General features: G+C 39.8%; 24 non-coding genes across 24 annotated transcripts; 8 read left to right on the plus strand and 16 right to left on the minus strand.

The window, feature by feature from the left end:
• Positions 1-15,184: 15,184 nt before the first annotated feature.
• On the minus strand, positions 15,185-15,256 carry TRNAA-AGC (transfer RNA alanine (anticodon AGC)). Its single transcript has one exon. It is a non-coding gene; the product is annotated as a tRNA-Ala (tRNA).
• Positions 15,257-20,592: 5,336 nt separating this feature from the next.
• On the minus strand, positions 20,593-20,664 carry TRNAA-CGC (transfer RNA alanine (anticodon CGC)). The gene has a single exon. It is a non-coding gene; the product is annotated as a tRNA-Ala (tRNA).
• A 5,213-nt stretch (positions 20,665-25,877) lies between these two features.
• Positions 25,878-25,950, minus strand: TRNAK-UUU (transfer RNA lysine (anticodon UUU)). The gene has a single exon. It is a non-coding gene; the product is annotated as a tRNA-Lys (tRNA).
• Positions 25,951-29,942: 3,992 nt separating this feature from the next.
• Positions 29,943-30,014, minus strand: TRNAA-UGC (transfer RNA alanine (anticodon UGC)). Its single transcript has one exon. It is a non-coding gene; the product is annotated as a tRNA-Ala (tRNA).
• A 4,299-nt stretch (positions 30,015-34,313) lies between these two features.
• Positions 34,314-34,420, minus strand: LOC113616264 (U6 spliceosomal RNA). The gene has a single exon (XR_003431260.1). It is a non-coding gene; the product is annotated as a U6 spliceosomal RNA (small nuclear RNA).
• A 740-nt stretch (positions 34,421-35,160) lies between these two features.
• Positions 35,161-35,233, minus strand: TRNAF-GAA (transfer RNA phenylalanine (anticodon GAA)). Its single transcript has one exon. It is a non-coding gene; the product is annotated as a tRNA-Phe (tRNA).
• A 1,008-nt stretch (positions 35,234-36,241) lies between these two features.
• On the minus strand, positions 36,242-36,313 carry TRNAA-AGC (transfer RNA alanine (anticodon AGC)). Its single transcript has one exon. It is a non-coding gene; the product is annotated as a tRNA-Ala (tRNA).
• Positions 36,314-38,056: 1,743 nt separating this feature from the next.
• On the minus strand, positions 38,057-38,128 carry TRNAA-AGC (transfer RNA alanine (anticodon AGC)). Its single transcript has one exon. It is a non-coding gene; the product is annotated as a tRNA-Ala (tRNA).
• A 2,108-nt stretch (positions 38,129-40,236) lies between these two features.
• TRNAA-AGC (transfer RNA alanine (anticodon AGC)) lies at positions 40,237-40,308 on the plus strand. The gene has a single exon. It is a non-coding gene; the product is annotated as a tRNA-Ala (tRNA).
• Positions 40,309-46,205: 5,897 nt separating this feature from the next.
• Positions 46,206-46,277, plus strand: TRNAA-AGC (transfer RNA alanine (anticodon AGC)). The gene has a single exon. It is a non-coding gene; the product is annotated as a tRNA-Ala (tRNA).
• A 5,438-nt stretch (positions 46,278-51,715) lies between these two features.
• TRNAF-GAA (transfer RNA phenylalanine (anticodon GAA)) lies at positions 51,716-51,788 on the plus strand. Its single transcript has one exon. It is a non-coding gene; the product is annotated as a tRNA-Phe (tRNA).
• Positions 51,789-52,265: 477 nt separating this feature from the next.
• Positions 52,266-52,377, plus strand: LOC113616262 (U6 spliceosomal RNA). The gene has a single exon (XR_003431258.1). It is a non-coding gene; the product is annotated as a U6 spliceosomal RNA (small nuclear RNA).
• A 4,583-nt stretch (positions 52,378-56,960) lies between these two features.
• Positions 56,961-57,034, plus strand: TRNAT-AGU (transfer RNA threonine (anticodon AGU)). Its single transcript has one exon. It is a non-coding gene; the product is annotated as a tRNA-Thr (tRNA).
• Positions 57,035-57,969: 935 nt separating this feature from the next.
• TRNAF-GAA (transfer RNA phenylalanine (anticodon GAA)) lies at positions 57,970-58,042 on the minus strand. Its single transcript has one exon. It is a non-coding gene; the product is annotated as a tRNA-Phe (tRNA).
• A 731-nt stretch (positions 58,043-58,773) lies between these two features.
• TRNAA-UGC (transfer RNA alanine (anticodon UGC)) lies at positions 58,774-58,845 on the plus strand. The gene has a single exon. It is a non-coding gene; the product is annotated as a tRNA-Ala (tRNA).
• Positions 58,846-62,832: 3,987 nt separating this feature from the next.
• On the plus strand, positions 62,833-62,904 carry TRNAA-CGC (transfer RNA alanine (anticodon CGC)). Its single transcript has one exon. It is a non-coding gene; the product is annotated as a tRNA-Ala (tRNA).
• Positions 62,905-66,428: 3,524 nt separating this feature from the next.
• TRNAA-AGC (transfer RNA alanine (anticodon AGC)) lies at positions 66,429-66,500 on the minus strand. Its single transcript has one exon. It is a non-coding gene; the product is annotated as a tRNA-Ala (tRNA).
• A 3,851-nt stretch (positions 66,501-70,351) lies between these two features.
• On the minus strand, positions 70,352-70,424 carry TRNAR-CCG (transfer RNA arginine (anticodon CCG)). The gene has a single exon. It is a non-coding gene; the product is annotated as a tRNA-Arg (tRNA).
• Positions 70,425-71,608: 1,184 nt separating this feature from the next.
• TRNAK-UUU (transfer RNA lysine (anticodon UUU)) lies at positions 71,609-71,681 on the plus strand. Its single transcript has one exon. It is a non-coding gene; the product is annotated as a tRNA-Lys (tRNA).
• Positions 71,682-75,232: 3,551 nt separating this feature from the next.
• Positions 75,233-75,304, minus strand: TRNAA-UGC (transfer RNA alanine (anticodon UGC)). Its single transcript has one exon. It is a non-coding gene; the product is annotated as a tRNA-Ala (tRNA).
• A 3,364-nt stretch (positions 75,305-78,668) lies between these two features.
• Positions 78,669-78,741, minus strand: TRNAF-GAA (transfer RNA phenylalanine (anticodon GAA)). Its single transcript has one exon. It is a non-coding gene; the product is annotated as a tRNA-Phe (tRNA).
• Positions 78,742-89,024: 10,283 nt separating this feature from the next.
• TRNAA-CGC (transfer RNA alanine (anticodon CGC)) lies at positions 89,025-89,096 on the minus strand. Its single transcript has one exon. It is a non-coding gene; the product is annotated as a tRNA-Ala (tRNA).
• Positions 89,097-93,410: 4,314 nt separating this feature from the next.
• TRNAA-AGC (transfer RNA alanine (anticodon AGC)) lies at positions 93,411-93,482 on the minus strand. Its single transcript has one exon. It is a non-coding gene; the product is annotated as a tRNA-Ala (tRNA).
• Positions 93,483-110,602: 17,120 nt separating this feature from the next.
• On the minus strand, positions 110,603-110,674 carry TRNAA-AGC (transfer RNA alanine (anticodon AGC)). The gene has a single exon. It is a non-coding gene; the product is annotated as a tRNA-Ala (tRNA).
• Positions 110,675-116,791: the final 6,117 nt, after the last annotated feature.

Below are 116,791 nucleotides of genomic sequence, written 5' to 3' on the forward strand. Positions count from 1 at the left end.
AGTTAAAAACAGAAAAGAAGAAAACAGAAAACAACAGACTCTCGGTTTCATTCACTTTCTTCTGAATTCTGAAGAGTTCTTAGAGCAAAAACCAAACTGGAGGTGGAATAGCAGAAAAATATCTTATGATTTCTTCCTTATGAGTGTCCAACCACCCCATACTTAGTTTTCTTAAATCACTAGATATGGAAGCAGTGGGCTCCAGTCATAACCACGAGGTTCTATGCACAGAGAAACAATAAAGCACTGTCTGTCATTGTACGTGATGCCTTCCAAGTCTAAACTGAATGATACAGAGTGAATGAAGACTGGCTGCTTCAGTGAATCCAGACCATTGCCGCTTTGCTGAGATAACTTATTGGGAGTGTGAGAGATCAAGCATCTAAATATCTCCTGTTCAAGAAAATTTCAATCAAAATAAATGACATGGGCTCATTTCAGAAATAAATCTGAGTGAACGACCACTTCCACTTTGCCAACACAAACAAGTATCCCACAATAACAATATGTCTTAACCAATCTAAAAATCAAAGCTGATTTGCTTAGGCCCACCTAGTCTGAAACATTGGTTTCATAATATAAGAGGGAAAAAAAATAAGTTGTCCCTTTTAAATATATTGATTTCTAGGAATTAGTTTTTATTCTGGAAAATAATTCTGTACAATATATATTATATTTTATATTTTTATCATCTGTACCACCTATTTAAGTCACTTTAACTATATCTGTGGTCACAGAGATTTAATTTCTTCATGACAAGATAAGGATATCCACTATCATTACTATTTTAATGCTATAATGGAGGTACCAATCAAGGAATTTAGCATGAAAAAGTAATTAGAGGAGTAGGTAGTGGATAGAAAGGGATAAAGCTCTCTCTATATACCTTGGTAGGGTTATATATCTAGAAGCTACTCCTCAGAACAGAAAAGCTACTACAATGGACAATTTAGTAAAGAACCTCGTTGTAAAATTAATACACACACACACACACACACACACACACACACACACACACAAGTCTTCCTACATCCAGACTTTGGAGGGTTTTGGTTATTGATTCATTATTTTGAAAGCTGACAAATGAAGGAAAAGAATCAAGTACTTATACTACCTCTCATACGGAATGTATGTCAGGATAAACATACAGTTGATGAGGAAAATTTTTTTCTTTAGAAGAATGACAGCTAATACATGCAGGAGGAACGATAAAATAGAGTCAACATTTTGCAACTGATATTGCTATAATGCATCCTGGTCACAATCATCAGTGTTTGCTACAACCATGAGGTGAAATTGGATGGGGGAGCTCTAGAACAGATGGAGCGGGCTGACATACCCGATCAATTCCTCTCTAAAAGTGAGACTGCTACACAACATGTGCCTCTTGACACAGTGAAATAGAACATGCCCGGGACCACCAATGAAATACTTTTATTAAAAAATTAGTGCTTTGTCTAGTCTAATAGATGGAACCATCTGTTTACAGTAAATATTGGGAATATAGGAATATATTTAATAACGTCACAAAAATACAATCAGTCAAATCCAGAATGTGGGACATTCTGGACAAACTGACCCTCAAGAAAGAAATGGCATGGGGGATAAAGGGAGGTGGAACTGATACAGATTAAATGACATGTAAGGAGAATAATAGACAAATGCAACATATCTGGATCCTGATTCAAACAAAGTAATTGGAAAAAGAAACAATCAAACACATACTGAGGATTTGATTATATTAAGAAGTTTTATTATTTTTGCTGGTTGTGATGTTATTGTGGCAGTGTTAAAAAAGAAAGTTTATAACTATTAGTTGTACATGGGAAAATATTTATAGTTGAGATTAATATCTGGAACTTGATTTTTATTCCAGGAGGGGAATAAAAAGCACAAAAAGAGACAAAGAATAACAACAAAACTATGATAAATGCCAAAGTTGGGTGGTAAGTACATGGGTATTCATTATAGTATGATTTCTACTTTGTTTTAAAATGTCCAAAGCAAAAAGCTAAAAATTTAATACTTTATATATATAATATGCTTTATATTAAATATATTTAAATTTTTATTTTCATCAAAGAATGGCTTCTATTTCTTTTTTGTTTTTTCTTCTTTCTCTAGTTCCTTTAGGTGTAAGGTTAGATTGTTCATTTGAGATTTTTCTTGTTTCTTGAGGTAAGATTGTATTGCTATAAACTTCCCTCTTAGAACAGCTTTTACTACATCCCATAGATTTTTGGATCATTTTGTTTTCATTGTCATTTGTCTCTAGGTATTTTTTGATTTCCTCTTTGATTTCTTCAGTGATCTCTTGGTTATTTAGTAACGTATTGTTTAGCCTCCATGTGTTTGTGTTTTTTATGTTTTTTTCCCTGTAATTCATTTCTAATCTCATAGCATTGTGGTCAGAAAAGATGCTTGATATGATTTCAGTTTTCTTAAATTTACTGAGGCTTGATTTGTGACCCAAGATGTTATCTATCCTGGAGAATGTTCCATGGGCAATTGAGAAGAAAGTGTAATCTGCTGTTTTTGGATGGAATGTCCCATAAATATCAATTAAATCTATCTGGTCTACTGTGTCATTTAAAGCTTCTGTTTCCTTATTTATTTTCATTTTGGATGATCTGTCCATTGGTGTAAATGAGGTGTTAAAGTCCCCCACTATTATTGTGTTACTGTCGATTTCCTCTTTCTTAGCTGTTAGCATTTGCCTTATGTATTGAGGTGCTCCTATGTTGGGTGCATATATATTTATAATTGTTATATCTTCTTCTTGGATTGATCCCTTGATCATTATGTAGTGTCCTTCCTTGTCTCTTGTAACATTCTTAAAGTCTATTTTATCTGATACGAATATTGTTACTCCAGCTTTCTTTTGATTTCCATTTGCATGGAATATCTTTTTCCATCCCCTCACTTTCAGTCTGAATGTGTCCGTAGGTCTGAAGTGGGTCTCTTGTAGACAGCATATATAGGGGTCTTGTTTTTGTATCCATTCAGCAAGTCTGTGTCTTTTGGTTGGAGCATTTAATCCATTCACGTTTAAGGCAATTATCTATATGTATGTTCCTATGACCATTTTCTTAATTGTTTTGGGTTTGTTTTTGTAGGTCCTTTTCTTCTCTTGTGTTTCCCACTTAGAGAAGTTCCTTTAGCATTTGTTGTAGAGCTGGTTTTGTGGTACTGAATTCTCTTAGCTTTTGCTTGTCTGTAAAGCTGTTGATTTCTCCATGGAATCTGAATGAGATCTTCCTGGGTAGAGTAATCTTGGTTGTAGGTTCTTCCCTTTCATCCCTTTAAGTATATCATGCCACTCCCTTCTGGCTTGTAGAGTTGCTGCTGAGAAATCAGCTGTTAACCTTATGGGAGTTCCCTTGTATGTTATTTGTCATTTTCCCCTTGCTGCTTTCCATACTTTTTCTTTGTCTTTAATTTTTGCCAATTTGATTACTATGTGTCTCGGCGTGTTTCTCCTTGGGTTTATCCTGTATGGGATTCTGTGCTTCCTGGACTTGGGTGGCTATTTCCCATGTTAGGGAACTTTTCAACTATAATCTCATCAAATATTTTCTTGGGTCCTTTCTCTCTCTCTCTTCTCCTTCTGGGACCCCTATAATGCGAATGTTGTTGCGTTTAATGTTGTCCCAGAGGTCTCGTAGGCTGTCTTCATTTCTTTTCATTCTTTTTTCTTTATTCTGTTCCGCAGCAGTGAATTCCACCATTCTGTCTTCCAGGTTACTTACCGATTTTTCTGCCTCAGTTATTTTGCTATTGATTCCTTCTAGTGTAGTTTTCATTTCAGTTATTGTATTGTTCATCTCTGTTTGTTTGTTCTTTAATTCTTCTAGGTCTTTGTTAAACATTTCGTGCATCTTCTCCATCTTTGCCTCCATTCTTTTTCCGAGGTCCTGGATCATCTTCACTATCATTATTCTGAATTCTTTTTCTGGAAGGTTGCCTATCTCCACTTCATTTAGTTGTTTTTCTGGGCTTTTATCTTGTTCCTTCATCTGGTACATAGCCCTCTGCCTTTTCATCCTGTCTCTCTTTCTGTGAATGTGGTTTTTGTTCCACAGGCTGCAGGATTGTAGTTCTTGTTTCTGCTGTTTGCCCTCTGCTGGATGAGGCTATCTAAGAGGCTTATGCAAGTTTCCTGATGGGAGGGAGTGGTGGTGAGTAGAGCTGGGTGTTGCTCTGGTGGGCAGAGCTCAGTAAAACTTTAATCCGCTTGACTGCTGATGGGTGGGGCTGGGTTCCCTCCCTGTTGGTTGTTTGACCTGAGGCAACCCAACAATGGAGACTACCTGGGCTCTTTGGTAGGGCTAATGGCAGACTCTGAGAGGGCTCAGGCCAAGGAGTCCTTCCCAGAACTTCTGCTGCCAGTATCCTTGTCCCCACGGTGAGCCACAGCCACCACCCCCCCCGCCTCTTCAGGAGAACCCCCAACACTAGCAGGCAGGTCTGGTTCAGTCTCCCCTGTGGTCACGGCTCCTTCCCCTGGGTTACGATGTGCACACTACTTTGTGTGTGCCCTCCAAGAGTGGAGTCTCTTTTTCCCCCAGTTGTGTCGAAGTCCTGCAATCAAATCCCAGTAGCCTTCAAAGTCTGATTCTCTAGGAATTCCTCCTCCTGTTGCCGGACCCCCAGGTTGGGAAGCCTGACGTGGGGCTCAGATCCTTCACTCCAGTGGGTGGACTTCTGTGGTATAAGTGTTCTCCAGTCTGTGAGTCACCCACCCAGCAGTTACGGGGATTTGATTTTACTGTGATTGCGCCCCTCATACCGTCTCATTGTGGTTTCTCCTTTGTCTTTGAATGTGGGGTATCTTATTTGGTGAGTTCCAGTGTCTTCCTGTTGATGATTTTCCAGTAGCTAGTTGTGATTCTGGTGTTCTTGCAAGAGGGAGTGAGAGAACGTCCTTCTACTCTGCCATCTTGGTTCCAATCTCGCAATCCTCCCTTTCTTGAGCAAGGATTAAATTAGCCTTTTATATGTTAAGATTGAACAATCGTGATTTATTTAACATTTTGAATATAGAAGCTAAAATAGGTATTGTGGGGTTACGAGGTTAGGAAACAGAAGCTGGTCTTTCAATAAAATAAAATTACAGTTAAAGTTATTGAACTTAGCATAGGGAAGGCCTACTTAAGACACACAAAGAAACCACTACATAAATAAAAATATTGGTTCACTTGCCTTGGTCAAATTTAATATGACCTTTTGACAAACTGATAAACCAGGATAGACCATTTATATTTATATAAGCTACATATGATGAAAATTGTTATTAAAAATAAATGAGAAGCTTCTACAAATCAATTTCCAAAGGAAACCAATTAAAAATAAATAAAATAGTTTATTTTTTCTTATCTAATCAACAATTTGGATGAAGGTGGAACTTATGTAAGGCAACCTTGATTGTTGAATATATTAACGTGCAGTGAAATATGTAATTGGGTGTGTGTGGTGTCTGTGTTTCAATCTAAAATGAACTGCAAGTGCCATTTATTTTGACTTAAAATATTTTGGACAAGAGAATTTAATATCATGTCCCAAAACTCTCCCGTTAGCTAATAGGCACTTATTTTGAAGTCAATCTGATAAATTATAGTACCATTTGTAGCTTTGTACTTCAAGTTAGAAAGAAAGAATGGAAGGATGGAAGGAAGGAAGGAAGGGAGGAAGGAATTTCATGTTGTGTTTTTGCCAAAACAAAATTTTAAAAAATTTAAAGGACATTACAGGGACAATTAGCAAAGTCTGAATAAGGCCTGTATATTAAATAACAGTACGATATCAATGTTAATTTCTGATTTTGGTACTGTGGTTATATTAGAGAATACTATTATAGGAAACATACACTGAAGTAGGTAGAGGTAAAAGATCATCATGTCTGCAACTCTCAATGATTTATATATATACATATATAATAAATTAAATGAGATTAAATATTCAGATCTGGGAAATTTGAATGATGATAAATAGGAATTCTTTGTCCTGTTCTTGCAACTTTTCCGTAAAGATAAAATTACTTTTAAAGTAATAGTTAAAAGAAAAGGTAAGAATAAAATATAAGTTCAGATAATCAAATCCCTTAACAAAAGCCCACATTTGGTGAATGGCAGATCCAGGAAATGGATAGATACTTTATCACCTAAAACTCGATGCTCCTTTCTCTTCTGTGCATGGTCAGTCACTTATTGCCAGCCTTTTCTCTGCATTCATATATAGACAGATTTTGTTTTTTTACAGTAACAGTTTGGTCCATTGAATGAATAATGCTTTCTTTAGAGGGAAGAAAACATCTCTGAATTGAATTGAAAGCCACTTCACTTTTTAATCTATGCCCCAGTGCAGAATCTTAGGAGTTTTCTGTTGAGTTTGCACTGTAAGGAGACCAACTGAGTTCTTTGCTGAGTATGAGGAGACTACAAAGCTCCATTAAACCTCGTTACAAAACCGCACTTGGGGTTCAAATAACCTTAGAAGAGCTGACCTCAAATTTCTCTTATTTTGGTAGTTAAGAACTTCCAATAAGAAACAGAATGGAGAGTTAAAATTTCCAAAGAGAACTCCCTGTTAGTACAAATACCTTCTCACTAAAACATTGGTGAATTCATCATCATTAGATAGAGAGAGAAAGGATAGGATTATGAATTATTGATCTAAAATTAAGGAAAAGGAATGGATGCATTTACTTTATTTCTGTCAAAGTTTTACTCTAAAACTGTCTTGGAAAAAAAGTCACTGTCAGCAATGCTTCCCCTGGAGTTGTAGAAATAGGTTCTTTCTCATTTGGGGGGATTTTCTCCCTAAAACTTGATGCCAGTTCCCTTTTATTATTTGTTACATTTATGTTTTCTGCACCTCTGGTTAAGTTGCTTAAAATCTACTCTTTTTCATTTTAAATCTATCTTCCAAAAAGAAAACAATATGCTCTGCCTCTCTTTCCTACATAATTCTTCCCCTTTTTTGCAACTCAAGTGTCCCCCTCTGTGACTTCCCAGATTAAACAGAATTTCTCATACATGTTCTCCTAAATCTCAGTCATTCTTTTTTGTAGCATTTATCATAGTCATGATATTATATTTCTGTCTGTGATCATGTAATTGATTTCTATCTCCTCCTTCCTTCCCACTAAGCTCTTAACTCCTTGGAGGTGGAGACCAGACCTGTTCAGCTCACCTTTCCACATGCTGAATGAGTAGGCATACAATACATAATTTTTGGAATGAGGCGATGAATGAATGTTTCATAGCTATCAGCCAAAATAGATAAAGGTAGATCTTCTGCTGCTTGAGGCCAGCTGTAAGAGTTGTTTTTCTACACAGATCTTCTTTCAGAATTCATTTCAGTGATCTCACATCCAGAAATATAACTTCTTGAACCTGATATGCTGGCCCAGAGTCATGACACTGATGACCAGATGTTTGCCTCTAATGGTCCAATTTTAGTCAGCCTAGGAGAGGGAATAATAGTCCCATAAAAATCAACATCAAGAAGTAAAATATGCCCCTATAACCACTATGTTTCCTTAATACCAATTTGTGATTTACTTTATTGGTTTATGAAAGTCAAGGATTTTTTTTTCAGTGGTTCATGGACACCTAAGATCTTAAGGGGATCAGTGAACACCTTCAAAGAATATAAAAAATTTATCCATATGTCTGTTGGAGCATTTTTTCGTGGTGGTCATTGGCAAGTTTTCATCAGATAATCTAATGAGTTTATGTGCCATACAATTTTAAGAACTATTATTTTAAACCATACTGGATACTGTTTGATTTTATAAATAAGATTATTTGACATTTTAAACCATGATTTTGAACTGGAAAATATTAGGTTTAGACCCTAATTTGGTCATTTATTTCCTAGCTGTGATTTGGGCAAGCTACTTCATTTCTCTCCAATTCTCAGTTTTCTCATCTCTAAAATATGCATAATAATGCTTACTTTTGTGAGTGTTTTTAGGGATTTAAAGGTATGTGAGGAAAATGCAACATAGTAAGTGTTCGATAAATTGCAGCCATTTTTCATCTATGTATAACTTAAGTAAGATTGCTTGGTGTTTGAGAAACCAGCAGAATATATTTTTAAATGATTTGAATAAAAAGTTTTCCAATTTTACTCTGGAAATCTCTATTCATAATTGATATTGAACACCTAAGTAGTTAAATTCCAGTACAGTATAACCATATGATAGACCATCAGTAGAGAGCCTGAGGGTGATTGAGAATGCAGGTGTATGAGAATGCAGGTGTAATTAGAAGAGGTTAAAAAAACCTCCAACCACTGCGATTAAAGAAAATATCAGACAAACGACTTTTAGGAGGGAAAACAGACACCTCATTAGGCCCTGCTGGGATTCAAACCCAGGGTTATCCTATTTACGTGACAGGCTCTTTAGCCAACTTAGCCACAGAGCCTGCGGTTCGAAAGTTAAGGCCTCCTTTCTGTTCAAATCGTACTCAATTAGGTGAAAACCTGAGTTAATTAGAGTCACTGCTCACTTTCTTCTCGAATAAATCGACCTTGCGGAGCAGACAGACCCGCGATGGAGACTCCTGGAACTTAAGACTCCCATCAAGCCTAGCAAAACGCATACATGCACTCACACCGTAACAGAGAAAATGTACTTAGAACAACCATGGAATGGGAAAGAGTAGATACGAGCCGAGTGTTCGTTGTGGAGGAGGGGACTTCTCTGAATGAGGCCAAAGAAGTTCTTATATTCCATCCGATTGTAGTAATTTAGAATCCTCAAGTAAGTGGATATTCTAAAAGTAGAGTGAAAAGCTTTAATAGCAGAATAGGTCAGTTAGAACTTCAATCAAATTAATGGCATTCCTGGTTGTTAGAAGAGGGCACACTTGTGCACTGAAAAACAAACAAAACGGAGACAAACAACCCAAAATTCCAAACACATTCAGACTCTGCTAACAGCTGTCCGCTTGTGCTCTGCTTGGGGAAGTAGGAGATGGTCATTCAGGAGGCAGCTCGGTCAGAGTTCACTTAAAGGTTTTATGATTCAAATCCCAGGAGCCTTTGCCTGCCAGAGGCTGGGAAATGACCTCTGTTCCTGCAGCTCTTAGGAAGGTGCACAGATGGAAACCACAGCCCCCTAGGCTCTGGGAGGCGTCGCAGATCGGGAAATTCCTCCTTTTCTATACTACCTTCTTCTTATTGGTTCTTCAAAAGGATGTTCTTTAGTATTTTCCTCATGGACCCTCAACTTGTAGAAGCTAAACAAACATTTACTGATTGTACAATTACGAAATTAAGAATCCATTCTTAAACTGTTAACACTTGCCTCCTGGTTTTCTGCCTGTAATTGGAATAAGGCTGGCGCTGAAAAGGGAGTGAGTTCATCAAATTAGCAGATGCCATGGCATATCCACCCAGCTTCTGCTGCCTGGTTAAAATACAAAATGCGAGGACTCCAAAATTCTTTATTTAACCAAGTAAAGGCTGAAAGGAGCTCTGGGTCTGATAATACCTTTGAATCCCAAAGTCTTTTTTAATTCCTTTCTTGGGTCAAATGGTCTGGCACTGACATTTTCTATCCCATTCAGAATGTTTTTATAGTGAATATAAACTTATTTTCTTGCTAACCAGGATAGTCACTTTTTAATTTAATATACGCTAACAAATTTCTATGATAAGGGTCATGCTACTACTCCATTTACGGTTACTGTATATTTGGAAAATATACAGTTTGGAAAACAGCACCTTCAAAATAATAATGGACAAGGAATCATGGTGCTTCTGAATTCTAATTGGCTCAATTGTTTATGATCAGGACTGTATAAATTTCAGTTACAAAAGCACAATTGGGATGACAGCATTTTTGGCTAAGTATTGTTCAAGTATTGTCCAACAAGAGTGATATTACTGAGTACCTACTATGTGTCAGGGGCTGAAATTAGTTCTATGGATACAACTAGGTACCAGATGGCCAAAGATGATAGAAAATAGAACAAGAAACTTTAATAAAAATTTAATATGATAATAAAAGAAGCACAAGATGATAGATGAGCACCTAACAAGGGCTTGTAATACTCTGTACTATGAACACTGCCCAGTTCAATACATTTTTTGATGATTTCTCTTTAATGTATTTGATTTTTTGTAGAAAAAGTATATTTTACATATATATATAATGTATAACTGTACAAGTAGTACTTGGAAACATCTTTAAAACTTTCATGTTAATCCCAGGTATTTAACCAAAATAGGAATCTCTGCCAAGGTGGAATGAAATAAATCTGACCAAGGCCCAACAGTAGGAAGGTCTGCAAGGCGCATGAAATAAAATTATCATGAGAGTAGAAAGAGTCAGAATCCATGGAACCTATTCCAATGAGGTCCTTCCGGAAATAGCCTTGCACTCAGGTAAACAATACGTATGAGAACTGAAAGAGCAAATAACATATGAGACCCCAGGACAATTTGATGCACAAGTGCTTGATTAATGTTAGACCCAAAATAACTAAATGAGGGATATGAATATGGATAATGGAACAGGGGATTTTTCGTAACTGCAATGATTTCTCATTACCCTAATGAATGCTTCCTCTGTTGAGAATAGGGTGATTCAACATAATACTAGCTAGTAGATGTTATCAGTTGAATTTTGTCCCACTAAAAATTCATATGTTGAAGTCCTAATCCCCACTACTTCAGAATGTGACTGTAGAAGTAGTCGAGAAAAAGGGTCATTACTAATGTAATTAGTTAAGACAAAGTCATCCTGGAGTAGGGCAGGCCTCTCTGTTACAATATGACAGCGGTTCTTGTAAATGGGGGAAATTTGGAAACAGACATACACACATGTGAACATGAAAGTGGAGATTGGGGAGGGGGATGCACCCATAAACCAAGGAATACCAAAGATGGTCAGCAAACCATCAGAAGCTACAGGAGAGGCATAAGAAGATTCTCCCTCATAATCCTCAGAAGGAACTACCCTGCCAACACCTTGATTTTGGATTTCTAGCCTCCAGAATCATAAGATGATAAACTTCTATGGTTTAAACCATGTAGTTTGTGTTATTTTGTTACAGTAGCACTAAGCATCATCCTCTGAGTATGAGCTAAGTTTTTTCCTAAATTTTGCCCCGAACTTAACTGAAGACAATTTATTTAAAAAAGGGTTGAGAACTATATTCAATTTTCTATGATAAACCATAATGGAAAACAATATATATAAAACAATATGTATATATATACATTCTTATGTAATATATATATATTTCTATATAGATATCTGAATCACTTTGCTGTACAGCAGTAATTAACAAAACATTGTAAATCAACTGTATTTCAATAAAAATTAAAATAAAAAGAGAACCAATGAATAAGGGGTGATGGGAGGTAAGTGTGAGAAGGGCTCAAGTACACTAACTAAAAAGCTGAACAAAAATTACTATAAATTTTTTATAGATATACATACATGTAGTAAAAGATTAAAATGCAGATTGGAAAGATACTAATGGACTTCAGGATGGTGGTTACTTTTATGGAGAGAGGAAGGGGAATGGGAAGTGAGGGGTGGGGCTTCAACCATACTTCTAAATTATTTCCTTAGGGAAAAAAGAAGATCTGGGTAAAGGGTACATGACATCTATTATAATATTCTCTGTATTTATGCTTTACTATTTCATAATTAATTTTAAGTTGAATAAAATAAAATATATTTGCATAAACTTTCACATTATTGTATTAGAAAAATAACAAAAGTAAAAGTAAAGATTAGTGCACTTGCAAAGCCCCAAGTATTCACATATTTGCTTTACATGTAGTAGATCCTCTTCCCTTAACAGATATTGCCAGAATTTCTATAGTTTCTAGAAAATAACAGAGCAGAGACATAATCTTTGCCATTAAGTAGCTAAAATGTTAGTTGACAAAACAAAATGTATCTATGGGTAATGATACTGTAGCTTTACCTAGGCCACATGGAAATGGGCTTTCCCTGAAGCATAGTGACATAAGTAAAGGCAAGCCTTCCAACATTTTATGTCAAACATACCAGAAAGCTAATACAAGGGGAAAAAATAAAGGCAATGACTTGGAATAGCAATCTAAAGTTTCCTCACTTTGTGAAACAACCATTCAAAATAACTTAGAATTTACCCTAAAAGAAAAGTTCGGGGGAAAAAAGTAGTAGGATCCCTTAAGGATTAAGCACAGGAAGTTCTATGTGAGCAAATTAGCTCTCCCCAGTATAACTTTTTTCTGTCTCTTCAGTTTATTTTCATTTTTAACTTTTATTGGTGAATAGCTTATTTAGAATACCAAAAGATATGAATATTGCATTTTTATGCACCTAGCACATTTGTTACTTTGTTCATTACTAGAAAGTTAATCCTTTTTTTGCCATTTGGTAGCAACTGTGAAATAGCTATTCCAACCCCCTTATCCAACCCTCCTCTCCTTTGATCACCTCACACTCTATGAATTCAAAAAATGATCATCAGATTGCCTTCCCTGAATGTTTAAAATCTCCCAGATTTACAACATTTTCCTGAGGTCCTGTTGTCTAGAATGCACTCGGTGCTTTGTGACCACCTAGAGGGGTGGGATAGGGATGGTGAGAGGGAAGGGATATGGGGATATATGTATACGTATAGCTGATTCACTTTGTTATACAGCAGAAACTAACACAACAATGTAATGCAATTATACTCCAATAAAGATGTTAAAAAAAAAACAAGCCTTCCATTATAAAGTCTTAGCCCCAAGTTATCAGTATCAACTCCCCTTTTTCATGAGGAAATTTTATTTTAGAAAATGTAGTGTCTTTCCTGCTTCAAGTCTAGGTCAGAGCCGAATTTAAACTTTGGGGTTGGGGGAAGATTAGAGTATATTTGTTCTGTCCTGGAAGGCACTGAATTATTAAGTGATCTACTTTCTTCCCAGTGACCAGCTTTGCAAACACAGGGATCTCAGGAAGTAACAGTTTTCATTTCACAGTCCTTGAACAACTGTGGTAAGATAAAGAGAGAGAGAGGTGTTTCTCTTTACTTAGCAGAATGGTATGTGAAATTAAGTTATATCCCATGGATCACCCCTGTCTGCCCTTGACTTGGCCAGTCTGGGGGCTGCTCCTGTATCTGTGACTACCTCAGTCACCAGTGGTGTTTCTAGATAAGCTTAGACTAACTGAGAAAGGGATAAGCCTGCAGGTATACCTCTCTTATGCCTCCTCCTACCTTTGTGGATATTTTGAGATAATTTAAATAGAGAATTTCTAGACCAGTGGTTCTCAACCTTAGCTGCATATTCAAATCACCTAGGGGGATTTTTAAAACGCTAGTGTCCATTCCACACTCCAGACAAATTAAACTAGAATCTCTCAGAGTGGGATCCAGGCATCAGAAAATTTTAGAGCTCTCCAGGTGACTCCAATGTGCAGCCAAGTTGTAGAACCACCGCTTCACTTTTAAAGAAATCTGTGGGCTCAGGGAAACTGTATTGATTTCATCTTTCCCTCCCATCACCCAGTACACACTTTACCTACCAGATAAAATAATTTAGTTAGGACACTGTTCTTGGATTGCACCTAAAACTTTTTTATTGGTTAAATTAAGGTGAGTCTTTTCATGTGGTTTGGAATGGAGAAATCTTAAAAACAATCTTTGATGAAGTTGATCATAGTCTGGTGACATGAAGTGACCAAAAAATCAGGTGGTAAGTCATAATTACAACTCGAAACTGGTTCCTAGGTAGAACTGTTGGTATCTCACCACTACTAGACTTGAGTGTGGGTAATATGGCATATTGAAAATGGGAGGAACAAGAAAGGATAAAGTCTGTGAACTATTTCCTTATTAACCGCTCAGCTGGTAGATGCTATGGCTACTATTTTAAGTTTGTTCAAAGTGTTCTAATATCTTTAGAGCTATACCAGAGTTAAACTATTGTAGATCTGTAATAAATATTGGCAAGACCAATTGTTCAATACATGACAGCACAGGATGATTTAGCTAATAGAATGCAAGCTTCAGCGCACCACACTTTCAAAGGCCCATTTTAAGACCCATACTTTAATTTTGTGGTTTTTCTTAAATAGTCAAGAGGCACAAGCACTAGATCCACCCATGAATGACAGACCAAATCATTAAAGAGTCCAACATAAAGGATCGCAGCCATTATTATTTTTTAACACTGGGCTCTTGTACCTCTAAGAATTTGGTACATTCCATCCCCTAAGGTTCAGGAGCCCTTAACTACAGCCAGGCAAGGGACGCCTGGAGCTGCTGGAGGCCTTGCTGAGAAATAAACGAAACAACAAAAAACTGTTTTCTAAATTTCCTTCCCTTGCTAATGTGACAAGGTGTCACAAATTGGAAGTTGAGACAAAAGCACCAAGATACAGGAGATGCTGCATTCCAAAGGGGAATAGCACTTCAACAAAACACACAAAGGAGCTAGCCAAAGAAAGTCCTTACCCACATGAATGGTGTAAAAGGGCTAGGTTTAGAAAGAGAAGTGGATTTTTGGAGAGAATTAAAGTCAGTAACTTTAGAATCAGTGAGGCAAATTCAGAGGTTACAAAAGAGATCAGTATAGAAGGAATGAAATCCACAGCGATGTGAACGCTGCGAGCTCTGGCAAAACGCACTGAGGGGGAAACATGTCTGCGTCGAAATGTTTCTACTTCACTCCTTTGTGTTCGATTTCTGAGAGAACTGTCACGTTTTAAGAAGCGAAATTTACCCAATACTTTCACAGCCTCCGGCCTGGGAAAAGCGTATTTTCTTTCTAGGGGAGTTTCCCGTGAAACCCATCTTTCTTATTGAGCCTCAGAGTATGAAACCTGAGGCAGAAGCTCAGCCTACCGTCCCATCTCCCGTTCGAAACCCCGCAGCAAAATTAAGTGAAAATACTAATCCGTTCGCAAATCTTCTATTTAGAGTTTACATGAATAACTGTCATTTTGTTTTTTCATGGAACAGGGACTAAAGTCACTCTTGATTTCACTTTGTGGAAGACCATCTCTAATCCCTGCTGAGGATGGAAAGGAATAAAATTTTTAAACGGAAAGGTTACTAGCATAACCCGAGCAAACTGTTCAGTACCTTGGAGGCAAGATGGTTAATCTTCAGATTCTACAGGAATGGGCTGTGATCGTAAGGCAGAAGAGAATTGTTTCCGGAGCTAGGAAACAAAAGGTTGGAGATGCTGGGGATCGAACCCGGGACCTCATGCATGCTAAGCATGCGCTCTACCACTGAGCTACATCCCCATCGCGCTTGAAAGCTGTTTTCTAAACTACCTTCATGAAATAAAACAAATTTACATTTTTAAAACAAAATTATTTTGTTCTTTTCTAAACGATACAATTCTCACCCGCTATTTTATAGAACTCTGTTACCAAGGAATTCCTATTAACCTGTATCTTGCAGACATTCAGTGACTGATGAGAATACACTGATCTCGGAAATCTGAGGAGGAAACAGTCTCACAGACCCTCCTTTTCTGAGTGCTTGTCTCGTTTGCCAAAAGATATGTGGAACAAAGGAAAATTCCTTACAGGAAGGATAAGAAAAATACTTTGCCAATGACTGTCTTTAATTATGAAACCTACCAGTCTATCCCCAATTCCCCTCCCCAATTCTGCACCCTAGTCCCGGACTCCAGAAACCGCTAAGTAACTTAGAAAACAAGGAGCCAATGAAGGTATTTCTGATAGAAAAATAAATTCCTTCCACTCTTAGCAACTGGGAGGGCTAAAGGGTAAAGATGTTGGATTGCTTCCTAAGGCCTCTGATCCTCATTTTACCCAAAGAATACAAATCAAATCCAAGGAATACGAATCCTCGGATCTTGTTCTGATTCTTTGGAAAGAAAAGCCAGGAAGTAAGAAACGTGTTACTTTTAAGATTGAGGCAAAACCTCTGCTTCCGTGTTGCTTTATTTTTTCTGCAGAGGGAGTGATCCTTTGGAATTCAGATCACTCTCAACAAGGGTCTCAACAAATCAAGAAGGTTTTATCCCTGCCTAGTTCTGCGAAGTCCCCAGATATAGTAACCTGTGAGCAAACCTGGAAGAATGAATAAGAATGTCAAATAGAAAGGAAACGAAAACTGAGGATACAACATGCATACAGGAGTGGAACTGTATGTAGTTCAGAACGGTTTGAGTTGGGAGGTGCAAGGTGGAGATGAAGGCAGAGAAATCAGCTTGACCAAGATGACACCTGCATTTCTCATCTTTTCACCTTGCTAAGAGAACCTAAATTTTATTCATGTAGTAGAGATGGTGGTCCCAGACAGTTTACATAAAACATGAGTCATCTAAAATAATTATGGTTTTTCCATTTCTTTTTGCCAGGGATTGTTTTAATGGTAGATCCATGACCCTCTGATGGATAAGTTACGCTAGGCAATCAGCCTAAAATCTTCGGATTTTTTTCAGGATAAAAAGAGAAACATGTGAGGAGAGCCACACATCTTAATTTAGCATTGCTATTTGATTTTCAAATAGTAGTCTGCAAGCTTGAGAGAAACATAAAAATTGTATATTTTTTGTAAATAATGATTATTCCTTTAAGAGAAATGTTAAAAAGTCTTGCTGTGAATATTAGTTATCTATTGCTGAATAATACTCCAAAATGTACAGGGTTAAAAAAATAATATTTATTATCTCAGATTCTGTGGGTCAGGAACTCCAGTGTGGCTTGGCTGGGTAATTCTGGCACCAGGTGTCTCTTGAAGTTGAACTCAGGGTGTCTACTGTGCATGCAGTGCTCTGAAGGTTGGACTGCGTCTGGAGGATCTGCTTCCAAGATGGCTCATTCACATGTGGGTAGGAAGCCTCAGTTCCCCCTCATGTCTTGGTGACTGACTCAAGTGGGAGAAGACTGCACAAGGGTGTGATTACCAGGCGGTAAGGATCATAAGGGGTCTTCTTGAAGGTTAGCTAAGACACTGTGTTATCCTTAATTGTATATCAGTACTTATTACAATACCCAGTGTAAGTAAATATTTGAATCATTTTTAAAATGTAAATGAGTGGATGGATAGAGAGATGGATGTTTGCATAAATGAATAAACAGGAGAATATTTTCAGTGGCTACTTAGGAAATTTTAAAAGTGAGAAATCATGAAATTTGGCTTCAATCCTCTCAATTCCATTCAAAGAAATGGAAAATGTATAACTTATCAAAGCTAACATAAAAAGTTATAGAAAATCTGATTTAATATATTGCCATTTAAAAAACTGAATCGGGAATTGAAGCAAAATTTCCATAAAATTTGATTTCCAGTCTGAGATCAATTTACTGGCATGTTCTATGAAATCGTAAAGGAAGCATTAACCTCTGTGTTGTACAAAATATTCTGAAAAACTATAAATTATTTTAGGAGATTAGTATAATACCGATACCAAAACCCAGTGGAGAAAATACAAGAAGGAAAAATTATAGGACCATTTCACTATAAGTACAGAGACAAAAACGTATAAAAAACTAGCAAACAGACTTCCAGTTTCTGGTTCCATATATAAGAGGCTGGGAAGTCACCACTCCATTCTATCAAGAAGGAAAAAGCTGAGCAGACTGAAAAATCAGCACCTCTTCTTGAATCTATAAGAGAGGTGTGGACACAGGGCAAACGGCTGCCCCCAAGAATGGAGAGATAGACAGGTGAATAAAGGGAGTGATGACTTACCTGAGCAGTGACTCACAAGTGGAAACCACAGGAAGAAGCAAAACCTGAACTGTAATTGATAAATTGCTTAAGGATCCATGTAAGCAAGTCTGATAGTTAAAAACTCCAGGGACCCTGAGTCATGGCCAGGGCAGGGTGGAGGTGGCATCCCCACAGTTCTGCGAGTTTTACCCCTAGGAGTTTGACCAGATTCTCATATTAAATATGCAAATATTGGGGGGAAATTCCTTCATGCTTCCAGCAGAGTGGGGAGAAGAGGAACCCTGCTGAAATATGCCAGAGCACTCTGTTCTTAACAAGGCCTGCCTACTAAAGAATCTATTTAACCAGACCCTAACTTGCTGGGGTTTTGTCAGAGCCTAATTGTCCTGAAGGAAGGGAAATACTCAGTTCCAGCTGGCTCTAGACTTTCACATGAGAGAGGGAAAAACCCAACTCCAGTATACTCTAGCTATGTTGTCCCACCTAAGTCGGGGCATTTGCGGGGGCGGGGGGTACAACTGAGAAACAGTTGTGAAGTTCACGACCCAGAGGTAAAAGATCATTAAAAGACTGAGACCTAATCATTGGACTAGAGAAAGCTTCTCCTCCCCCAACATCTCACCAGTACATTACTAAAGTCCTATATATCCTTTTATCAAGTAAACCATGTCAGGCTATACAGAAAAAATTACACAACATATCAAAAGGCAAAAAACAATTTGAAAAGGCAGAGCCAGAAGAGAACCAGACATTGCAGGGATGTTGGAATTATTAGACCAGAAATTTAAAACAACTATGACTAATATGCTAAAGGATCTAATGAATAAAGTAGATAGTATGCAAGAACAGATAGGCAATGTAAGGAGAAAGATGAAAATCCTAAAATAAACAACGGAAAAAGAAATGCGAAAGATTAAAAACACAGTAATAGAAGGAAGAATGCCTTTGTTAGGTTTATTAGTAGAGTGGACATAAGTAAGGAAAGACTCTGAACTTGAGGCTATATCAATAGAAACCTCCAAAACTGAAAAACAAAGAAAACAAAGGCTAGGGAAAAAAAAAAGAACAGAATACCCAAGGACTCTAGGACAAGCACAAAATATGTAACATATGTATAATGGGAATACCAGAAGGAAAAGAAAGAGGGAAAGGAGCAGAATATTTGAAACAATAATGACTGAGAATTTCCCCAAACTAATGTCAGACAGCAAACCACAGATCTAGGAAGTTCAGAGAGTGCCAAGAAGGATAAATGAAAAAAGAAACAAACAGAAAACTATATATAAGCATATCATTTTCAAACTACAGAAGATCAAATAGAAAGAAATTACTCCTGAAAGAAGTCAGAGGAAAAACAAAACAAAACATCTAGCCTATAGAGGAACCAAGGTAAGAATCACATTTCACTTCTACTAAGAAACCATGAAAACAAGAATAGATTAGAGTGAAATATTTAAAGTGTTGAGAGAAAAAACCACAGCCTAGAATTCTGTACCCTGTAAAATTTCAAAAGTGAGGGAGAAATAAAAAATTTCTCAAACAAAAATGGAGGGAATGTGTTCCCTGTAGACCAATCTTGCAAGACATGTTAAATGAAGTTTTTTAGAGACAAGGAAAATAATATAGGTCAGAAAGTCAAATCTTCATAAGGAAAGGAAGAATATCAAAGAAGGATATGGGAAGGTAAATAAAAACTTTTATTTTCCTTAGTTGATCTCACAGATAACGGTTTGTTCAAAATTATAATAGCAACAATGTATTTGATTATATGGTTATACAAATATTGTATATATACTTATGTATGCTTATATATAACTGAAATAAATGATAGCAATGATACAATAGCTAGGAGGGAGGAAAAGTAGGATTTTTTTTTATTACAAGGGTATTTACACTACCTGTGAAGAAGTATAGGGTTATTGGAAGGTGAACTTGGATTAATTGTAAATGTATACCACAAACTCTAGAGGGACCACTAAAAAAAGTTAAAGAATTATAACTGATAAGCTAAGAAAGGAGAAAAAAAGGTTTTTGTGGTTCCTCAAAAAATTAAAAATAGAACTACCATATGATGCAGCAATTTCACATCTGGGTATACATTATGAATATTGTGATTTATAATAAGAAATGTATATTTGGCCTTCAGCCCTGCTGCTGGCACAGAGCTCCTAAAATCCTTAGAATTTCCTAAGTGAAGAGAGAGACAAAGGTGTTTTGTTATGTTAATGAGGTGAGCTTTGGCCTGCTTCTAGAGTTAGGGGCTGGTTGCTAGGAGAACAGTCATGCTATTAAGGGTGCCTTCCATTTCCACAGGCTATTCCTAACCTTTACTGCATTTCCAGACCTCCTGTACTGGACTGTGACCAGTTTTTCAGCACAGAAACGCTGAGTAATGCCAAAGATGCAGTGATAAATAAAATGGTAACTAAGTAACTATGCATAAAGAAATTCCTCTATGGTCATAGGGTGTACCCTTGAATACTGATGTGCAACTACCACATCAATACTAAAAACATGCTCCCTTCTCCTCCCCTTAAAAAAAATTACTGAGATATTTTATTTTTACTGATTATTTTCCAGTGGATAGTGGGAATGGATAGGACCTCCTTTAATTGAGCTAAATAAATCTTTGATATGCAGCTGTATTCCCTTTTCCTGGGTGCATTCATAGGATGAATTTACTTGTGAATTGTCCCTTTGGCTTTGTACTACTCACTGCGTAATAAGACACCCCAAGGAAGTTTCCAGGAAGCAGGGGAAATGGCGGTGGTTATTTAACAAAACGGAAGAGAAATAAGCACATAGATGGAAAATAGCTCGATTTAAAGGGAATGATAATGGGAGAAAAATGAGAAAGAGCTAGAATATTTTATTTAATAATGTAAGGCCAAAGGCTGAATTTGACAGCAACGAAAACGAGAGGACCTACTGGAGATGCCGGGGATCGAACCCGGGGCCTCATACATGCGAAGCATGCGCTCTACCACTGAGCTACATCCCCTGCTGGAGGTCAGTCACCGGGCAGCATTCCTGTCCCTTTAAAATCTCAAAGCGTTGTGCACAATTTTGGGTTTTTTTGTTTCCAACTAGAGAGTAGCCGTCATTGAAGACGAATTACATCTAAAGCCTCTTTCGGATTATATCCAAGTAGCCCCCTTCCGAGACCCGCCGACAACATCCAACTCGTACTGTTACTGAGAACAGAGCCCAATTTTAGTAGCTTCAGCACAATTATTCTTATTTTAGTAGTTTCAGCACAATTGTTTTTTCTCCCGTCAGTCAAATCGAACCCCCGGTGGAAAGAACTGAGGGATTTTTCAGGACCCTTTGAAAAATGGGTCTACGAGCCAAAACAAAGGCTCATGGAAAATGAGACCCAATTTTTTTGCAGCAGAGTAAGTTGAATGGTCAAATGAATCTTTGGAGCTGCGTCTTCCAACTTGATCCCGCTTGGAGGAAAAAAAAAAAGAAAATTGTCCAGATAGATGAAATGTGAAAATCCTGCCCTCATATTTGTCCCCAGAGGCAACGGCTTGTCCCACAGAGACCTTCGAGTCCTCCTGACCACAGATAACCGGAGTGGTTATCTGTGAACTTTGGCTTCATAAAGAATCTTAGATTTAAAGAAGCCCGCATTCCTTTGTTTCCCCCTTTCCTTTATCCAGGGGCCAGCTTCTCGTTCCGCAGGCTACTTTACCCCGTGGAAGAATGAACGTGGACAAGACCTCCTAAACCAGCATCCGGGTCCGGAGCGCTTCTGCACCCGCAGCCCCGCTGCACTACTACAATCTACTGAAAAGGCCCAGATGCAGTGATTTTTGTCTCTCACTTCAGAAGTCATACAGCAGAGAACAGAAACTCTTCAAAAGTGAAAATGGCAACACCAAAGGCACGATTCATGATGATAAATTGGACTTCATTAAAATTAAAAATTACTGCTGCTCTGAGAAAGACACTGTTAAGCCATGGGCTGGGAGAAAATATTTGCAAAACACGAATCTGATAAAGGGATGGTATCTAAAATATACAAAGAACTCTTAAAACTCAACAAGAAAATGAAAAGCCGATTATAAATCAGGCAACGTATCGGAACAGATACCTCATCAAAGAAGAAACATAGATGACAGATAACCATATAAAATGATGCTCCACATCGTACATCATCAGGGAATTGTAAATTAAAGCAACAATGAGATACTACTACACACCTATTGGAATAGCCAAAATTCATAACACTGACAATGCCAAATGCTAGGGAGTTGTACGAATCCTTCTCCATTAGTTTCCCTCAGATATCTACCTACCCACAGTTTTCTGCCCTCAAAAGCCTTTAAAACCCTTTTCCTTTATCTCATCACTTCTCTACAAATTTATTTTTCTTTCCTAAGACACTATATAAGCTCAGGGCTAACTACCCCTTTGAGTCATTTATCATTGAATCCTCCCATGTGTATGCATGATGCATGCATTAATAAACTTTTGTTTCTCTGTTGTTAATCTGTTTTTTGTCGCTTTAATTTGCACAGTTCCAATCAACGAAGTTAAGACGGGTAGAGGAAAAGATGTTTTTTCCCCTCTTCTACACTACTTTATCATCCTAAATCCCAGATTGAGAATATTGAAGAGCCAACAGCCAACCAATGAGGGAAAATATACAATGTGCCTTTATTGCTTAAGCCACTGAGATTTTGTGGATGTTTTCTTTTACATCATGATCAAGCCTATGCTGAGTGACACGGGGAAATTATGCCTTTTGTTATATGAATAGCAATTCTATTTTCCCAGTCTGAATTTTTCATTGACTTTGCTTGTGTATTTTTACTTTGTTTTACAGGAGGCTTTGTTTTGTTCTGTTTTACTCTATTATTATTCAAATAATACATATTTATTGCAGAAAATTTGGAAAGTAAGAAAAGGATAAAACTATTAAACAAACTCTACCTATACTCTTACCACTCTTTCAGAAGCTGTCTTGAAAAATCAAATTTGTTAAAATTTTCCTTTAAATAATTTTGGAATTTTTTTTTTTTTTTTTTAGCGGTACGCGGGCCTGTCACTGTTGTGGCCTCTCTCGTTGCGGAGCACATGCTCTGGACGCGCAGGCTCAGCGGCCATGGCTCACGGGCCCAGCCACTCCAAGGCATGTGGGATCTTCGCGGACCGGGGCACGAACCCGTGTGCCCTACATTGGCAGGCGGACTCTCAACCACTGCACCACCAGGTAAGCCCTAATTTTGGATTTTTGAATCACAATTGATTCAATAGCCTTCCCCACTCCAAAGTTATTAAAAAATTCACAGGTGTTTTTGAAGCACTAGTAAGTTTTGTTTTCATAAATCTCAAACACCATTTAGAATTCATCCTGCTGTGAGTTGTGGGATATGGAGTCAAAACTTTTTTTCCAGGTAACTACCCAGCTTTTGCCACACCAATTATTAAATAGTCCATTTTTATCCATAATGGGGGATTATAACCCATTGTGCTCAGTAATTACCGTCAGAAATAAAGTATGGATACATAGTATTTGAATTGTGCAATTTATCTAACAGACACACATAGAACTCCTGATGAGAACAGAGTTCCCTCATAATGAAAATAGCATTATACCAATTAGAAGACTCTAAAGCCCAACTAATATCCTTTGTTTTACTCTCCTCCCTTCTTTTTTTTCCCTGAAAGATATTGTAACTCTCTTTCTTTTCAAATGTGTATCTGAATTTCCTTTCAGATGACAATTTTATCTTGTTTATGATAAAGTTCTTTGTTGAAAATATGTACATCTGAATCTCTTTTCAAATATATATTTTATCGTTTTACCGTGACACACTGTTTTCAAAGCATATACGTATTTGAATAGCTTTTTAAAAGTATATATCAACCTTTTGAAGTTGACTTTCTTGTGAACAGAAGGATCTCTCTCCCCAGTGGCTCCCAAAGTAATTTCTTGAAAACTGAGGGATTCAGAGTCTTGTGGAAATGTGACCACTGACTTAGAAATTTTAAATATGGCTTTCTGTATACAGGAAGTAATGAGGGGAATATCCACTGGCAGAAATATCCAATGGCATGTTTCCTCTCAAGTCTTAACACATGCATTTTTATGAGCGAATGATTTGGGTAGAAGACAATCTCTGTCACTCACAGGAAAACATATATTAGTCTTTAGGTATAGGAAAGATAAAGGATGGTAAAAGGATATTAAATATTAGCACTTTATCAGAAAGAATTCAGGTAACCTTACATAGTGGCAACTTACCAGTATTTGCACATAGCCGCTCCTGGACTGTAGTTCTCAATAAGTTCCCAAATAAAACTGAAACTCATAGCTCCCACATTGTGCATTTTTATTTCAGTTGACACATGTTGACTGGAAAAAAAAAACACCAAAATGTGAGAGTTGTGAGTTAAGTTTTATTTGGGGCAAAGTGAGGACTATAGCCCAGGAGACAGTGTCTCAGATAGCTCTGAGGAACGGCTCCGAAGACGTAGGGGGGAAGGTCAGTATTATATAAGATTCTGGTGCAGGGGGTATGTGCAGTTAAGCACACATTTTGGTAGAGGCTTGCTGATGTCACCGTTAATGATTTTAGTGCTTTTCTAGATATGACAAGATGTAAGAATTTGGGCTCATAAAATCTCCTGAAAATATCTAACTATTTGAAGGCCTGTTGTGCCAGTTTTTCCCAGAGCACAGAGTGCCTCATTTCTGATCTCCACTGCAGACTCCTTTCAGGGTGTGTTGAAGGTCAGCGGCTGCAGTGGCTAGTGATTTAGTCCTTGTAGAGACAGATGGCAAGTGCCAATTTTTAGTTGGCACGCCTCACAAATATGAGTGAAATTTTGCATATAGATTTTGAGTTGAGTTACAAAACTGCTCTAATTTGCACATCTATATATTTTCTTCTGTTTATTCAAATGCATTAATCCTTAGAACTCTGCTGTCCAATATGGTAGCCACTAGCACATGTGATTCTTGAGTAATTGAAATATGACCAGTCCAACTTGAGATGTACTGTAACTGTAAAGTACACAGCAGATTTCAAAGACTTAGTAAGAAAAAAAAAGAATGTAAATTATCTAGGTAATATGCCTTTATATGGATTATTTATTGAGATGATAATATTTTAGATATACTGAATTAAATAAAATGTTATTAACTTCACTTGTTTCTTTTTACTTTTTTCAATGTGACTACTAGAAAATTTAAAATTATATATGTGGTTGGCATTTGTGCCTCATATTATATTGGGCAGTGCTTCCCAATTTACCGTGCTTTTGCTTATATCAGGAATGTACAAGACCCCACTTGGAATCCAGTTTGCTTCCGTCACAACGTAATGATTTACCAGGGACAATGGACATGATCCTAGTTATGCTTTACACCAAGACGCAGAGGCAAATTAAAGCCAGCCCAATTTCCCCACCCCACACATTTCTCTCCCTCATTGAGACCTGTCACTTTTCTGTTTCCTATTCCTTATTCTGGCAGTCAGATGAATCTATTGGACAAACTGAGAGACAAGTTCTTCCCGACAAATGGTGTCCTTCCAAGTTCAATATCTACTTCATGGGATTTCTGTGAACATGAACAAAACTCTCCTATGGTCAGAAGCGGGCAAAAAGGAGATGAGATACCAATCACCTCACCTAGATTTCTAAGCATTTCCCGGGATTTCTAAGGAAGTTCAAGGAACATTATACTAGAGTCCAAGATTAGTCTAGCTTAATACACCTTTTTTTCTGGGAATACCGTTAATGAGTTCCCAATCTTCAAATCACAATAAGCCCTTTTACATTCTCACTCTACATACTGTCTCTCTTTTCCATAATAATAAAACCCCTCCCAATCACAGATTGCTGCAGAGTTGCCATCTTAGTGATCACTGTAGTTGCCAAATATCTCCACAAGACTCCAGCTTAAATTTTCTTAAACAGGCATCTTAATCATGTTCAAACCCAAGCTACTACTCGTTCCAAGCTCTATCTAACACCCACAAAGCAAAAACACAACAGACTGCCAAGAGGTATAAGGGGATTCATTCTTCTCCGCACACATTCCACAATCGAAACCCCCACCCCAACCCCCTTCTCCTGTCTACTTGGGCGAAGGTATGAAACATTTAGGATTAATCTGCTTGCCTCTGGCAGTTCATAGCACAGAACAGGGACTTTTTTTTTTGTTTTTAAACGTTAGGAAAGAAAATGCTCATTTTTCGCCCGAACAGGGACTTGAACCCTGGACCCTCAGATTAAAAGTCTGATGCTCTACCGACTGAGCTACCCGGGCCCGCAAGAAAAACCTTCTCTTACAGCCTATTAAAGGTAAGTTCGTTAGGTTGGTTTCAATTTTCAGTTCTCAAAGCGTTAAAAAATAAGTCGTCGGCACAAGTACCTCACATACTCAAGCCAAAAGCAGCCGGCGGATCTCACTTCTACACTAACTAGCTGCCACCACAACAGGCAACACGTTTGAAACAATTTGACTTCCCTCAAAAATCCAGCGCTCTGAGGAGCTACCTCAGCTATTGAAAGAGCCCCACGATGCTCTCAAAAGCCAACAGTTTGGGTAAAAATGAGGGGGATCTTCTTGTGGGACAAAAGTTTGCTGCTCACTTCCCTAAAATCACGGAAAGCCAACATTTTCTTGTACCTATAGGATGCAAAGAAGAGAGGTGGAGCTTGGACACGTCCTTCCTACCCATCTACCCAAATCCTATTCATGTTTAGAGATTCATATTCAAGCCCTCTTCGCCCTACTTCGCTAACTCCAACCTCGCCTCCTCCCTCTTCCCATTCACGCACTGCTTCGCCTTTCCGCTCTGGTCCACTCTGCCAGCTCCTGCGTGAGATCTTCCCAATAACTCAGTCCACTCCATCCAGGTTCCGGGTGGTTGACACTCCAGTCAGGGTTTCCCAAACCTGCCAGATTTTGAGTCTGCGGAGCTTTCTAATAGTATAAATTACTGTCCGGCCTCTTCTAAATATGCTTTCGGACTTCATCCAAAATTCATATCTGGATTACCTGTCGGACAAAATACGCGGAAAGTGGTTTTGCGTCTGACTGCCTGAGGTGTGAGATGCTCTCTAGGCATACAAAGTGCTAGTTCCTTTCCCAGCCCACACATTTCCCCGCTCTCTCACATTCCGGAGAGAATTCCGTCCGAAAGAGGTTGTGTATTGTTTCCTCCTCCCTCTTCCCTCCTTCTGTCTTTCAAAACAGAACCTCAGTAAGGAAAGCAGTTGCCGGGTCCCGACCGAGTTGCCCTAGGTTTGCTAGACACTCTCTGTCGCTCTGCATTTCTTGGTAGGTTTTGTAAATTCTTTCCGCTCTGTCATCTCTTTCCTTCCGGAAGGACCTAAATCCCCCTCTATCCGCCCCGTCCCTACCACCCTTCCGCAATACTTTACGCTGAGGATTTCCCTGGTGGCGCAGTGGTTAAGAATTCACCTACATAAAGCTAGGGACTAAGGGTTTGAGTCCTGGTCCAGGAAGATCCCCGATGCCGCGGAACAACTAAACTCGAGTACCACAATTAGCCTGTGCTCTAAAGCCCGCGAGCCACAACTATGGGGCCCACATGCTACAAATACTGGAGCCAGAAATACTTGACTTTTCTATAAAATACTTAACTTTTCTTCTTTGTATTCTTCTGCATTACCTCTGTGGTCTTTTAGGCAGCTTTGGAGGCAGAGGAGGATGAAGTTGGGGGAAAGGAAGAATTTGAAGACAAGAAAAATGCCCCATTCCTGGGACTTTCCTTGGTGATGGAATGGAAATACCTTCCTGAGAGCTAGCTGTGGAGCAGACTTTGAAGCAAGCTGAGAGAAGTAGGGAAGATACCCGAAGCAGAAACAAAGAGCCGCAAGGTCCGAAATCAATCTAAAGCCAGCCATTCTTTTGTTTTCCTGCAATGCATACCAATGACTCCTAATTCTCCAATTCCAATGTGTCTTTTTCAGTCCGTGTGCTACTCTCATCTCAGGCGCCTTCTCTTCCATAGCCATGTGAAAATCCAGGTCTCTAGATGCAAGCTATCTGCTGAATTATAGACTCAGGTATGACCTTGCTTACCAGACATCTTCATCATCATGAAGTTGCTTCCTACACATTTCAAATTCATCTCATGTTCAAACAGTGCCAGAACCAGTGATTGTCTGTGGCAGACACTTACCCCTTTTCCTTTAGTAGCTGAAGGTTTTCTGTCTTCTCTTTCCATCTGGACCTAAATTTCCAGAGGTAACTTTCTGAGTTCCCTTCTTTGTACTCACTCCCCTGAATTTTTTGCTAGGTCTCTGGCAGTCAGGAGCAGCGGAGGTACAGTCCCCTGCTGTGATGATGTGGGAAACCGGTGGTACCATGGAGATGACCAGAGAAGGAGTGACAAATCCCAAGGTCCAAGCTGAAGCCACTTGAGGCACACTGACCATCAGGGAGCCAAAGGTGAACCTTAGAGGTCTTAGGTATTAGTTATTTTCTTTCCCTGGGAAAAGTGCCCAGAATATGGATTCCCTTGGGGGCTACAGTGTCTACAGTCCCAGTGCTCTTCAGAGACTTTCTGTCTTTCATGATTCTGCCCACTGCCTTCATTCATCTGAGACTGCATGGAGGCTCCATGTCTAATCCAGTGAGTATGAAGAGGAAGAGAGAGAAGATGCATCAGGGTTCCTGGCACGGAAAACACCAAGGGCAAGATTTTGTTCTCTGCCAGGAGCTGCTAGGAGCCACTGGAAGGAAAGTAAAGAGGACAACAGATAGCTCACTCAAAAAGGAATTTAAAAGCAGTCTCTACTTGGCATCCGCCCTAAAATAGACACTGCCTTGTAAAAGCATTTCTCAACTGGGAGGGTCCAAAAACGATGCCCTTGGATGTCTGTGCTTTAGGGGTTTACAGCAGCTGCTGGGTAAACTGGGCATCCTAAGGTCCAGTGTCTGTGGAGTCCTGTCTTCTCATCTTCCACTGTGAGTTGCTAATCCTACCCTCTCAGCCCTCTTAGCCTTTGAGAGGCTAAATGGAAATCTTTTTTGTTTGTACACATGAACCAGCTTCCCTCCCTCTGCAAAATTCAGCTTTTGCATTATTCTACTCTTTTGATATACAAACTAGCAACCAAAAAAAAAAAACTGAAAATGGAACTGATTTTGATATATTCACCTAATGCACAATTATGTATAGCAACAAAGTTGTTGTATAATTTTAATTAGCTCTTTGTTTATACCAATAGTGTTTATTTTAGGAAACACAAGAAATTTATGCATCCGTCTGTTTTTATCCCTCCCTCTTCATCTCCCCAACCCTGCACACACTACCCCTTTGGTTGCATCTCAGAAATCTTTGGTGTGATGTTAAATCATGTATTCCACTTTATGACTTTATTTAAAATTCTAAAAACAAGAAACTGGAATTCCGTGGGCAAATGTAGGAAATGTAGAAGGGAAGACATTTTAATTCATTACTCGCCAATATCCTTGCAGCTTTATTTCAGCCAGGAGTGTGTGTATGGGGTTGGGTGTTTTCTACTACCTGGTCTGTGAAAATCTCCAATGAGACCCAATTTATCATCTGCCAAAATCCAGCTTCTAACAAAAATTTTTAATGCCTTAAGCCTAATTTCCACCCAAATCAAACTATTCCTGCCAGCTAATAGCTTCCAACCCTGAAACTTCCAATTATGTTCCCAATGTTCACGTTGACAGTCTCATCATTCCTTAGCACTGCTATTTGGGTTGTTCAGTGTTCTCTCAGTCACTCACTCAGAAAGATTTGGGACCCACTTCCCCCACCTCAACTGCTTGCGTCCAGTAATGGATGGAGGGGTGGAGGGAAAGGAGGTGGGGATGAGAAGGGGGAGGCAGGGGAGGCAGGTGAAAGCTTTTCTCTTGTCTGTTAGATGATGCAGATCTGACTGCTCATACAACGAAAAGAACTAAAAGAATAGGGCCGTTTCTCTTCCCCTTTATTCTGTCCTTTTTCTGTTCTGTCTTTATTTGCATATGCCAGTTGTGGTGGGAGGCTTCTTGCTTTGGAAGTGAAATGTCTGATGGGAATGTCTTTCTTTTCCTTTCTTCCCTTCTTCCCTCCTTCCCTCCCTCCCTTCCTTCCTTCCTTCCTTCCTTCCAGTCTTCCTCTCTTTCTCTCTCCTTCTTCTTGTCTTTATTTTGCTGTTGCCCCGCCCTGGGAGGTGATAAGCCAGAGGCAGCAAAAATGGGAAAACTATAAAAGCAATCCACTGCCCTTCTTTTCGCAGAGGATATGAGAAAAGGGGTTGATAAAACTTAAGTGGAGGTGCCAGGGATTGAACCAGGGACCTCGTACATGCAAAGCACGCGCTCTACCACTGAGCTACACCCCCATACCTCTACCTTTTTCTAGCTATTTCATAAAATATTATTTCTCCGTCTTTTTTTTTTTTTTTTTTTTTTTGTAAGCTAAGAGTTCTCTGGAGAAAGTCTATCAGGTTAAATTACACTATTTCTGAAATTACTAAACTGGATACAGTCTAGTGGCTTCTCCCTGGCCTGCAGTTATTTAATTAACCCAGGAACAGTTGAAAGAATAATGCTTTCTAAGAGATAATTGACTGAGAATGTCTTACTTTTTTCTTTTTCTCTCTTTCTGTTCTTTTTCCTTCATGTTCCTCAATAATACTACCAATGGAATTGATTGCTCAAGATTGATGTTGTGAATCTGCCATGTTTGTCATTTTGGGTTCAGGAAATCCTGAATGAGCCAGATCTTTCTTTTTTGTTTCCTTCAATTAAATGTTCCTTGGGAAGACAGACATCACCAATGATGATGAGGCCCTTAGAGTGGAAAGGGATCAGGAGCAAATGGGTATGAAGTTAACTGTGCTATGAGCAAGAAAAAGTGAGTTAGGGAATATAAAGAGGAAAGTGGGAAACGTTTGTGCCAACATGGTTTAAGAGAGTAAAAGAAAAGGGCAGGAACAAAGGTGCTAGAAACCAAACCCAGTACTTCATTTTGTACACTCTACTCTCACATAATCCAAGAAATTCGGAAAAATACCTGTCCCCACTGATTTCCATTATTTGCTACTGGTTCTCCAAGAATAAGTCTAGAAATGAAAAGCAAGGATTTAGAAATTTTAGATCTTGTAAATTGCTTTCACTCCCAAGTTCATGATCAGAGGACTTGACTCATTTTAATAGTGTGTAGATCTAATGGGGTGCTGTCCAATTGCTTGGTGTATAGAATGTGGAGAGGGCAGCATACTAGAACGGGAGAGACAACACTTTATTCAACTTAGGCTTTCAGCTGGCACACTTACACATAAAGGTAGGTTAACAAGAGAAAAACAGAGCTTATTAATGTGTGCAACAGGCATCACACAGAAGAAACCTAAACAAAAAGTAACTCAAAGTGGTGGCTTAGCACCGCGGCTAATGAAATATATTCAACAAAGAACAGTAAATTTGTAGACAAATGACAGGATCGAGGAATGCAGTTTTCGTCTTCCAAGGGCAGAAAACTGTGGGAAATTAAATATATGGGAAGAAACTAGTGGAGTAAGATTTGTTTGCAGATTCCTCTGGTGCATCTCTGGGCTGATAAGAGTTTGTCTCCAGTAAAAGGAGAATTTATATCCTGCCTTTGGGTGGATATGGGAGGGTAGAGAGAGCTTTCCTGTGTGTGTGTGGTTTTTTTTTTTTTTTTTTTTTTGCATCTTAATTAACTTCAGCTCAAAATAATTTTCATGTCAAAGAGGCATATTTTGCATGACATAATCTGGTTTCATATATAGTCATGTGCAGAGGGAGCATGTTACAGTGTGTGATATATTAGAGCTAATTTGTCACGTCAACTCAAAAGTGCATGAAGATCTGAGAAATTATGAGTATGTCTTTCTATATCTTATCATACTTAAATCCTTTTAAGTTGCTTTTTAAATTTACAGTTTGATGTCATTATTTTAAAAAGCCATTTAAAATTACATTATTTCTACTTAAACTAATTTACTGAATGCTAAACTAGATGTATTTCACTTTATTTTATTTTATTTTTTGGCGGCGCCGCGCAGCTTGCAGGATCTTAATTTCCCAACCAGGGATTTAACCCACGCCCTCAGCAGTGAAAGCGCGGAGTCCTAACCACGGGACCGCCAGGGAATTCCCATATTTCACTCCCCCCCCCCCCCCCCCCCCCGCAAAATAAGGAGGTAGCTCAATATGAAGAGGATAGAAGTGATTCCAAAAACCGAAGGCCAGTTTTAGGCAGAAATACGAACACTCACAAGGAGCTGGTCTCATCACGCAGAATGAGAAACACTCGCCTGCGATTGGAGGTGCCGGGGATTGAACCCGGGGCCTCGAGCATGCTAAGCACGCGCTGAGCTACACCCCCTTACTCTTTTTGCTCGTGGAATAAAATTTAATAGCAATATCTAACTGCCTTGTGTTTCCAGAACCTGAAATTGTTAGTACAAAAATCCCTTATGTACGATTCCGTTATTTCTGAAATTCCTTTATTGCATTCCCTTTCCAGTCTACATGAAGAGAAAGGCATCTTCATGCTAGGCAGAAAGGTACATTCCTAGGATCTATTCACACTTGTCAACCTACAAAAGGTGAATAGAAGAAGGAAAAGAAGAGCCTAGAATCAGTGACACTCAAGGAACAACTGGGAGAACTAGCCCCACAACTTAATTTCTTCATACAGATCCCCATTGTAAGAATTTGCTGTCACCTAGAATATCATTCTGTGTCAGAATGTAAGAAAGTGCTTAAAGATGATAGTAAGCTCAACAGATTACAGTAGCTTCGAGACAATCTTGGAAACACTGAGCATTAAAATGAATAAGAAACAATAAAGGAATACAAAGTAATGGATGAAATAAGACTGCTAGACCAGAGAGTTGACTGAAATACTAGGTCTGAGTGAGGAGATAGCCAGCGTCAAAGGATCCTCAACTTTGCTCTGAGGATGGTAAGAATGACTCTGTTGTCTGTTACACAACATGGGGACTTCAAAAGTTCAGTCTGAATTGAGAGGCCAGTGGCTCAAACAGATTACTCAGACACTTGTTGAATTAAAGTTCTAAAATCACATGTACTTTGGCTAGAGTAAGGTTCCATAAGTTCATTGAGGGTTCATTCATAGAAAAATCTAGAGCCATTTTGTGACCTTCAGTGATGCCTAAAGGATTAGTGGGCTAGAAGACATAAGAAACCCCCAAACCCTTGAAATAAGGCAATTATAGCTTTCTCTCTAGATTTTTGTCGTGGCTCCATTACTTGAATAGGCAGGAAGCTCTGGGAGCAGCATTTTTTCCCCAGCACACACCAGGCACTTATCGCTAGCTTATCACCTTCTAGAATACGGTGGAGGAAAAGCTAAGGAAACAAAAATGTGACTCATGTTTTTAGTAGGATGATGTTTCCTTTAACTGAAATTATCTGTAAGTCCCATGTTCTTCACTATAGAAAATGTACATTGCTTCCCCGACCCTCACCAAACTTGAGGAATTGGGAATGGGTCTTTCCACTTTTTATTTTTCTTATTTATGCCCTTTAATTTATTGATTTCAAACTTTTCCCAAATCTAAGAGCCAGTGCACTTGAACTGAATGAAGAAGCCTCTTCCCAGTGAGTGATAGATGATGAGCATCACTTACTGCCAGGTGGTGGAGAGTTTGAGTTTTGAGGCATTGAAACTTGTTGGGTTTCCCAAGGGAAACTTGAAATCCTGCTCACAGAACTCTAGGTTGAGTTCTGACTGTGGTCAATGTGACACATTTATTTTTTCAAACTTTCAAAATAAAAAACAGTGCTTGTTTAATGTAGCTGGAGGTAACAAGTGGATAATAGTAATAACAATGGGTTACATTAAATGATTATATCACCTCCTTGATAAACAGACTCCCTAAGAGGTGAAGTAATTAGTTGGCCACTAGTTCACAGCCAACATGTAACAGGGCAAATTTCAAAGCTAAGCAGATTTCCTAGAACACCTGCTCCACATCCTTCTTTACAGTCAGGAATCCTGAAGTCAAAAGACAGATAGAATGACTTTTGGATTCATTTCCGTTTGAAAATGTCATTATCACTCACAGGGAAAGGGATGGCCCTACATAATTTCTTAATGTTGAGCAGCTCTCAATGCTGTGGGGAAATGAGAAAGAAGGGAATGAATTCATAAATATGTACCACGAAATAAAACACCTTAAATGCAGCAATATGGCCTGCAAACCCTACTATGACATTTTGTAGGGGACGCTACAGCTCTGGTTCTGGACGCCTCAAGGAACGGAGGACACAAAGACAGGAGAGAGGAAAACAAAGTATTTCTGAGAGTGAGGCATTATAGCATCTCTTTCAAATGGAATTTTCTCTGCAATAAAGAGAATGCCAAGGAGTTTGCGACTAGGACAATATCTACCAAATAAATCAGTTGAATACGTGTCCACTAGCTAGACCTGTAGATTCGGGTAGCTCACTAGGTAAATTTCAGAATTTTTAATCTGGGGAAACAAAGTTTGAATCCCTAGGGGTTCAGGTTCCATGTGTTTACATTTATTCTCCAGTTATTTCTAATCGGCAAAAGGCTACTGAAGTCTTGCCTACTTGACGTTCTGAATATTTACAATGGACTCTTCTACCCTAGTGGCTGGTAAACTATTGCGTTCGAGCTAAGAATGGTTTTGGAAAGTTTCATGGATGTGCATGTCATCCTTGCGCAGAGGTCATGGGAATTTTCTCTGTATCTTTCCAGTTTTAGTATAAGTGTTGCCGAAAGGAGTACCGTTTTTTATTTTTAAAGGTGAAAAATAAAACAAAAAATAGTATTGGGTGACATGTGAAGTTTATATGAAATTTAAATTTCGGTGTCCATATATAAAGTTTTATTCGAATACAGCCACTTCATTTACACGCCGTCTATGGCTACTTTAGGGCTATCACGGAGAGTAATTGCAACAGAGACAGCACGTGGCACCCCTTCCCCTTCCCACTGCTGCTGTGCGCACTACGCATTGCAGCGACTCAGTGATCTTTCCTCAAGTTTTTCAGTGTCCTGTGCATCTCTGAACCATAACATTTTATTGTTATTACTTTTATTAGTAGTGCTTGCACATCATGTGAAAACAAAACAAAAAGTGTGAACTGTGGCGCAACACTGTTTTTATTGTGCAATTAGGCTTTAGCATGCTAAAGGAACTCAACATTCGTGGGCATCATCCGAGTGAATAGGTACCGGTCCACGGCCTGTTAGGTACCAGGCCGCACAGCAGGAGGTGAGCGGCGGACGAGCGAGCGAAGCTTCATCTGCCGCTGCTCGTCGCTCCCCACCGCTCCCCACCGCTCCCCACTGCTCTCTATCGCTCGCATTACCGCCTGAACCATCCACACCCCTGTCCGTGGAAAAATTGTCTTCCACGAAACCGGTCCCTGGTGTCAAAAATGTTGGGGGCTGCTGCATTACGACGTTCCTTATTAATGCGCAGAAAGGAAACTCACCCCTGGGATCAACTAAAACTCTTAGTGTGCCGAAACCCGGGATCGAACCAAGGACCTTTAGATCTTCAGTCTAACGCTCTCCCAACTGAGCTATTTCGGCTACCTGAAAACCCCCTATTCCTGACATTTCTTTTTTAATATTTAGATTGTTTTCAACTTCCGTTTTAGACGTTTTCAGATTCCTTAAGCGTGGCTGCCTAATTGTCCAATATACTTGCCTATCTGGAAAGACCTGGAATCTATACCTTCCACGTATGCCAGTTGCATCCAATTCCTGGCAGTATTGGATGAACACGTAAAGGTGGGAGAATTTGAAAAGAGGTAATAATGAGGGATTCAATAGAAAGCCTTTCCGCTCCTCTACATCCTGTCAGTTGACCCAGATACAGCTCAGAATCTAAAGGAAACTAAAGAAAATATTATTGGGGGGGGTCCCTTATTTTTCTCTTCTTTTCATTCTTTCATCTCTCACAATCTCCAAAAATGCTGAGAAATGGAGTCCAATGATGCTGTGAATTTGCTAAAAGAATACCGTATACATAAATATTACCAGACTAAACTCTTGAGACGATATTCCCAACTGACAGGGAAGCAACTTTCACAAAATTTAGAAAATTTGAAACGGCATATCTCATCATAACAGAATTTCTTCACAAAAATTCCTTCAAAAATGAAAATGAAACTACAACCAAATCAGATTTTGATTGGCTCCTTCGTTAGCCAGGCAAGGAAATCATTTAGCATTGTGATGTAATAAACAGTGCACAGCACCATTTCATATTCAAGTATAAATAGAATATATGAGCAGGGCCTACACACATGAGTAATTTGCATGAGAAAGTAGCTTATGTTCCCATGGCTCCTACACTTGATACAATCCTCCATTCGTCAATCTACCTCTATAGCTTCATAGGGAGTTCCTACAACTAAAGAAGAAGAAGAAAAAAGAACCAGACTTGGTTTATAGGTGGTTCTGCTCATATACTGGTGAGCAGAGGTGAGCAGCTCTGAGGAGGTGAGCACTTTTCTCAACTCTGGGAGCTGCTAAACCACTGTAAAGAATAATTAATGTTATTCTGTAGCAGTTCTCAGCAAAGAGACTCCTAAGTGGAGGTGCCGGGGATTGAACCCGGGGCCTCGTGCATGCTAAGCACGCGCTCTACCACTGAGCTACACCCCCGATGTTGGGGGCTTATTTCATTCATATTAGAAATCAGTGAGGATTTGGTGAGTCTCGCAAAACCACCAATTGTTCTGTGAATTAATTTAACGAGCTCTAGCGGGTGCACTCCACCCAAAGTGCACTCCACTCACAAAGGTGAGCAGCTTCCATAGTACCTGAATGTTGGTGGTGAAGGTAAACCCTCTCAGTGGGCGTTACTTCAAGCAGGGCACGTGACTGTTCATTTTGCTTGTAGAGTAGGGATCTACACTAATTTATGAGAGGTGGCTAATAGTTTGGCTGGTAATTAGGAGCTTGGAAGGAAAATTATTGAAAAAGTGGTGACAGAGAGGTCTGGGAAAGAGGCGGGTAGTTAGAATTGCCCAAATGTGCAGTCTAAGGATATTTGTTTCCATGTGAATGCCCTCCAGAGAACAACCTCCTCAGAGGCGATCTAATAGGCAGTTGGACACGATGACCCATTCTGTTGATGTCTGGAAGCTTCTCTTTAGCCACCATTCTACTTGCCCAGTGAGCTCATGGACAAACTGGCCATGATGACAGGAACAGAGGTCATACACAGGTTCAGCAACATGCACCTCTATGCACCGAAATGATGTAGTTCAAACCACTGCTAAGTGACTAAACTACCAATATCACAGACAAACTTTGAGCCCTCACAAGCTATCATTCCATGGGGGAAGCAGCTAAACCCCTGGTGTCAGGTTCATTATATTTGACCAATTATGTATTAAGGGGACAGTGTATATCTCACTGGAATAAATACTTAACCTGGATGTGGATTTTCCTTCACCTCCCACAATGCTTCTGCCAAAACCACCAACCATGGATTTACTGAATGTCATATTCAACAGCATCCACAGCATTGTTTCTGAGACAAGAAGCCAGTTTATAGCAAATAAAATTTGGCAGTGGGCTAATGTTCTGGAATTCACTGGCCTCACCATAAGCCCCTAACCCTGAAGCAGATGGCCTGATAGGATGGTGGAATGACCTTTTGAATACTTGGTTATTGTATGAGCTGAGAGACAATACTTTGGAGCGGGGAGGGGGGGCTGTGTAATGATATCCAGGATATGGTGAATATTCTTAATCAGTGACTAATAATGGGAATGTGTGTCTCTCTCATCAGGACTCATGGATGCACGAATCAGAGAGAGGAAGTGGTCTTTTCACTGTTATGGCTAACAGACACAGGGGCATTTTGCTTCCTGTCTAATCCACTGATAACTTTTATTTGGACTCCAAAGTCTTTAGGTGATTTTTCTGGTGTCTCTTTGTGATTGGAATTTATGAATAAAAGGCATTATTTTATTTAAAAAGATAAAAACAGTGTGGAAAGGGGGCTTATTGAGTGATGTCAAGGAAAGTTTGACAGCCTAAAATCCCTAATTTCCCTAAATCAGTACTCTGATGAATTCACTTTAGGAACTGAAGGGAGGAATGTGTGGTCAGCTAATTTGTGTAAATTACTGAGAGGGGAATAATTCCTCACAACAAAAATCTGACCTCCTTTCATAATCCCAATAAGGATACGTAACTCCTCATGACAAAAATCTGACCTCTTTTCATAATCTCAATAAGGATGGGTGACACTATTTTGGTTGAATCAGAACACTTGTGGATTCACTTAACCACCTGCAACCTTTCTGCACTTTTCTCAACCCTGGGAGCTGCTGAACCACTGTAAAGAATAATCAATGTTATTCTCTAGCGGTTCCCAACAAAGAGACCCCAAAGTGGAAGTGCTGGGGATTGAACCCGGGGCCTCGTGCATGCTAAGCACGCGCTCTACCACTGAGCTACACCCCCGATGCTGGTGGCCTATTTCATTCATATTAGAAATTAGTGAGGATTTGGTGAGTCTCGCAAAATCACCAATTGTTTTGTGAATTAACTTAACAAGGTCTAGCGGGTGCACTCCACCCAAAGTAAATGTCTTAACACCAGATTACTTGCTCAGAAAGACTGATGATCCATTGTTCCCTACTTCTGCTGACTATAGAAGATAATCATGCTTGGAGGTAGAAGAGTAGACAAGCACAGAGAAGGGATCATCACTGGGCAGATTTGCTTCTCCTTAGCCCACAGCTATTGCATTGACCAAGGCACAGTTGAAAGAATAATGCCTTCTTAAAGATAATTGACCGAGAATGTCTTACTTTTTTTCTTCTTTCTGTTCTTTTTCTTTCATGCTCCTCAGTGGTACTGCCAGTGGCACTGAGTCCTCAAACCTGATGATGTGAATCTGTTGTGTTTGTTGCCTCAGGTTCAAGAGATCCTACATGAGCCAGATTTTTCTTTTTTGTTTCTTTCAACCAAATGTTCGTTGGGAAGACAGACTTCAACAGTGATGAGGCCATTGGAGTGGAGTAAAGGGTTATGAATTTAACTTTGCTATTGAGCAGGAAAAGGTAAGGTAATATAGAGAGGAAAGTGGGAAAAGTCTGTGCAAGCATGGTTTAAGAGAGTGAAATAGGACAGTAATGGAGGTGCTAGAAATGAAAGGTTGCATCAAAGATGCTGGCTTGGAAATGCTGGATGAACATATGGCAAAATTAAGTTAAATGAAGCGATTTAGTATCCATATCAAGGAATATCAAGAAAGAAGTTATTGATTTAGAGAAGAATTGGATTGTCAAACCTGAATCTTTATGACCCTATTCTTTCATCTGCTTTCAGTTTTCACTACTCTAATCTGAGTGGTGAACTTATCCTTCATTTAAGAATGCTTAATACTATCTCCTGGACATTCCAGACAAATTTGGACATTCCAGACAAAGGGCAAAACTCTACCAGTGATGGCATGTCAGCTACAGGGATGTTTTGTCAGTAAGGAAAATGAGAAGGCTCAAGTAATTGTTAAAATGTCCAGGGATGTTCATCTCTTTCCCTCATGTCACTGGTTAATTAAGCAGTGAAATCAAGATACGAAATGTCACATAAATTCTCACACATATATATCATACATATAGCACTGACACACACACAATAAAGAGATTATTCTTTTATGTGTCATTTCACAGTGACTAAACCTCACAATACTCCCCAATGCACACACACACATAAAACCTCAAAGTAAAATGAAATTAAAAGTGTGATGCTGAGTAGCAAGTATATTGGAATTTCTTATCCTGCAACTTTCCTAGATTTTTCCAAGTAAACTTTATATTTTTATTTTAAAACTGTAAATGAAATCACAACCAAAATAGGTCAGTTAACAAAGCACAGTTGTTGGATTATGATAGTTCCATTTGGATTCCAAAGGTTTGATATAAAATTCCTGTAAGAAAATGAGATGTATTAAGAAACCTGGGAGACTGGCTAGTTTTGATGTCACTCCCATGATTACATATGTGTTGTCTGTGCATGTGTTCAAAACAGAATAACAGCAAAAACCCCTAATCATTGATAACAATGACGGCATTTGGACTGGAGAAGCCTGAGCCGGAGGCTAAATTCTGCAGTGAAGGGGAAGGAAATGATGATGAGAGATGACAGGACTAGGGGAAAATAGAGCGTCAGAAGATAGTATATTAGGAAGGTTTGCCTATCAGAGGAAAGAACCTCCAGAAAGGACCTCTAAGCAGCAACTGGCATCTGTACCAGAAGGAAAAAAAAAGTCTTTAATACAATTCACTTACACTGTAGATTTCAAGACGGTGATCCTACAACATATGTTTGGCTGAATCACCAGATGTTAAGGATGGGTAGACATAGTGGGTCTCAAATCTGAGTGGAAGGAGCGTCTTCTTGGGAGACCGTGACTTTGATGCTATGTCAAGCACAGTGGCACGGAATAGCTTGGCGGAGCGCTTCTTGCAAGAGACATTTACGTTGGGTGGAGTGCGCTCCCTAGAGCGCATGTAAGTTAATTCATGGAACAATTTCTAGTATGAATGAAATCGGACGACTTTGTCGGGGGTGTAGCTCAGTGGTAGAGCGCGTGCTTAGCATGCACGAGGCCCCGGGTTCAATCCCCGGCACCTCCACTTGGGCATCTCTCTTTATTGGGAACCGCGGCAAGCAAACCAGGAGTGGCTTAGGCTTTCCGAGTGAGAGAATATCCAAGTTTCCTGCCTTGTCCTGGTGCCACAATCTTCTTTGTCACTGTGGAATACAACGATGCTCGTGCTGAGTTACTCAAACCGTTTATTCAGGTTTTTATTAGCCATTTGCTCTCTAGCCATTTTGAACAATCACAGCTGTGCCGTGGGATACACACAGCATAAGGGATGCCTGCCCCTACCCTTACTATTCTTAGGTATTGTGTGATGACTTCTGAAGTAGCCAAAGTGAAGCCAGGTACTTCTGATCCTCATGTGTCTTTGGTGGAAATAGCATTGGGTTTAAAGCAAAGATCCACAGGAGAGAAACAGAGGAAGTCTGTTCAAACTATTGCTCTTCAGACTCCCGCTGGGAGAATTGTAGAATACAAGCAGTAAAGGAGAACACTGAAAATGTCCTAAAAGATATCTAGAAGAAAACTGGGTTTGCGAGGACTGACTTCTGCGTATGAGTAAGAAACAAGAATGTAAGGACTAAAGAACCTGCTCTCAGAGACTGAAACGGTCGACTTTCAGGTCGAAAGTTTGATGCGCTATCCGAGGTACTGACACTTGTATTCTTGGACATCTATTCAAAAGTATTTGTTTGTTGTCCGGCTTACCTTTCTTTCTCATTTGTCCCTAACATTCCAAGCCCAATGCGCTAAAAATCAGTTGCTGCCTCAGATACGTAAGCCCAAAGACACCGGCAGACCCTGCTACGCTCAACATTGCTCCCACTACGGTCACACGGGAATCCAGATGTGGCTTTCCAGCTGCTCTTTATAAAGCTATCAATTCCAGCAGTACTGCACCGCAAACAAAAATTCAACCACACGAGCGCCCTACAAAGTGCTCAACTTGTTTAACCCGCGAGGAAAAGAGCAACTAGTAGCTCTCAGACTACGATAACTGGAACAAAACAAACTGGATTCTTGTGGGACATAACGTTTTCACCTACTTCGCTTAGAATAATGGAGCTTCTCTTGCGGTGGACCTGTAGAAATGCAGAAGAGATAAAGACCTTGGATACATCCACATACTCCCTCATCCAAATATTACTCGTGTTTAATTCTCATTCCCAAACTTTCTTCTAGCGTCTCGTTCTCCTGTCCTCCTTGGCTGCTTCTCCCACTCAACTGTCTTCCCCTCCCCACAGGATACTCTCCGCTCTTCATCCCCTCTCTTCTCCGTCCCCCTTCAACTCTCCCTTTCTCAGCATTAGTCTAGGAACAACCGAACCTTGCTGACCTTTCAGAGTCATTAGTCACATGTCAACTAATACTCTTTTTTGTTTTATTTTTTCAACCTTTTAACGTTCCCAAACCATTCTTAGCTCGCAGGCAATAATTTACCAACCACAAAGTATAGGGTCTCAGAACTTGTAAATACTCAAACTTTAAGAACAGGCAAGCTTTCAGTAGCCTTTTGCCAGTTAGAAATAACTGGAGAATAAATTCGAACAGAAGGACCTGAGCCCCTAGGGATTCAAACTTTGTTTCCCCGGTTTAAAAGCTCCAAAAGTTTACCTAGTGAGCTACCCAAATCTATAAATCTAGTTACTGGATATACATTCAGCTAACTCATTTGGTAGATATTATCCTAGTTGCAAATCTCCTTTGCATTCTCTTTATTGCAGAGAAAATTCCACTTGAAAGTGATACTGTAATCACTAGCTCTCAGGATTACTTTGTTTTCCTCCTTCTTTTCTGTCTTCCATTCCTTTAGGTGTCCAAAACCAGAGCTGTAGCGTCCCCTACAAAATGTCACAGCAGGGTTTGCAGACCATATTGCTGGACTTAAGGTATTTTATTTCCTGGTGAGTATTATGAGTTCATTCGTTTCTCTCTTCCCAATTTCCCCAAAGAATTGAAAACTGCTCAACATTATATGATTATGTGGCACCACTTCTTTCCCTATGAGTGATAATGACATTTTCAAAGAGGAATAAATCCAAAAGCCACTAATCTCAAGTGGTCTTTTGACTTCAGAATTTCCATCTCTAAAGAAAAGACCTGGAGTAGGTGTTCTAAAGCAAATCTGCCTGGCATTGAAACTTGCCCTGTTACGTGTTGGCTGTGAACTGGTGGCCAAGTAATTACTTCATCTCTTAGGGAGTCTGTTTATCAAGGAGGTGATATAATCATTTAATGTAACCCATTGTTATTACTATTATCTGCTTCTTACCCTTAGCTACATTAAACAAGCACCTTTTTTTTTTTATTTTGAAAGTATGAAAAAATAAATGTGTCATATTGGCCACAGTCTGAACTCAACCTAGGGTTCTGTGAGCAGGATTTCAACTTGCCCTTGGGAAACCCACCAAGTTTCAATGCTCAAAACTCAAACTTTCCTACACCTGGCAGTAAGTGATGCTCATTATCTATCACACAGTGGGAAAAGGCATCTTGATTCAGTTCAAGTGCACTTGTTCCTAGATTTGGGAAAAGTTTGAAACCAATAAATTAAAGGGCATTAAACAAGAAAAAAGTGGAAATACCCATCCCAATTCCTCTAGTTTGAGGGGTAAAACAATGTATGTTCTCTATAGCGAAGAACATCGAACTTTGAGGTAATTTCAACTAAAGGAAACATCATCCTACTAAAAACATGGGCCACATTTTTGTTCTCTCAACTTTTCTCCCACCATATTCTAGAAGGCAGAGAAGCTGATATCAGTTCCTGGTGTGCTCTGGAAAAAAAAGTTGCTCTTCCCAGAGCTTCCTGCCTATTCAAACAATGGAGCCATGACAGAAATCAAGAGATAATTGCCCTATTTTCAAGATTTTGTGGTTTCTTGTGTCGTCTAGCTCGCCAGTCTTTTAGGCAACATTGATGATCACAAAATGGCTCTAGATTATTCTATGAATGAACTCACAATGAATGTATGGAGTCTCACTCTAGCCAAAATACATGAGATTTTAGAACTTTAATTCAACAAGTGTCTGAGTAATCTGTTTGAACCACTGGCCTCTCAATTCAAACTGAAGTTCTGGAAGTCCTCAAGTTCTTTGACAGACACCATAACCATTCCTACCATCCTCAGAGAAAAAGTTGGGGATCCTTTGATGCTGGCCACCTCCTCACTCACACCCAGTAAACCAGTCAATAATCTTGTCTAGGAAGAAGTTGTTCAAATTTCTAAATTATCAATGATTTGTAAAATAAAAATCTTACCGGCACTTTCCAGTTTACAGGCCATATTTTTTCCTCCCTAGTTACTTTCTACATTTCTCTAAATTTGTAACCTTAAAAGCAATACTGAGGTTTCTTTTTTAATGTTGTAAGGAACCTTCCTTAAATCAACAATATCCCTACAGTAGAACAGAATAAACCACTGCAAGTCAATAGATGTTACTCTGGTTTCTAGCTCTTCGTATTCCTGTTGAGCCAAGAGCTCCGTGTCAGGAGGGTAAATGCATGGACAAGATTCTCCAGAACAAAGCTGGGTTGTACTAGTCTTGGCTCATATCTAAGTAAGGGAAACAAAGAAATAAACAAAAAACTACCAGGCTCTAAAACAAGACCTAAATCCTGAACCATCAAATTGAAAGTTTAATTTTCCATCAAATTATCCAGGATTAAAGACATTTTGTTATGAAAACCTCTGCAATTCAAAGAATTTAGGTTTCTGCCTAACCTATATTTTTTATCCTTTCTTTTGCTTTATAAACCCAATGTGCTAACAAATAGTCACTCCAGACAAATCTTAGGTACAGAAGCTCAAAAGTGTCAGCAGATTCCATTTCTAAAACAAAAGGGTCTCCTCACAGCTACAATGGGGTCGAGAAAATGTGGTTTCTTGCTGCTCTCTTTAGAGCCACAAATACCAGTGACTATTTGCCAAAACCAAAAACTCAACTGCACGCATGCCCTCCTATGTACTGTTTGTCTTGTTTTGAAAGAAAGAGCAGTGAGACGTTCTGCAAACCTTGACATGTTTAGAAAAAACAAGCCAAGTATTACGTGGAACAAACACTTTCAGGCTACTTCACTTAGGTTAAAGGGAACTTGTTTCCTGTTTACCTAAAGGAAGAGTCAAAGAGAATGCACCCACCAAAATCCTATGCCAACACGAAGTGTTCTTCACCTTCCCTCCTCCACATTTGGGTCAGATATTGTAAATTCATTCCCATCTCCCCATCAAGGTCTAAACTTCCAGAGGTAGCACACACAGTACTATGGTTTAAGTCACTATGCATTATCTTTTATGTCTTTCTGGCAGCATTTTGGCACAATGAGGAAGGAAGGTCTAAAAAGGAGGAATATTTAAAACTTTTTTTGGAGATAATTTCAAACATAAAATACAGTTGCAAATCTATCTTATATATCCAGATTCATCTATTGTAACATTTTGCCACATTCATTGGTTCTCTTGCTCTCTCTCTTGCTCTCTCTCTCCACACATAGATTTTTTCCTAAGCCATTTGACAGTGTTGGCAAACATATCCTTTTACCCCAACATACTTCATTGTATCCTTTCAGGGCACTCCCTTATGTAAGCACAGTAAAATTGTCAAATGTAGAGAATTTAATATTGATACAAAACTATACCCCTCATACACAAATTTTGCTAATTGTCCCGATACTAGCCTTTACTCCATTTTTTTTTTTCCAAATCCAGGACCTCTCCAGGGTGACACATTTCATTTATGTTAATGTATTTTTAGACTCCTTTAATTTGGGACCATTTCTCAACTTTTCTTTGTCTTTCATGATATTTTCGTTCATTGACATTTTTAAAGAGCATGTTACAGTTGGTTTGTATAATGTGTTTCAATTTCGGTTTGACTGCCTGATTAGATTCAGATGATGATGCATTTTGGTCAGAATACAATAGGAGTGTTGCTGTGTCCTTCTCAGTTTATCTCATCAGAGGTACATGATGTCAGTGTCCCCATTATGATGAAGGTTATCTGATAATTTGGGGTAAGGTTTTCTCTGCTGAGTTTTTTAATGGTCAAGTTACCATTTTCATAAGAAATATGTGAGGATAAATACACTTTGATAAATACATCTTTCTTTATCAAACTGTCACCCATAGCTTGGGCACTGATTGATGAATTTTGCCTGAATCAATCATCACAGGACAGTGGAAAATGATGATGCTGTCATTTCTTCCACACAATAATTGGCATACTACGTAGGGTAAACTTTCTTTTCCTTCCTTTCTTCCTTTCTTTCTCTCTCTTTCCTTTTTTCTTTCTTTCTCTTTCCCTTTCTTATCAGTATGAACTCAAGTATTCTTATTTTATCCATCCAGACTATATTCTTTTTGTTTATTACTCATTTTAATGCTCAGTGTTTCCAAGATTTGACTCATAAATACTGCGCTCAATTATCTTTGAGTATATTCTTACATACTAGCTCAGAAAGATATTCTAGGCTCATCTTGTACTTTTTCTGTCCCAGCCCTCTGGTGACAACAAGTTCTTCCAGGAGCTTTGGTTCCTTCTAGTGGAAATCTGTATTAAGAAATTAAGATATGGGACTAGCTCCTCTCATTGTTCTTTGAGTGTCATTGATTCTAGGCTCTTCTGGGAGACAGGGTCAGGAAAGGCTCTTCTTTGCCTTCCTCTATTCAAGTTTTGTGTAGCCGGGTCTTTGGGGGTAGGTTGACAAGTGTGAATCAGTCCTAGGAACGGTGACTTTCTGCCTAGCATGAAGTTGCTTTTCTCCTCATGTCACCGCGAAAGAGAATGAAAGAAAGGAGTTTCAGAAATAATGGTGTTGTGCATAAAGGATTTTTGTGCTAACAATTTCAAGTTCACAAAAAAAAAAAAAAAGCAATGCAGATAGATATTGCCATTAAATTTTCTTCAGCCAAGTTAGTAAAAGTGTAAGGGGGTGTAGCTCAGTGGTAGAGTGTGTGCTTAGCATGCACAAGGCCCCAGGTTCGATCCCTGGCACCTCCAGCTGGAATATCTTACATCTCGTTCAGCGTTTCTTTGGTCCTTGGCTTTCTTCTTATTCCCTGGTTTTCTTACATGTTGAAACTTCTTCGTCACTCATAATTCATGCTGATTTGCTCAAACTTATTTGTCCACCTTTAAAAGCCATCCACTCTAGTCACTGAGCAGTCACTCCTATGTTGGCTAAAGTCTGTACTACACAAAAATTAACTACTGGGGAAAATTAGAGTTCTGAGAGCAGGAAAATCACTTTGACCATGGTCCCACCTCACCTTTCATCAAACTAGCATCAGGAATCAGTTCAATGGGGTTTTTCCTGGATTTGGAGAAAGTTTAAAATGAAGAGGCTAGAAAATCTGAAGTCAACCTGCTCTAGTACTTTGGGGAACAAAGTTCCTTCTCTGGCATGAAGAGCACAGGATTCTCCGGTAGTGAGACGTAGGACAGACTGGCTGCATAATTTGCTGGTCACAAGGCTCTCTGAAATGCACTGGTCACAGACACATGAGGCTGGCCATGATGACAGCTATAGAAGAGAACGTTCCAGCCAAAGAAGCAAGCCACTCTCTTGAGTCCTTGCCCTCTCTTAAAAGCTTGAGAGTGGATGTTCACCAGTGCCAGGTTTGAGCTGAGAAGGCAGGAGATACTCATTCACCACACAGACTTGCTGTCCTGTCCTGTCCTGTTTGGATCCCAAAGGAAAGAAGTAAAAAGAGTATAGGAAAACTTCTTTTCTCCTTCTACTTGTTCTGAACTCTCACTCTGGGTATGCTTGGGAGAGCATCACCTCTTGAAAAGGCTGCTAAAGGAGATACACAGCTGGAGTCCTAAGCACTTTTGGAAACATCAAAGAACACAGATTTAGGACACTGGTCTCCAGAGATTTGGGATAGTTGCTTGGTACTTGTGGGATGATTCCACCTTTTCCTACAAGTAGTTTTAACTTCGTGATCCTATTAATAACAATGATTTTGATGAATCAACATGAATTTGATTATACAATCCAGTTTATGAAGTAAAAAAGTTTTTGTGTCTCACCTAAACCAGGGAAAAATGTAGAGGGAGACCTGAATGCAAAGCAAGAGGTTTGAGGGAAAGAGAAAGGCTATTCTTGGTCACAGAAGAGGTGAATGGTTTGATTTATGTTAGTTTACTGTTTGTTGCAAACAATTGGTCACTTTCAAGAAGCCAAGTCACATAAAGTGATTGGCCATTGTAAAAGTTTCATTTCAGCAGTTTGGGAACATTGCATCTCTCTTACCTGATAAATTTGGCTGACTAGACGTGCAAAATCTCCAGTAGTTCTCTGAAATTAACCTACATGCACTCTAGGGGGCGCACTCCACCCAAGGTAAATGTCTCGTAAAAGAAGCGCCCCACCAAGCTACTTCGAGCCATTGTGAAGTCGAGGTCTCCACGGAAGACACTCCTTCCACTCTGTCAGAGAGACTTGAGACCCACTACGTCTGCCCATCCCTTGTATCTGGTGATTCAGCCAAACATGTTCTAGGATCATGTTCTTGAAATCTACAGTATAATTGAATTGTATTAAAGACATTTTTCCTGCCGGTAGAGGAGTCAGTTGCAGCTTACAGATCCTCCCTGGAGCGTCCTCAGATACGCATACCTTCCTAACATACCTAACATACCTTCCTCTGGCGCTCTATTTTCCCCTGTTCCTGTCACTTCCCCATCGTCATTTCCTTCCCCTTCACTGCAGAATTTAGTCTCTGGCTCAGGCTTCTCAACCTTAATTGCCCTCAGTATCATCAATGATTTCAGCGTTTTAGCTGTTGTTCTGTTTTGAATACACACACACATAATCATGAGGGTGCCCGCAAAATAAGCTGGTTTCCCAGATTTTAAATATATCCCCTTTTCTTATAAAGAAAATTTTACTTTTGTTTTGTTTTTTCCAACCTTGGAATCCAAATGGAACTATCATAATCAACTCTGCTTTGTTAACTGATCTATTCTGGTTGTGATTTAATTTACAGATTTAAATATGAAAATCTAAAGTTTACTTGGAAAAATCTAGGAATGCTGGAGGGTAAGAAATTTCAACACACTACTTAGCAACACGTTTTAGCTGCTTCGCGGCATGTGGGATCTTCCCGGATGGGGGCACGAACCCGTACTCCCTGCATGGGCAGGCGGACTCTCAACCACTGCGCCACCAGGGAAGCCCAGCAACACATTTTTCATTCATTCCTACTTTGAGATTTTCTTTGTGTGTCTGTGCATTGGGGGGAGGGGTGCATATTGTTACGGTCAGTCACAAGACACTGTGAAATGACCCATAAAGGAAGAACTTCTCTACTGTGTGTGTGTCAATGTGCTATGTATGGTGTATATGTATGAGACTCTATTTGACATTAGGCGATCTTTATTTCACTGCTTTATTAACCTGGTGACATGAGGAAAATACCTGAACATCACTGGACATTTTAATAACTACCCAAGCCTTCTCATTTTCCTTACTGACAAAATACCCTTGCAACTGGCATACCATCACTGGTAGAGTTTTGCCTTGTCTGGAATGTCCATATGTTAAGGGCTCCAGAAAGAACAATATTAAGCATTCTTAAATGAAGGATTAGTTCACCACTGAGATTAGAATACTGAAAACTGAAAGGAGAAGAAAAGTAAGGTCATAAAGATTCAGGTATGACAATCAATTTCTTCTTAATGTCGAAACTTCTTTCTTGATATTCCTTGACCTCAATACTGAATCACTTTATTTTTATTTTATTTTGCCATATATTCATGCAACAGGTTCAAGCTAGTATCTTTGATGCAACCTTTCATAATGCCTTGGCAGTCATAGTTTTTTAAATTAAGTGCCATTTTATAAAAATCCCTTGGATCACTAATGAAATTATGAAAAATATTAAACATCTACTCCTATTGACATTTTAGTTCAATCTTCCTTTCACAGAACTCTTTTTATTTTGAATTTATTTCATTTTATGATGTTAATGTTACTTATGTTTTAAGTATGTTGGTAGTTTAGACATTTTGCAGTGGTTTCAATCTGCTCTATTTTAGTGTACAGAAGTCTATGTTACTGAGCTATATATGACTTCCATTTTTGTCACCGTGGCCAATATTTTCATAGTCCCATTGGACAGGACAGTGACGGCTAAGGAGAAGCTTCCAAACATCAAGAGAACGGGTCATCTTGTCCAACTGCCTATTAAGATCCCCCTCTTAGGAGGTTGCTCTTTGGAGAGCATCTACATTGAAAATAATCCTTAGATTATTTAGTAATCTATCCTTCTGCCCATTTAGTAAAATCTATCCCTCTGTTTCTTTCCCAGACCTCTCTGTCATGACTTTTCAGCAATTTTCCCTCCAAGTACTAATCATCCAGCCAAACTATTAGTCACTTGTCATGAATTAGCGTGGATCCCTCTGCTCTATCTGTCCTTCCAAGTAAAATGAACAATCACGTGCCCTGCGTGAAGTCATGCCCACTGGGGGGATTTACCTTCACCACTGGCCTTCAGGTGCTATGGTAGCTGCTTACATATGTGTGGCGTCAGCATAGGGTGCAGAATTACTGATAAACCAGTCCTGTTTTGTTTTGTTTTTTTTCTCCCTCAGTTACAGGGAACTCACTATGAGGCTATGAATGGGGGTTGAAGAGATAAAGTACCAAGTGTAGGAGCCATGGGAACATAAGCCACTTTTCTATGCAAATGACTCATGTGTGTCGGCCCTGCTCATATATTCTGTTTATACTTAATAATGAAATGATGCTGTGCATGCACAACTTTATGGCTAGATGGATTAGAGAACAAGTAGGTCACGACTGGAAGCTCAAGTCTCATAGTGACTCATGCCCAAGCATTTATTCTCTCTCATAACATAGACCAAAAACGATTTTTTAACAAGAGAATAAAAATTTGAGGAGGATGTCATAGTTTTGCACCAAATCCCAAAGGTTTGCCCTGTGATTCACTAATAGAAGAATGCCAAAAACTCCAAATACCATCTCTGTCTTACATAGACATTTGAGTACTCTGCTGGGTCATACAGGTAAAGTGATAGTGTAGCTTTCGTACAGCCTGGACCTACTGCAGAACTTTCTCTTGTTCTGGGCTTTAAATAAAACTGGTAGCTTTCCAGGCTACTTGTTAAGACCATTACATTATTAGGTCTGGAAGACTCTATATTGCCTCCAAAATTCAAAGAGGTCCTGTAGGGTTACCTTTCTCACAAGTTTTAAAATTTGTTCAACTAAGTCTTTTTCTGTTCCCTTCATAATTTTACCACCACCGGTTGAAACATATTGTGGCAGGTTGTAATGAATTGCTCTTTGTTCAACTTCTCACAAAATAGTCTCACCTGGAGTTTTTCCATGTAGACTATTCATGTAGGTTATTTCTTCAGTCACTTCAAACTGACATTGACTCCTTGAATAAACTACTGAATAATGTCAGTAACATCTGTTAGACTGACTCATCAAGAGTCAAAGAAAATGATGCCAGATCATTTGCTTATTTTTAAAATCAACTCGATGTTGCTCCTGATGTCCTCAAGGCTCAGTCAGCGGGGTCTTAGATTTCTTTTCTCTAGACTTTTTTAAAATTTTTTGGCCACACCCTGTGGCTTGTAGGGTCTCAGTTCCCTGACCAGGTGTTGAACCCCGGACTACAACAGTGAAAACCTGGATTCCTAACCATTAGGCCACGAGGGAACTCCCTGGATGTACTTCTTTGGCTACTACAAGTAAACACTCTGTAATTACTTCTCCGTGATAAATGGTTTCCTTGCATGACTTACAGAGGAGCCAATTATAGAATGACTTGGTTGCAACCTCATCTTCATTAAAAACATTTTTGTGTGTGTGAAGAAATTCTATTGCAATGAGATATGCCATTTTAAAATTTCTAATTTTTGTGACAGTTGCTGTCCTGCCAGTTGGCGTACTGTGACGAGTGTTTATGAACCTGTATATACACTGGTAGTGAACCTGTATATTGCATTCTGGTAATGAACCTGTATATTGCATTCTTTAAGCAAATTTATAGCGTTATTGGATTCCATACCTCAGCATTTTTGGAGATTGTGAGAGAGAAAGGATCAAAAAGAAGAGATAAATAAGGGATCCAAAAAAATATTGCCTTTAAGTTCCCTTACTTTCTGAACAGTGTCCTGGGTCAAGTCACAGGACGCAGGGGAGCAGAAAGGCTTTCCATTGAATCCCTCATTATCACCTCTTTTTAAAATCTGTTTTATACCTGTCCATCCCGCGCTGCCAGGAATTGGATCCAACTGGCATACATGGAAGACAATTTATTCCAAGTCTTCCTGGGTGGGCAAATATATTGGCCAACTAGAGAGCCATACTTAAGAAACCTGAAACCTTCCAAAGACCGAAGTTGAAAATAATCTAAATATTAAAAAGAAAAGTCAAGAAGTCACTTTTCCGGTTAGCCGAAGTAGCTCAGTTGGGAGAGCATTAGACTGAAGATCTAAAGGTCCCTGGTTCAATCCCGGGTTTCGGCAAGCTTAGCATTTTAGTGAATACGAAATGATGCTCACGATACACCATACTCCTTTAGTATGTTAAAGCCTAATTGCACAATAAACACAATGCTGTGGCCATAGTTCAGCCATGCAGGAGCTCGCAGTTGAGGCCCACGTTTATTGTTTTTAAGTGATGTGTAAGCACTGCTACTTTAAAAAAAAATAATAAAATATTATGTGTGCGACACTGAAAAACGAGGAACGATCACTGAGTCACTGTGATGTGTACTGCGCACAGCAGCAGTGGGAAGGGAAAAAGCTACCACGTACCGTCTCTGTCACAAGTACTTCCTGTTGTAGCCCGACAGCAGACATAGATGATGTGTAAATGAATGAGGTTGCTGTATTCGAATAAAACTTTATATATGGACACCGAAATTTGAATTTCATATAAACTTCACGTGTCACAAAATACTATCCTTCGTTTTATTTTTCAATCTTTTAAAATAAAAAACGGTGCTCACATACTTCGGCAGCACATATACTAAAATTGGAAAGATACAGAGAAGGTGAGCATGACCCATTGCGCAAGGGTGACACGCAAATTCGTGAAACGTTCCAAAATCATTCTTAGCTCGCAGGCAATAGTTTATCAGCCACTAGGGTAAAGGATCCCATGCAAATACTCAGAACTTTAAGAGCAGGCAAGATTTCAGTTGCTTTCTGCCAGTTAAAAATAACTGGAGTCATATCCCGGCCGCCCCGCCTTCCCCAATAACTACAGAACAAGTGCGAACATTGCAATACTAAACTGCTAGGGATTCGAACGTTGTTTCCCCAGCTAAAAATTTGAAAGCTTAACTAGCGAACTACCCAAACTTATAGATCTAGGTACTGCACATATAAACAACTAATTCATTTGGTAGATCTTGTCCTAGTGGAAATCTCCTCTGCATTCTCTTCATTGCAGAGAAAACTCCATTTGAAAAAAACTCTATAATAGCTAGCTCTCAGGAATACTTTGTTCTCCTCCTCCTTTCTTTCTGTCTTCTGTGTCTTTAAGAACCAGAGCTGTAGCATCCACTAGAAAATGTCACTGCCTGAAACGGAAGTGTTTCATTTCGCCACAAGTATTGTGAATTCATCCTTTGTCTCTAATTTCCCCATATGCAGTTAAATTCTCAAGGAAGCACGCTACTCTTCCTCACATCCCTCTGCATTATGTTTTTCATTTTTATTGCCCGCTGTGTAAGCAGAGAGGAAGGAAGTTGAAGGAGTGAGCATTTGAAGATGCAAGGGTAGGTTCCATAATGGGCTTCTCTCTTTGGGTGGATGGAACTGCTACTCAGGCAGTCCCTTGGCAAGCAGACCTCAGAGCCAGCTAACTTTGGGAAGACCAAGTGTCTTTTCATCTGGGCTGCAGTGCTCCTTCTCTTGATGTAGCCACAAGACCAGATTCAGAGTAGGAGCTTCACAAAATAAAGGAACTGAACAGACTAAACTCTTCTGCCAACTATTAGATCCTCGAAGACATCCAGAAAAGGAAGGTAATTAGTCAAAAACTTTTTCTCAGCAGCCACATGTCCGGGTGGATGTAGCTGAGTTGTGGCGAGATTACGGAGCATGGAAGAAGTCCTAGGTTTAATCTTCCCTATCTCCATGCTCGCATTTCACAGCTGCATTTTCCTGACCATGTCAGAACCTCTTCTCTTTTTTTTGGTTTTTTCTTACTTTTGCTTTTGCATTTCTCTACTCATCTTTTCCTGCTCACATTCAAGGGAGACTACTTATCTAATTTAGTTGGTTGCTTTAAGCACTCAAGCATTTCTACCCCAAGGGCTTTGGAGTCCATTACCGAACCTGATTGTGTCAGAACAAGGAAGGCTGCGTGGAGCGGGATAACAAAGGAAGATACTGTTCACCCAGGGCAGTAAACATACCAAATGCACATTCACAAGCCAGTAAATGATTCATTTGCAAAAATAATTGAGGATGGGAGGGGGAGGGGGGGAAGAATGGGAAGAGAAAAAAATAAGAGGACCATGCACAACTTCCTACCCCTATTTTCTCAGCTGTGCCTTTCTTGAGAGACAGGTTTCTGAGGAGCAGAAAGCCTGCCCACTAATTTTCTTCCACTCCCTCCTTATCTTCCAGGCTCCACTGAGGGCAACTCAGTGCAGTCACCAGACATTGAAGACTACAGATCTCAGTTCTACCTTGCATGGGTAGACGTTGCACAATAAATCCACTTCTCATAAGAATGCTGTTGTTATCCAAACCTCAATTCATTAAAATGAGTGTTTGAGTCAGTGAGTGTAGAGTTTTCTAGTGTGACTGAAATAGCTAGATTGAGAGATCCTTTAGCACGAGAGTACTCGTATCTGTTCCCATAGTATGGAGGCAATGGTCATGTTTAGTCAATAATTCTTTCCCAATTCGCATGTAGAAGCTTCCTGACCACAGACACCCTCCTCCATCCTCGAAGTGAATTGTCTAGGTGGCTGAAATGGGGGGGGGATCGAAATTCCATGCTTTGTCATCATATATAAATATATTAAGGAAACCCTGCCAGGTACATGTCAGAAAATCACACAGAAAACACTGGAGAAGCCAGCAGCTAAAGTTGAAAGGCTTTGGGGGAAAAATGGCCATCATCAGCTGCATAGACAAAAGTGATCCCATCTCAGAGGTTTCAGCTATTTAATTTTATTCTTTCGAATTTCTGTGCCAATCTTTCCTGTCAGTCATTGCATTCTCAGAGGGAAAGGAATGTGAGGGCTTTGTTCTCTCTACTACTCTTACTCTGCTGCCCCGTATCTGTTCTTAAAAATTGCCCTCCTTCAAACAAAAATGAAGAGTAGGTGCATTTCTGAAGTTTTGTTCTGATGCTATTTGTAACAAAACTCACAAGATGAAGTGTGTAGTAAGAACTGAGAACAATCTCAGAATGTGATAGTGCATGAGCGACAGCTGGAACTTCTGATTCAGCATAGGTGGGGTTCCATTCCAGGCTGCCCAATGGGGTTGAGTTCATGCATTCATGTCGTGGCATTAAACTGTTAAAAACTAACCTTTCTGTTACAAAATTTTAAGACAACAAATCAGCTAGCTTTTTTTAATCATTGATAATTCTTCGGCCAGATAAGGAAGATGCCAACAGAATGAATTGTAACACCCTACTGACAATATTAGAATCTGGTATCTGGGTAACAGACCCAAAATAAAAGGAGTTTTATGGAACCATTAACAAGCTTTGAAGACTGGTGGTTACTTTCCAAGGAAGTCAGCATTAAACTTTTGGAATCAAAGCTCATTATTTCATTTTCTTTTTATCATGTGCAAATAATCATCATTTCCCCCCCGGCCCAAAATTTTATAATTCTCTCTTTTTAAAAACTGTCTCATTACTATTGTTTCTAAGCCAAGCCTGATTATTTTAAAAAGTTACTATGGTAAATCCCTCAACCTCTGTTGCCTACCTTTCTTCAAGAACCCAGGAATCATTCTGCCCACCCCTCTCCCTCCCTAACCACCACTTGCAGATGAAGTTTGTCACCAGATTGTCTTACTTCCACTCACTTAACTTTCTAGACCAATGGTGGTTCTCTAACCTGGCTGGCCATCTGTAAAATATGAAGAAGATTTTAAATTATAAAGATTCCTGCCTTATTTTTAATTCATTTAGGAGTTGTGTGGTGGGCCCAGGAATCTATACTTTCATCAAGTTCTCAGGCCATTCCCCAGGTCTGGGTACTAGTGACATTCGTCTACAACATTTATGTACCTTTTTCTCTCTACCTTGGAAGGTTGCTTGTGGTTGACTTTGCTATTTATCATAACATTAATGTCAATATATTTAAATTTTTATTTAATATTAAGTGTATATTAAGAAATATTGATATATTTTCATATATATTTCCAGTGACATCCCCAGAGCCAGTTGAGTTTCTGTCTTGTTAATGGGCAGAGAGGGGAACTGACCTGTGGTACAGAGGAACTGGAGAGTTAGTTATGTTATTTCTGTCCTCAGGAAGATAGGACCTCACACCCGTAAGAGAGGTCGGAATGAAACTTCAAAGTAAGACAGAAAATGAAATGATTTAGGATTACCTTAAAATTAAAAAAAAAGAATCTTAAATTCATATCTGGGTTGACTGACAGGTCAAAATTTGGCTAAAGGCAATAGCGTCTACTTTGAGCTTTATTGGTTTTAAGGTTTGGGGAATTGTTCAGTTGCATGAAGGGTGTGACAAAAAGTTAATTTGCTTTTCATTTTCAGGTCATGTCCCCAAGCCATGTATCATCCCCCTCCTGTTGTCTTCTTTTGGTAGAAGACTGCTTAACACAGTCGCAGTATTTGATGGGACGGTCTATTCTGAGGTTTTCAGAACCAGGTCTTTAGGATCCCACCACAGGGTTCCCGATCACCTGCTGGGCCAAGAGATTTGCGAGCAGGGACTGTCTTGCCTTGTCTCGTCTTCATTTAGCTCCTGGTGGTTTTGTGTCCTCTCTCCAACTGGACCTTTATTTCCTGAGGCAACTTTATTTTCCTCTTCGAAGTTTCTGCCCAGCTTTGTCAGCCGCGGTTCTGCCAGACAGGAGCAGTGGAGGGGCAGGGATACCGGTGTAAAGATGTGGGAAAGGCCTAGGTAGCGCAGGGCCTTTTCCAGAGAAGGAGAAACCAACCCAGATGCCCGCGGCGAAGCGTGGGGACTCTCAGACGCCAGCACGGAGAGGTTGAAGTAACCCTGACCACAGGTGGACGAGGTAGATTTTGAGCCTTTATGGTTTTGCTAGTTTCGTCTCCTGGAGAAAATGGTTCACTCGGAATATTGATTTCCTTGCAGTTTACCAAAGTCAGTGTCCCAGTGCTTTCTGAGGAAATCTACGCATAGTCTCTGCCTTTCTATCTTGCTTGAACTTTTCTGCCTGAGTTTCCCTGAGGCAGTATCGAGGCTCCACGCCAAATACAGTGAGGTCACGCAGAGCGAAAGGAAAAAAGACAGATGAATAACGCTTGGGTCAAAGCTGTTATTCATTGGTTGGGTGGCTCTGACCCCAGTCAAAAGCCAAGAGTATGAAAGTTCACGAAAAGATGTCTTATTATTAAAAAGAGATGAATATATAGTTCCCGTCTCAGGTCCTATTCTGAAATACAGCAATACAAATGCATTCTCTGACAGAAGAAAACCCTAACAAACTTACAACGTGGGCTCCGTGGCTTAGTTGGTTAAAGCGCCTGTCTAGTAAACAGGAGATCCTGGGTTCGAATCCCAGCGGGGCCTCTCTAGGTGTGACCTGTCTGTTTCTCCAAATGCATCTTTTGCTCTTGCTCTCTTAAAATTCGACTTTGGCGGGGTTTTTCCTACCAGCAACCTACCAGCCACCCATTAATAGGTAGTTTCCAACGGCTTTGGAAACAAAATGGAACTGATTTTGTTACATCCGCACAACGCAGGACTATATTAAGAAAGCAAAGAGCAGGACTGATTTTAGCGTACTGCCTACTTTCTTAATGTTTCCTATTGGAAATACAAACAACATCTTCCCTTGGGATTTTCCTTGCAATGTTATCTCAGGTATCCCAATCCTAATTTCATGTAAAGAATTAAGAACAACGAATTGAAATTCAGAGAGGGACTGTAGACTCTGGGCGTGGATTTTAATACGAAACTCGCCAGTGCTCGACATTATAATTCAATGATAGGTGTGTGGGAAGACTGAGAGTGGGTGTGGAGGTAAGATGTAATTAGCCCAAGAAATTTGTGAAAGCATAGAATGTCGATTTACTGTTGGTCAGGGCCGGCTGCATAATGTACGGGACCAGGGCAAAACGAAAATGTAGGGTCCCTTACCCAAAAACCAGGGAAAGATGCCGGTAAAGATAATAAAACATAAATTTAGCTTTTTTTCTTCCTCGCTCTCTCGACGTGTTATGGTATTTCTTAATTTGCCGTTTGATGTCATTATTATTAAGGGAAAATAGCATCGTAAATTATAAGAACGAATTTTACTATTCATTAAAGATGAATCAAAATTCAAAACTCACAGGCCATTGCAGTCGCACGCATACGGGAGAAGCAAGGAATGCCGGACATTTCCGTTGCTCATGTGACATCAATTACAAGACCTCAATTTAAAGATTGGAGTTTCAAGTACTAGGTCGCGGGAGTTGCTAAGATTGCCCCTCCTACCGGCTGTAGGCTGAAACACTCACACTTGCCGAAACCAGGGATTGAACCAGGGACCTTTAGATCTTCAGTCTAATGCTCTCTCAGCTGAGCTATTTCGGGTCCTAAGAATAAACTTCTCTGACACATTTTTCAAAACTGAGATTGTTTTCAACCCGTTTTTAGAATGTTTCAGACTCTGCAAGTGTTGCTGTCTAATTGTCCAATGTATTTACCCACCCCCAAAAGTTTGGAATGTCTTCCATGTATGGTGCTTGCATCCGATTCCTGGCAATGTGGGATGGTAGGTGGAGAGAGAAGAGAAGTAATAGGGATTCATTAGAAAGCCTCTCTGCTACTCCGACACAGCTCAGAAAATTACAGAAAAAAAATTTAATTTCTTAGAGTCCCTTATTTTTTCTTCTTTTTGTTCGTTCTTGCATAATCTTCAAAGATGCTGAGAAACAGATTAATTTTTGTGAACGTGGGATCAGTTTTTTGTTTCCTGTGATGATTTCGAGTGATGATAAAAGGTGATAATTTCCTTTCTTTTATGCTCTTCCATCTACTCTGTCTTTTGGCCCTGGTGAGAAGGTCTTGGAGAGGACTGACCCGGCTGAGAAGAAACCACGAGCAGGAAAGGTAAAAATTTGGGTTTAGAATTTACTATTCTTTTTTTTTTTAGAATTTACTATTCTTGAGCATAGACATCCACCAAAAAAATCTAATTTAAAAACTGTAGAAATAGTGGAGTTAACAGAATAAATTTTCTGACAAAAGAAAATAGCTTTGCCAAAGAATACGGAAAATGGGCATATTTCCTAATATATCAAAAAAAGAGTCCACTACTACTCGGGGGTGTAGCTCAGTGGTAGAGCGCATGCTTTGCATGTATGAGGCCCCGGGTTCAATCCCCGGCACCTCCACGAGCACTTCGTTTTCTGCTCCCCAATATATTTTATATGTTTACATTCCTTCAGTCCCGCGGAATCTGCTCTCCTACTTTTCCACCTTTCGTCACTTTTTTCCCCCTGCTCACATGGAAAGTAAACATGATTGCTGGGACAGCAGAAGGAATAAACAAGAGAAGAAAAAAAAAAAAAAAAAAGAACAGCCTTATTCCACATCCGCGAATGTCCCCAATTTAACCAGCTTTTTCACCTGAACTACCATTTTACCATACTACTTAAGAGAAGGAAGATCCAAAGTAAGACGGGAAAAAAGAAAAAGAAAGAAACCTGTGTGCAATTTCTTTGGCCAGAATAACTAATCCTAAAGACAGTAGCCACGTGAAAAATTAGGGTGCTGTGAGCAGGATTCCAACCGTCCCTGGAAAAACACTTTGAACTGCAAACCAAATGCCTTAGACACACAACTATTCATGAACTTTTATCACATACCTGGAATAGAACACATGAATTCGAACAAGGACTTCTGTTTCTCCAGTAAGAGCCCAGAAAAAGACAAAATAAAGAAAGCCCCACCACCAACCTGCTTTAATTTTGGAGACAAAGTGATGTTCATCCCCTGCCCTAGAGAACACTTGACTTTCAGATAAATTCAAGTAATGGAGAGGTCTTGGTTTCTAAAAAGTCAGCCATCTCTTTGTTCCCTTCCCATCCTTTCCACTGAATTCTCAAAACGTTGAGAAGCAGATGCTCAGCAGCAAGTGGGTGCGGTGGAGGCAGGAGACGTTCCTTTTCAATAAACCAGACCCCGTGGACAGTATTTCTGCTCAAAGGTTGTGCTTTGGGGACTGGTGGAATTGATGCTGTTTCCTTTTACAGACAGCTTAAGAGATCTGCAATTTCTGCAGAGATAACCACTTTACGTGGAAGCTGATGGCAGAAAATGGGACTTTTATTGGTCTTCTAAGGAAACTTTAGGACCATAACAATAACCAGTGTAAATCAAAGAAGAATGAGATCAGCCTAGGAGCAATCTCATTTCTTTGTTTCTCACAAGCCCTAACAATAACCTCCTTATCTATTCGTCTTTTTTTTTTTTTTGGCCGTGCCACGCAGCATTTTAATCCCGTGACGAGAGACTGAACACGTGACTTCTGCAGCGGAAGCACCGAGTCTTAACCACTGGGCCGCCAGGGAAGTCCCGTTACCTACATGTCTGAATGCATAACTTTAAGTTCTCACTCTACCTAACTCTTCGGAGTCTTTCTACTCCTAGCCACATACGTGTCCAAACTTGAGGTTCAGAGATGTCCACAGAATTCCAGATTCAGGTTATAATGTGTGTAGGTAGACATCCTCAAGAGGCCATCTTGTAGGCATTTAAAATATGTCATACCAAAACCCAAACTCAACGTTACCCCTTTATTACCCCGTCTTATGCTCCCGACGCAAAAATAAATCAACAAACCAATAACAACAACAAACAGAATTCCCACCACGTCCCCTGTTTTTATTAGCTTTGCGAAAGGCATCACTGTCTGCATAATCCAACCTACCTGTAAGTCTTCCTAAGTACTAAGTATTGGACTCCAGTAAGAGTCCAAATCCTGTGTTGTTCTACCATGTTACATCAAATTTCTCCCTTGCCTTTCGTCATTCAATTCACTGTTTTATTTGTCTGGCGGACCCTTGAAAGCACCTCCGAAGTTGTCTTTCAGTCTAGATTAAGACAGAGCAAAACATCACTGGATTGTATACATTTATGACTTTCTCATTCTATTGCTGCCCTGGATTTGCCCCTCAAGGTCCTGCTTTTCAGAAGCTAGTTGAAGCCAATGGCAGGATGTGAGAAGTGAAGGAACACCCTAACATGCTCTAAAGACCTTCCTAGAAGAAAGCCAAGTTCCATCTGGCTTCCAAATAAAAGTTGGAAACAATGTAGGGGAAAAGGAAAAATGACTCCTCAATAAGAAGCAGGGCAATCATCAGTTATAGATTTACTGAAGTATAGGGTCTATCTGGTTGTGTAGCTCACTGGTAGAGCATAAGCTAAGCATGCAGGAGAATCCAGGTAATCTTGGACTCCATTGTTGCTTTTCCCTTTCCTCACGAATACTATATTTCAAGAACACATCCAAATTTCCCCATCAAAAAAAATTCTTTAGTCATTTTTTTCCCCCTGCTCACATCCAAAGTAAATCCATTACCCAAAAGATTGCTTTTAAGCTGATCTATTTCAACTCTATGACTCTGGCATCTACCAACCTAACTGCATCACCACAAGTAAGATAAGAAGAAATAAGAGAGTGAGCCCATGCTCCCTTTTGTTCCATATCACAGTTTACCCAGGAAAAGGAAAGAAAAAGATACAAAGGAAAGGAAAAGAGGCTCATAGTCAATTTTTGTTAATGGATTCCTTTGTGTTCTCGGCTCTGCCTATGTCAATTAAGACTGAAGACTGAGGAACAGAAAACCTACCCACTGATTTTCTCTCCTCACTCCCTCCCACACCCATTGTTGCTAGTAGTTGAAACTAATTACCACATGTGGCAGGATATCAAACACCAACTTTCTCAAAGTGAGGGAAAAAGGGAACAACATCTCTCAAGGGTTGCTGTGCTTTCCAAACTTGAAAGTGGAGAAAATTATTAGTGCTGATGACAGTAGAGATTTGGTCAACATAGCTTAGTTGGAAGAGCTCTAAAAGGCTGAACTAAAATCAGGATTCCCTCCCCATGATTTGAAAAGCCCACAGTTTGTGTCAAAACAAATTCTCCTTCCTGTAACATGTCACCCTAATACAAATGCTTCTGAATTCACTTTCTCAAGAAAAGGGCTTAGAGGGCTAAGGCAAGAAGAATTGGAATTGCGTGCCTCCAGTCGTCCCTGCCTTCACCAATAAACACTTATGTCCGGTATTTTCAAGCCATTAAATGAAAAGCTTCCTGGATTACTTCCATCAGTATCATATGAAGATCATGATAAAGAAGTATAGTTTAGGGCTTTGGACTCATGGAGGTCATTGGCCTTACACAAAGCTGAAAGCATCCCAGCAAGAAAAGAGCTATTACCTCTGCTCTTTCCCACGCGGCCAATACTATCAGCTTTGAGTTACCCAGGACCTCCTCGAATTTTCATGTTCTGAAGAATTGCAGGTTTTCCCACTGTGATAATGGGTTCCTTCAGGGAAAGCAGTTTGACAGTTGCTAGGTTCCCCAATGTTGTTTCGCTGCCTTGTGTTTGTCCTTTCATTCCCCCAGTCTAGAAAAATGTCACTTTTTTCTTTTTCTTTTCTTTTTTCTTTCTTTCTTTCTTTTTTTCTTTTGCTGTGCTGCGTGGCTTGCAGGACCCTAACTCCCCCACCAAGGACTGAAACTGCGCCCTCGGCAGCGAAAGCGTGAAGTCCTAACCACTGGACCACCAAGGGAATTCCCATGACAGCTTTTTTTTTAAGTTGATAGAACTTTAGATTTTTTTTTAGTTGATAGAACTAAAGATTTTTTTCCCCCCTGAAATCCTTTGTAGACATAATCCTCAAGAGGTGGGGAGATGTGGAACCAGAACTGAAAACAATCTCAGAACATGTGGTGATGCGTGAGCAAACAATGAGTGTCAGCTGGATAAAGGATGTTTGTTGGCCATCTTCCGACCCAACCTGGTGTGGAATTCAATTCGGCTGCCTCTGGGCTGAAAAGCACTTCATCTGAGCCAGTACTGCTGGAGATTTGTGTTGGAAATCCGTGACTTTTCCAGGCGAAAGAAAGTAATTTTCACGTAGTTTCTTCTGAGTGGACCTTGCAGCAGGCTAACAGAAGTAGGAAAGTCCTAGAATCAGAGACTGTGTCAGTCGGACTGTAACCTGAGTGAAGCCGCTAGACAATATCCAGTTTAGTAATTTCACAAATGGTGGGATTTAACCCAGTGGATTTTCTCCATTAGAAAATAAAGCCAATCTCAAAATAAAAGTAGTATTTTATAAATGATCCCCAAGGAGCTCCTGCAGGAGGGGGTGTAGCTCAGTGGTAGAGCGCGTGCTTCGCATGCACGAGGTCCCGGGTTCAACCCCCGGCTCCTCCATCTAGGTTTTTCCCTCATCCTCCCCTTTCATTTTTGTCATACATTTTGCCATGTTTCCTCTGCTCCCATTTAAAAAAATACGTAGTCCAATGGATTCCCTTCGATATTATACCATTTCTACTCCACGGGCCCTGGAGCAGGGAATCCGAGATAAGCAACGGAGGCGCAGGGCACAGACCCCAAGTATTTTTTGGTGAGTGAGTGGGTGGACGTTGGCCCAAGGTAAGGTGACATTTACCAAAGCCTTTGCCACGTGAACGTTTAAAACATGATTTGGAAGACTGAAGAACTAGCTCACGCTCGCTGGAATAGCTTAGATGAGCAAGTGACCAACGGATTTTAAAGGTTAGATCCTAGGTTTGGGCAGCACAGTCATTTGTATTCCATGTTAAATCAACTTCCACAGGAAATTTACACAAAATATATACTAGAAGACACCCACTAACTCCCCACCATCCCCTCAACCAAAACACCTAGCTGAAGTAAATCTCAGAAACCCTGCAAACAGCGGGTTTAGATTCCTTACCTTCTACACTTCCTCGCTGAACTTCACTTTTCTGTTCTTAAATCATTAAATGAATTAACAACACCTCATGTAACACCACACTGATGTCCCAGAGGAAGATGTGGCCACAGGTGTTTGGGTGGAAGTAAGAATAGATATATAATTTGCTTGTATTTAACAAAACAAGCAAACAAACAGAAACAACAAACAGAAACAACTCGTTTAAGAATCAGTACAAACTACAGAATATCATTGCTCTGCACTTTGTTCTCTGTGCAAGTCGCGTGTTGGGTGAACGCACAAAAACGGTTCCATTTTTCTTTACCAAAACCTTTGCATGATAACTTTTGTATTTGAAAAGGATGTTTTAAAACGTGAAGTCAAAAATTTTTAAATGACATCTATTTTCCCTCATTTGGAGAAACTAAAATCATGTTTCTCCTAGGTCCTTCAAGATCAAGAGAAAGCAGGGATCAGTCACAAGCTCAGCTTCCTCTGGGACTCAAACCCTGGACAGATGCTCAAACCAGCCAAGCCACTAAGCTCCCTTCCTACCAGGGCTATCTCTGGGCTGCCTCCATCCAAGTATGTTGTTGTCAAGCTGCTGTCTAAACCATTTCAGGGCAAAGATTAAGTGAATGAGTTTTCCTTCTATTTCACTCTCATTCTCTAGACTTCTAACATGGGAGAGTAGACAAAGCAGTGAAAAACAGCTTAGACCACCTTTTCCCATTTTGCCAAACACGGATTCTCAGGACATTATTCCTTTTGCTCTTTAAGCCTCACTGTATTTAGCATGGAGCCCTCCTTCTGCCTTAGGGAATCTCTCAGGCAGCTGTCAAAAGCCATAAGACATAAGAAGTCCCCATAAAGAACAGTACTCTGGCCACTGTAACCCATGAGGGAATACATATTTTGGATCTGTTTTTCCAGGAGAAGGGAGTATCTAAACCCTAGGGCTGTGAATCCTCAGCCATGGCCATGCATAGCCCATGTTAACTCAAGTGGCTTCAGGCTGGAACTCTGAATTCCTTCTCCCGGTGGCCTCCACCAGAAGGCAGATCCCACGTCATCACATCGGGGGGCCCTGCACCTCTAATGCTTCTGGCTGTCAACCCCAGCTGGAAATGCTAGAACAAGGGTGCAAAGGAGCAGAACCTGAAAAGTTCCCTGGAAAGAGAAAATAGGTCACTCTAGCAAACTCTGGAGCCCAGCAAAACTCCAAACTCTGGAGCCCTGCACCTCAGTGGCTTTGTCTTGGGGACTGTGCAGTTCTGTTTCTGAGATCCACAATGACGCTTAAGGGAGACACTTCGGAGGCTAAGCAAGAATGGCGAAGCAAATTAAACTTTTATAAGAACCTTCCCGCTCTAACCCGATGCTCTTGGACAAATACTCAAACCTCAGCCATCACAGAGATGCAAGGAATAGACACTTTCCTCCTGTTGCCAAAATCTGTGGTGACCAAAGGTGAGTTTTAGGAGTAATCCTAAATCACTGTGTCTTCTCTTTTACTTTTTCTCACGAGTGGGAAATCTGTATTTTCCTGAATATCGGAATCAATTACATATATATCAACTCTTCCATTCCTCCTCTGCTCCTCCCCTTCAAAAAAAAAAAAAAAAAAAAAAAGCCCGAATGAGGCTTAGTTGGCTCTGGAAAGTCGCTGAAGTGGGCGCTTAGAGGCGAAACGACTTTTAAAAGTAACTTGGTGAATAATATAGGCAGACTGAAGCGACTCACCAACACAGAGATAAAAGGTTTTAGACTAGAATGCAATGTTCCCGAACCTGGGAAACCGTCGGATAACTTTGTAAATATACGTATGCCCATTTCTACCTTGTAGCTCCTGAGTGCACTCAGAATCACGGGATGGGGGGGTGGGGTGGAGATCTATAGGATGGAAATGCCTCCCCAGATGATTTTGTTGATCATCCAGGTTTGAGAACTGTTAATCAAGAAAGTGGAGCTGCGGGAACTGAAGTGAGCTGCTTGGAAACAACTAGCCTGGAGGAAGTGGTGAAACAGAATGAAAGGAGAGACGGGAAGGGAAAGTGAAGGAGAAGGTGAAGCAGCAGGTGATGAAGAAAGTGGATGGGGGTGGGGTGGGGTAGGAGGAGGCAGGTGGCTGCGGTTGGGGAGGAGGAACTAAAAGAGGAAAGGGCGAAAGAAGGCTTGGGACTAGGTCTTTACGATGCCCACTATTTGGTTGGCCCGGGAGGTAATTTGCGCCCGCGTTGCCTCTGTCTCCTCTGCTCCCTCTAGGGATGCAGGAAACCAGAAGGTTATCTTCCTCCTAAGGGAAGCGGGCTTAAAAGCGTTTGTGCCACAGGAAGGAGCAACCCTTTTTGCCCGAGTCTGGCTTTGAGAGAGACTAGCTGCCCTTTCCAACACTGGAAATAACTTTTTCAACTACGGATTTTGGAAGCCTCTGAGTTTCGTGAGAAGCGTCTTTCCCATGGACAGTATCTTAAACACTCCTTCACCGAGAAAAACCTGGGAACACAGAGCTCCATGGTTGGTGATTAGACCGACCTTTTGCTGCCCAACCAAGGTTCGATGTGTGGTGAAAGCGCAGGGGCGAGTGGGGAAAGGAAAAGGAGAAGGAAAATTTCCTCTGGAGCCCGCAGCCTGTCCATTGACACAAACCAGCTGAGAGGAAGACGGGATGGGAGGTGGGAGGGGTAATCTAAAAGAATTTTCCCAAAGGCCCCCTTCCCCCTTTTCTCTTTCAGTCTGTCTTTTTCTTCCCTGCTCCTTAATAATAATGAAAAAAATGCAGCAAAGGAGAATGGACCCTACGTGGCATACTCGGTGCTCCGCCTTCAGGAGACTGATTCTGAGCGAGCAGTTTCTGTACTTAACTTGGTTCCTGGCTTTATTGTACTGAAGTAGTCAGGTTGGGAGATCCAAGGAATGTCAAGGCCCATAGTCACATGATTAACCGAAGGCTACAAAAGTTAAGGTCTACACAAAGAAAACCGAGAAGGACCTCAGCTGTGAGGGAGTTGAGGACAAATGGAGGTGCTGGGGATTGAACCCAGGGCCTCGTGCATGCTAAGCACGCGCTCTACCACTGAGCTACACCCCCCCACACCATAAGTTCATTTTTCTATTGTCCCATGTTATTTATTTATCACTGTATGACGGTGTTGGCAAGCCAAAGTCCATTATGTTCAGTTCCTCTGTTTCTGAAACCTCGGGACTGACTCCTGTCTCACAGCTAGGGCAGGAAAAAGAGAAATGCATTCTGGACCGAAAAACCCTTAGGTCTTCCCACAATCCTCCTCCCCATCACGAACTTTTAGCCAACTGCCTCTTGTGTCAGTTCTAGTCCACCACGAGGGAGAGTCCCAGAACTGAATCTTCTGTTATGTCTTTAGATTCTCCCTTCTTTAGAAAGTCCTCCTCTGCCCACGAAGCTGCCAAAAATGCAAAACGTAGCGCTGGCGCGCTACGTGAGTGCAGCCGAGGGAATGTAGGTCCAGGTGTGAAGTTAAGACAAGAGGTGAATTAATTCACAATACTTGACCGAAACAAAGAGCGACAAGTATGTGTCTCAGGCAGTCTTGCGTGCTCTTGCAAACCACTGCATTCGGCATCTGCACTCGGGACGTGACAGCAGCTTTGTTACGGCGACGCTATTGCTCTGGTTTTGCAGACAACACAAGAGTGGCGGCAGACAGAGGTAAGAGTAGAAATGTGGGCGCTCCTGTTGTTACAGCATCACATTATTTGCGCAAGGAGGAGAGCGCAAGGGAAGCTGCGCGCAACCTGCGAAACGAATTCGCTGTCTGTAAACCTTCCCTATGCCTGGAACAAGTCTGAAAATTTCATCAGTACCCAGGGCGCAGAACGTCGACACCTCCCACCTTTAGGTAAACATTGGTGCGACTGTTAAGCTAGGTAAGATTTTTGGATAAAATCCTAAACCTTCTGTCAGGAGAGGGAATGGGGAGGAGAGGACAGGTACCGACTGGGATGGGTTATACTATCACCATACTAGAAAGACGAGCGGCTGGGAAGTGGAATAAGCAGAAGAGGTGTTGGAGAAGGGATAGTGGCCTGGTTCTTGGAAGGGAAAAGGATGAAGCCAATGAAGGGGAAGAAAAGGGGCAGCAGAGGAAGAAGATAGAAGAGTTTGGAGATGGGTCTCAATGGAGAGGCTCGGAGGTAGAAAGTGACCAAGCCTGGCACTTCTGCTACACTTTCTGCAGGCCCTCGGGAAGAGAAGAAGGCTCCTTCCTAAGGTAAGTGATTTGAAAGCGTGTGTCCCACAAAAAGATACGTCCCGTTTTGCCCAAGATTTTGTGACTCTGAGAGTGCCTTGCTCCACTTTCTGTCACAGCAAACACAGGCTGAGCATCTTCAAGGGCGCACCTGTGGTTGCATATCTCTGGAGCAGTAGACTCCGGTATTAGAGATTTTAGAAAGTCGACGTTATACGTAACCCGATGCAGCGTTGAGTTTAGAAACAAATTCCAAACGCAGTTTTGTGTTTGGGCATTTCAACTGCCATCAGCTAGTTTTTAGCGTGTTTGGCTTTAAAATACAAGGGAAAGAGTGGAAGGAAAAGGTTAAGCAGTGACTAAACGTTTTTGGTTTGAATAGATTCTTACTGAAACCTTCGTACTCTTGGGTAGCTCAATTGGACCTGTATCAGGCCCTTAGTCTGAGGACCCAGGATTCACGACCCGGTTCTGGTGTAGACTCTTTCACTTTCCCCATAATTTCATGTATACATACATACACAAAAGCCTACTGAAGCCAGCTTTCGTTTGGAGCACGTTACTAATCACATGCTTATTCTTTTGTTTTAGCCTCTGTTGAATGTTATTTAAAATCATCATAGAAATCAGACAGTGGCATAGGTCCTATAAGTCACCCTCCTTTTGAATGTGGGCGCTAACCGGTACAAGAGCCCTGTTAGAAATGCATTCACTCTCTGCAGCAAAATCTTTGCTCTAAATCCTTTTAAATGCTCTCTTCTCTTGTATATCTAAAAGAGAGATCATTTTATTTTATAAAAAGAGTTTAACTTTAGAACAGTTGTAGATATAGAGAAAAATGGAGAGGACATTACAGAGAGTTCCCCTATACCCTGCATTCAGTTTCCCATATCGTTAACAGCTTACAGTAGGATGATACATTTGCCAAGTTAATGAACTCAAATTGATACATTTTTAAAAATGGAATCTACAATCTATTCAGATTTCCTTAGTTTTGCCTAATATACTTTTTCTGTTCCAGAATATTGAACCAGAGATGCAAGAGAGGATCTAGTTTAATGATTTTTACATTGGTGAAATTTATCTCAGTGGACTTTCCCTTGCCAACTTTCGGTTTCTCAAAACCATCCAAAAATGGCACTGATATGTTATGAAGAATTTCTAGGGCAAGGTGATTTTTAGTGTTAAGCAGGTGCCTTCCACATACAAGGTCTTGAGTAAAACCCCTGTAATTCCATGTGTGTTCTTTACTCTGTAACCCAATCCTTCTTGCACCTTTTCATTCATTTTCTCATGATTTCCCCGCTCATATGAAAAGAAAACCAATGATTCAGTGCATTGCCTTTACAGCTGTTCCAGTTCTATTCCATAGACCTTGGTTCCACATAGGGTGGTTGTTTTTGTAAAAGGAAGATGGGATGGGAGAGGAAAAGTGCGGGGGGGTGGGGAGTCCATCCTAAATCTCCACCAAAAAAAAAAAAAAAAAAAGAGGCCCAGGGTATTCCCTGGCGGTCCAGTGGTTAGGACTCTGCACTTTCACTGCTGAGGACGCAGGGTCAATCCCTGCAATCCACACTATGAAGCCAAAAAAGGAAAAAAAAAACCAGTTAAGAAAAAGAGGCCTACCCCAACATTAAGAGGAAGTTCACCTTCAGTACAGGGAAAAAAGATGGAAAGAAGAGGGAAAATAAAGAACCTGACAGACATTTTTGTTGAGTCTCATAATTTTTGAGTCATGAAATAGACAGTAGATGGAGGAACAGAGATGCTTCCCACTGAAATTCCCTACCCCTCTTCCTCAATTACTTTCAGCAATGTTTTGTTGTTTTCAGTGTACAAGTCTTTCACCTCTTTGGTTAAATTTTTCCTAGGTATTTTATTTTTTCAGATGCTATTGTAAATGGAATTGTTTTTTAAATTTCCTTTTCAGATTGTTCATTGCTAGTGTAGGGAAAAACAACTTACTTTTGTGTGTTAATCTTATGTCTTGCAGTTTAGCTGAATGTGCCTGTGCTCCTGGACTTTACTTTGTTGGAAGGTTCTTGATTACTGATTCAATCTCTACCTGTTACAAGTTTGTTCAGATTTGCTAAGTAGGAAGCTATGCTGAATGTAGAAGGAGGATCCCTCTGCCAGGTGAATTTCTCAAATATTGGTGCCCTGTATTTATAACGAAGGCAAATCGTAGAAAGGTTAGAGAATAATCCACTTATTAGCTTTGAATAAATTCTCAGGATAAGTTGAATTCCTGAGCTGGATAGTTCAGTTGACAAGCATCAGACTCTCACTATGAGGGTCCAGACTGCAAGTGCATGTTCAGGGTTTAGTATCTCCCCTAGCCCTCCAAGCACATATTCTTAACTCCTAGATAGAAACTCTTTGAAACCCAGCTTTCTCCAGAGAAATGTTTGCAGTCAACTTTTCTTCCCCTTCCTATCCTTTTCTTGGCCACTGTCTACCAGTTCTACAGAAGGATTCTGAGCCAGAAAATCCAGGGTCATTATGGTATCAATAACTATATATGCATTAGTATTTCACTACTGGGTATTATCTGGTGATTAGATGCCAATGACAAAACGCAAGGTATCGGTAATTAGTGGGCATACTAATTTTGGTTTTTTAAGACTCTTGCCTCATTTCAGGTTTTCTTCTCAAGGCCAGCCCTTAGAAAGTCAAATGAAAAGGATTCCGTTTCTTGCCTAGCAATAAGCAACGACCACGAAGGGACTCGAACCCTCAATCTTCTGATCCGGAATCAGATGCCTTATCCATTAGGCCACGTAGCCAGTTGGTAAATGTCTGTATTCAAACCTGAAAGCTGAAACGTGGTAGGTTTCTGTTTTCAAATTTCTAACTTCATTGGAAAGAAGATCTCATTAATAACATTCCTGACCCAAAGGGAATAAAACTGCATCAAGTTCCTGACAACAGTTACTTAAAATTAATAAATGGTGAGGCGATCAGAAGTGACACAGCCTTTGAAGGCTTTCTTACCTAAGTCTGATGCAAGTTAATGATGATGCAAGTTCAGTGGAGAAATATGAGCCAAGAAGTAAAGTCTGCAATGAAGGGATGATGATAGTGTAAGGAGAGGGAGCTTCAGAGTTTGGTACGTTCTGACCTGTTCCATCTCAAAGATACAATGGCGCATCCTCCAGGGAGAAAAGTCTGTAAGCTCAAACAGGAGCAGTGGGGGGTAAGAGCTACGGCCTGGACTGAATGAGCCTGGTTGGACCAAGGAAGTGCCTTCTGCTGTTTCCTATGAAATTGTTTTAGTTAAACCTCTTTCCTTCTTGAAATGGGTTCAATGAGAAGCATAGATTGGATAATGGTCCCTTGCTGTTTTCCTGTTTGGAGAGCTACTGGCTCCAGTAGAAGCTGAAGAATGTAAATCCACACCACGTTGGGCAGAATGCCTGGCCAGCATGAGCTGTTCCACCTGGTTCCCACCCTCCCGTCAGCCAGCTCCAAGACTCCCTTGCCAAAGGAATGTTTGGGGGCAATTTCATCCATCAACAGAAAGGGACCCATTATGGAACACTTTCTTGCATCTTCAATTTCCTCCTCCTTCAACTCTCTTTCCCTCTGTCTACAAAGGCTGCAAGAAATATGTACAAGACAATGCAGAGGGAGAGAAACAGAAATAGTGTGAGTGTTGCCTGGAGAAATTTAGGTGAGGTACTTGGCAAGAAATGAAACCCTCTTTGTCTAGCAATGTAGTCTGAAACTTGGCAATGCTTTGTCTAGGGGATGCAGCATCTCTGGTTCTGAAAACCTAGAGAAGGAAGACAAAGAAGAGAAGAGGAAGGAAAATGTTCCTAACGATTATAACATCTCTCTCAAACAGAATCTTCTTAGCAATGAGGAAAATCCAAGAAATCTGACTTGGGAACTAATACATGAAAGATAAAACGAATTGTCCAAATGTGTGAAGATAGATAAGATACTACGGGAAAAAATAACATTGTGGGCCTGGATAGCTCAGTCGGTAGAGCATCAGACTTTTAATCTGAGGGTCCAGGGTTCAAGTCCCTGTTCAGGCGTACTGCCTCTGTTTTATCTTTATTCATACAGGAAGAGTTGGGGGAAATGATATCCTGATTTTACACTGATTGAAACTTTGCTCATTGCTTTATAGGTGTGAAATGATTATGTGATAAATTTACCAACCCCAAGGGACAGTCTTGGGAAGTCATTTGGAATAGGGATTGCTGACCTGAAGATATGGATTTTATGTGGTTGCTTTATAGGTGTGAAATGATTACATGATAAATTTACCAACCCCAAGGGACAGTCTTGGGAAGTCATTTGGAATAGGGATTGCTGACCTGAAGATATGGATTTTATGTGGTTTTTAGAAGAGAGTCTCTTTCATCAGTTGACTGGGGAAAAAATCAACCAAGACTTCTGAACTCTTAAAAACAAAGGGAGAAAAAGGACTTGAAACCAGAGACACATAGCACTTTACCCGTATAGAGAAACAATTCAAATGACAGCGGCTATCTATCTCATCAGAAAACATAGAGGTCAGAAAGAGTGGTACAACATTTTCCAAGTGCTTAAAGAACAGAATTACAAAAAAAAAAAAAAAAAAAACAGAATTATCAATCCAGAATACAATATCCGGAGAAAATATCTTTCGGGAATGAAAAGAAAATCAATATATTCTCAGATAAAGGAAAATTAAGATAATTTGCTGCCAGAGAACTACCTTAAAAGAATGACTACAGTAAGTTCTCCAAACAGAAAGGAAATGATAGAGAAGGAATATTGAATATCAGGAAGGAAGAAAAAAACATGATAAGCAAAAAAACATGGTAAGTACAATACACTTTCCTTGTCTTGAGCTTTTAAAATTATGTTTGAAAGTTGAAGCAAAAGTATAACACTGTCTGATGTGGTTCTAAATGTATGTGAAAGAAATAGTTAAGACAGTCATATTACAAGTGAGGAATAGTAAAGTGACAGAAAGGGAGGTAAGGTTGCTACATTTCACATGAACTGGTAAAATGGTACACCAGTACAGTCTAAGTTAAATATCTATAATGGAATTCTTACAGTAATGACTTTTAAAAATCTATACAAAAGGATACAATAAATAATGGTATAGATAAATGAATATGGAATTCCAAAATATATACAAGTAGTCCATAAAAAGGCAACAAAAAAAGAGAGAAGTGAACAATAAGAATAACAGAGAACAAACAGAAAACAAAAAAAATAAAATGCCGGACTTAAGCCCTACATACCAATAATTACATTAAATGTAAATAGTCTAAATGCACTAATTAAACCCACAGGGTAGATTAGAAAACATGACCAAACTATATGCTGTCTGTCTACAAAAAAATTCACCTCAAATATAACCTGTAAATATATAGGCAGTTTGAAGTTAGGAAGATTAAAAAAAAAAGGCATGTCATGCAAACATCAATAAAAAGACAGCAGGAGTAGCTATTATTAATGTCAAATAAAGTCAGTTTCATAACAAAGAAAATTATCAGAGGCAGAGAAGGACATCATATAATGATACAAGTGCCCATCTACCAAGAAGGGCATAGTAATCCAAAATATGTATGCACCAAACAACAGAGCTGCAAAATATGTGAAGGAAAAAAAAATCTGATAAAACTGAAAGATAAAATATGCAAATCCACTTGAAAAATGCCATCAGCCACCGGAATCCAATCAACATAGAATGGTTCATCCAATACAAGCAGAGTATAGATTCTTTTCAAATCCATCAGAACGTATTCCAAGATAGAACATATCCTGGGACATAGAATAACCCTCAACAAATCTAATAGAATTGAAAGATACAGTGTGTTCTCTGACCACAGTGCACATTAGTCACAGAAAGATAAGAGGCAGATATTCAAACACTTGGAAACTAAACAGCACAGCTCTAAATAACCCACAGAATAAAGAGGAATCTCAATGGAGATTTAAAAATAAATAGAATGAAATAAAAATACAATGTATCAAAATTTCTGATACACTAAGACAGCACTAAAAATTTCTGATACTTATTAAAACAGCACTGAGAAGGAAATTTATAGCACTCAGTGCATACAAGAAAAGAAAAATCACAAGTTAGTCATCTAAGTTTTCACTGAGATAGCCAAGGGGAAAAAGAGCAGAAGAAACCTAAGGCAAACAAAAGGAAGAAACTAATAAAAACAATACCCTTGTCAACGCCTGGGCCAGCACCATGGTTGGGAAATCCGGCATCGGTTTGTCTCCCGGGCTTTTGCAGCTCTGGTTCTGAGACGCACAGAGACCAAGTTGGGGACAAGAACAGACAGCAGGATGCTGCATCGATTTTTGCCCCTCTTAGTATATACGGAATCCTTTTCTTGAATGAAAGAACACCAGGGGGGAGGTTCAGCCGCTGGGCCCGACGTGCAAAATGAGCTCGCCGGTTGCCAAATTAGTTCTTGAGATCTCATTGTCCCTGTGGAAAGGGGAGACGCTTCCCACCTTCAGCCAAAATTTGTTCCGACAGTCAACTCAGGTACTAGGTTTGGAGGAAATTCTGAATTATCTCTGATGGGCTAAGCCAGAAATCGACCTTGTTTAAAAGCTCCCCCCGATGATTCTGAAAGTCAGCCAGGTTTGGCAGTTCTCGGCTTTAGAGACTCCAAGACGAGTGGGCTGATATCTTTGGGAAAGTTAACACCAGGAGGGAGATTAGTGCGAGAGCAGAATACAGGTAACGATAACGAAAGGCAGGCGTGGAGTCCGCGGCTTCAGCGGCCACAGGAAGGTGGAGGAGGAAAAAAGTGGACGAGTGCTTAGGTTGGCGTTAGTTTCAGATGGGCGGAGAGGCGGTTAGTTACGCGTCTCTGCTGCGCTTCCTCTGGGTACGTGGGGAACAAGCAGGTCCATTCCCGGTGAAAGAAGTGAGCTGAGACCGCTTTCCCGAAGGAAGATCCCCTTCGTTTTGTCCGACTGTCGCGGTTTTCAGAGAGCCTCGCTGCTCTTTCCGTGGTTGGAGCACTTGAGAGAAGTCCTGCGGTTGAGTTTCTGATTTTAGTGTATCCCGGTGGTATTGGAGGTTTCAGACCGCGCGGCAGGGAGGCCACAGTGTCCGGATCCCCACGTGCTAGTGGTAGAAGAGCGCAAGGTAGAAACAGGGACCGCCTTTGTCTTTAGACTTCACCATCTGAGCTATACGTAGGAGTGAGTGTTTTTGTTGTTGTTGTTTGTTTAATGTGTTGAGCTTGGAATGCAAGACATGGAAGATAAGAGGGGTAAGGTAGTAACCAAGTATTTTTAATTTGAAATGGTTTTCAGAGGCTGAACTCTAGATAGTTCGGTGTGTAGGTTGTCATGACTTTAATCTCAGGGCCAAGATTTCGAGACTGTTCCTGTTGGCATCCCGTTCTTTCTCCCACTTCCTTTTTGTCTTTCTTCTGCTTGTTGAAGTCGTCTTGGTGAGGTCGAGGCTCACAGCAAGAGAGGAGGGACTTCACCAGAATCCATTGGGTTATGTTTTTACTTTGTATGTGTACAGGACTATAACGGGAAAAAAAGGGTTAGGAGAACTAAATCTGTATTCCTTGAGGTTTGAGGGAAAAGTGAAACCAAGGCCTGGAGATGCCGGGGATCGAACCCGGGGCCTCATGCATGCAAAGCATGCGCTCTTCCACTGAGCTACACCCCCTCCCTGACAGGTTTTCTGATAATACTTCTTTGGGAATAAATTTTATTTCCTGAGGCTCTGGATCCTTGGGTGTCTAGGCGGTAGAGGAACCAAAGAAGGATACTGATGCTTTGGAGTATAGAACTTGAAGTGGAAGGCAAAAGATTGGAAACCTGTGTCAGATAACCAAAAGAAGTTGACACCATAGCTTTAAAACATAGTTGGGGTCTCCTATTATGCTTGGCAAGAGATCAAATCAAGTCCCAGTTTTTGGACCTTTTGATTTCCTCCAGATATGTCTTAAGCTGAGACACAAGGCCATTGAAATTCAGCTTCTTTCCGGCCTAAAATGCTTCATAATCTTGGTTGTTTGCTCCATTGGAATATTAAGGACCAGATTTGATGGAGGAAAGCCACAGGCAGTAAAAAACCCTAGAACGATGCATTCAACATTGCAATGTAAGGGGCTCTTTTTCTTTTCTAATCTAGGCACCCAGCTAATTTAGCAGGCCCCGCCAATAATCCAAAATCTCTTCTTCATAAGCATTCATAAGGCATGAATGAAACAACAGCTTCAGGGATGGAGAGGAATATTAAATTATGAGAGCGAGACCAAAGACAAATAGCCGCAAGACATTAGGGATAAAGGGGAAAAAAGGTATTTATTTATGTGTTTGTTTGTTTGTTCATGCATTTATTTAGGGAGGGAAAAAAGCTATGTCATAACCAAACAGAAGAAAGTGCAGAAAAGGGGTAGGTTTTAAAAATTCTTTTGGAAATGGGAGGAAGTTTGGAAGACGGAGAAGATGGGCAAGCCTTGCTCATGTCAAATTCAAGATCTATGTGGTGCACACTTGTGAGAATGTTACATGGTGAACTCACACAATTACCCCTGCCTCCAGATTTGGATTTGTGAGTGATCAGTAAATACAACTATGTGGAGGATGGATAAAGACAGAAAAGTATTCTCATTAGTGATATTCATAGGAAAATAAATTTGCTCCCGGACATCTCTTGAACCCTGGAATTTATTGTGGTTAAGGCTGTGTTCTTTGAAATATATAAAAAGACTGCAAGAGAACCCATTTCCTGGCACCAGATTTCCAGTGGCTAACCCTTTCTCCTTCTGGTTTGCTCATTTATGGACTTTTGCCAATATTCATAAAATAACATTGAGTTCCTTTTGAAGCTGAAAGAATATGGTTTGTCTGACAGATTTGTTCTTTCAGTTGGCTCATGAAATTTTTAGCCCATGAAGTGCTTAGGAGGATATCTTGACTGTTTGATGTTGTAAAATATTAGGTTTATGATGCTTTCCAATATTAGGAAGGTTTTCAGACATACTGCTTGGTCATAATTTTGTGTTACACCTGGTGAAAACTGCATGTCTATTGGGGTCTCAGGAATTCATAATAATAAGGTATGCCTTTTTTTTTTCTTTTTGCCCCATGAACAAAGTGGGGATTTTAAAATTAAATATTTAGAGTTATAAAAATTGTTGAGTAACTATGTTGTACACCTGAAACTAATATGATATTGTAAATCAACTATACTTCAATTTTTTAAAAGTCTACAGCCATCTTCAGACTATGGATTCATTTAATACAGAATTCTTATCAGGAATTAAACTTCTAAATTGAGTGACAGAACACACTCATGCCATATATACTCAATTCAGAAAATCTGAAAATCTATGATGTGTATGTTTAACCCTGCACTGTCCAAAATGGTAGCCACTAGCCACTTTGAGTATTGAACACTTAAAAATGGAGATGTGCTGTAAGTGGAAAATATATATCAGGCCTCAAAGACTTAATATGATATTTAAAATGTAACTATATCACTAATAATTTTTTGATTGACTATTTAAATGATGTTTTTGATACACCAAGTTATTTAAATATTCTTCTTCAATGAAGGCCACTTATTTTTATCTTTTATGTGACTACTAGAAAATGTAAAGTTACAAAAGTGACTCATTTATGGCTTTATTATATTGCTATTTGACATCCCTAGCTACAGAAGACATGACATGTTTAGATGCTGTTCTGGGAACACCAGAACCAAGGAATATAGAGCACAGTCTACCAGTTTCCTACTATGTGTGGACATGACACAAAGCATTCACTTGCATGATCTCCTTTGGTATTTACAGTATCCCTTTTTACATAGACATCATTAGCCTCATTTTTTAGATATTGAATGTGAGGCTAATTATGTTTTGTGAACTACCCTAGACCTCCCACTTCAACAGAATCATTACTGTGTTAGGCAATAAAATACTCAATGATGCTGTTTGTCCAATCAAATACTTCTTAATGAAATAAAATGCAAGCTTCTGAATTGAGGAGGGATAGATTGTTAATGGATAAGTTTCTAATGCCAAGTTCCTGTACAGCGAATGTCCCTACCTTGACGTTGCTTCTCAGTTTGTACCAATTTTCCATTTGCAACTTGATGCAGTTCTGATGTTGAAATAGTGTTTTATTTTCTTCTTTCAAAGTGTCCAAGAGTTGTCGGTGGACAACAGACACTATGAAACTGACACAGAAATTTGAAAAGAAGAAAACAGTTCAGAATGACACAAGAGTGACCTATTATCCCTAACAAAGAGTTTCAAGAAATAAAGTCAAAATTAAAAGGAAAAAATGGGGTATTGGTACCTGAGTCTTGACGACTTTACTGTCCATTTGCTTTCATTTTTCAGTATTCTAGGTCCCCTTGTGAAAATTCAACAGAATAATTCTTAAAGAAGTGCTTATTCTCATTCTTTCCTGGATAACAAAACAGAAATAACTTAAGATGTGCAAATTCTAGACAGGGGTGGAAGGCTGAAGGAATGAATGTCTTGTCAAAAAGAAAAATCTGCATGTTCTTGTAATTGTTTAAAAGTTCAATGATGTTCAACAAAGCTCCTTATTCTAGCAGTTTAAAAACGGGGTGGACTCAAAATACAAACCCATATTTTCTGATCGGAAATTTTTCCTTGCATATACCACACCCACATATATACACTTACACAGTGTAGTAGTTCTTTTTTCTGCAGGTTTCCCCACCACCACCACCAACAATTCTTGTGATTAAAAAGATCACACGCACACACACAACATAAAGGCAGAAATGAATTGTAAGTGCAAGGCCATGTAGCACATTGGAATTTCCTAGCTCCTAGGAAAATAATTTCCTAGGTTTTGAAACTTTAAATAAAATATCACTGTCAGGAAACACTTCGTGGAAGACACTTCACACACACACACACACACACACACACACCTTGATCGCGCTTGCAAAAAGCCGTAAAAATTGTAGTTATATATGGATTTTGGGGATTGGGGCATAACTGTCGTGTAACGGGTTAATAAATTACACCACAGTAAAACACTACTGCCGAAACCCGGGATCGAACCAGGGACCTTTAGATCTTCAGTCTAACGCTCTCCCAACTGAGCTATTTCGGCCACCTGGGAACGCTCGGCTTAGCTGTTCTCCCAAAATTTAAAGTTTTCATTTGTGCGGGCCAGTCTACTCTTATTTTGTTCAACATCACCCATTCGTTCGCCCCAAAGTATATGGGCTCCCCTGAAATCCATGTCTAAAAATAGGATCCAGTTTTAGGAGACTGGATGGGTTGGTAGAGGAGGAGGGAAGTATAGGGGGAGAAATGGATTCGGCTACTCCACTACTCAAAGACAGCTCGGAAAACTAAGGCAATTCAAAATGAAATTATCGAGCCTCGACTTTCGGTTCTTTTTCTGTCTTGCTCTTCAATGACAAGGCTAAAAGGATTGTTGGGCACGTTAATATGGAGACGGGCTTCTTGCTTCGGCTTGAGGAAATCCGGAAGGAACCAATTCTTTTCTTCTAGTCACTTCCTTTCCCTTGTCTTCCTTGTGCTGACACGTGGTTGTTAGCGCGGAGACACAGAGAGTAGAAACCGGAAGCATTTAAAGGCAATCCATCGGATAATGTGTCTATTTCCGTGTGAGCAAGCAAAGCGTAAAGGGAGAAAAATAGATGCACGTGTATGGTTTCCAGCCCTCTCGTAAGGAAAGGATAAACCACCACTGAACTACACCTCTCACGACAGAAAGGTCGTGAAGATCATCTTTGAAATAGTAACCATATTTCTGAGGGGGGTCTTCAAAGATACGGTAGTTAGCCAGATAGAAAAGCCACTGCCTCAAATCCTACTCATTTCTTAAACCTCTAAACTGTATCCTCTTAAGCTGCTACACTAGGAGAAATGTAAGGGTCGCAAGCCAAATAGCACCGTTTCTGCTCTTAACACATTTAATCCTATCAGCTCTTTCCCAGGTTCCCGCCCCAGCAAACTGCCTGGAGGCGTTTTTTCTGCAACCACCAGGAAAGATTTCCAGATGGAACTTTTTTTTTTTTTCTGACTTCAACCTCTCTCTCTTTTTCTCTTTCCTATTCTTAGAAAAATTTTCAAGTCCTCTCCTTCTTAAGAAGAGATGAACTACAGTCTGAGAGAAGATATTTCAACACTCATGTTTTACGAAAGACCATTATCTGTGAAGAACTTCTACAAAACACTAAGAAAAAGACTAAAATCTCATTAAGAAAGAGCAAATTAACATGCACTTCACAAAAAGAGGATACCCAAAATAGCCAATAAGCAATTTAAAAGGTGCCCAACATAATTTGCTATGAGGGAAATGTAGATTTAAAAACCAAATGAAATAATACTTCTCTTCACCAGAATCAATTACCTTAAGAGAACTGACAATATCAAGTGCTGCTGAGCACGTGGAGCAACTGGAATACTCACTCACACAACTGCTGATGAGACCGTAAACTGGTGCACACACATTGGGAAACTATTTGGAAATACTGACTAAATCTAAATATACATGTAAGCTATGCCCCCAAAACTCCACAGCTGCATTTATACTCAAGAGAAATGCATGAGTATTTCCCTTGAAAGACAAATATAGGAATGCTAGTTAGACATTTCAGCCCCAAACTAGAAGCACTCTAAATGTACATTGACAGTAAAATGAATTAAAAAGTTGTGATGCACAGTATTCATACAATGGAATGTTACCAAGCAATGAAAAAGAACTGCTGCTACTAGCAATAATATGGATATATCCAACTTTTTAAAAATTGAGTGAAAGAATCCACACTCAAATGAGTACATACTGTATGATTCTACTTATATTATTTCAAAATGCAAGAAAAAGTAATCTATGGTGATAGAGGTCAGAGAGTGGCATTGATTGGGATGAGGCACAAGGAAGCAGCTGGGGGCTGAAAAATCATGTATCTTTGCCAGAGCTGTTGGTTACATGAGTGTATGCATACGTAATAACCCATCAAGCTGAATCATTAAATTTCATGCATTTTTGTTTACATTAATTAAGCCTCAATTTAAATAACAAGAAAAGAAGAAAAAGGATCTCCTTGGATACCTCATCACCTCCAGTACATCTTATCTCTTCATTAGTGCTTTTCAGATTGTGGTCTGCAGACTGGTGCCTGGCTAAGAATTGTATTTTACCTATCTGTGAGCATTAGGAACTTTTGATAAGAAGTGAACAGTGCCAGGACATAGGACTCCTTTTGTTAAACAACATAGAAACAATTTCAGGGGCTTTCAGGATTTCAGAAATAATAATCTCTGGAATGAGGAAAGGGCAGCACCCAAGAACCACCTGCTCAGTGAATTTTAATAAACCCCTGTGTATATCTGGACAGGTTCTGAAATCTCAATCTCTAATTCTGAAAGGGTCGAGCCTTTTGCCTTTAGCCAAAATTTGGTGTGAGTGGAAATTCGGATGCAAGTCTTTGGATGACTTCCACTAAAAATATTTTAGATTCTCTTATTGATTCTTTCTCCCCCCAGCATTTCTCTGTCTACCCAGGGCTTTAGCCCCAGCCATGCACCTAGCCCCCCACCTGACCAAGCATCAGCCTATGCTGGGGAAAGGCTGATCTGGGAACATAAGGAAAGGAATTAGAAAGCAATGTGGAAATTAAAATATCAGCTACACATGAGTGTCTCAATACAGAGATTAAAATGTGTGTAAATGCGACTAGTAGTGCGCTAAGCTACTGTGCAAATTTCATTCCGGAGCACACAGTAGGGAGGAGACGAGTGCCAAAAGAGGGAAGAGGCGGGGTGGGGTGAAGTGGAGGAAGAAAAGGAGAAAAGGGACAGAGAGGAAGTGGGCAAAGGAAAAGCATCCTCAAAATGAACAGGATGTGAGGGGAAGTTGATGGGGTGAGGTGGGGCGGTGTCTAAGCTCCACGTCTCTCCGTGGCTTCGTCCGGGTATGAGGGAAAAGATGAGATCTTTTTCTCTCAAGGGAGGTAGGCTTGTCCCAGAAAAGGATTTGGCTCTTTATGTCGAAGACTGTTCTGGCTTCGGGAGTGCCTCGCAACTCTCCATTGCTGGATAGACAGGCTGAGCGCTTTGGGGGACGAACGTGAGGGTGAGATTTCGTTTGAAATTCAGGAACCTCTGGGACTGGTAGTTTGGAAGCTGCAGGGATGCCTCGGTTTGGGGGCGTGGATGCAGTGGGAGCAGAGTCAACAGTAGAAGCGGCAGCTTTGAGGTTGAACACAGCCGAGACTGTGGAAGCATCTTATTTTTTTTAAGGTTTTGCTTGAAAAGCAAAAAAATTGAGAAAGTTCCCGTTTCCTTGCTGCACATATTTCTAACTCTTAGAAGCCTACTGAAACACAACTTTCTCCTGAAGAAACTCTTCCTGGCATTTGCAACAGGCTCCTTTACTCCTCACACGATGCTCTTGCTTCAAAAGGAGGGTCTGAAGACTCTGGTTGTGGAAAGCCACTGTCACTGAACAGTCGGTGATACCTACAGACGAAGCCATGGTCTCTTCACTCCTAGTACAGGCACAGAACAATATAGATGAGTCCCTCACAAGTCAAGTGGATGACCTCAAGATTGGCTGTACAGGTGGTTTGTGACTGCCTGATGGACAGTTACAGCTTCTGGAGAATAAAAAAAGGGGAGGATGCATTATGGAAGACCTCCAGGTTTCTTGGCTTCTGTAGATGGAGAAAGAGACTGCTTTTCTGCTTTCTGAATGTTTAGCAGTTTGCTGGCTTGGTTTTCCCTTTGGTGGCTGAAAACAAGAATAGATTAAAAAAAAAAATCCCTATCAAACTACCAATGGCATTTTTCAGAGGACTAGAACAAAAAATTTCACAATTTGTATGGAAACACAAAAGACCCCGAATAGCCAAAGCAATCTTGAGAAAGAAAAACGGAATTGGAGGAATCAGGCTCCTGGACTTCAGACTAAACTACAAACCTACAGTAATCAAGACAGTATGGTACTGGCACAAAAACAGAAATACAGGTCAATGGAACAGGATAGAAAGCCCAGAGATAAACCCACGCACATATGGTCACCTTATTTTTGATAAAGGAGGCAAGAATATACAATGGAGAAAAGACAGCCTCTTCAATAAGTGGTGCTGGGAAAACTGGACAGCTACATGTAAAAGAATGAAATTAGAACACTCCTGAACACCATACACAAAAATAAACTCAAAATGGATTAAAGACCTAAATGTAAACATTTAAACACTATAAAACTCTTAGAGGAAAACATAGGCAGAACACTCTATGACATAAATCACAGCAAAGATCCTTTTTGACCCACCTCCTAGAGAAATGGAAATAAAAACAAAAATAAACAAGTGGGACCTAATGAAACTTAAAAGCTGTTGCACAGCGAAGGAAACCATAAAGAAGACCAAAAGACAACCCTCAGAATGGGAGAAAATATTTGCAAATGAAGCAACTGACAAAGGATTAATCTCCAAAATTTACAAGCAGCTCATGCAGCTCAATATCAAAACAACAAACAACCCAATCCAAAAATGGGCAGAAGACCTAAATAGACATTTTTCCAAAGAAGATATACAGATCGCCAACAAACACATGAAAGGATGCTCAACATCACTAATCATTAGAGAAATGCAAATCAAAACTACAATGAGGTATCACCTCACACTGGTCAGAATGGCCATCATCAAAAAATCTACAAACAATAAATGCTGGAGAGGGTGTGGAGAAAAGGGAACCCTCTTGCACTGTTGGCGGGAATATAAATTGATACAGCCACTATGGAGAAGAGTATGGAGGTTCCTTAAAAAACTAAAAGTAGAACTATCATACGACCCAGCAATCCTACTACCGGGCATATACCCTGAGAAAACCATAATTCAAAAAGAGTCATGTACCAAAATGTTCATAGCAGCGCTATTTACAATAGCCAGGACATGGAAGCAACCTAATTGTCCATAGACAGATGAATGGACAAAGAAGATGTGGCACATATATACAATGGAATATTACTCAGCCATAAAAAGAAATGAAATTGAGTTATTTGTAGTGAGGTGAATGGACCTAGAGTCTGTCATACAGAGTGAAGTAAGCCAGAAGGAGAAAAACAAATACCGTATGCTAACACATATATATGGAATCTAAAAAAAAAAAAAAAAAAATGGCTGTGACGAACCTAGGGGCAGGACAGGAATAAAGATGTAGAGTATGGACCTGAAGACATGGGGAGTGGGAAGGGTAAGCTGGGACAAAGTGAGAGAGTGGCATGGACATATATACACTACCAAGTGTAAAATAGATAGCTCATGGGAAGCAGCCACATAGCACAGGGAGATCAGCTCGGTGCTTTGTGACCACCTAGAGGGGTGGGATAGGGAGGGTGGGAGGGAGACACAAGAGGGAGGAGATATGGGGATACATGTATATGAATAGCTGCTTCACTTTGTTATAAAGCAGAAACTAACACACCATTGTAAAGCAATTATACTCCAATAAAGATGTTAAAAAAAAAAGATGGTGTATCCTGTGGATTTCTGCTTAGGCATTGTGATACCAGAATCTGAAGCTGTGCAAAGAGCTCTGATCTGGAGATACAGGTTGTTCAGTAGTTTGGAAGGAGGGTGTCCCTGGAGAGTAAGTAGAGTAAGGTTGGAAATGATCTGTTGGGATTGGGAGAATAAAAGCTCTTTCTCTATATGTGGGAAACAAAGAAATGAACTTTCCCCTAGATTGATCTTGGACCCCGGAGTTCAGAATGTTTGCCATTTCAGACTGGAAACTTTCTTCGAACACCCAGAGAAGTACTATTTCCCTTTACAGATTTCTGCTGAGGTGACTGCTATCTTTTCCTTGTTTGTCATTTGTTTGTAGTTAAATGACTTTTATGTAAGCTCCAGAGTTTGAGGGGCTCTGAGCCAAAAAGTGCCCACCAGCACACCATCGTCAACCACTGGCAGTGAAATCTAGTGAAATATTTTAGTGAAATCTTCTCAGCCTCCTGCATCCTGGTTAGGAAGGAGCTAGAATAAAAGAACCATAGAAGAACTTAAGTGATTAACTTTCTGACAAGGAATCAGATGGCTTGTCCATTAGGCCACACAGACCCGCGTTTGCTAAGGCTTTCAGATTCCATACAACTGGAAATTGGGTGGTTGGGAAAACCTATTGACAGTGGCCCACGTGCTAGTGATTGCTGAGAGTGCTTGGAGAGATGCAGTCAATAATAGAGCAAACAACAGATAACTTTAGTGAAGGAGCACAATTCCTCCCTGTGTCCCAAAAAGGTTAAGAAAGAATTGCCATAGCCAAGACGACTGAGTTTGACAAAGATATTTCAGGAAGCAAGAGTTCTTAGGGTATGTGGGTAAGAAGAAAATACAAAAGTGGAGGTCCTGCAGATTGAACCGAGGACCTTGTACATGCTAAGCCCACGCCTTACCACTGAGCTATACCCTCTCACTCTTATCAGCTTCTCAAAAGACTCTCTGTGACCTTCTAGTGACCAGCATTGCGTCTTTGAAGACCAAGTTATCAAAATAAGCCACCTTAAGTCCAATTCTGCTATTTCTAAACTCCTTACACTTTATCCTCTCTCAGGCATGGCTACTCCAGGAGAAAGGAACCTTAATGGTAGAAAGAAAGGCACTGTTCTTGACCTGTGGTCAGCTTGTGATCAGAATCTGATCACAAAGTTGGGTCCCCATCAGATTAGATTGCTTGGATTGTGCTTCCATTCCATCACTTGGGTGAGTCACGGGACACAACATTCTCCCACAATTTATCTGAATATTACTCTCTGAATTCTTTTGACTCTTGGAAACATTAATGTTTTACATAGTCAAAAAATAAAACTGACTCAAGTGTGTGTGAAACTAGTGCAAAATTGAATATGAATAGAAAAAAAATCTAACTGCAATTCAAAAGGATAACATAACCTCATTCAAGAGAAAAAGAAAGAACACATCCAAATAAATGTTTTACACAGTACTTTATCCCAATTGTAAAAACAAGAAAAAAAAAAAAGCAAACAAATCATAACCTCTATGTAGCAGGGTTATTTTTTGTAGTGTTAAGGGTATGTCAATTCTGATATTTTGTGTGAATTTTATTTATTTTTATGAGTGCGTGTGTGTGTGTGAATTTACTTTTGTGTGGTTGGGAAAATGAACACATATATTGTTGTTGGAATTCAGGGCTCTCACTGTAAGAGAAGGAGGTAAGTAACGAATAGCCCTGTTGGCTCTGGATATGAAATATGTGTGTGTGTGTGGGTGTGCGCACGCGCACACGCCTGTTTGTGTATCTGTCATTTTCCCTCCAGATCTGTCTGCTAACAGGGCCTAGAAAAACTAATACCTCAGTAGCAATAAGCAATGCTAGTCCCATATCTTGATTTTTGAATACCAATCCCCACTAGAAGGAAACAGCTACTTGTAGGATTCACAGACTCTAAGACTGGATGAGGGAGAGTACAAGATGATCCTAAGTTATCTTTCTGTGCTAGAATATAACTGCTCAAAAATCATGAGGACAGGGCTTCCCTGGTGGCGCAGTGGTTGAGAGTCTGCCTGCCGATGCAGGAGATACGGGTTCGTGCCCCTGTCCGCGAAGATCCTACATGCCGCGGTGCGGCTAGGCCCGTGAGCCATGGCCGCTGGGCCTGCAGGTCCAGAGCCTGTGCTCCGCAACGCGAGAGGCCACACCAGTGAGAGGCCCGCGTACCGCAAAAACAAAAAAAATCACGAGGACAATTCAAAAGGATCCAGAAACCAACTTAAGGGGCCTCTCACTGGTCAAATCTGGGGCAGTCTGAGATGAATAATGACAATAAATGATTACAATCCTTGGATACTTAAATGAATAAATATGGAAGAAGAGAAATTTTTCCTTACAGTGGTATGCCAGCTAATAAATGCAGAGGTAGTAACAAAGTTATAAAATTACCATCAGAATAATAATAGACTCTGGCAAAATTCATAGATCAGTGCTAAAAGCATAGGTAAACTTTTGATGAGGATCGGAATATCTATATAGTCTCAGAGTATCCCTTACTGATTACTTATTAATTATGAGGGAATAAGTTTACGGGGAAAGAAACCTATTAGACACAACTTTAACCAAGTAATCAAAGCTGACATCACTAACAATGGGAGAAACTGACATCACATGCCCCTTGGTGTGATAGAGGGAAACATAATTTCTGTGATATTCCTCCCAAATGTTCATAACCTGAGCTTAGTCTAATCAAAACATAAATTGAAGAATATTCTGCAAAATCATTGGCATGTGCTCTTCAAAAACATATCAATCTCACAAAAGGCAAGATTGAGAAACCGTTCCAGATTAGAGACTAAGGAGTAACTAAATTCATATGTGACTCTGGAATGGACCCTAGTTTGGGAGAGAAATTTCTATAAAGTATTTTATTGGTAAAATTAGTTAAATATGCACTGTATATTAGAAAAGACTTCTTATCAGTGTTAAGTTTCCTGAATTTGATCATTGTGCTGTGGTAAGGAAATGCCCTTACTCTTAAGAAATATATATTAAATGTATAAAATAAAAAGATTACGATGGAAGTATATAATAAGAAGATTTGTGGAGAAAAAGATATAATATCTGCAAATTGTTCTCAAATAGTTTAGAAAAATATTGTTTGTCCAAGTAATTATATATTCCACAGTTTTTGGTTATTGAGGGAGAGGCAACCCCGTGTTCTGAAATGATCCCAAGATTTGGACAGTAGGTGCTTCTCAAGTGGTTTCCATCATATTGAAAACATTGCTAAGCAGAGACAAAGATGCAAATTTCCCAATTTATATTAGAATTTAGCGGTGTTTTGCTCTCTTTTCCTTTCACACTCCTTGCTTGTGAATTAATCAACTAAGGACATTTGAAAGAGATTGAATTTCTTTCTCAGAGCTGAGAGGTGAGGAGGGAAAGAAAGAGTAAAGCTGGGAGACAGAATTCCCTTCCCTCTCTAATATTCAGTGGTGAAGATGGCAGAGATAGTGATGGATTTGTAACCATAATGGCCCTTTAACGGGGCCATCAATGGACTAGAAATTTTGAGGAGTGCCTGGAAAATGCAAAGCAGAAGTGATTATATGGGCAGGAAACAGTAGAGGAAATGGCTGGTTTTTCGCTACAGTGAAAATGTCTTAGACATTTGTGAACTACATGTCTTCTTGTTTTGGCAGCGAATAATTTCCATTTTGACATACATACCAAAAGAATTTTTTTCTTGCCACTTCTTCATGGTAGCATATTTGTTGTTAACTGACATTTCCAGGCATAATCTTATTTAGAGATTTGAAAAGAAGGAACAATGGATGAGTGACAAAATAAAAGGAAATTGGATAGTACAAAATAGCAATTTGGCATGTGTAAGCTGAGTCGTGTAAAGCTGATTCTTTTTTGTTGTTGTTCATGTTTGGCAGGACTCTAGCTTCTTGACAGCTGTCCTTTCCGGTAGCAACACCCACTCGTTCAACTAGTATTCTCCAGTTTAGTTTTGGACTAAACTTTTGGTGATAGAGAGACTAATCATAGAGAGACTAATCAGAGACTAAACAGAAAATACTTTGTTTCTCATCCTAAAACTTCACATAAAACAAACGAAACTAAAGCAATTTTTCCTCAAGCCTCTTATTTTCTTCTCCTTTTTCTCTTCTCTCAGTAATAGTGGAAAATAGAAGCCAAGGTGAAAAGTTACGACGGCACACTTGTTTTGGGTTTAGGGGATCCTATGAATAGTAGGCTGAATAATTGCTCCCAAAGATAGCAGGTCCCAATCCCCAGAACCTGTGAATGTTATCTTATATAGAAAAAGTCTTTGCAGATGCAATTACATTAAAGATCTTGAAATGGAGAGATTACTTTGGATTATCCGGGTAGGCCTGATGTAATCACAAGTGTCCTTAAAAGAGAGAGGCAGAGGGAGATTTCACACACACAGAGGAGAAGGCAGTGTGACCACGGAGACAGAGATTGGGGTATTGCTGCCACAAGCCAAGGAATGCCAGCCGCCATCAGAAGCTGGAAGAGGCAAGAACGGATTCTCCTCCTAGAGCCTCTGGAGGTAGCAGCACTCTGTCAACACCCTGATGTCGGTCTAGTGATATTAATTTTGGACTTCTGGCTTCCAGAAGGGTAAAAGAATAAATTTCTGTTGTTTTAAACCACCGAGTTTGTGTTAATTTGTTATAGCCTCCGTGGGAAACTAATAGACTTCTACTCTGTCAGCTGACTTGAGTGGTTTTGAGGCTCATGAAGTCTAAATAGTGCAGCATTAAAATGAACGTCTTAGATCATATGTTTACTTTTCTTGTGAGCAGGCAATGGGTAAAGGAATCAGGAAAACGAACAGTTGAATCTCATGGCTTCCTGAAAGCCCACAGCTGGAGGTGCCGGGGATTGAACCCGGGGCCTCGTACATGCGAAGCACGCGCTCTACCACTGAGCTACACCCCCTTCCTGGGAGGCTGGTGGAGGTCCTTCAAGAAATATCTCACTGTATTCTGTGGGCCCGTCTCCCCAGCTGCCGTGTTTGTCGTTTTAGCAGTACTGTGTGTCGGGGCAGGATTTGTGACTGCTTTAAGATACAGAAGGCCAGGGAGCTGTGGGTGATACTGATTCTTTATCAAATAAAACTTGAAGTGGAACGAAAAATATTGAAAACGTGTGTCAGAAAATTGACGAACTTTTCCTTGGATAAAACACTTCTTGCTATTTGCTGTTTGCTCCACAGGAATGTTAAGGGCAAGATTTTAATGGGAAAACCCCAGGTGAAAATAAAAACCACCGGCAATTCGTTCAGCGATTCATTCCCAACAGTCTATTCATCTTTATTACATCCTGATGGCAACTAAGAAGGTTCATAGAATCGTCTAGGAGAATAGTGCTCAAGGCACGCACTAAACAGCAGATTCAGGGATGGAAAGAAGTGTTGATTAAAAGCAAGTTAATAGGTATCTAGACACAGATTGGAGATACCTACTGGGTTTACAGAGCAAGAAACAAAGTGGGAGGCACATAAGAGAGAATCCAGTCATCCAAGAAACAGGAAGAAAAGCAAAAAAGAGATCTATTGTTCTTTTGTGCCCTCGGCAGCAAAAGCTCGGAGTCCTAACCGCCGGACCAGGCCTTTACCCTGGGGAGCTCCTCCTCCCCCTTCTCCTCCCCCTCCTCCTCCCCTCCTCTTCCTCCTCCTCCTCCTTCCTTGGAATGGAAGAGAGATTATGCGGAGGAGATGGTTTTGGACGTGCTGAATTTAACAGATCCATCCATAGGTTCCCGCCTGTCAGTGTAGCGCAGTGAACTCAACTCAGCGCTCTGATATGAATACACGGGAGTGGCAGTGCTCAGAAGGCACAGCACACAGAGAGGGAGCAGAATGAGAACTGAAAACGTCCTTTGAGATTTAGCGATCAGGAACTCTTTTACTGATAGTTGTGCAAAGCCAAAAAACAAAAACAAAAGCAAACAAACAAACAAACAAAAATGCTTCTTAGTCTGATCTTGAACCCTAGCAGTAGCACTGGTTAGCATCATGGCCTTGAAACTTCCATAGAAGGCCCAGAAAGACTCGTTTTCTGGTACGACTCCTAGTATGTGTTATATCCTCCTCATTCATCTTATGTCTTTGCCTATACTAGTAAATATATCATTGAATATCTTTTGGAATTGAGAGGACATTATTGGTCTGGCAGAATTTCTCTCTCAGTTGGCTCATGGGGCTGGTAGAATAGATAGGAGGAGACAGAAGTGGCAGGTTTCACTGAAATTGAGTGCTAGGGAAGAGGCACCCACAAAATTCTGCAAGCTCTAGTATATGAGCGCGTGTGTGTGTGTGTGTGTGTGTGTGAGAGAGAGAGAGAGTCCAGGAGGATGAGTAGGAAATTATTACACTAGGCTGTTTGAGTGTGAAAGCACAAATATGAAAGTTTCCAGAGTCATTGAAATTGGAGAAGCCTAACTACAGTTACATTAACAGAAGTTCCTCACAAGGAGTTTTGGCTTCATTTTGTTTTCTTCTGTTTACTCCAACGTACACTGAACACCAAAATTGTTTATCAATTTTCTGTGAAAATAATCAGCAATTAGCAGATGTATGAAGTGCTTTTCTAATGCATCTAAAACCAGGGAGAAAATTGTAACTGGTTGGGTGCCATTTTTTAATGACAGACAAGGATGAAAGGGTAAAGAAGATGTTATATATCAGAAACATGGATGGGTCTTGAAGACATTGTGTTAAGTGAGATGTCAGACAGAGAAAGGCAAATACTATATGATAGCCCGTATATGTGGAATCTTAAAAACAACAACAACAACAAAAAACAGAGTAGAATGGTGGTTACCAAAGCCTGAGGGGTGGGGAATTGGAGAGATGTTGTTTAATGTTGTCTACTTGCAACTAGTAGACAAATAAGTCCTGGAGATCTAATACACAGTCCAGAGACTACAGACCACAAAACTGTGTTGTAAACATTTAACTTGCTAAGAGACTAGATCTTAATTGTTCCCACCACTAGAAGAATAATTAGGTGACACAGTAGAGGTGTTAGCTAACACACACACACACAAAGTTGACAGACCAAAAGGGATAAAGTATTCATGTAAAAAGGTTTTATGTAATGCTCTGGAATTTGAATTAACACTCATGATGCTTGGTGTTTACAACATCTCGATTTGTTGACCTGGACAGAGAGGTTTAGTCATGTTGCTCTAAGTTCCCCACCTTGATTGAATATGAAGAAACTGTTCCTAGAGTAGGCAGTAAAGGATTAAGTATTCTTTATTCTCCTATTAAATATGTCTTTGAAAAAAATAAATCACTGCCTTTTGAGTCAGAGTAACTGCATGGCCTAGTGGATATTGTCTGCTTCCATATTCCTATGCAGCCAATGGTCCTGCCCAACTGTGACCTCTCACACATTCACAGAGGGTGTCACACACATGGCCACCTCCCCTTTCCTCTCAGAGGTCCTTAATCTTTGATTCCTCCCCGAAGAAAGCTAAACAAAAGCTTGTTGAAGGATAGAGCCCCTAAATAAAACATAGTTGAATTTCCAGAATTCATCTACAATGTACTTTAAAATGAGCCCTTTTTGTCCTGGGCCAAAGTTAGACACAGCTAGCCTTCAAAGAAGTACCTCCATTTGTCACATGTTGCTTTTATTGGCATATAATTTTTTTGAAATTTCCACTCTATATTTCCTATGGTTTTCTCATACTAAGTTCTTGGCTTTTCCACTCTATCCTCTTCTCCCTTAAATTTCAGAGGTGAACTTCCTTGGAGAAGTCTATGGTTGGAAGGGAAAAAAAATCTCCATTTGGACCTGAGCCCTAATATAATACGTAAAAGCAATGGTAAGAATTCATGATATTCTTTTTCAAGTTTAGTCTATTAGCCTTTTGCAACTTGATGAATTTCTATGGTTGGAGCATGTGAATACATTTCTCCTGACACAGTAGATACAAGTGGCAAAATGACATTGTAAAATTGTACTTTGAAAACAAGAGAGAAAAATATGTCAACAGAACCGAAAATGACCTATTACTCCTATTAAAGAAAATCTGGCTCCTAAGTGCTAGTTCTTATTCTTCCTTTGAAGAGGTAAATTCCAAGGTGAAGGCATTTTAACTCGAGAAAGATCTTATCCTATTTAAGATGTTGCCGAGCAGAAACAAAGATACAAACTTCCTAGTTTATACTGGAAGCTAGCACCGTCTTGATTGCAAAACTTGCAAAACTTTTATTAGAAAGAAACTTCACCTCTAATTCAATTATGTATATTGATTCAAAAAATTAATAAATATCATATTACCATGAGAGGGGAAACAGTGTCAATTATTAGAATACAAAAATTGTTCAACAATAGAAATACATTTTTTGCAATTGTTTTTTCTACATTAGAGTAGGAAGTTGCAAAAAATTATAATACAGCCATATATTTATAATATATACCCTTTAAGTCCACATCATAGCACTCAAACCAGTGATTCTCAAACTTTCACGTGCAAAGGACACACTTGGGGATCCTGTCGCAATGCTGATTCTAGTCCAGTAAGTCTGGGGTGGAACTGACATCCTGCATTTCTAACAAGCTCTCAGGTACCACCAACTCCTTTGGTCCAAGGACCACACTGACCCTGGGTCTGGAAAATTCCTTTCCGATAGAGGGTGCAACAGTCTCAGATAAAATTACTTCTGTATATCATCTAAATTATCTAGTTAAATCCTATTCTCGGGTAAGAGTAAAGACAGAACAAAACTGGAAATTAATCTGTGACTTCTGAAATCTTCAGCCCAAGGTATTGCTCAATGTATTCCCAATGGAGCTATTGCTGCCTAAGTGTGACTTCTCCACATCCACTGATGAAAATAAATTTCTCGATTTCCCATTTTGGAACGCTCTCTTCTTGCTCAACCTTCAGTCTGATCATGGCCAAAACGGCTCAGAAAACAAAAGAAACTAAGAAAAATTGTCTTGCGACCATGTGTTTCCTTTGTTAAATTTTCCCATCCTTATCTCTTCTTTCCTGCTTTTTAATACTACTGTGACGTGCTTTTTGTTCCGGAATCTCGAGCTGCTGGATGGGCCCAGACTTTGTCTTCTCGTTCCATCTTTTCCTCCTTTCACAGCCACCCTGGGTGTTGCCAAACCCGAGAAGTAGAAACAGGGCAGCGCCAATACTGATAGCAAATAGTTGCGAAATCGGTTTACTTTCTTTTTGAGCAGGGAAAAAAAGTAAAATGGGGAGAGAAACAAGAACTTTCAAAAGTGGAGGTGCCGGGGATTGAACCCGGGGCCTCGTGCATGCTAAGCACGCGCTCTACCACTGAGCTACACCCCCTCACTCCAACTGCGCCCTCGGGAATATATACAAAACACAACATAGCCATTTTGAGTAGGTTTTACAAGAATTAATATCAAGCTAAAGTCCAATCTACCTAATTTCGCTTATTTCCGAAATCTTAAATTTGGAACCTAAATCTAGGTCCTATGACATGCTTTGCTAAAAGAGTAAGTTGCATTCTAGACGGAAAGCCCTTATTGGTGGTCCTGGGACCTTTTCGCTCCAATCAGTCTGGAGTCACTTCCTTGACGCCTCTAGAAAACCACGGGATGAAATATTTTCTCTCCTATTTTCACTCCCTCCTTTCCTCTTTCCTTGCCGCTTGAAAGGGCTGCCAGAAAGCCACAAAGTATAATGCGGGGGATGCAAAAATAGAGACCATATGAGCTCCAGAGGGGAGAGAAGACGATAGGGCAAATGGAGAGCTGTTTGTTTTGGTCGCCGAGGAAAGAGGGCGCATGGGCTATGATCGCGCCCCCCTTGGGGGTGGAATTGAAGGGCATTGGGAAGGCTACACCTGTGATGCACATTAACCCTCTGTAAAACCCTCCGTACGGTGGGACTGGTTCACTAACCACATCCTTCTCTGAGGCTCTGAGCCTCTCGCTTTCAGCCCCACAAACCGACAGAGCCTCAGATAAGATTGGAGAAGTCGCTTATACGGGCAAAAGACATAATAAGGTAATGCGGTAAATAATACTTCTCCAATCAGAGATGAAAAGGCCGTTAATAAAATGACAAATAACGAATCAAACACTCAGTTCAAGATGTTAGAAAATGAACAAAATAAGCGAAAAAGAATGAAGAAGGAAGGGTTCATAAAGACAAACTCAGAAAATGAGTTTTTTAAAAGTAGAACTAATAAAGAAAAAAGCTGGTTATTTGAAAAGTCAACAAAATAGACAAACCTCTAACCATCCTAATCAAGAAGAGTGAAAATAAGTGCAAATACACAAAATTAGAACTGACGGGAGAAAATAACTATCAAAACAGAAAAACATTTTTAAAATCATAAGACACAACTCAGCAAATGATTTAAAAACTTTAGATGAAATGGATTTTATAAATGCATTATACCCAAATTACTTCTTGTAGAGACAGAAAGTCTAAACAGACCATTACTATAGAAAAATAGAAAAACAGTTGAATAGGTATGTCCCCCAAAAGGGCACCAAGCACAAATACTTTCACAAAGAAATTTTACCAAACTGTTAAATATCAGAGAATCATGATGCAGCTTAAATTTTCAAAGCACAGAAAAAGGAGCCCCTCCAATTCATTTTATAAAGTGAGTATAGCGTTCATCACAAACTTTTTAAGTTCACACAGAAAATGAAAACTATAGTCTAATTTCACATAATACAGAATATCCAAGTGGGGTTTATTCCAGAAATGCAAAGATCACTCATTATTAAGGAAGACATTAACAAAGATTCTCTCCTCTACCAAGCTCTACTCAGGATTCCCTGAACTCTTTTTCAAATAGGCCTTGACTTTTGGATTTCTGTTTTCCTCTCTGTGTTGTCCAATTTTAGCAAGAATTCTGTTAGGTTGGTTTGGATAGACTCCTCTATCCTCCATGTCTGGTCACCCTTGATATCTAATTGTGTTCCTCATCCGCTGCCATCCCCTGGGTGATGTCTGATCACCTTGGCCTACTTTCAACAAGAATCCTGTTTGGTTGGTTTAGCCAGAATTCTTCCTCACCTCTGATGTTTCTTCTTAGTAATTTTCTATCCACTGACCCTCACCCCCACTCCACCCTTCTGCTTAGTTATAAATTCCCACTTGGCTATGCTGTATTTGGAATTGATCCTGGTTCCACATTGAGGCCTTCTGCCCATTGCAATATTCCTGAATGAAATCTGTTTTTACCACTCTAGCTACTGTCCAGCTCTGGTTTATCTTTAAAAACATTAATATAATCCATCAAATTGATAAAGGTAATGAGAAAAACCATACATGATCATCTCCAAGAGCTGCACAATAGACACTGACAAAAGCCAACATGTATTTCACATTGTAGTGGGTTGAATAGTGTCCTCCAAAAATTCATGTGGACTCAAAACCTGAAAATGTGATCTTATTTAGTAATAGGGTCTTTGAAGATGTAATTAGTTAAAAAGACAACGTATTGGATTAGGGTGAGCCCTAAATCCAATGACTGATGTCCTTACAAGAGGAAAACATGCAGAGACAGAGATGTACAAAGGGAAAAAGGCCATGTGACGATGGAGGCAGAGATTAGAGTGATGCAGCTACAATCCAAGGATTGCCAGGAGACACCAGAAACTAACAAGAGGCAAAAAAGCATTCTTCACTAGAGACCTCAGAGGGAGCATGGCCCTGCTGACACCTTGTTTTTGGACTTCTGGGCTAGAGAACTATGAGAGAATAAATTCCTATTGTTCTAAGCCACCCAGTTAGTGGTACCTTGTTATGACAGCCTTAAGAAATTAATACAAATGTGCCAAAAGCACTCAATAAAAGAAGAATTGATGGACATTTCTCAACATGATAAAATACTTCAGGCCCAAAACTAGCATTTTAGTTAATTGAGCAACACTAGAGGCTTTGCGGGCAGGAAAAAATAATATTCAGTATTTCTACTGCTATTTAATATTAAGTTGGAGACAGTTGTCAAAGCAATTAACAAGACAGTTAAGGGCATAAGAATTGAAAGAAGTAGGAAAAACGATGTTATGATTCAGTTATAATTATGTATCTGAAAAATCAAAAAAAGAAAAACTATGAAACAATAAGAGATTTTAGTGAAGTGGCAGGTTAGAAAAATAACACACAAAAATCAATACCCTTTACATATACCAAAAAAAAAAATATATATATATATATATAAAAAACACAATAGAGGAAGCCATTAACAACAGCAAAGAAAGGGAAAAGGGGGTGGGAGGAAGGAAGCAGGGAGGGTGGGGAGGGGAGTAAAGGGAAAAGGAAATAAAATTTTAGAAGAAAGAATTCCTGGGTATAAACTTTAAAAATTTCCAAAATCTATATGAATAAAACTCTAATACACTCCTTGAAGTCACAAAAATATACTTGAACATTGTAAAAATATATAATATTCTAATAGAAAAAGACACAACTTCATATAATTGTCATTTATTCCTAAGATAATTTATTAATTTAATGCAATCCCAATAAAAATGCCATCACTTTTTTTCTGGAACTGAGTAATTTTTATAAAGTTTACTTAGAAAAACAAGCCATCAGTAATAGCCAGGATGGGCTTCCCTGGTGGCGCAGTGGTTGAGAGTCCGCCTGCCGATGCAGGGGACACAGGTTTGTGCCCCGGTCTGGGAAGATCGCACATGCCGCGGAGCGGCTGGGCCCGTGAGCCATGGCCGCTGAGCCTGCGCGTCCGGAGCCTGTGCTCCGCAACGGGAGAGACCACAACAGTGAGAGGCCCGTGTACAGCAAAACAAACAAACAAAAAACAAAAACAAAAACAAATAATAGCCAGGAAACCGCTAATATAATGAGCAAAAAAGCAAGGAGGGAGAGCTAGCCCAACAGGCTTAAAACATACCATAAAACCTCTGTAACTGGAATTGTTTGTTATTGATACAGAGAACAAAAAATCCTATAACAAAACCAGTTGCAAATAAAAACTAGTTTACAATAAAAGCAGTAACTCATATCAACAAAGGAAAGATGAACTTCTAAATTTGTTAGCACTGAGATAATTATAGTCACATGAATAAGGGTTAAATTGAATACATTTCTCACTTTGCATACCAGGATAAATTCCATATGTATTAAAAATTTTAATGTTAAAAAAAATGAAACTATACAAATACAAAAAGAAAACATATGTGAACTCCTCTATAACCTAAGGAGTAGCAAAATTACCTAATATGGCCCCAAATCTAAAAGCAATATTCTAAATATTTATAAATATGATTATACAAACATTAAAGGAAAAATTTTTGCATTACAAAAAACACCATAATCAAAGAAGCAAATGATAATAGGCTGAAAAAATTATTAGCAATTTATATCATGATAAATGGTTACTATTCCTTCTACATAAATAAAATTTTTAAAAGGAGTAAAAGGCCAACAAATCCATAGAAAAAATAGTTTAGAGATATGAATAAAGAGTTAAGAGGAGGAAATACAAATGGTTCTTAACTATATGAAAAAAATGCTCAATTTCACTCATAATAAGGGAGACACAACTAAGTTAACACTATGATACAATTTTTTCGCCTATCAGATTGGCAAAAATCTACAGGTTGGATAGCATATTCTGTTGTTCAAGGTTGCAGAGACATTAGTCCATCTGTGGATTGCTGGTAGGAATACAATCCTAAGGGAAGGAGATTTGCAGTATCTAGAAAAATTACATATTTATTTACCCTTTGACCCATAAATCTCTCTTCTAGGAAGTTATCCAAAGATATACTGGCAAAAATAAACAGGTAAGTAGATGCATAGGACTATTTATCATATCACTATTTATAAAGCAAAAGATGAGAAATGATCCAAATATCCATCAAAAGGAAAAACTGAGACAACTATGGCACATCAATATAATGCCACTGTAAAATGGAACACAGAAGGATAAACTAAATTTTGTTTCTCAAAACAAACAATCAAACAAACAAAAAACAACCAAAAAAAGCCTTACTTATATGGAGAGAAAGGTAATACCTTAAGGACAAAAAGAAGTGAAAAAAAATGATTACTACACTATTTTAAGTAATCATTTGTTAATTGTGATTTTGGTGTTGTAATTATGACCTCTTTGTGTTTATGTAATTAATCAAATAAGTAGTTATGTTGCTGTCATTAATACACTAGAAGGAATCAATAGCAGGATAACTGAGGTGGAAGAACGGATAAGTGACCTGGAAGACAGAATGGTAGAATTCACTGCTGTGGAACAGAATAAAGAAAAAAGAATGAAGACAGCCTAAGAGACCTCTGGGACAATGTTAAATGCACCAACATTCACATTATAGGGGTCCCATAATGTGAGAGAGAGAGAAAGGACCCGAGATAATATTTGAAGAGATTATAGTCAAAAACTTCCCTAACATGGGAAAGGAAATAGCCACCCAGGCCCAGGAAGCACAGAGAGCACCAGGCAGGATAAACCCAAGGAAAAACATGCAAAGACACATAGTAATCAAATTGACAAAAAATAAAGACAAAGAAAAATTATTAAAAGCAACAAGGGAAAAACGACAAATAACATACAAGGGAACTCCCATAAGGTTAACAGCTGATTTCTCAGCAGAAACTCTACAAGCCAGAAGGCAGTGGCACAATATATTTAAAGTGATGAAAGGGAAGAACCTACAACAAAGATTACTCTACCCGGCAAGGATCTCATTCAGATTCGATGGAGAAATCAACAGCTTTACAGACAAGCAAAAGCTAAGAGAATTCAGCACCACAAAACCAGCTCTACAACAAATGCTAAAGGAACTTCTCTAAGTGGGAAACACAAGAGAAGAAAAGGACCTACAAAAACAAACCCATAACAATTAAGAAAATGATAATAGGAATATACATATCAAAAATTACCTTAAATGTGAATGGATTAAATGCTCCAACCAAAAGACACAGGCTTGCTGAATGGATACAAAAACAAGACCCCTATATATGCTGTCTACAAGACACCCACTTCAGCCCTACGGACACATTCATACTGAAAGTGAGGGGATGGAAAAAGATATTCCATGCAAATGGAAATCAAAAGAAAGCTGGAGTAGCGATACTCATATCAGATAAAATAGACTTTAAAATAAAGAATGTTACAAGAGACAAGGAAGGACACTACATAATGATCAAGGGATCAATCCAAGAAGAAGATATAACAATTATAAATATATATGCACCCAACATAGGAGCACCTCAATACATAAGGCAAACGCTAACAGCTAAGAAAGAGGAAATCGACAGTAACACAATAATAGTGGGGGACTTTAACAGCTCACTTACACCAATGAACAGATCATCCAGACAGAAAATTAATAAGGAAACACAAGCTTTAAATGACACAAAAGACCAGATAGATTTAATTGATATTTACAGGACATTCCATCCAAGAACAGCAGAATACACTTTCTTCTCAAGTGCACATGGAACATTCTCCAGGATAGATCACATCTTGGGTCACAAATCAAACCTCGGTAAATTTAAGAAAACTGAAATCATATCAAGCCTCTTTTCCGACCACAACGCTATGAGATTAGAACTCAGTTACAGGGGGAAAACGTAAAAAATGCAAACACATGGAGGCTAAACAATACATTACTAAATAACCAAGAGATCACTGAAGAAATCAAAGAGGAAATCAAAAAATACCTAGAGACAAATGACAACAAAAACACGATGATCCAAAACCTATGAGATGCAGCAAAAGCAGTTCCAAGAGGGAAGTTTATAGCAATACAAGCCTACCTCAAGAAACAAGAAAAATCTCAAATAAACAATCTAACCTTACACCTAAAGGAAGTAGAGAAAGAAGAACAAACAAAACCCAAAGTTAGTAGAGGGAAAGAAATCATAAAGATCAGAGCAGAAATAAATGAAATAGAAACAAAGAAAACAAGAGCAAAGGTCAATAAAACTAAAAGCTGGTTCTTTGAGAAGAGAAACAAAATTGATAAACCTTTAGCCAGACTCATCAAGAAAAAGAGGGAGAGGACTCAAATCAATAAAATTAGAAATGAAAAAGGAGAAGTTACAACAGACACCACAGAAATACAAAGCATCATAAGAGACTACTACAAGCAAATCTATGCCAATAAAAAGGACAACATGGAAGAAATGGCCAAATTCTTAGAAAGATACAAACTTCCAAGACTGAACCAGAAAGAAATAGAAAATATAAACAGACCAATCACAAGCACTGAAACTGAAAATGTGATTAAAAATCTTCCAACAAACAAAAGTCCAGGACCAGATGGCTTCCCAGGTGAATTCTATCAAACATTTAGAGAAGAGCTAACACCCACCCTTCTCAAACTCTTCCAAAAAATTGCAGAGGAAAAAACACTCCCAAACTCATTCTATGAGCCCACCATCACCCTGATACCAAAACCAGACAGAGGTACTACAAAAAAAGAAAATTACAGACCAATATCACTGATGAATATAGATGCAAAAATCCTCAAAAACTACTAGCAAACAGAATCCAACAGCACATTAAAAGGATCATACACCATGATCAAGTGGGATTTATCCCAGAGATGCAAGGATTCTTCAATATATGCAAATCAATCAATGTGATACACCATATTAACAAATTGAAGAATAAAAACCATATGATCATCTCAATAGATGCCGAAAAAGCTTTTGACAAAATTCAACACCCATCTATGATAAATACCCTCCAGAAAGCGGGCATAGAGGGAACCTACCTCAACATAATAAAGGCCATATACGACAAACCCACAGCAAACATCATTCTCAATGGTGAAAAACTGAAAGCATTTCCTCTAAGATCAGGAAAAAGACAAGGATGTCCACTCTCACCACTATGATTCAGCATAGTTTTGGAAGTCCTAGCCACGGTAATCAGAGAAGAAAAAGAAATAAAAGGAATCCAAATCAGAAAAGAAGAAGTAAAACTGTCACCGTTTACAGATGACATGATACTATACATAGAGAATCCTAAAGATGCCACCAGAAAACTACTAGAGCTAATCAGTGAATTTGGTAAAGTTGCAGGATACAAAATTAATGCACAGAAATCTCTTGCATTCCTATACACTAACAACTAAAGACCAGAAAGAGAAATTAAGGAAATAATCCCATTCACCATTGCAACAAAAAGAATAAAATATCTAGAAATAAACCTTCCTAAAGAGGTAAAAGACCTGTACTCAGAAAACTATAAGACACTGATGAAATCAAACATGACACAAACAGATGGAGAGATATACCATGTTCTTGGATTGGAAGAATCAATATTGTGAAAATCACTGTACTACCCAAAGCAATCTACAGATTCAACACAATCCCTATCAAATTACCAATGGCATTTTTTACAGAACTAGAACAAAATATCTTAAAATTTGTATGGAGACACAAAAGATCCTGAATAGCCAAGGCAGTCTTGAGGGAAAAAAACGGAGCTGGAGGAATCAGACTCCCTGACTTCAGACTATACTACAAAGCTACAGTAATCAAGACAATAGGGTACTGGCACAAAAACAGAAATATAGATCAATGGAACAGGACAGAAAGCCCAGACGTAAACCCACGCACCTATGGTCAACTAATCTATGACAAAGGAGGCAAGGATACACAATGGAGAAAAGACAGTCTCTTCAATCAGTGGTGCTGGGAAAACTGGACAGCTACATGTAAAAGAATGAAATTAGAACACTTCCTAACACCATACACAAAAATAAACTCAAAATGGATTAAAGACCTACATGTAAGACTGGACACTATAAAACTCCTAGAGGAAAACATAGTAAGAACACTCTGACATAAATCACAGCAAGATCTTTTTTGATCCACCTCCTAGAGTAATGGAAATAAAAACAAAAATAAACAAGTGGGACCTAATGAAACTTAAAAGCTGTTGTACAGCAAAGGAAACTCCAAACAAGACAAAAAGACAACCCTCAGAATGGGAGAAAATATTTGCAAATGAATCAACAGACAAAGGATTAATCTCCAAAATGCATAAACAGCTCATGCAGCTCAGTATTAAAAAAACAAAACAACCCAGTCGAAAAATGGGCAGAGGGGCTTCCCTGGTGGCGCAAGTGGTTGAGAGTCCACCTGCTGATGCAGGGGACACGGGTTCGTGCCCCGGTCCGGGAGGATCCCACGTGCCGCGGAGCGGCTGGGCCCGTGAACCATGGCCTCTGGGCCTGCGCGTCCAGAGCCTGTGCTTTGCAACGGGAGAGGCCACAACAGTGAGAGGCCCGCGTACCGCAAAAAAAAAATGGGCAGAAGACCTAAATAGACATTTTTCCAAAGAAGACATACAGATGGCCAAGAAGCACATGAAAAGCTGCTCAACATCACTAATTATTAGAGAAATGCAAATCAAAACTACAATGAGGTATCACCTCACACCAGTTAGAATGGGCATCATCAGAAAATCTACAAACAACAAACTCTGGAGAACAAAAAAGGTCATGAAGAACCTAGGGGCAAGACAGGAATAAAGACACAGACCTACTAGAGAATGGACTTGAGGATACAGGGAGGGGGAAGGGTAAGCTGGGACAAAGTGAGAGAGTGGCATGGACATATATACACTACCAAACATAAAATAGATAGCTAGTGCGAAGCAGCTGCATAGCACAGCCGCATAGCACAGGGAGATCAGCTTGGTGCTTTGTGACCACCTAAAGGGGTGGGATAGGGAGGGAGGGAGACGCAAGAGGGAAGAGATATGGGGACATATGTATAACTGATTCACTCTGTTATAAAGCAGAAACTAACACACCATTGTAAAGCAATTATACTTCAATAAAGATGTTTAAAAAAAAACAACTAAAAGTAGAATTACCGTATGACACAGCAATCCCACTAGTGGGCATATACCCAGAGAAAACCATAATTCAAAAAGACATATGCACCCCAGTGTTCATTGCAGCACTATTTACAATAGCCAGGTCATGGAAGCAACCTAAATGCCCATTGAAAGACGAATGGATAAAGAAGATGTGGTACATGTAGACAATGAAATATTGCTCAGCCATAAAAAGGAACGAAATTGGGTCATTTGTAGAGATGTGGACGTATCTAGAGACTGTCATACAGAGTGAAGTAAGTCAGAAAGAGAAAAGCAAATATTGTATATTAATGCATATATGTGGAATCTAGGAAAATGGTACAGATGAACCGGTTTGCAAGGCAGAAATAGAGACACAGATGTAGAGAACAAACTTATGAACACCAAGGGGCAAAAGTGGCAGGGGAGTGGTGGTGGTGGGATGAATTGGGAGATTGGGTTGACATGTATACACTGATATGTATAAAATGGATAACTAATAAGAACGTGCTGTATAAAAAAATAAATAAAATTCTAAAATTCTAAAACCAAAAAGAAAGAAAATATATTAGAATTCAGTTATAACAATGAAGATCTGTGGCATTTGAGTCACGGCCTACTCCCTCCCCAGGCCAGCCTGATGGAACCTGTACTCCAAACTATACAGCCAAGAAAACAGGGCTCCATGCCCCCTACCCCCCACCCGCTTTCCACTTGGAGAACTATAATATCTTCCCTCCATTTCTAATCCTGCCCTCAGCTCCTTCTTGCAGAGGTTAAGTTCTGGACAAGTACAGCCAAGAGGTGAGGGCTCCTGTCTTTCACCGAGTCCCCACTCATGGAAAAGAGGTTCTATTTTATTGGAGGCCTGAAAATACTGGGGCCCCTTTATGCCCAGCATGAGACAGAGGTTCCAGGCCAGGAGAGAGATGCCAAGAAGACCTGAGGCTATTGCTTCTTGCCCAGCATCCAGCTACTATAACAGGAGTGCCAGTCATAAAGAAGTATGCCACTGTCCCTGCCCCCAGCTGAAATGCTGAAGGGAATCCTTCAAGTTGAGCAAGGTGATAAACAGAATACAAAACTGAATGAAAATATACAACTCCCTGGTAAAGGTAAACATATAGATAAATATAGAATCCTGTAAAATTTATGATGTAGGTGTACAAGTCACTTTTAAATCTGGCATAGAATTTAAAAAACAAAAGCATAAAAATTAATTATAACTCTAAGTTAATGGTTACACCATATAAAAAGATTATTTGTGTCATCAATAACAAAGTAGGGGGCTTCCCTGGTGGTGCAGTGGTTAAGAATCCACCTGCCAATGCAGGGCACATGGGTTCGAGCCCTAGTTCGGGAATATCCCACATGCCACGGAGCAACTAAGCCCCTGCGCCACAACTACTGAGCCTGTGCACTTACAGCCCGTGCTCTGCAACAAGAGAAGCCATTGCAATGAGAAGCCCACGCACTGCAATGAAGAGCAGTCCCCGCTCACTGCAACTAGAGAAAGTCTGCTCACAGCAACAAGTACCCAACGCAGCCAAAAATAAAATAAATTTAAAAAAATAAGCCTCTTTCTTTCCACTTTACATTGAATCTGTTGGCTTCAGGGGACTCTGAAGTATATCAGAAACAAAATAATGGCACGGAACAGATAAGAGAGCTTGATAATATGGGAGCCCAAAATTCAAGGGTCTTTTTCCTCTGAGTCTGAGCCTCCACATCTCTGGGCCTGTACTGAAAATCAGGACTGAGAGTAGAAGGTAAAATAATTTGGTTGAGGAGAGAAAAGCCATTGATTCCATATACTGTACTTGGTTCTATACGGCTGTTTTCAATCAAAAAATGGAAGAAAAATGTATTCATAGATGACAAGAGTTTTGTTGCCTTTTTATTTTCTGGTTAAAAGACTGATAGAAGATTCTGATTTCAATCCCAGTTGGTCCTCTTTAGGCTTTTGACCTGAAGCATGATTTAAAGTAAGTGGGGAACTGCTTTAATACACTAGATCCCTCTCATTTCACTGTCCCTGAGACCAATCAGTCATATTCACTTAGAACTTATGGTTCTTCTCACGTTGGCACATTTGTTAGTCTCTGCGGTTGTCCCTCTGTGCTGCAGGCAGCACCTCGCTCTCCTTCATGGCAAGGATGGTGTACATGGTGGTTCTCCCTAAGGAAAGCTTAGTGTTTAAACATAGTCCAGAGGAAACGACAAGAGAAATACCCAAGCAGAGAAAAAAGCTTCCTCTGATTCACCAGTTTTTGTAGGCTATGAAAAGACATGGATCATATGAGCAAGAATATTCAAAAGCGGAAATTCTAAAACAGAATCCTATTAAGATGCAGGCTGGAAGAGGCTGTTGACTGTGCTGACTGCCAAGCTCTTCAGAGGCAAGAGGTCTTGTGAGGTCAGACATGAGTGTATTTAAAAGCTGATGAAGAAGACTGAGGTGACCAGAATTATCTATTGATATGACTATATTAATGATCCTCCTTTGATCCTTTTGTCAGATAGAGAAAGGGGGAGTATATCCTGACTTCCATGTGCTGATTGATATTCCCCCAGACAATTCATTGTCAATAGTTCATATCTTTAAAATTTCAAGGTATACTCTGTGCTGGAGACACTGCAACTTCTTAACACTGTAAAGGAAGCTACCCCTTTGCCAACATCTACTCAGATGACTGGACTAATAGTTCTAATGTGAGCATCTTTGCTAAAGATTTAAGAGTTATCATCTATACTGAGAGCACCTATGACTTCGAGTTTTTGTGATTTTGGAATGCTATAATATGGAAACACAGAGATTTTTATCTGTCTTGGGAACCTCAATTAAAAATTGGAAAATGTTAATGATTTATTAGAGAAAAATAGCATCTGAAAAATAGCTCAATTATGAATAGTGAATACTATTCTAAAGGCAGAAATTTGAAGCTAAATAAAAATGTATTGTAAAAACAGCTTCTCAATACGATTTTAAGACTCCAGAAGGACATATTCAAAAACAACAATCTACCATTACAGAAAGATATTGGCCATCTCAAAACTCTCATACATAGCAAAGGATTTTGGTGTTCCCAAGATGACCACCTGGTGGCGCCTAAGTCATTCTCCAGAACTTTGATGCTTAAATTACCAATACATAAAAGCACTTATAATGGTGAGGACAAATTCCTCCAAACTTTCCAAAGTTATGGTTAGGAAAACTTTACCCAAGAAGCTCTCTGGGTAGCTGAATCTTTTCTATCTGTATTTATCATACCTCCCCTTCCAAAAAACAAAAGAACTAAAGTTATGGCAAGTCTTCAATCCTTTATCTCAAAGACCATCTGGGTATTTACAAATAGATTTCATTCAGTGGTCCAAATTTTTAAAAAATTTATTATGTTTCAATAATATCTTCAAAAGTAAAATTGTATAATTTTTGGTTGGAGTGAAGCTTTCTCTTCCAAAAGACTAATATTTTAACTTAGTGTGGTCCAACAGAACTTTTTACAACAATGGAAATGTTGTGTATCTGTGCTGTCCAAATGGTAGCTATTAGCCACATGTGGCTATCGAGCACTTGAAGTGTGACTAGGGCAACAGCTCTGTTACCAATATATAGTATCTTTTACAGTTTACAGAGTTTATTTCTCTATTTGGGAAATACCTTTAGCACTCTTAATTGACAGAGAAATTCACTTTAGAGGTGAGATTCCTAAGATTCTCCCGTTAAGACATACATTTCATTGTTCTTATCATTCTCAAAACTTTGAGAGAGTAGTATAAATTCATGTTTTTTTTAAATCAACATTTTCAAGTTTTCAGAAGAGCTTTCTTTAACATACCTTCTGACAAGAGCTAGGGGAAAGACTTATATAAAGAAGGTGCAGAAGCAGAGAAAGAAAATTATTTGATTGGCTATAACTCAAAGCCTAGTTGGCTGTTTGTGACGGGTTGTCCTTATTGTTTCTATTTTGTAACCTTGAAGCATTTACAGCCTTAGGTTTAGTTTGCTTATGTGGACATTAGAGCCACCTCAGTCTATTGGCCTCCTTGTTCGATTAATTTAACAGCCCTAACGTAGGCAGATTCGGTAGGGGGTCCACCGAGAAAGAGAACCAGGCATGGCTTTCTTGACATAAGAGAAGCCATTTTAGGCCTAAGCCATTTTGTGATCTAAGCCTGGCCACAGTGCTTGCCCTTGCAGAAGAAGAAGTCTCAGTAGTTAATGATTTTAAGGGGAACAAAAGAATATAAGAACAAACAGCTATTATCAGAACAGGGAAATAACCATATCAGAGGCAATGTATCAGTTGTAAAGACTCCCAGTTTTGTTTCAAAGGTAAAGATTAGCCTGAAGCACATTCTTGAACTGTTGTGCGGATCCAAACCTTCTCTAGTGCTCAACCACCAGACTAACTGGAACCTAAGGAACGATAATGACCTTTGGTGACCCTTGTGACTTCAATCAACTAGAGCCTGGACTCTGTCAACCTTTGCCCCATTCTATGCTGAATTCTCCTCTGCTTGAGCCCCTTCGTGAATATGCATGTACCCTTAACTTAAAACTTCGCCAATTTTGCCGTTCAGGGAGACACAGCTCTGAGAAATATCCCCAGTGTTCTCCCTAGCAAGTAGTAAATCCTTCCTTCTCCCACTCTTTGGCTTGGTTGTGTCTTTTGGCTCAACACTCACCAAGAAGTGAACTCAGTTTTCAGGTAACACTAAGATAATATGATCTATGCCAAAAAATCCCCATAAACCTTTAACATATAACATTGTTAGAGAAATCTATAAAGTTTAGATCAGTTCTTCCTTTGACAGATTCTATCTTGTTACTGACAGGGTTCCAGACATACAACTCCTAAATATGACACTTTAGCATATTGAATATCTTAAGCTGAAGGAATTTGAGAAAACAGCAGAAGCAGAAAGGGCACTCTAACCTCCCTCCATTACCTTTTTTTCCTGAAACAGGTCATAAAAGGTGACCTGTGACAGGTACTCTCCGTATGCAGGAAAGAAACACCCTTATCTCCAAAGACAAAGGGATGCCAAGAAGAAAGAAGACCCCTAAAAGACAAGCCTTGCTAAATTTCCCCCATTTACCACAATGTCCTTAACCTATGTCGATGAAAAATTAATCTATAGATGATCTAAGAAAGAAATGGAAAATATTATTTGAGCCAACCTGAGGATTATAACCTGGAAGACAGTCTTTCAGAAAGCTCTGAGGAGGAACTTCCCTGGTGGCACAGTGGTTGACAATCCGCCTGCCAATGCAGGGTACATGGGTTTGAGCCCTGGTCCAGTAAGATCCCACATGCCACGGAGCAATTAAGCCCCTGCACCACAACTGCTGAGCCTTCGCTCTGGAGCCCGCAAGCCACAACTACTGAGCCCCCATGCCGCAACTACTGAATCCTGTGCGCCTAGAGCCTGTGCTCCACAACAAGAGAAGCCATCACAATGAGAAGCCCACGCACCACAAAGGAAGAGTAGCCCCCGCTCTCTGCAACTAGAGAAAGCCCGCGTGCAGCAATGAAGACCCAATGCAGCCAAAAATAATAAATAAATAAAATAAATTAACTTATAAAATAATAAAAAAGAAAGCTCTGAGTACTGTTCCACCCATTAGAGGTCAAAGTACAGTTATATAAGTTTTTGAGACAATATGTCATTGATAAATACGTCAAATGACATAGTGACAGTTTACACAATCTAGATCTGCATGTACAAAGCAAGTAGTGGGTCATCCTGATCCCTTACAAGTTTAAGGAGGGATGTTATCTCCTAAGGAGGTCTGGTTAATGCAGATGCACGATACACACTAAAGGGGAGAGAAGACACCCAAAAGGGCAGAGAAAAAATTCATGTTTACATTTTTCTTGTCTTATCATAAAATATGAATTTTATTTCATCATCTATCATATTCCTCCATGACTCTCCACTATGCCTCAAACCTAGCATAAAATACACAGGTCTAACTACTTCTTTGGGTCTTCATTTTCTTATGAGGGTTCCCATGTCATAATAAAACTTATACTAAATAAATTTGCGTGCTTTTCTCCTGTTTATCTGTCTTTATTGTTTCAATTTTCAGACCTAGTCAGGGACCCTAAAAGGGTCGAGGAAAATGTTTTCCTCCCCTACATTACATTCCAATTTTTCAAGTATTGTCAAGTATACAGTCCAGCAGGTACAAGTTGCAAGAGATACTACCAGACCCACACATACATGGGTCAGGAAACTGAGAATTTTGGAAAAGACAGCATGAAAGGTTAATCTTAGAACTACATCGGGAAAGGACTGTTTCAGGTATTGTTTTTGTTTGTTTTGTCCAGGTCTTGCAGCATGCGGAATATTAGTTTTCCAACCAGGAATCGAACCCGTGTCCCTGGCAGTGGAGGCAAGGAGCCTGGGTCACTGGACAGTCGGGGAAGTCCCTCAGGTATTGTTAAACACAAATATACCCTTAAACTCTGGAGCAAACACTCAGTGGCAGGTTTAGCCTGGGCAAAAAGTGCTTATGCCCTGGGGCCTCTCCTGGCCAAGTATCTCCCTAATGATACCAGGGTTCCTAGAATTCTCTGCTCAAACCGCTCTGATCCTCCCTTCTTCGAGGCTCTGCACAGGCCTCCTTCTGAATCTATCCTCCTGGGGGCAGACCATGACATTATTGTGCATGGTCCTAGGCCTAGGAGGTGGCCCTGGAAGGGCCAAGGGTATGTATGAATCTTGGAAGTGTGTGTGAGATGTTCACACGTGCATGTGTGAGGCCCTTCAAAATGTGGGATGGAGACAGGAGTGGTAAGAATAGGGGGTAGGAGTGTGTATCTTTATTTTTTGATTGATTCCCCTCCTTAACTCATCTTTTACAATTAGCCAATCACATGCTACTTCAAGTCAGGTAAAAAGGGGAGAACTTATTTAACGCAATAAAGAACTTCTATCTAGATCCAAAGCTTACATTATACTTTAAAAGTTACTCTAAAGTCAGGAACAATGAAAAAAAAAGGTCAGGAACAATAAGTCAAAGAAATGCATATAATGTATAAAAACGGAGAGATGGAGAAAAGAAGAAAGGGAGGCTGTAATGGGAAGAGAGTGGTAGGGAAACCCATAGGAAAGCTTTCCTCTCCAAGGATCTATTCCTTCACCCAGGAACAGCTCAGAAAATGAAGGAATCTAAAGAAAATTTCCTTCACATTTTCAGAAGTTCAAATGGACTTCACATTTGTTCTTGTTTTTTCTCCTTTCTGTGTTTCTTGCCCTTAGATGATACTGCGAAACGTAACTATGTAATTGTGCTTGTTAATTTGGTACCTCGCTTGTTTTTCGGTTTCTGGAGTCCTGAGCGGTTTGGTGCTCCCCCAGCCTCTTTAATCGTGTCTTTCGCTAGTTGACTCAGCTACCCAGCGTGGTGCCACGGCCCTAGAGCAAAAATGCGTCCATATTAAAAACAAAATAGAGTCGGTTTGTTTTCCTTGTTTTTTCTGTGACTTAAAAGACCTGAAGGGAACAAAAGAATCAGAAAAGAGGCCAGACGGCGGACATTCTCAGCAAACGTGAATGTGCCCAGGAACGATTCAGTACTAAAAATAGTAATTGTTAAAGGAGAAAAACCTGGAGGTGCCGGGGATTGAACCCGGGGCCTCGTGCATGCTAAGCACGCGCTCTACCACTGAGCTACACCCCCTCCTTCTGAAAGAAGCTCAGAAATGTTCCTATGACCCGCTACTATATTTTCAAAGAAATTTTACTTCAACAAATTCAATCTTTGAATTTTCTATACTGGATACTGTCTTGTAGCTAGGCTGTGAGAAGGCAAACTAAACATTTTACCGAAAGTCCCGTCTGGTCCTGAGCTCTCCCACTACTGGTCACCCTCTCGGACGCCAGCTCGACGGCCACCTGCCGGTGGAGAAGGGAGCAGTCCTGACTGGCCGCCCCCAGGGAAAGGTCTGGGATAAGACCTCTGCTTAAAAAGGTTGCCAGAAAACCGAGTACAATGCAGGAGGATAAAAAGAAGAAAGTCTAAACGGTGTCATGGGGTTTCAGGTCCAGGTAGGAGAGAAGACTGGAGGGGCATTGTAGACAGGCCCGCGTCGGTCGCAGCCCCCGACTCCGGTAGGTTCCCGCGTCCAGCCTCGGAGTCGGGAAACCGCATGGCGGCTGGGATCGCGAGCACCACCGAGAAGCGCGCACCGGGAAGAGGAGCGAAAGAAACCGAGCAGCCTTATAGCGCCCCCTTTCGGGCCGAATCCTCCACGGAGTGAAAAGTACGCAGAAGGAAGGCGTTTTAAGGAGTAGGCTTGTCCGTGCGCCTGCAGTCGTTAGACCCCTTACTCTCCGAGGTTCAGCCATCAGGCGCTTCCCGCCATTCTCTGGCTTTGGGTACGAGGGTCAACCCAGAAATGAGTATTTGGGGTAAATCCTAAATCCTTTTCCTAAGTTTTCTTCTGATTCTCTCTCACACCTGTGGGAGTCTTGAAGACCTGAAATCACGATCTTCCTTTCGGCTCCTCCCCAGCTCCGGACCTGGCCATCCCGGCGACTCAGGCCCTGTCGAGACCCAGGGGATTTGCACGCGGGGCGGGGAGTGTCGGATAGACAAGGGGCCACATACAAAGCATGGGCCACAGGCGACCCTCAGACCCAGAGGTTAAAGGGATATATAAGTGTTTTTTATACAACACTTCTGCGGTCCCTAAAGATGGAACATCACCTGGAGGAGCTTAATAAAACTACGGACTTCCGTCCCCACTCCCTAGACGCTGAGTGCGCTCAGAATCTCCGGCTCTGCTGGGGAATCTTATGTTATTTAAATGTCCCTCAATTGGAAAAGGGAACCTCCTACACTGTTGGTGGGAATGTAAATTAGTGCAGCCACTATGGGAAACAGAACGTTTGTTCCTCAAAAACCTAAAATTAAGAGTTGCTATATGATCCAGCAATCCCACTCCTGGGCATATATCTGGACAAAACCGTAATTGGAAAAGATACATGCACCCCTATGTTCATTGCAGCACTATTTACAATAGCCAAGACATGGGAGCCATCTAAATGTCCATCGACAAAGGAATGGATAAAGATGTGGTACATATATACAATGGAATACTACTCAACCATAAAAAAAGAAATGAAATAATGCCATTTGCAGCTACATGGATGGACCTAGAGGTTATCATCTTAAGTGAGGTAAGTCAGAAAGAGAAAGACAAATACCACATGATATCACTTATATGTGGAATCTAAAGTATGACACAAATGAACTTATCTGTGAAACAGAAACAGACTCACAGACTTGTGGGAGGGGGGGAAGGAAGGATTGGGAGTTTGGGATTTGCAGATGCAGACTATTATATATAGAATGGATAAACAACAAGGTCCTACTGTATAGCACAGAGAACTACATTCAATATTCTGTAATAAACCATAATGTAAAAGAATATGAAAAAAGAATGTATATCTATGTATATATACATGTGTATAACTGAATCACTTTGCTGTACAGGAGAAATTAACACAACATTGTAAATCAACTATACTTCAACAAAATAAATGTTAAAAAATAATAAATATCCCTCAGTTGAATCAGATAGACCAGTTTGGGAACAACTGGGCCTGAAAATCTAGGGACAGAAACTGGAATGAACTAGGATCCTGGGAAAGTTAACACAGAAGGAGGAGAAAGACAAGAAGGGAAGTGATGAGCAGGAGGCAGAAAGGTGGGAGGAAGAGTGCAGCAGAGGGGATTCCTCAAGACGCTGGGGATTTGGATGCGCAGAACAGTAGAAGTGTCCCAGATCCCTATCGCTCCTGTGCTTTCTCTAGGCAGGAGAGAAAAAAGGCCCCTTGCTCTAAGGTGAGAGAGCAGAAGGCATTGGTCCTACTAGTCCAGTCATTCACAAACTTTAGGTACATCAGAATCATCTGCAGGGCTCGTTGAAATATAAATTGAGGACATCATCCCCAGAATTTGATTCAGTGGGTCTGGGGTAGGGCCCGAGAATTTGCAGTTCTAACAGGTCTTCAGATTTTGCTGATGGTTCCTGGGACCAAAATTCACAACCTTATAAGAGAATCTCATCAGTGGAGAAGACCCTGACTTAAATCTGCATAACAAACCGTACCCTCCTTTACCGTGCTTTTCTAGGTCAACTCCTCAGTACTTCTTTCTTTGTTTTTGGCTGAAGATCGTAGTTAAGCATGTATTCTAAGCTGCTTATTTGAGAGTTGTTCATTTCCCTGGGTGTCTCCCATGTGTATATGAGATATACACGTTAATAAATATGTCTGCTCTTTCCTTAATCTGTCTTTTGTTACTGGGGCTCAGCTGAGACCTTAGAAGGTAGAGGAAAAGTTATTTTTCATCCCCTACTGTTGGAAGTTATGTAACCGAATATAGGTGTCTTTCTAAAGTGCAGCAGGGAAACCAATCTATGTGGTTGTCAGGGAACAGTGTTGAGTGTTAAAGAAGGACGCTGTCTGCTTAGACCTGGGTTGCTGGGACAGCAGTGGGAAACACTGACTTTGCTTGCTTGCTTGTTTTTATGTTTGGTTGGGATTCCCAGGCAGAGGGTGAGAAGACAGACTGTAGAAAAATGCTTATGCTTTACAAGGTTTTCAGAAAAAAACAAAATTTCTGAATTTAGACATTGTTAAAAATCAAAATTCAACTGCATAAATTTAAAAGATCTTATTGGCTTTGTTCAACAATTAATGAATCAGGCAGCATGCCATCTAGCAGAAAGAAAGAAGCTCCAAAGTGCTGTACAAAGTGAAAGACTTTTACAGACAGGAGGGGGCAGGACAAGGATGTTACTAGCAAAGAGTGGATTGTTTGTGGCAAGGTCACCTTCCTTTGGAGGATGGCAGGGGTCTATCAGGCAGATTATCTCACTAGTGTTGACTAGGTAATTCCAGATTGACTGGTTTAAGATTCCACTCCATAGATAGTGATTTCTCTGATGGATCTGGGCAAAGTAAACTGAAAATCTTCTGGAAAGGATTCACCATTCTAAATGCCATTAAGAAAATTCATGGCATAGGAGGAGGTCAGAAGATCAACATTAACAGGAGTTTGGAAGAAGTTCATGCAACCCTCATGGATGACTTTGAGGAATTCAAAACTTCAGTGGAGGAAGTAACTGTAGATGTGGTGGAATGCATGGAATCACCTCCACCATGAAACAAGGGGTACGCAGCTCACAGAAACAGAAGTCATATCTTCCACCCTCAAGTAATCTCTAGTGATGATCCTTACGTAGAGCTGCTGGACAGAGCTTAAAGTGATTAAATTAAAATGATTTCCCTGCTTAGAATCATTTTGGGTAAAAAATCAACCGCTCCATGCTGCCAGCCCATGCTGGGAAAATAAATCTTCCAGAGCGCTGAAAATAGGACACCCCCACCGTGTCAATGTCCCATGCCAGCACATGCTTTCACAACCGATACTCCACCCAACAAATGTTGCTTGTGAATTCATCAGCCAAAGAACCATTACCCCTTAAAATGTCTTCAATTTTTGAAGAAATTAAAACTGGGGGATAAGAAGGATGGAGAAAAAGTAAAAGAGAGCAGGGAAGGCATGGGCTAGGGCAAGGAGATTGGCAGGTAGGTACTATCTCTTGCCCTTCCAAGGAACCATGGAAATGACAGAAGAGACATGTATTTGGAAGAATAAAAATGTAACTGCTCTTGAAGGGGAAAGAGATTTTGGATTAAATGGAACAAACAGGTGAAAGATCAGAATTACAGAGAAAGAGCAGAGAAATCACAGTTCTATCTCTAGGGGATGTGAGGTAAGGATGCTCTTTCCCTCCAGGTATAGGGAAGGCACCTCCACCTGAGAGTTTTATAACCTGTTTTCTCAAACTCCTTCAGCTTAAATATTCAATATACCAAGGTACCACATTTTGAGGTAGCATGTCCTGAACCCCGTTAGTAGCTTAACCTTAATTTTTAAAGCTGCAAAGATTGCATATAAAGGTAGCAATTATTAATAAAATGCAATATCACCATGAACAAAGAAGGGAGGAAATATTAAAATCTAAGAGGATTCTCCACTGAGATTCAAAACGTCTTGAAGTTCTCACTCCCTTGAAATAAATAGAAACTGGAATCTGTACCAGACACATTTTAAGTGTGAAAGAAACTTATATGATGAAAGAAACTTATAAGGAATTTCTCCTCTCTCTTTTCAAAAGATTGGTGATGTTTCAGTTAAAGCAAAATATATGAAGTTATATTATTATTTTTGGACCTTCACTTTTACTCACTCTTTAAAACACCAATCAAGAAAATACCTCAGAATAAATTTAACTTAGGAGGTGAAAGACCTGTACCCTGAAAACTATAAGACCCTGATGAAAGAAATTGAAGAAGACACAAATAAATGGAAAGATATGCCTTGCTTATGGTTTGGAAGAATGAATATTGTTAAAATGTCCATACTACCCAAAGCAATCCCTATCACAATTCCAATGGTGCTTTTCACAGAAAAAGAACAAACAATCCTAAAATTTTTATGGAACCACAAAAGATTCTGAACAGCCAAAGCAATCTTGAGAGAGAAGAACAAAGCTAGATGCATCCATTTCCTGCCTTCAAGCTATATTACAAAGCTATGGTAACCAAAACAGTATGGTATAAAAAAAAGACACCTAGATCAGTGGAACAGAATAGAAAGCCCAGAAGTAAACCCACACAAAGGAGCCAAGAATATATAATGGGGAAAGGATAGTCTCTTCAATAAATGGTGTTGGGAAAACTGGACAGCCACATGCAAAAGAATGAAACTAGAGCACTACTTTACATCATACACAGAAATTACCTCAAATAGATTAAATTGTAAATCAACTATACTTCCATTTTTTTAATATTAAAAAATGTATTAAAGACTTGAACAAGAGGCAAAGAAGAGGCAAAAGAAATAAAAAGTACAAAACTGGGTTAGGGGAGACCAATTTTTATTTGCAAATGGTATGGCTGCTAAGATGAAAATCCAAGAGAATCCATTAAAGAGTTTAGACTTCAAAAGTTTGTTTTCTCCTCTGGAATGTAACCACCAGTTTCCAAAGAGTGCAACTTAATTGCTATGCAAAACTCATTCCCAGCTAGTATCCCTAGTCCGCCTTCAATTTTCTAAATTTGTTTAGTAGAGGGTACTAAGATTCCTTCAGTCTGTATTTTCACTCTTGGCCAAAGGATTATTAATAAAATCACTAACTCTAGAATGTTCTTTTCTTAAAATTATGTGCCCAAATGGTTTCATTTCTGCAATATGGTCCATAATAGAACTGAAAACGGCAGGTCTGTAGTTCGTTGAGCTTTATATCTTCCCTCATTTCTTCTTTTCCTCTCTGAAATGTAAATTCTAAGGTTTTTAATCCTAAAGTTACTTTTACAGCAGTGCAAATATTTGTCACTTTTTTTGCTCTGCAACAGCTTATATAATCTTGTGTTGGAAAGACAGGGAAGCACACTTGTTATTACTCCAAATCTCGTGCTCATTCTGGGACACCCTCCACCCCACCCTCAGTAGTCTCTCCCTCATCAATGTCCCTAGATTCCAGCCCTGAGCGAGATGTCAAAGTCTACAGTAGGCTCTCCAAAAATCTTGATTGACAGGTTAGGCGATAATTTGAGTTTTGTGTTAACTCCAAGAGAAGATACCGTAGGAGAAAACAGTGGGAGGGATGGGAGACGTTGGTGGGGAAAAGTCTTTTTGTGAAAGAGTGTAAGATAAAGGAGGGGAGAAATTTCTCTTTGATTTGGTTTTGTTTCAAATAGCTGGCCATTTTCGAGAAAC

The sequence above is a fragment of the Aethalodelphis obliquidens genome, unplaced genomic scaffold, assembly GCF_003676395.1.
Source record: "Aethalodelphis obliquidens isolate GAN/ISIS:26980383/991018 unplaced genomic scaffold, ASM367639v1 scaffold133, whole genome shotgun sequence".
Classification (NCBI taxonomy): domain Eukaryota; kingdom Metazoa; phylum Chordata; class Mammalia; order Artiodactyla; family Delphinidae; genus Aethalodelphis; species Aethalodelphis obliquidens.